The sequence below is a fragment of the Pantherophis guttatus genome, chromosome 15 (genome assembly GCF_059756535.1).
Source record: "Pantherophis guttatus breed Tessera chromosome 15, ASM5975653v1, whole genome shotgun sequence".
NCBI classification, from domain to species: Eukaryota; Metazoa; Chordata; class Lepidosauria; order Squamata; family Colubridae; genus Pantherophis; species Pantherophis guttatus.
This window is the reverse complement of record NC_142077.1, coordinates 1719736-1860236: the sequence shown is the minus strand read 5'-3', so window position 1 is coordinate 1860236 and position 140501 is coordinate 1719736. Positions and strand designations below refer to the sequence as shown.

At 46.2% G+C, this 140501-nt stretch overlaps 4 protein-coding genes across 8 annotated transcripts in view; 3 read left to right on the top strand and 1 right to left on the bottom strand.

Annotated features, from left to right (window-relative positions):
* Positions 1–19726, top strand: part of TNFRSF1B (TNF receptor superfamily member 1B) — a 20702-nt gene extending 976 nt beyond the window's left edge. The window contains exons 2-10 of one of the 2 annotated variants that reach the window (XM_060684748.2): positions 7271–7376; positions 8983–9111; positions 10410–10559; positions 13804–13897; positions 15455–15633; positions 16779–16853; positions 17090–17127; positions 17288–17507; positions 18621–19726. In XM_060684748.2, coding sequence (XP_060540731.2) covers positions 7271–7376; positions 8983–9111; positions 10410–10559; positions 13804–13897; positions 15455–15633; positions 16779–16853; positions 17090–17127; positions 17288–17507; positions 18621–18889 — 1260 coding nt within the window. In that variant the 3' untranslated portion in view covers positions 18890–19726. Of the gene's footprint in view, positions 1–7270; positions 7377–8982; positions 9112–10409; positions 10560–13803; positions 13898–15454; positions 15634–16778; positions 16854–17089; positions 17128–17287; positions 17508–18617 lie in introns of both variants that reach the window. The other variant, XM_060684747.2, reaches the window with a different exon arrangement.
* Positions 19727–22945: 3219 nt separating this feature from the next.
* On the top strand, positions 22946–113736 carry VPS13D (vacuolar protein sorting 13 homolog D). 2 transcript variants are annotated; one of them, XM_087879237.1, is made up of 70 exons: positions 22946–23075; positions 25964–26160; positions 27140–27214; positions 27869–28059; positions 28687–28767; positions 29629–29745; positions 30783–30887; positions 31423–31593; positions 32551–32651; positions 33794–33962; positions 34766–34858; positions 35720–35936; positions 36647–36826; positions 37977–38107; positions 38861–38933; positions 39094–39258; positions 40495–40625; positions 41526–41658; positions 42760–44979; positions 46751–46899; positions 47463–48509; positions 48974–49064; positions 49189–49315; positions 50267–50447; positions 50824–51006; positions 52222–52441; positions 53383–53593; positions 55004–55175; positions 56085–56191; positions 57248–57457; positions 58904–59169; positions 59354–59487; positions 60988–61143; positions 61788–62004; positions 63106–63180; positions 63539–63745; positions 65298–65387; positions 66607–66747; positions 67852–67974; positions 68999–69073; positions 70034–70139; positions 70786–70938; positions 71207–71342; positions 72085–72132; positions 74318–74468; positions 76095–76305; positions 76503–76750; positions 77413–77604; positions 77921–78047; positions 78895–79037; positions 79513–79643; positions 80932–81107; positions 82023–82146; positions 82967–83202; positions 84546–84654; positions 85940–86103; positions 86703–86811; positions 87341–87520; positions 88635–88742; positions 88860–89009; positions 90076–90225; positions 91022–91118; positions 91349–91497; positions 91936–92070; positions 92663–92830; positions 99584–99716; positions 100929–101124; positions 111523–111654; positions 112668–112908; positions 113383–113736. In XM_087879237.1, the coding sequence occupies exons 2-70, from the start codon at positions 26064–26066 to the stop codon at positions 113512–113514; spliced, it is 13167 nt and encodes a 4388-aa protein (XP_087735363.1). In that variant the 5' UTR covers positions 22946–23075; positions 25964–26063; the 3' UTR covers positions 113515–113736. The 2 variants fall into 2 exon arrangements, with proteins under 2 accessions (XP_087735363.1, XP_087735365.1); XM_087879239.1 differs by lacking the exon at positions 68999–69073.
* Positions 113737–118621: 4885 nt separating this feature from the next.
* On the bottom strand, positions 118622–131451 carry DHRS3 (dehydrogenase/reductase 3). 3 transcript variants are annotated; one of them, XM_060684752.2, is made up of 6 exons: positions 130733–131451; positions 126579–126722; positions 125199–125318; positions 123815–124053; positions 121797–121922; positions 118622–119493 (listed from the first exon to the last, which is right to left on the bottom strand). In XM_060684752.2, exons 1-6 carry the CDS (start codon positions 130928–130930, stop codon positions 119409–119411), a joined length of 912 nt encoding a protein of 303 aa, XP_060540735.2. In that variant the 5' UTR covers positions 130931–131451; the 3' UTR covers positions 118622–119408. The 3 variants fall into 3 exon arrangements, with proteins under 3 accessions (XP_060540735.2, XP_087735372.1, XP_087735371.1); XM_087879246.1 differs by lacking the exon at positions 130733–131451 and adding an exon at positions 128443–128953; XM_087879245.1 differs by lacking the exon at positions 130733–131451 and adding an exon at positions 128117–128807.
* Positions 131452–140317: 8866 nt separating this feature from the next.
* LOC117656613 (arylacetamide deacetylase-like 3) overlaps positions 140318–140501 on the top strand; it is a 4195-nt gene continuing 4011 nt past the window's right edge. Inside the window, exon 1 of the mRNA XM_034404795.3 lies at positions 140318–140501. This exon is cut by the window's right edge and continues 63 nt beyond it. Coding sequence (XP_034260686.2) covers positions 140388–140501 — 114 coding nt within the window. The 5' untranslated portion in view covers positions 140318–140387.

Below are 140501 nucleotides of genomic sequence, written 5' to 3'. Positions count from 1 at the left end.
AATGGTCATTAAATGAACTGTTGTCGTTCAAGGACTATCTGGATTTTCCTGGCCCAGAAATGGGGCTGAAGAAGGCAGATATGTGTGATCTGACAGTTAGAACAATTCACCCGTGGAACAGCTTGCCACCAGAAAGTTGCCAATGCTCCAACACTGGAGGTTTTTAAGAAGAGTTTGGACCAACGGTACACAGGCCTGAGCAAGGGGTTGGACTAGAAGACCTCCAAGGTTCCTTCCAACTCTTTTATTCTATAATCCCAGATCAATTAACCAGTGGAACAACTTGCCACCAGAAGTTGTGGCTGTGCTCCGTCAGTGGAGGTTTTGAAGAAGAGATTGGACAGCCCTTTGTCTGAAATGGCACAGGGCTTCCTGCTTGAGCAGCGGGTTGGACTAGAAGACCTCTAAGGTCCCTTCTAGCTTTATTTTTTTTTCTTCTTCTGTTTATTCTGTGTGAGGTGACTTCCTTCGAGGCCAGTGGCTTGTAAAATTGGAATATTTAAAAGACAATATTCTTTACCTTAAGTGTTAAGTGTGGGTGGGCCACACGCACCTTTCTGAGTGGGTGGGTTTGGGCTTGTGACTTTTAACATAGTTGTGCGTCATTGACCTTTTGGGCCTTGTCACCACCCCCAATTAAATTTCCCTCCGGAAGCAGGGCTCATGCAAAGCCCCCCCCCCACTTCCCCCTTAAAGGGCAGGTGGGTTTCATACCACCTTCTCCGCCGCCCCCATTTTTAAGGACAGATGGGTGAAAAATTGCAGGAAGGAAAATCGGATGGTTTTATAACGGCAGATCCCTGCTGGAGACAGCCACGGCCGTAAGTACAGAGGTAGTCCTCAACTTATGACCACAACGGAGCGCCCAAAATTACGGTCGCAAAGCGAGACAGTGAGTTTGACGGCCTTTCCCGCTCCCGTTGTTAAGCGAATCCCTGCAGTCGTTAGGTTAAAGACACAGTTGTTAAGTGAATCTTGGCTTCCCCATTGGTCGGAAGTTTGCCAACCCACCGTCATAAGTACGAGTTGGCTGCCAAGCGTCTGAATTTTGATCACCGGACTGTGGGAATGCTGCAGAGTTGGAAGGGACCTTGGGAGGTCTTCTAGTCCAACCCTCAGCTCAGGCAGGCAGCCTTACATACCATTTGAGACAAATGGTTGTCCAATCTCTTCTTAAAAAGTGATGGAGCCCCCCCCCCCCCCGTAACTTCTGGTGGCATGTTGTTCCACTGGTTAATTGTCCTCATTATCGAGAAATTCTTCCTTAGTTCCAGGTTGCTTCTCTCCTTGATGAGTTTTCCATCCGTTGCTTCTTGTTCTACTTTTGGATGCTGTGGAGAATAAATTGACCCCCTCTTTTTGGGGGCAGCCCCTCAAATATTGGAACATTTCTCTCTCTCTCTCTCTCTCTCTCTCTCTCTCTCTCTCTCTCTATCTCTATCTCTATCTCTATCTCTATCTCTATCTATCTATCTATCTATCTATCTATCTATCTATATACTCTCTCTCTCTCTCTCTCTCTCTCTCTCTCTCTCTCTCTCTCTATCTATCTATCTATATATCTATATATCTATATATATATCTATCTATCTATATATATATATATATATATATATATATATAGTAGTTAATGATCTTAATGGATCATTTGCTGGGTATTCAGTGAGTGTATTTTTCTCCAATAAACATTGGTTATAATTTGGGAGGAGAAAGAGAGCTTGGTATCCCCTATTGATGATGACACCCGCTGGAAATCAGAAGGCCACGAGTTCAATTCCTGACGTAGGCCCGAAAGCAGCTGACCCGACCCCCCCCCAAGCCAGCCACTCTCTCTCAGCCCTAGGAAGCAGGCAATGGCCAATCGCTTCTGAAAAACCTTGCCAAGAAAACAGATTTGTCCGAGAAAACACCAGAAGTTCAAGCAGGCACCCCGAAAAAACCCTCCCCAAATAGGTCGGACGATGCCCTTCCCTGCCCGGATGTCCAGAGAGGATTATTAGATCCAGTTTGGATTATAAATTGGTAATCGGTGTCCACGTTTTTTTTTTTTTTTGCCTCGTCTTGCAAAAGAGATGGGTTTTCTTAGCCGATGTCGTTGCTGACCCAGCTCAGAGAAGGGGAAACTCTGCAACTTCCCTTAATCAAAGTCTGCTCCTCTTCAACGCTTCCTTGTTTTGATGATCTTAATGGTTCCCCTTAAATCTAGAGAGAACAGTCCCTGGCTTTACAGAGCCAAAATCCAACAGGCGAAGTAGTCAGCTGGCTTTTAATTCCTCCGCCCTCCCTCCCCGTGGGGTTTTACTCTTTCGTGTGTGATCGGAAAAGCTTTTGTTAAACTTGGAAGAGGCAGAAAATGGTCTCCCTGCAATCATTTGAAGGCGGCGGTTCTCGATTTTAACAACTTTTAAGATGGGTGGACTTCAACTCCCAGAATTCCCTAGCCAGCACAGCTGTCATCTATCTCTCTAGCTATATCTAGCTATTTAGCTTGCTATCACTCTATTATCTCTCTATCTAGCCATCTCAGAGGAGTTTTAATTTTGCTGGGTGTGCAAGGACAAAGAGTTCCGGTCAGCTAAAGGGTGGGGGGGATGGTGGACAATTGCAAAATAGTTGGAGAGAAAGAAAGAAGAGAGAGAGAGAGAAGGGGAGAGAAAGAGAAAAGAAAGAAAGGAAAGAAAAGAGAAAGAAAAGAGAGAGAAAGAGGGAGGGAGAAAGAAAGGGAGAAAAATGGAGAGAAGGGAGAGAGAAAAAAGAAAGGCAAGGAGGAAGGAAGGATATAGATAGATAGATAGATAGATAGATAGATAGATAGATAGATAGATATAGATGATAGATAGATAGATAGATAACAGATAGAGATAGATAGATAGATAGATAGATAGATAGATAGATAGATAGATAGATAGATAGATAGAGATGATAAAGAGAGGATAGAGAGAGAGAGAGAGAGAGGACAGATATAGAGATAGAGAAGATAGATAGATAGAGATAGATGATAGATAGATAGATAGATAGATAGATAGATCTCTATTCCTCTCTCTATTTATCTCTATCTATCATCTATCATCTCTCTATTACTGTACCTTTTTCTCTGTATCATCTATCTAGCTATCATCTCTTTATCTCTCTCATCTCTCTGTCCCTCTTCTGTCCATCCACCCATCTATCTATCTATCTATCTATCTATCTATCTATCTATCTATCTATCTAATGTTTCATATCTCCATCCATCCATCCATCCATCCATCTATTTATCCTCTCTCTATAATCTATCATCTATCTAGCTATTTAGCTATCCTCTCTCTGTGTCATCTATCTTTCTATCCCTCTTCTCTCTATTTCTATCTATCTATCTATCTATCTATCTATCTATCTATCTATCTATCTATCTATCCTTTATATCATCTATCTAGCTATCTAGCTCTTATCTCTCTCTGTGTGTCATCTATCTTTCTATCCCTCTTCTCTGTATCTCTCTATTTATATCTCTCTTATCATCTCTCTATCTATCATCTCTCTCTATCATCTCTCTCTCTCTCTCTATCATCTCTCTCTCTCTCTCTCTCTCTCATCTATCTAGCTATCTAGCTATCTCTCTCTCTCTATCATCTGTCTGCCTGCCTGTCCCTGTGGATTTTATTTCTCTAGCTCTCCATCTCTTTAGATTCATTTCAAACGCCCGTCGCGTTACGAAATGCCTATCAGGGTGAGAATTCAAAACAAGCTTTTTCCCTCCCCGCTGTTAACCCCACACGGCCTCGTGGCAAATGTTCCCCCAGCCCTGATGGAAATTTTTTTAAAGATATATATATATATATATTATAATAATAATTCGGTTTCTTTCCATTCAGCGCGGGGCAGAGAAAGGGGTTGCGTGGCTCGTATGTGGACACACTCACGCAGGCAGACTTCTTACGTGGTGACCGTATTTGCCCAAGATTACAGGAAGCGTGACTCAGAGTGCTAGTGAAGTGTGATTGTCACGTTTACTGTTAGCCTCTTATTTTGGAAAAAAAAAATAAATGTGAGCACAACACAATTGCGGCCGCTGGAAACTTTTAAAAGCCGCAAGCAGCTGTAGCTGCCTCGACGCCTTTTTTTAATTTTTGTGCAAAAAAGTCAAAACTTGGTCGGTTTCACAGAAGAGAGGAAAGAGAATCTATTCACCTCTTATTATTATAAATCAGGGTAGAGCCCGAACAGACCATGGTTTAAGTCTCTGTCCCGACTTGAACTATCGTGGCTTCTCCCGAGCATCGATTGGGCCTCCCCCCACCCTCCCAAAAAAATTTTTTTTTGTGCTTTGAAGCTGTGAAACCTTTCCAAAAAGGCCTCGTCCTGCATGAAGCATGAAAATTTCGTTCTTAAAAAACCTCCAGGGATGGAGCACCCACAACTTCTGGTGGCAAGCAGTTCCACGGGTTAATTGTCCTTAACTGTCAGGGAGTTTCTCCTTCATTCCATGTCTCCTTGGTTCGTTTCCACCCGTTGCTTCTTTTCCTGCCTTCAGGTGCTTTTGGACGATAAGATGATCCTTTCTTCTTTGGGGCAGCCCCCGAGATATGGGAACACTGCTCTCACATTTCTGTCATTAACAGAATAAAAGGGGACCTCAGAGGTCCTCTGGTCCAGCCCCCTGCTCAGGCAGGAGACTCTGTGCCACTCTTGTCCAAACTCTTCTTAAAAGCCTCCAGTAATGGAGAACACACAACTTCTGGTGGCAAGTTGTTCCGCTGATTAATTGTTCACAATTTCTCCTTAATTCTAGGTTGCTTCTCTCCTTGGTTAGCCAGCTGATTTTCGGGCCTTCTGAGCCTACCAGAACTCAGGAAAAAATGGGCTGTTTCCGGCCTCCAGAGGGCCTCCGGGGATGGGGAAGGCTGTTTTTACCCTCCCCAGGCGCCAAGAATGCCTCTGGAGCCTGGGGAGGGCAAAAAAAAAAACAGGCCTACCAGGCCCAACATGTCATCGCATGCCAAAAGCGGGGGAGCATGGGGGGGCGCATTGAATTATGGATGTGGGCACGTGTGTGTGTGACCACCCCCCCACCACCACTTTTGGCACGCGACGGCAAAAAGGTTAGCCATCATGCCCTATACCATTTCGGACTAACGGTTGTCCAATCTCTTCTTAAAAGTGATGGAGAACAAACAATTTCTAGTGGCAAGCTGTTCCGCTGACGAATTGTTGTCAGTCTCAGGAAATTTCTCAGGAGCGGGTGCGGTGGCCTAGAAGTGCAGCTCCAGCCTCACCATCAGGAGGCTTGTGAGTTCGATCCTAAGTAGAGGCAGATATTTCTCTCTCTCTCTCTCTGGGCACAACGAGAAATAGATCTGCCGAACAAAACTCCTCATTGGAGACAGGAAAGGCATCCGGCCATTAAATAAAATACACTCTGCTATCTCCATTCAGTTGCCCAGATTCCACTCCGCAACGGATTACGGGGTCGTTAAAAGAAGATGAGGATGATCAGGAAATGTCTCCTTAATTCTAAATTTGCTTCTCATCTTGGTTTAGCTTCCATCCGTTGCTTCTTCTCCTGCCTTCTAGAGCTCGGTTGTTTCGAAGTTTAGGAGACTCAAATTAAGGAACCCAAATTTGAGGAAGCTGTGGAATACATATATATATTAAAAAATATATATATTTTTTTAAAGCAAAGTGTGACGGCCGTATGCCGTGTCAGCTCCTTTGGGCGGTTGTGCAACGTGATCCATTCATCGCCGAAAAAAAAAGGGGGGAGACATCCCAGCCGAAGTGGGGTGAACTTTAGACAAGACGTCGGCAATTTCATATCCGTAGGGGGAGACCCACAAGTTTCCCTTTCCCAGCTGATGAGATTTTTTTTTTTTTTTGGTTTGTTTGAATCATCACCGTGATTTGATCGGCGACGTGACACTGCCCAGCGCGGCGATGGGCTTTAGTGCACGAACGCCGCAAAGTTGCCCCCGGAAACGGAATCGATTCGTTAGACCGTGGTTTCCCACGGAACCACGTTTTGCAAAGAGGGAGGGGGAGAAGCCGACCGGGCGTGAATCGATCGTTCCTGGGTTAAGCAACCCACCTTGGACGTAAGACAACCGATTGGGTTCAAGGCCAGAGTTAAAGATTTCATAATCTCCTGGATGGATTTTTGTCTCACTTTACGGCAAACCATGATTGGTGGTTTCTCCTTCTAACTAGCCGATGAATGCTTGGCTTTGTCCAGGAAGACGAAAAATGGTTTTGTTTCAGGATCGGAGGAGCTCGTAATTCATTGAGTACAGGCAGTCCTCGGCTTACGACAGTTTGCTCAGTGATTATTCGAAGTTACAACGGGGCGCTGAAAAAAAGCGAATTTAGGACCGTTTTTCACAGTAGCATCCTCGTGCGATCAACATTCAGGTGGTTGGCAACTGGCTCGCATTTACGACGGGGAGGGGTGTCACGTGATCCCCTTTTTGCAACCTTCTGACTCGATTCACTTAGCGACGGTGGCAAAGAAAGGTGGTGAAAACGGGGCAAGAGTCACTTAACCAGACGTCTCGCTTAGCCCCATAGGATTGGGGCTCATTTCTGGTCTTAAGTCAAGGACTATCTGTACCCATCAAGGAAATTAACAGAGCCTCCCACGGGGTACCCAACCGCCTGCGCCAAAATAATAATAATAAAAAAATAGAAATTTCCTGTCTTTGTGGCTTCTCGGGAGGTTGTTAAATGTTTGCTGAAATGAAACAATTAAATGGTTCTGAAAAAGGGCTCAGCTTCCCTTTTGCTTCCAACTCCAGAATTAAGAGACTAAAATGTGCCCGAACGACAAGTGGTCCTCGAATTACGACCGCAATCGAGCCCAACATCTTCGCTGCAAAGCGAGACCGCGGTAGAGCGAGTTCGACGACTTTCCTTTCCGCACGTTGTTGAGCGAATCACAGCAGCTGTTAAGCTAGCCACGCGGTTGTTAAGCGAATCCGGCTTCCCCCCTTTAATTCGCTCGTCGGAAGGTTCTCAAAAGGGGGAATCGGGGGACCCCCCAGGCAGGCTGAAACAGTTGCCGAGCATCCAAATTTGGACCATGAGCGTGAAAAACGCTCCTTTTTTCAGTGGCGTCGTAACGTTGAACGGTCATTAAACGAACGGGACCACCTGTAGTCCTTGAAAGAAGATGGGGGGAGGGGAAATGAGAAATAAGGATCAAAAGAAATCCTTTTGCATTGGAGGAAATTCTTGAAAAAAACCCCGAATTTTCCTCCCAGCTTCTTAGCCAATTTATTTTTTGTTTCCTTTCCCGCAGGCTCAGGGGCTGCCTTACACCCCCTCCCAGGGGTCTCGGTGCCTCAACCCCAGAGAAGAATATTACGAAGAAAACATCCAGAAATGTTGCCGTTTGTGCCCTCCAGGTAAGCTGCCGAGCCCCAGAGGTGTCACTCGGCTGAACCATTGCTGGCCCGTACGCGGCCTGTGCAGCTACTAGCTGATTCCGACAGCGAGGAGGCTGGTGTGGTGCTGCGCCGGCAGCCTGTGCAGCTGGCGCTCGAGTCGGACAGTGAGGAGGCTGGAGAAGATGTGGTGCCAGAGGCAGGGATTCAGCCAAGGCCTTCAGAACTTCCAGAACCTTCCATAAGTGAAGAGGACGAAGAGGAGGAGCCTCTTCTCGATGCACGGGCACGCAGAGCTGCCAAAAAGGCAGGAGTGGCTCCTCAGGAGGAGGTCTCCTCAAGAATAAGGCTTGGGGCTAATTGGCCACTCCCTTAGCCTATTTAAGGAGGAATGCCGACTGAAGCAATTTGCAGGGAACAACTTCGTTCACATTCCTTCTTGTCTTGTCTTGCTTATCTTCTCAGCTTCCTGCAAATTGCTTTCTGGGCATTCTGCCAACCACAGTAAGCTTTCAGTTATTATTCTTTGAATTCTTGGCGGCTGTTAATGCAGTTCATTAACAGCCGCTGGTGTAAAAAGACTGGTTTATTCAGTAAACCAAGGTTTGAACGGACTTTGTGTGTGCTGCGTTCTTTGGGATCCGTAGCTGGGGCAGAACAATTGCACCGAAATCACGATTGCGCATCAGGAGGTCGTGAGTGGCCCACGCATGTTTCTCACTGTAAAAAAAAAAATGCAGTTCCGGCAAGTCCTCAACGTACAACTGCGACGGAGGCCGGAATTTTTACACTGCTGAGTGTTTTTACGACTTGTCTCGCCCCCATTTTTAAGCCAATCGCTGCGCTTGTTAAGTTAGTCCCACGGTTGTTAAGCGAATCGGGCTTCCCCCCTTGACTTTGCTCGTCGGAAGGTCGCCAAAAGGGGGAAATCGGGGGGCACTCCCGCCACCGTCGTAAATACGAGCCGGTTGGTGGCCGAGCATGAGAATTTGGATCAGGTGACCACGGGGATGCCGGAACGGCCGTAAGGGTGAAGAACGGTCCTAAGCCCCTTTTTTTTCTGTGCCGTTGTAACTTGGAACGGTCACTAAATGAACGGTTGTAAGTCGAGGACGACTTGTAGACATCCAGCGACGCAGCACCCACAACTCCGAATGGCAAGCTATTCCATTGATTCATCATCTTCATCATTTACGTCATCATCATCATCTTTTAACGACCCCATAATCCGTTGTGGGGTGGAGTCTGGGCAACTGAATGAAGCTAGCAGGGTGTTTTTAATGGCCGGATGCCTTTCTTGTTGCCAGTACGGAGTTTTGTTCGGCAGATCTATTTCTCATCGTGCCCACAGAGAGAGAGAGAGAGGGAAATATCTGCCTCTACCTAGAATCGAACTCACAGCCTTCTGATTGTGAGGCAAGAGCACCACTTCGAGGCCACCGCACCCACGCCAAGCTGTCCCGTTGATTAATTGTTCTTAATTAATTGTGCATCATTGATGAACAATTAATTGCTAAGGAGGGAGACTCAACCATGGAAGGGGAGAGACCTCAGACTCCGTTCAGAGTTTGCAGAATCTATATCCGGACACAGTTTCAAGGCCGGCTTTTCCCCTTCTCTGTTACAGGTTTCCGTGTGCAACAGAAGTGCGACAACGGTGTCAACACGCAATGCGTCCGGTGCGCGGAAGGCTCGTACAACACGGGCTGGAGTCGAGCCGGGAGATGTTTTAGTTGCTCGCCACAATGCAAAGAAGGTAAGCAGAGGGCAGGTGGCATAGCCGGAGGAGGGGCATAAGCCTCAGGAAAAGAGGAGGAGGAAGAGGAGGAAGAGAAGGACAGGAGGACGAGAAAGAGAGGAGAAGGAAAAGAAGGAGAGAAGGAGGAAGAAGAGAGAAAGGAGAGAAGAAGGAGAGCAGGAGGAAGAAAGAAAGAAAGGAGAGGAGGAGGAGGAGGAGGAGAAAAAGGAGAGGAGCAGGCAAAGGAGAGAAGGAGGAAGAAGAGGGAAAGGAGAGAAGAAGGAGAGGAGCAGGAGGAAGAAGGAGAGGAGGAGGAGAAGGACAGGAGGAGGAGAAATAGGAGAGGAGAAGGAAAAGGAGAAAGGAGAGAAGAGCAGGAGGAGGAAAAGAAGGAGAGAAGGAGAGAAAGAGAGGAGAAAGAGAGGAGGAGGAGAGAAGGTGAAGGAGACAAAGAGGAAGAAAAGGAGAGGAGAAGGAAAAGAAGAAGGAGGAAGGAGAGAAGAGCAGGAGGAGGAAAAGAAGGAGAGAAAGAGAGAAAGAGAGGAGAAAGAGAGGGGGAGGAGAGAAGGTGGAGACAAAGAGGAAGAAAAGGAGAGGAGAAGGAAAAGAAGAAGGAGGAAGGAGAGAAGAGCAGGAGGAGGAAAAGAAGGAGAGAAGGAGATAAAGAGAGGAGAAAGAGAGGAGGAGGAGAGAAGGTGAAGGAGAGAAAGAGGAAGAAAAGGAGAGGAGAAGGAAAAGAAGGAGAGAAGGAGGAAGGAGAGAAGAGCAGGAGGAGGAAAAGGAGAGAAGGAGAGAAAGAGAGGAGAAAGAGAGGAGGAGGAGAGAAGGTGAAGGAGAGAAAGAGGAAGAAAAGGAGAGGAGAAGGAAAAGAAGGAGAGAAGGAGAAAAGAGGAGGAGGAGGAGGCGATAATGAGCCAACACTATCCTATCTTTGGCCCTTGACTTTCTCTTTCCACTTAACGACCACCGTTCAGCCCAAAATTTCTGTGGCCAAGCGAGACCACCGTTAAGGCGAGTTTTGCCTTGCTTTGTGGCCTTGCTCGCTTGCCCCTGTTGTTAAGCGAATCACTGCGCCGATCACCTGACATTCCCCGGGGAATGCTGCAATGGTCATAAGTGTAAACAACGGTCGTAAGTTCCCTTTTTTTTTTCCAGTGCCGTGGAAACTTCGGGATGACGAGGTCCTTGGCCTTCTGAAGGCCTTAAAGAGCAGACCCCCCCCCGAAATGAAGGGCAATGGACCCCCCCCGGTCTCCTTCCAGCTGCCCCCTTTTGCCCCCTAATAATCCAACCCCCCCCTTTTTTTTCTGAAACAGGATTTGTGGAAGAAAAAACCTGCACCCACACCCAAAACCGGGTATGCTGGTGTCGACCGGACCACTTCTGCAGCTTGGTGGTCTCTGACAAATGCTACCACTGCCAGCCTTACCAGAAGTGCGCGATGGGCTACGGAGTGCTCCGAGAAGGTAGGTTGGGAGGCAGTGTTGGTGCCCATCAAATATATATTTTTAAAAAGTGCGTGTATGTTTCTTGCTACGTTGCAAAACAAGATCGGGCAACAGGCGAGATCCTGGTCCTGTTCTAAGTTGTTTTGTTTAAGACGTTTCATGACCCAACTAGAGAACATCATCAGTGCTGGAAGAGAGTAGAGTTTGCAGAGAGGAAGAGGAGGAGGAGGAGGAGGAGAGAGGAAGGAGGACTGTGAGATGCTTGGTGCTCTCTGAGCGTGGCTCTTTTCTTGGAAATGTTTCCTGACCCAAACAAAATTAACACCATCCTCATTTCTAGCCCTGATGATACTACCTAGTTCGGTCATGAAACGTCTGTGAGAAAACAGCCAGAGCAAAGTTATTGGAGCAATAAACCTCACAGGGCAATCAACGTTTTGTGCATAAGCACAAGGTACAGATCATTTAGATTTCCTAGTACGGTTTTCTCTTTGACATTTTTTTTTCCCCTTTTCCAAAAAAAAGGAATACCTTCAATAATATATATATATATTATTATATATATATAAATTTAATAAATAAATAAATAAAATAAAAAAGGAAAAATGGGACAGGAGAAACGGCTCCTATCGATGGCGCTGCATAAATGTTTGAATCGTAATGTTTAGTTCCTGATTCGCACAAGTTTTATCGACGGGAAAAGGAAGTTTACAGAAAGGCAGGAAAAGGCCGGGAATTTTGGCAAAAAGATGGCGGGACGTTAGCCAAGCAGAATTTGGCTCCGGCTTTCAAAATTTAAGAATAGTCAAAGAAGTAGCTGGACTTGAAGGAGCTGGATTTCAGCTCGTATACAGGTCGTCCTCGACTTACGACTCGACAGAGGAGGCCAAAATTTCTGCCGCTGAGCGAGACCGTTTCTGAAGTGCTCCGTTTTACGACTTTTTCCTGCCGCTGTTGTTCAGCGAATCACGTGCCCTTGTGAAGTGGGTCGTTAAGCGAATCTAGCTTCCCCATCGAAAAAGGCGATCACGTGACTTCCGGACTCACTTAACGACCCCGTTGCTAAGTTAACAACGGCACTTACCAACCGTCGTAAAACTCACTTAACAAATGTCTCACTGAGCGGCGGACATTTTGGGGCTCCCTTGCGGTCGTACGTCGAGGACTAGCTGCGTTTTCCAAAACGTGGTATCCAAGGAAATCAGGCTGACTCCAGAAAATAATATGATAAATTATAATAATTTTTAAAATATGTCACTAGTACGTATTTATAAAATCTATGCTCCGCGCCAATCGGTCGCCACTCTTGATGCTTACAAAATAGGCAGAGAAAATGGGATTTAAAAACCCCACAGATAAATAGCTTTTAAGCCTCTAAAACCTCGGTGTGAATAAAGAAATGTTATACACCTTGAGCATCATTTGATGTTCTATCCGCCCCGAAGCTTAAGGGAGAGTCCGGAAGATTACAATCACGTAGGTAGGTGTGTGTGTGTGTGTGTGTGGGACTCTCCCTGGCACACTGCGTGGAAGTGAAAGTTGGACTTTGAGAGAGAGAGAGAAAAAAAAGGCAGGACGGGAGAGGACATTTAGGCTTTTTGAACTTTCGTGTTGGAGAGGACACGCTGGAAAGGCGAGCCAATAAACAAACCAGAAGGTCATTGAACCATCGAGCCGATGATGTTTCCTGCCTGAGCAGGGGGTTGGACTAGAAGACCTCCAAGGTCCCTTCCGACTCTGTGATTCTATTCTATACTATTCTTCATTTATTCTATTCTATTTTTCATTTATTCTACTCTACTCTACTCCACTCTACACTATTCTATTCTTCATTTATTCTACTCTACTCCACTCCACTCTATTCTATTCTATTCTTCATTCTATTCTATTCTTCATTCTATTCTATTCTATTCTATTCTATTCTTCATTCTATTCTATTCTTCATTTATTCTATTCTATTCTTCATTCTATTCTATTCTCCATTCTATTCTATTCTTCATTTATTCTATTCTTCATTCTATTCTACTCTATTCTTCATTCAATTCTTCATTCTATTCTATTCTTCATTTATTCTATTTTTCAGTTATTCTACTCTATTCTATTCTTCATTTATTCTACTCTACTCTACTCTACTCCACTCCACTCCACTCTATTCTATTCTATTCTTCATTCTATTCTATTCTATTCTATTCTTCATTCTATTCTATTCTTCATTTATTCTACTCTACTCTACTCCACTCCACTCTATTCTATTCTATTCTTCATTCTATTCTATTCTTCATTTATTCTATTCTATTCTATTCTATTCTATTCTATTCTATTCTATTCTATTCTATTCTATTCTATTCTCCATTTATTCTATTCTATTCTTCATTTATTCTATTCTATTCCCCATTTATTCTATTCTATTCTTCATTTATACTACTTTACTCTACTCTACTCTACTCTACTCTACTCTACTCTACTCTACTCTACTCTATTCTATTCTATTCTATTCTATTCTATTCTATTCTATTCTATTCTATTCTATGAAGTGTGGCAAATGGCCACACTCAGAACAAGAAGCAACGGATGGAAACTCATCAAGGAGAGAAGCAACCTAGAACCAAGGAGGAATTTCCCAGAAACAATTAAATCAGTGGAACGACTTGCCACTAGAAGCTGTGGCCGCTCCAACGCTGGAGGTTAAGATTGAGATGAAAACCCGAAGATCTTGGCTTGGGATGAGACCTTCTCCTCCAGCTATTCTCCTTCCCTACTTCCTGGGGGAAGGGGATGTTCCTACTCTGACATCAGAAATAAGTCCAGAATTACTCCTGATGGGCTAATTTGGACTTACAACAGTTCATTTAGTGACGGCTTGTTGGAAAGAGGCAGGTAGAAATAGCATGGTCAACTTCCACATAAACTTGCCATTCCTTAAAAACTCAGGTTTAATTTTAAGGTGGATCCCCCTACCCTCTTTTTCCTCTTTCCTCTTGAAGGCTACCTCTTGAGAGAGGAAGGCTGGGAACATTTGAGATAGGAGGCTGTTGCGTTGCCATTTCTTGTGTATATATATATATATATATTATTTTTTTTAAGGTGGTGCGTTCCTGATTTCCTCACATTGTTGTGTTTCCAGCGAGTCGGGCATTTTTTTTGGTGGGCTCCAAAGTGTCTGTCCAACTTTTAAAAGCCATTTCCTCTCCTCTCCCTTTGCACTTCTCCAGCTGCAACCAGCCCGTGGCGACTCTTTTGAGAAATTCTCGTTTCTTTGCAGGCACCAGAGAAACGGATGTGGAATGCGCCCTGTGCCAACCGGGCACCTTCTCCGATCATGAGTCTCACCAGAGTTTCTGCACACCTCACCGGATGTACGTTGGTGGTTGTGTTGTTTAGACACAGCTTTGGGGAGGAGGGAGCCTGCTTTCAAACCCATGCAGGGGGGGGGGGAAAGCTGCAATAAGTCTCGCGTGCCTCCAAGCCCTCAAATTGTTTATTATGATTTGGAATAGAATGGGAGGGGAGGGGAGGGGAGGGAAGAGAAGACGAGAGGAGAGGAGAGGAGAGGAGAGGAGAGGAGAAGAAAATAGGATAGGACAGGATAGAAAATAGAAGAGAAAATAGAGAAGAGAAGAAAACATCAGAACAGAACAAGAAAATAGGATAGGATAGGATAGAAAATAGAAGAGAAAAATAGAGAAGAGAAAAAGAAAAAGGATAGAAAATAGAAGAGAAAATAGAGAGAAGGGGAGGGAGAGGAGGAGAGGAGAGGAGAGGAGAAGAGAAGAGAAGAGAAGAGAAGAGAAGAGAAGAGAAGAGAAGAGAAGAGAAGAGAAGAAGAAGAAAATAGGATAGGACAGGATAGGATAGGATAGGATAGAAAATAGAAGAGAAAATTAGAGAAGAGAAAAAGAAAATGGATAGAAAATAGAAGAGAAAATAGAAGGGGAGGAGAAGGAGAGGAGAGGAGAGAAGAGGAGAAGAGAAGAGAAGAGAAGAGAAGAGAAGAGAAGAGAAGAGAAGAGAAGAGAAGAAGAAAATAGGATAGGATAGAAAATAGAAGAGAAAATAGAGAAGAGAACAGAAGAGAAAAAGAAAATGGATAGAAAATAGAAGAGAAAATAGAGAGAAGGGGACGGGAGGGAGAGGAGACGAGAGGAAAGGAGAGGAGAGGAGAGGAGAGAGGAGAAGAGAAGAGGACAGGACAAGACAGGACAGGACAGGACAGGATAGAATAGAAAATAGAAGAAAAAATAGAGAAGAGAAGAGAAAAAGAAAATGGATAGAAAATAGAAGAGAAAATAGAGAGAAGGGGACGGGAGGGAGAGGAGAGGAGAGGAGAGGAGAGGACAGGACAGGACAGGACAGGACAGGATAGGATAGGATAGGATAGGATAGGATAGGATAGAAAATAGAAGAAAAAACAGAGAAGAAAAGAGAAGAAAACAACAGAACAGAACAAGAAAATAGGATAGGATAGAATAAAAATTAGAAAAGAAAATTAGAGAAGAGAAAAAGAAAATGGATAGAAGATAGAAGAGAAAATAGAGGGGAGGGGAGGGGAGGAGAAGAGAAGAGGAGAGGATGGGATAGAATAGAAAATAGAGAAGAGAAGAGAAAATAGAATAAAAGTTCTAAAATAGAAACTGGCACAGCACCCCAGGGGGTTGGGAAAGATGACCTCTGGATGCCATACCTAACCTCCTTACTGGAAACACCTCCATCCTCTAAAATAACCGTTGAACTTTCTGAGGGTAAGAAAAGTTGTGTCATAAAAATGTCACGTTCGCACAACAGAGCCCTTGGTTTGGAAAGTCCTCCAGTTAAGTTTCACTTGTTTCACAAGTTCACTTATTTCACTTGTTCATTTTGATGGTGGTTATTGTTTTTTTTTTGTTTTGTTTTGTTTTTTTTCTTCCCCTGACAAGATGTCAGTCGCCGCTCGTTCTCGGAAACAGCACCCACAACACCGTTTGCGGCAACCCAGGTGGGCAGGTTGACCCCGCGACAACTTCAACGCAACTCACAACCTCTACGAAGAGGCTCAGGTGGCACATTGGGACCGAGAGGCCCACCTTCAACAAACAGGATCCATCAGCACAGACTGGTGAGCAAGAGGGGGGAATAAATTGTTGGCATTTTCCTTCTAAAGGTGGGTTTCGTTTAGAGTAGGGGGTCTCCAAACTTTGCAAGTATAATACTTGTGGATTTCAATTCCCAGAATTCCCCCAGCAGCCATTTTTAAGAGTTGTGGACTTCAACTCCCATAATTCCCCAGTCAGTCACTTTTAAGACTTGTGGACTTCAACTCCCAGAATTCCCCAGCAGCCATTTTAAGATTTGTGGACTTAACTCCCAGAATTCCCCAGTCTGTCACTTTAAGACATGGACTTCAACTCCCAGAATTCCCCAGTCACTTTAAAACCTGTGGACTTCCACTCCCAGAATTCCCCAGCAGCCATTTTAAGAGTTGTGGACTTCAACTCCCAGAATTCCCCAGTCAGTCACTTTTTAAGACTTGTGGACTTCAACTCCCAGAATTCCTCAGCAGCCATTTTAAGAGTTGTGGACTTCAACTCCCAGAATTCCCCAGTCAGTCACTTTTTAAGACTTGTGGACTTCAACTCCCAGAATTCCTCAGCAGCCATTTTAAGACTTGTGGACTTCAACTCCCAGAATTCCCTAGCCAAGTCCACATGGTCATGTGTTTTACATTCGGACGCTTGGCAACTGACTCATATTTATGGCGGTCGCAGCGTCCTGGGGTCACGTGATCCCCCTTTTGCGACCTTCCGACAAGCGAAGTCCATGGAGAGGCCCAATTCACTTAACAACGGTGTTTCTAATTTAACAACGGCAGTGATTCGCTTAAGAAATGCGGCCAGGCAAGTCGTAAAATGGGGCAAAACTCACTTCGCAAATGTCTCACTTAGCGACCTAAATGCTGGACTCCCTTGTGGTCATAAGTCGAGGACTACCTGTATTCTAGAGATGCCATAGAAATGCTGGAGGAATTAGGACAACCTGAGATGATAGCCAAGGACGACACCTCTCTGCTTCCCTCTAGTGTCTGTTTAAAGGTTCCACAGCTTAAATACTGCAATAACCAAAACTTTCCCAAACATTTTCCACTGGTTTTAACCCATTTTTTCCCTGGTTCTTTGGAATAGAGGAGGCCAGAGAAAACTGAAATTTCTTAGCACGGCTTGGTCCTCCTAACTGTGCATTTTTATCTCTTTGTTTTGCGTCCAGGGCGGATTGTCGGCATGACAGCTATTCCGGTGGTGCTAGCGGCTCTCATTTGCTTCGTTGTTTTTAGAAAAAGTGGTAAGTTGATATAAATATATATATATCACTAAAGATCAAATGGAGTGTACAGTCACCATGTGCTTTACTGCTTAACTGCTTAACTGCTTAACTGTAACAGCAAACAAAGGAACATAGATTAGTAGATTCAAACTTGTAAACACTGCCATCTGGTGGCTGAATATTATTGTAGTTGTTGCACAGTATATATATATATTCCAACAATGAATTCCAACATTTAATTTTCTCTCTGGCAGGTCAAAAGTGTGTCCCCTTATGGGAGGAGCAAAAACAGGTGAGCATTGATCTCTTTTGGGTCTGGAAATCAGAATTTGGGCAGCTTCCTCGTCAGAGATACCAAAAGCGAAAACGGGGCTGCCAGGTCCCCAATTTTGGGTCTGGGGTCCTAGCAGATCAATCCACCAATGACGTTCGGCTTCCCCGTTTCCTTCCAGCCGTTCTCGGCGGCCGAAAAGTTCCCGGGGAAGTGGCCTCAGGAGCCCGCAGCCGTGGGGCAGGAGAAGGACAGTCTCTTGCGGATGTCCCCCTCCAGTTTTTGGGACAGCCCTGAGAAAAGAAGCGAAACCAACGACGGAGACCCTCCCAAGGTGGAAACGGACGACGTGCAACAGAGATCGTTGAACGACAGGACATGTTACAGCGCAGAAGACTCAAGTGAGACCCTTGGGGTGGGGGGTTAGATCGGAGGGGGGGGGCAGCTCCATTTGTGGGGTGGTGGGTCGCATCAGGCCAGACTGGGTCCTTGGGAAGCCTAGGATTGTGGGGCCCTTGGGGCGCCCCGAGTTTGCCTTGGAAACGTTTCACGGCCGTACTAGGGAACGTCATCCATGCTGGAAGGGAGTGGTGTTTGTGGAGTGGAGGGGGAGAAAGAGGAAAAGGAGGAGGAGAAGGTGGGGAGGAGGAAGACCTTGGGGTCCTTGGTGGTCTCAGAACTTGATGGTTTTCTTGCAGACGTTTCATGACCCAATTAGGTAACATCATCAGGGCTAGAACTAACATCAGCACTGATGACGTTCCCTAGTTGGGTCATGAAAAGTCTGCAAGAAACCCACCAAGCTCAGAGACGACCAAGGACCTCTCATTTCAACACTGAGGTACAAATATTCTTTCTTTCTTTCTTTCTCTTCTTCTTCCTTTCTCTTCGTCTTCCTTTCTTCCCTTCCTTCCTTCCTCCTTCCTTTTTTCTTCCTTTCTCCCTTTTTGTTTCTGTTTCTCTCTCCCTTTCTCTTCTTCCTTCCTTCCTTCCTTCTTTCTTTTCTTTTTTCTTCCTTTCTCCCTTTTTGTTTGTTTCTCTCTCCCTTTCTCTTCTTCCTTCCTTCCTCCTTTCTTTTTTTTTCTTTCTTTCTCCCTTTTTGTTTCTCTCTCCCTTTCTCTTCCTTCCTTCCTCTTCCTTCCTCTTTTTTCTTCCTTTCTCCCTGTTTGTTTCTCTCTCCTTTCCTCTTCTTCCTTCCTTTCCTTCCTTCCTTCTTCCTTTTTCTTCTTTCTCCCTTTCTGTTTCTGTTCTTTCTTTCTTTCCTTTCTTCCTTTCTTTTCTCTTTCTCTGCCTTTTTCTTTCTTTCTCTCTCTCTCCTTCCTTCCTTCCTTCCTCTCTCTCTCTCTCTCTCTTTTTATTTCTTTCTCTCTTTCCTGGTTTCTCTCCCCCCATTCCTTCCTTCCTTCCTCTCTCTCTCTATTTCTTTCTCTCTTTCCTAGTTTCTCTCCCCCCCTTCCTCCCTCCCTCCCTCCCTCCCTTCTTTATTTATAACACATTCCTTCCTTTTTCAGCAGGGATGGTGGGAAATGGGAAAACCCATGTGAACGTTAGCTGTGTGGTCAGTATCTGCAACGGAGGCCACTCTCCGGCGTTGAAGCCCCCGGGGGCGGCCGAAGCCGGACACCTCGCAGACCCTCCCCTCTCGCAGGAAGAAACCACCACGAGAAGAGAGCCCGGCCGGCCAATTGCGGTGGAGGTGGAAGACAGTTTGGACTTCTTGGACCCCTGCGGGGGAAAACCCCTCCCGCTTAGCGTCCAAGACGCCGGCATGAAGAACTCATGAGAACGACGGAGGGTATTCCGGGCAGGGACTTCCACCCTGCTCAAGAAACTCCATGAAAAACTGAGGCAGGCGGGAAGTTTCTGAAGGGGGGGAAAAAAACTATTTAGGCAGTCCTCGACTTGGGACTATTTGTTTACCGACGGCTGACGTCGCAACAGTGCTGAAAAAGAAAAGGCGATTTAGGACCCCGTCCTCGCACTTACGACCGTCGCAGCATTCGTCGTTGTCGCGCGATCAAAATTCAGAACGCTTAGCAACTGACTCACATTTACGCTGGTCCTGGGGGGGGCCGGTGTCACGCGATCCCCTTTTTGCGACCTTCCCAGTCAGCGGGGACAGACGGCGGATTTGCTTTAACGACCGCGTGACTAACCGAGCAACCCCAGCGATTCGCTTAACGACGGCAGCAAGGAAGTTCATCCAAGGGAGCAGGATTCCTTGTCTTGCTTGGCAAGCAAAAATTTTGGGCTCCGTTGGGGGGGGGTCGTAAATCGAGGACAACCTGGCGTTGAATTCAAGGAATAATTGTCCCGAACCCCGAGAGATGATTTGCAAGCTTTCTTAAAAACCAGTCTTAAAAACGCACAATTTTTCCCCCAAAAAACATCTCATCATCTCAGTTTATGGCGGTGCCAAAATTTCAGATCAGCCGTAAACGTCTCTCTCTCTCTCTCTCTCTCTGCTGCCCCCTTATGACTGTCCAGATTTCTGCAGCCGAAATAGTAGCCGAGTTTTAATTTCAGGGTTTTTTTTTTTTCATCTTCTTGTTGTCGGTCTTTCCTATTTTTGTACTCTTGCTGAATAAAGTGCAATTTTAAATAAGAGAGTGGAAAACCACAACGCTTGCGTTTATGCCTGTTTTAGCTACTCGCTACTTGCTTTTTAAAAGACCGAGTTTTCCACGGCAAAGATTGCAAGAAAGAAAAACACAGATTCGACTTGGTTTTTATTGTTGTTTGTTTGGGTTTTTTTGCACAACGTCTTACATACACCGGCCTGGCCTCCGAATTATCCTGCGTGGCCGATGAATAAAGGTTTCCAAGTTATCAAAAGTTGGCCCAATTTATGTTGCCTTCCCAATTTCAGCATAGAAACCGAAATTGAGACAGGAATTATTTAAACCTTTGGGACTGGATTTTCTTGGGTTTTTTTTTTTTCCCCTTGAAAACATTTCGCTTCTCATCCAAGAAGCTTCTTCAGTTCTGGATGAGAAGCGAAATGTTTTCAAGGGGGGAAAAAAAAAAAAACCCTAAGAAAATCCAATTGTTTTTTGGGAAAAAAAGCACCTTCAGGACGACAGTGATGGAGATATATAATCTAAACCCGTCTCTAACAAGTTTAGCCTAACCTGGAGGGTTTTGCTATGGCCTGTGTTAGTTAGCCTGTTGTAAACACATCCAATCATGGCTTATTCAATAAACCATGATCAACTATGATGATTTGTGCACATGTTGGTTCAGCAGCCCCCACCGTTTTCAGGTGTGGCGAATCTTTCTCACTACACATGACACTGGAAACCATGCCTCCCTTCACCACACAGGCCACACTAATAAACACCTTCCTTTTTTGGTGCAAATATCTTAATCCCGACGCTTGAGGGGTCTCCAGCGACCTATTCTGGCAATCCTTTTTTTTTTTTCCTGGGGATCTCCTGGTGGTGCTCCATCCCAGCACTAAGCCCGCTCTGTGATGTTTCACTGGGTCTTATGTGCTTGTGTACATGTGCGTAATAGTTATCATTTGAGAGCTGAATGCAACGAAATTTCACTTTAATGTATGCTGATTAGTGAACATTTAAAGGGACAATAAAGTTTCTATTCTATTATCTATTCTGCATTTTTCTGCATTCTATTCTATTTTATATATTCTATACTTTTCTATTCTATTCCTATTCTATTCTATTTAAATTCTATTCTATTCTATATTATTCTATTTTCTATATTCTATTCTATTACTATTTTCTATATTATTCTATTCTATTATTGTTTTCTATATTCTATTCTATTCTATTCTATTCCTTATTCTATTCTATTCTTCCATTCCATTCCATATTCTACATTTTATGTTCTATATCCTATATTCTACATTTTATTTTCTATATCCTATAGTATACAGTCTACGTTCTACATCCTATATCCTATAGGCTGTATTCTATATCCTATATTTTATATTCTGTATCCTATAGTCTATATTCTTTATATCCTATATTTTATATCCTATATTTTATATTCTAGTGTCTATATCCTATATTCTTTATTCTATATTCTATATCCTATAGATTCTATATTTTATATCCTATATTCTATATCCTATAGATCCTATATTTTATATCCTATAGTCTATGTCCCATATTGTATATTCTAGATCCTATAGTCTAGATACTATATGCTTTATTCTATATTCTATATCCTATAGTCTATATCCTATAGTCTACAGTCTATATTCTGTATCCTATATCCTAGTCTATATTCTATATTTTATATTCTGTATCCTATATTCTATATCCTATATTCTATATCCTATAGTCTACAGTCTATATTCTGTATGCTATATCCTAGTCTATATTCTATATTCTATATCCTATATTCTATATCCTAGTCTATATTCTATATTTTATATTCTGTATCCTATATTCTTTATTCTATATCCTATATTCTATATCCTATAGTCTATATTCTATATCCTATATTTTATATTCTTTATCCTATATCCTATATCCTATATTCTATATCCTATATCCTATATTTTATATTCTGTATCCTATATTTTAAATTCTATATTCTAGTCTATATCCTATATTTTATATTCTATATCCTAGTCTATATTCTATATTTTATATTCTGTATCCTATATTCTTTATTCTATATCCTATATTCTATATCCTATAGTCTATATTCTATATCCTATATTTTATATTCTTTATCCTATATCCTATATCCTATATTCTATATTCTATATCCTATATCCTATATTTTATATTCTGTATCCTATATTTTATATTCTATATTCTAGTCTATATCCTATATCCTATATTCTATATCCTAGTCTATATTCTATATTTTATATTCTGTATCCTATATTCTTTATTCTATATCCTATATTCTATATCCTATAGTCTATATTCTATATCCTATATTTTATATTCTTTATCCTATATCCTATATTCTATATTCTATATTCTATATCCTATATCCTATATTTTATATTCTATATTCTAGTCTATATCCTATATTTTATATTCTATATCCTAGTCTATATTCTATATTTTATATTCTGTATCCTATATTCTTTATTCTATATCCTATATTCTATATCCTATAGTCTATATTCTTATCCTATATTTTATATTCTTTATCCTATATCCTATATTCTATATTCTATATTCTATATCCTATATTTTATATTCTGTATCCTATATTTTATATTCTATATTCTAGTCTATATCCTATATCCTATATTCTATATCCTAGTCTATATTCTATATTTTATATTCTGTATCCTATATTCTTTATTCTATATCCTATAGTCTATATCCTATAGTCTATATTCTATATCCTATATTTTATATTCTTTATCCTATATCCTATATTCTATATTCTATATTCTATATCCTATATCCTATATTTTATATTCTATATTCTAGTCTATATCCTATATCCTATATTCTATATCCTAGTCTATATTCTATATTTTATATTCTGTATCCTATATTCTTTATTCTATATCCTATAGTCTATATCCTATATTTTATATTCTATATTCTATATCCTAATCTATATCCTAGATTTTATATTCTGTATCCTATAGTCTACATTCTTTATTTTATATCCTATATTTTATATTCTACATCCTATAGTTTACAGTCCAATATCCTACATTTTATATCTTATATTCTACATCCTATATATTCTATTCTCTGAGATCCTCCCAGCATGGCTCGACACCGCCCTCTAGCGGCTCAGCCTCTACACCGCCCGCTGTGAGGAGAAGCCCCGCCCCACGCCCGCCCCGTCCCTCCGTCGCCACGGCAACCGCCTCTTCCTCTTTCCCTCCCCCCCTCCCACGCCCGTGAGGGCCGATCTGGCCGCTCGGCGCTCGTCTGTCGGGGCTGCGCGGCCAGGCCTCGACCTGACGGCGGGGCGGGACTTCCGGCGGGGCCGCCGCCGTGCCCACAGCAGCGTCGCAGGTAGGGAGCAGGGCCGGGGCGGGGGGGTCGCCGGGCAGGGGGGCGGGGGCTCCTCAGGGGAGGCGGGGGCCCGAGGGGGGAGAGCGCTGAGCGGCCCCCCCGCCCGAAAAAGGCGGTGACGACTTTTACCTCAGCTGTCGCAAAGCATGCCGGGAACGAAAGGGGAGGGGGGAGCGCGGAGGAGCGCCCCCGCCCCTCTCCTTTCACACCCCCTCAACGCCAGCCCTGCGAGGTGGGCCAGTATCAATTTTTTTTTCCCCCACAGACACATTTTAATTTCCTCCCACCACAAAAAAATATAAAATAAATAATAAAATAAAATAAAAGAGGAAGGGGGAGGGGTTTCCCTCCCCCCTCCCCCCAAAAGCTTCCCCCCCTTTTCCCTTCCCCTGAAGTCAGTCCTCGATTTATGACCACAGCTGAGGGCCTCCCCCCTCAATGGCCGTTGCTAAGTGAGCTCTGCCCCGTTGAACGACCTCGCTCCCTGCGGTCGTTAAGCGAGTCGCCTGGTGGTTCATTGAGTAACTTGGTCGTTAAGTGAGCCTGGCTTTTCCCCACAGGCCAGGAGGTCGCAAAAGGGGGATCACGTGACCCCCCCATCCCCACCCCGGGACGACATAAATACGAGTCAATTGCCGTCATAAATATGAGTCGGCCGCCCAGCATTTGACCACAGGTGGGGGGGGGATGAAACACTGAAACGGTCATAAATATGAGTCTTCTCAGTTTGGATCGCGTGCTTGCCCTGGTTGTTAAGCGAGTCGCCTGGTTGTTAAGTGAATCGCTTCCGTTGTTCGTTGAGTAGCTCGGTCGTTAAGCGAGCCTGGCTTTTCCCTACAGGCTTTGCTTGGCCAGGAGGTCACAAAAGGGGGATCACGTGATTCCCCCCCCCGGGATGGCTGCAACCGACATAAATACGAGTCAGTTGCCGTCATAAATATGAGTCAGCCACCCAGCATTTGGATCACCTGACCATGGGCGGGGGGGGGGAGGAAACGCCCAAACGGTCATAAATACGACTCTTCTCAGTTTGGATCGCATGCTTGCCCCGGTTGTTAAGCGAATCCCTGCAAATGTTAAGTGAGTCATGCCGTCATTAAGTGAATCCGGCTTGGCTGGTCAGAAGTTCACAATAGGCGGTTGAGCATGTGATTCCCGGGACACCGTCATCAATATGAGTCAGTTGCCAAGCTTCCGGATGCTGCTGCAACGGTCATAAGTGTGAAAAACAATCCTAAATCCCTTTTTTTTTTCAGTGCCGTCATAACTTGGAACGGTCGCTAGATGAAGTTGTTGTAAATCGAGGACTGCCTGTAGGAATAAAGTTGTTGGTTTTTATAGCGCTGTATCTTTCGATGATCTGGGTGCGATAGGCAAGTATTACCGCATTCTTTCTCTTCCTCCCCACCCACGGAAAAGCGGAGGGGGGGGTGCTGGGCGAGGAAGAAGAGCCTGGAAAAGTGTGCGTTTGTGTTGTTGTCGAAAGGGCCACCGCCTCTCCCTCCCTCTCCGCACTAGCTTGACTTGAAATTAATCTATCGTTTAATGTCCCTTCATTCCTTCCCTTCTTCTTTCTCTTTCCTCTTTTTCTCTTTCTCCTCCCTTTCTTTCCTCCCTCCTCACCCTCTCTCTTTCTCTTTTCTCTCTACTTCCTTCCTTCCTCCTTCCCTTCCCTTCCCCTTTCCTTTCTTTCCCTTCCCCTTTCCTCCCCCTCTCTTTCCTTTCGCTTCCCTTCCCTCTTCCTCCTTTCCTTTCCTTTCCATTCCTTTCCTTTCCTTTCCTTTCCATTCCTTCTTCTTTTCTTTCCTTTCCTTTCCCTTCCATTCCCTTCCTTTCCATTCCTTCTTCTTTCCTTTCCTTTCCCTCCTTTCCCTCCCTTCCGTTCTCTTCCTTTCCATTCCTTCTTTTTCCCTTCCCTTCTTTCCCATTCCTTTCCTTTCTCTTTCCTTTCTTCCTTTCTCGTTTTCCTTTCATTTCTTCCTCTTTTTCCTTTTCCTTCCCTTCCCTTTCCCTCTTCTTCCCTCTTCCTCCTTCCCTTTCCTTCTCTCTTCCGCCTTCCCTTCCTTCTTTTTCTTTCCCTTTCCTCCTTCCCTTCTCTCTTCCTCCTTCCCATCCCTTTTCTTTCCTTCCTTCCTTCCTTCCTTCCTTCCTTCCTTCCTTCCTTCCTTCCTTCTGGTTTTTAAAAATTATATTTGTAACACCAGTTTCCTTTTATTTGATTTAACTATGGAGAAAGACTAGCAAAATAAAACACAGAAGCAATAGTCAACTGAAGCACTGGTTCACTCACATAAAACTTAAAAACAAGATATAAAAATGTGATACCGGTGGGATAAAACAAAACAATAAAAATGGCCCCTGTAGAAATTATTCTTTTCGGTAGAAATCACAACCAATAATAATAATGATAATAATAATAATAAATTAGCAGCTCTACTAGTGATGGTAGGAGCACAAGAAGACAGAGACCAATCCTCCCCCCGTCAAAGGTTGAACTTTTCTTAAAGAAAAAAAACTTTTTTTTAAAATAATTTTTATTAATATATTCTATACACTAATACATTGATTTTATACTTATGGACAATGTAATCATATTATACCATGGTGGCAAGATTGTATATTTTATTTGTGTATTAGTGTAAAGAAAAAAAACTTTTGTTGTTGTTAAGATGGCTGGCTGGGGAATTCTGGGAATTGAATCTTCTTCGTAGCCGCTGTGGTTTGAGAAACTCTGCAATGACAGTAACCCAGTCGTTAAGTAAGTCGTACAGTTAAGTTGTACAGTAACCCAGTTACTAAGCCTAAACAAAACTGCTATCCAAGCGTGCAAACGTAGAGCAAAGTGCGAGGAAGCGCACTTTTAATCGGGTTTGGACCTGTTTTCACAGACCGCCAAGCTTCGACCAACCAGCGTCGGCTTCTCTGAACCATGGAAGGAAGAACCTGGGAATGATGGGCTGAGTCTCGTCTCCTCCTTAGGAGTTAGCCATGTTGGAAGGTTTGATTGCGTGGGTCCTCAACACTTACCTGGGCAAATATGTCAGTAACCTGAACACAGACCAGCTCTCGGTCGCTCTCCTCAAAGGTAAGGCCTCCGGATAGATTTGGGCCAAATCTTACCGCCCGGTGTTTTCCTTCTGGCGATCAGCCAGCAGTGTTCGGCCGATGACGGCCGTGATGGCGCATAAGCCCCAGGTGAGGTTTTGATGGTCTCACCTGTTAAGCGTCGGAATTCCGGCAACGTCTGGAATGCCCTAATTTCCATGTCCAACAAGCCCACAGTTTGTTATTTATTTATTTATTTATTTATTTATTTATTTATTTATTTATTTATTTATTTATTTATTTAACTTGTATGCCGCCTTTCTCCGAAGATTCCAAGTTTAGCATAAACCCTCTTTTTGACATTAGCTTTTGAATACATATTTAAATTTGCATGTAGTAACAGCAGCAAGAAGAGTGTTTTTGCACAACAATGGGAAAATGAAGAAGTCCAGACAGATGAAAGTGTAATAAAATATATATATATATATTAGAATGTGCTGAGATGGATAGATTGACACTTAACATAAAAGGAAAGGAAGAATCCTTTTTAACATGGGGTATATTTCACCAATGGTTAACTAATAAAAAGAGAGGTTAGAATTTAAAAAAAAGAATTCCCAAAAAATTGTATCGAAAATATTGTAAGATGGACAAACTAATTGTTTTATTGTTTTATGATTAATATTGATACGTTTATTAAGATTACTAGTATGGTTATAGTTATTGTTGTACCTTTGCTCAAAATTAATTGTGCCCAGACAACACGCTATTCAGATAGACATGGAATTTTTTTATTTTTTTAAAGAAGAAAATGTACCAGTAAAACATATATTCAGGTGGGGAAAAATAGACACTATCTTTGGTTATTTTCATGAGTCTTGTGCTAATATTGTGTCATTAGCTTGTCTCTTTCCCCTTGTCTAGATTATTCTGTGATATCAGGGCATTGTCCGAAGGATGGTTTTGTCTAGGTTTTGCTACTTTTTCCTTTCTTTTGGCTTTTTTCCCCCTTCCTTCAGGGGCCGTAGAGTTGGAGAATTTACCGCTCAAGAAGGATGCCTTGAAGGAAGTGTTGCCGTTTGAAGTGAAAGCTGGTAGGTATTTGGGAGAGAGAGAGAGACAGAGGAGAGAGAGAGAGGAGAGAAAGAGAGAGGTGGGGAGGGAGAGGAGAGAGAGGGGTTGAGGAGAGAAAGAAAGAGGGAAAGAGGAGAGAGGGGGAAGAGAAAGAAAGGGAAGATGAGAAAAGGGGGAGAGAAAGAGAAAGAGGGAAAGATGGGTGGAGGGAAGAAAGGAGAGAAAGAAAAAAATTGAAAGAAAGGAAAGAGCAAAAGGGGGAAAGAGGAGAGAAAGAGACAGGGTAGGTAAGAGTGGGGAGGAGAGAAAGAAAGATCGAAAGAAAGAGAGGAGAGAAAGAGAAATTGAAAGAAAGCAAAAGAAAGGAGAGAAAGAGATATCAAAAGAAGAAAGTGAAAGAAAGCAAAAGAAGAGGAGAAAGATATCAAAAGAAAGAAACAGGGTAGAAAGAAAGAAAGCGAAAAAGATATCAAAGGAAAGAAAGAGGAGAGAGAAAGAGAAAGTGAAAGAAAGCAAAAGAGAGGAGAGAAAGATATCGAAAGAAAGAGAAAGTGAAAGAAAGCAAAAGAGAGAGAAGAGACAGGGGGGGGGACGGTGCAGAGTGAGGGGGGGAGCTGAGACACTCTTAGCCCACGCGTGGGGATCCCGTTACGTTTCCCCTTCCACCATTGTAGGGTTTGTGGGCAAGATCACCTTGCAGATCCCGTTCTACCGTCCCCACATCGACCCCTGGGTGATCTCGGTGTCGAAATTGTACCTCATCGGCTCGCCGGAAAAGGAGGAGGAGTTCGTGGAAGCGCGCGAGAGATTGCTGGATAAGGAGAACAAGAAGGCACTTCTCCTCGCTCTGGAAGAAAAATGGAAAGTGGGTCCATTTTCTGTTTTTTAAAAAAATAATAATTTTGGATGATTTCTACCATTCGGCTTTTATCGGAACCTCCAAATTATTCTATCCTATCCTATCTCTAGCTCTAGCTCTAGCTCTAGCTCTAGCTCTATCCCTATTTCTATTCTATTCTATTCTATTCTATTCTATTCTATTCTTCATTCCATTATTCTATTTTATTCTATTCTATTCATTTCTATTTCTAGTCTCTATTCTATTTCTATTCTATTCATTTCTCTTTCTATTCTCTATTCTCTTTCTATTCTCTCTATTCTCTTTTCTATTTCTCTTTTTATTTCTATTCTATTCTATTCTCTATTCTCTTTCTATTCTTTCTATTCTCTATTCTATTCATTTCTCTTTCTATTCTCTATTCTATTCTCTTTCTCTTTTAATTCTCTTTTCTCTTTCTATTTTTGTTTCTACTCTATTCTATTCTCTTTCTGGTCTCTTTTTATTTCCATTCTATTCTATTTCTCTTTTCTCTTTTTATTCTATTCTATTCTAATATTAAAACGGCTTGAGGGTATGAGGGTGCTTGCTCGGGCGTTTCATTGTCTTCTCTGCCAGTTCGAATCCTGCCTTTCCTCTTTTTTTTTTTTTTAGAAAGAACGGGAGCAGATCGGAGAGTCTTACTGGTATTCAGTCACCGCCTCCGTCGTCACCAAGATTGTGGAGAACATTGAAGTGAGTCGAACAGGTGAAGAGGTCCATACAGGGTGGTCCTCGTCTTGCGACGGTCGTAAATGGAGTCTTTGATCCCCTGGCTGTGGGCATGCCGCCGCGGTCGTAAGTGTGAAAAACAGTCCCCATTTTTAGGTCCGTTGTAACTTTGAACAGTCACTAAAGGAAACGGAACATTTAAATTTGGTCCTTGAAGCATCCACCTTGTAAGCTCTCAAGTTTCCTTTCTCCTCTATGTATTCAAAATGGGTAGTGATTAATATATGTGTATATATGTATGGGTGTGTGTATATATATGGGTTTGTATGTGTGTATATATGTGTGTGTGTGCGTACATGTGTGTTATCTCTGTGTATAGGTAGATATATACTTCCTTTCTTTTGAGCACGCAACAAAATTTCATTTTTAACGTGGACCAGTGTGATCACATTAAAAAAAAAATGACTCGGGACTGTTTTTCACGCTTATGATTATTTTGATCACGTGATCAAAATTCAGGCAGCGCTCGGTTCATGCTTAACGACCGTCGCAAAAGGGGTCACGCGATCCCCGTTTTGCGACCGCCCGACAAGCAAACTCAAGGGGGGAAAGCCAGATTCGCTTACACTCACTTCCCAACCACAGCGATTCACTTAGCAGCCGTGGCAAGAAAGCTCGCAAAAACGGGGCAAAGCTCACTTAACCAATGTCTCGCTTAGCAACGGGGATCTTGGGCTCCGTGAGGGTCGTAAGTCGAGGACCAACTGTGATAGCGAGCAAGAGCCTATTCTTCCTGCAGCTCTCTGTCTGTCGATGACGTTTGCACCAACCTTTAGAAAGCAAAAATTAAAAGGGATCCCTCCCACCTCCCCTTGTTTTTCTCAGCTAAACATTCAAGACGTACACCTGAGATTTGAGGATGGGGTCTCCAATCCGTCCCAACCTTTTGCCTTTGGCATCTGCATCAAAAACGTATCCATGCAAAATGCCACGGGTGAGCCGGTGAGTAAACATCGACCCCGGTTAAGCCGACCAAACGGGGACACACAGTTGTGATAATGGCAACTTTGCCCTTTCTTTCCACCCCATATACATCCTGGTGGGTATAGCCTCAGCATACACCAAGGGGTTGCCCTTAGTGATTCAGGCTGTAACGGTTTTAGGGGTTAGGGTTAGGGTTAGGGTTAGGAGTACATTTACTATAATAGGTAAAGGTAAAGGTTCCCCTCGCACATGCGTGCTAGTCGTTCCGGATTCTAGGGGGCGGTGCTCACCTCCGTTTCAAAGCCGAAGAGCCAGCGCTGTCCAAAGACGTCTCCGTGGTCATGTGGTCGGCATGACTCAATGCCAAAGGCACACGGAACGCTGTTCCCTTCCCACCAAAGGTGGTCCCTATTTTTCTACTTGCATTTTCTTTTTTACGTGCTTTCGAACTGCTAGGTTGGCAGGAGCTGGGACAAGTTATGGGAGCTCACCCCGTTACGCGGCACTAGGGATTCGAACCGCTGAACTGCCGACCTTTCGATCGACAAGCTCAGCGTCTTAGCCGCTGAGCCACCATGTCCTAAATAGTAGCAATAGCGGTTAGCAATATCCCTTAGACTTATATACCGCTTCATAGTGCTTTACAGCTCTCTCTAAGCAGTTTATAGAGTCAGCATATTGCCCTCCAACAATCTGAGTCCTCATTTTACCGACCTCGGAAGGCTGAGTCAAACCTGAGCCAGTTCTAACCACAGCACTACCACGAGAAGAGAAGAGAATACATAGAATAAAATAGAGAATAGAAATAGAAATAGAATAGAAAAGAATAGAATATAGAATATAGAATATAGAATATAGAATATAGAATAGAATAGAATAGAATAGAATAGAATAGAATAGAATAGAATAGAATAGAATAGAATAGAATAGAATAGAATAGAATAGAACAGAACAATTTCCCAGGAGAGCTGTTGTTTTGCTGCAAGGCAGGAAGTACGGAAAGAACAACGGTTCTAAGAATAGGGTTAAAATGTAATTTTTTTTCTTACTTGAAGGTGGAAGAACTAATGAAGAAAAAGCAGCTGGACATTTCCGACTTCAGCATCTACTGGGACAGTCATTGCGCCCTGTGGGGGGACATGCTGCCTGGAGAGCTGCAGGTACTTTTCCTTCTTTCTTTAATTTATGCCACTGCCACCCACCTTTGCGCATACAAAAAGGTAGCTAAAACACACGAAGAACGGTTGCAGGAACTGGGCATGGCTGGTCTAGGGAAGAGAAGGACCAGGGGAGACAGGATAGCAGTCTTCCAATATTTGAGGGGCTGCCACAGAGAGGAGGAAGGGGGTCAAGCTATTTTCCAAAGCACCCAAAGGCCAGACAAGGAATAATAATGGATGGAAACTGAACAAGGAGAGATTCAACCTGGAAAAAAGGAGAAATTTTCTGACAGAGCAATCCACCCATGGAACAGAAATTGCCTTCGGAAGTTGTGGGAACTTCATCCCTGGAGGCTTTCAAGAACAGACCGGACTCCCATTTGGCAGAAATGGTGTAGGCAGGTCTCCTGCTTAGGTGGGGGGTTGGACTAGATGACCTACAAGGTCCCTTCCAACTGTGGTTAATCTGTAAACATGAGCAAGATTTTTTTAAAAACAAACAAAACCCTGAATTAACGTGATTCTTGATTTCCAGGAAGCAATGGATAACAGCATGGAACGCCGGGATCACAATTACATCGTGGAGCCCGTGTGCACGTCTGCCCTCCTCAAGAGAAATTGTTCCAAGGAGCCTCTCCGATCGCGGAACATGCCACGCCTGGAGTTCGACATCCAGCTGGAAACGATCCCCTTGAAGCTTTCTCAGGTGGGAGGAAAAAATAAAAAATAAAAACTCCTCTCGGAAATTGGTTTGCGTTCTACTAAAGGGAGGTTTCCCCCACTTTAAGTGGTGTGGCGGCCTAATGGTGATGACGGTCTCCTCCCACTCGAAACGGGGAGAGTTTGATTCCTAGGTTGATATTTCTCAGGGCGCTAAGAAGAAAATATTTGCTGTGAACTCCGCGTAGGCGTTGGGAAGGGCATCCAGCCAGTAAATTCTCAGCTCCATTCACTCGCCCTCCTTCCATTCCCGAATGAAGGGAATACAGAGTCGTTAAAAAAGAAAAGAAAAAAGCTAGTCCTCGCTGAACAACGGTAATTGAGACCGGCAACTGCTAAGCAACGCAGTCATAAAATGTGACGTCGCACATGACGGTTGCGGCGTCCCAGGGGTAGGGGATATGATGCGACCTTCTGACAAAACAGGGAAACCAAATTCCCTTCACCACCGTATGTCCGACTAAACCACTGGTAGCGATTCGCTTAACAACGGAGGCCAGGAATGGTCGTAAAATGGGTGACAACTGTCTGGCTTAGCTACGGAAATTTTGGGCTCGATTTGTGGCCATAAGTCGAGGACTATCTGTACAATGAACCTGCAGTTACCTAAAGCAAGTTATGGTTTTATTTGAATGAAAAATAATTGGTTTTCCTTCTGATATCCAGCAGAGCATTGTTTAAATTCTAGGAGGCTTCTCCCATCGACTGCCCTAACCATTATACATATATATGATTTTGTAGCTTTTTATATTCTTAAATCTTAAATTTGAATTGGTATTCCCACGTTTAACTTTATTAATTGGATACTCTGTTTTAATTTGTCTTTTAACTTTTGTGTTTTCTGTTTCTTATTGTCGTGAGCCGCCCTGAATCCTTCGGGAGAAGGGCGGCATATAAACCCAATAAATAAATAAATAAATTATACGTTATTTTATTCATTCAGATGCAGTACCGACAAATTATGGACTTTCTGAAAGAGCTGGATAGAAAAGAACGACAGCTCAAATTCAGGAAATGGAGACCGAAAGTCACAGTGACCGGAAAGTACGAGTTTTTTTTTTTTTCTTTCTTTATGAAATACCCCTGTTAAATTTATCCCCCTCCACATGTTTAGATGACACTTTCTAAAATAGAGAAAAGCCATGTTAATCAAAAGTCTGGAGGAAATTTTCCCAACAATTTAATTTGATTTAACAGCTCGCCTAAGACTTAACGCCTTCGGCTGAAATCCATTTAGAAAAAGCGGCTACCAAACTCTTGAATTATTATTATTATTATTTTCGTCCCTAAAGAGGTTGAGGTGGGATCAAAATAAATGCCTGTTTACACATAATTAGGTTTCCTTTGGATACAGTAAGGGAGGGTGGCTGTTGGAAGCATAGTCTGGGACATAACTGGCGGCACAGGACAATGAATCGCATTGAGAAACCAAAATAGTTTTTTGGGGTTTGTGTAATTTGACTGTAACCAGCATTTCCCCTAAAAGAAACCCACAATTCCCCAAGCCGTCACAGCTGTCAGATTATTTTTATTACCATATTTTTTGGAGTATAAGATGCACCAGAGTATAAGACGCACCTACCTTTTTTGGTGAGGAAAAGAAGAAAAAGAAATCTCCTTCTGCCTCTGAGCAATTTTGCCTCCTTGCAGCAAACAGCAAACAGCCTGCTTTACTTTCAGTTTCGTTTTCAGCATAGCTCGATTAGCACAAGGGGAAAAAAAAAATCTGCTCCCAGCAATTGACCTCTTTGCAGCAAACAGCAGAGGCCCTGCGCAAAACAGCTGAGAACAAAACAGCTGAGAGTCGGGAGGCCAATCCAATCAATTTGTGCTAATTAGCCTGTGCTGAAGCTGAAAGGAGCTGCTTTTTCTTGCTGTTTGCTTGCAAGGAGGTAAAGTGCTGGGAGGCAGAGGCCAAAGGGTGGGGGCCAGTGGGTGGGCGGGGCTACATTCGGTGTATAAGACGCACCTAAATTTTCACCCCAGAACCGGTAGCGGCGGTGGGACCGCCCAGACATCCCACGCGCCCGTGCGCTCTCAACAGCAAACCGATAGTGCCGGGATTTGAAACCCACTGCTCGCAGACCACCGGTTGAGAGTGACCGAATGAGGGGGATTTAGGGGCCTCGTTTTTATGTCCGTCTTCTTAACCCGGCCACAAAGTTGTTTCGTTCGTCTCGTTCCAGCTGTCGAGAGTGGTGGCTCTTCGCTCTGAACTCCCACCTGGCCGAGATCAGAGAGCAGAAGGAGCGTTCTTCCTGGGAATTCGCCTCGCGCCGCGCCCGCGACGCGGTCCTGTACACGGAGCTGTACTACAAGAAGTTGAAGGAGTTGCCGCTTACGGAGGAGGAGCAGGTACTCGGAGTCTGCGACATCTCTCGAGGTGGCCGTGCGCCAAGCTGTCGTGCGTGGCTGTACGTCAAACTGATACGAACGTGGTCGCACTTCTAGCTGGACACGCGTGGTGGTAATCTGGAAGTGCCATCTCTGATTACGGATAATCCTTGACTTACAACTGTCCGTTTAGTGACCATTCAAAACGAACGATGGCACTGAAAAAAAGTGACCTTGGATTGTCACTTTTTTGCCACGGCCATGGCCGCGTGATCAAAATTCAGGTTCTTGGTAACTGGCTCGTATTTACGACGGGTCGCAATGTCCCGGAATCGTGTGATCCCCTTTCGCGACCTTCTGATTAGTCAACGGGGAGACCGGATTCACTTAACAACCTCTTTACTAATGTAACAGCTGCGGTGATTCACTTAGCAACCTCTTTACTAACATAACAGCTGCGGTGATTCACTTAACAACCTCTTTACTAACATAACAGCTGCGGTTATTCATTTAACAACCTCTTTACTAATGTAACAGCTGCGGTGATTCACTTAACAACTTTACTAACGTAACAGCCGCAGTGATTCATTTAACAACCTCTTTACTAACGTAACAGCTGCGGTGATTCACTTAACCTCTTTACTAACGTAACAGCCACGATGATTCATTTATCAACTATGGCGAGAAAGGTTGTAAAACGGAGCAAAACTCACTTAATAACTGTCTCGCTCAGCGACATCGATTCTGGGCTCAGTTGTGGTCGTATGTCGAGGACCGCCTGTGTTTCCTTAGCATTTTCTCAGGATTTCCTTTCCTGCCTACAGGAGGAAGTGGAACGCATTGAAGACGAGCAGACGTTTGAGGAGCTGAAAATCCTACGGGAAATAGTTTACAACCAGTTCCAGGACCTGGCTGAGGTGAGTCCAAGGTGTTTACTAGAGGTCGACCACTAGTGAGAGAAGCGCAGTGGCTCAGTGACTCTGGAGATGGTCTTGGCTCCCGCGGTTCGAGTCCCAGCACTGCGTGGCGGGGTGAGCTCCCGTCACCTGCCTCAGCTTCAGCCCACCTAAGCAACTCAAAAGCACGTTCTGCGCGAGTAGATAAATAGGTACCACTTCAGCGGGAAGACCAGCAGGCGCTTCGTGCGGACGGTCAGATTCCCTACTTCCTGGTTGTGATGCCCATTTGCAAGACAGCTTCGGTGGAGGGGAGAGAGTCTCATGTGACCCTGCAGGATGTGTTCATCTTTAACACCGATGGGAAGGGACCTTAGAGGTCTTCTAGTCCAGCCCCCTGCTTAGGCAGGAAAGCCAAATGGCTTCATTTCAGTGGCCGTTGGACATACGGCAGTCCAATCTCTTCTTAGTGATGGAGCACCCACAACTTCTGGTGGCAAGCTGTTCCACTGGTTAATTGTCCTTCACTATTAGGAAGCTTCTCCTTAATTCCTGTTTGCTTCTCTCCTTGATGAGTTTCCATCCGTTGCTTCTTGTCCTGCCTTCTTTGGTGCTTTGGAGAATAGCTTGACTCCCTCTTCTTTGGGGCAGCCCCTGAGAAATTGGAAGGCTGCTATCATGTCTCTTAAACTAGACATGCCCAGTTCCTGCAACCGTTCTTCATATGATTTAGCCCCCAGTCCCCTAATCATCTTGGTTGCTCAAATAAATATATGTCTATTTGAGCTGGAATGCGTTTGCCCACAAACATGGCATAATCCATGTTAGTTGCATTGCATTCTTTTCTTCTTCTTCTTCTTTTTTTTTTTTATTCTCCTACAGAGCATTAAGAAGCCCTTGTCCGATTCTCTGGATTCTCCATCGGAGACAGAAGTGGAAGGCAGCCGGAACAGCAGCAGCGGGATGCTACGATACCTTCAATCCTGGTTCCCGGGATGGGGAGGTTGGCACAGCCAGTCCCAAGAAGCCCTGGAAACCAAGACCATCGAAGGGCTCCTATCGGACACAGCGGAAGAGTGGCGGCCGGAGGAGGTTACGGGTACGGAGAGGGGAGGCAGTATGAGTTGAAAAATTGTGTTTCCCTGGATACAGACAACTTCCTTGGTGGGGTGCTAGGTGTTCTCCGAACTAAATGGTTTTCTTGCATATGTTTCATGACCCAACTAAGTGTCATAGAGTCCCTTGGGAGTTGGGTGGCATAGAAATGCGACAAAATCATCATCATCATCATCATCTGCTCTGTCGGGAGACCCCTCTCCCTTCTAGCACCGATGATGTTCCCTAACTGGGTCATTGAAACATCTGCCAGAAATACCACCAAGCTCAGAGAGCACCAAGGACCAACCCATTATCAATAGAAATTAGTAGCTTCATAAATCAAATTAGGTTTTATCTTATTTACCGTACTTTTCGGAGTATAAGACAAACTTTTTTTCTCTCCTAAAAGAGGGTGGAAATCTTGATGCGTCTTATACACCGAATACAGTCATTTTTGGCCTCCCGAAGCCCAGCCCCACCTGTCCTGTTTTTGCTAAAAACGGGCCCGTTTTTCGGAAAAACGGGGCGTGCAGAGGCTTTGGGAAGCCCTCAGAGTGCTCCTGGGGACTGGGGAGGACAAAATTTTTTTTTTTCTTGCTTACCTCTTCGAAATCTTGGTGTGTCTTATACACCGGTGCATCTTACAGTCCAAAAAATACAGTCGTTTTTTTTTTTAAAAAAATCCCTTGCACTTTTCTTCCCTCAAACCAGGAGCTGATGACTTTTTCGATCCAGCTACCGATGTCTCCAGTATCAATACCTTCACAAAGAGGGACCACGTCCTGGTCAAACTCAACCTGTGGTTGCAAGGCGGCTCCGTCACGCTGTTGCACGCAGAGAAGAGAAGTGGGCAGGCCAGGGAGAGGGCCTTCATGCAGCTGCAGTTTTCGGGTACTCGGTCCCCTTTGGCTCTTGTGGAATGGATGTTGCTCATGTATGATGCCAGCTGTACAGTATGATGGATGGGTTTGATAATGATAGATAGATAGATAGATAGATAGATAGATAGATAGATAGATAGATAGATAGATAGATAGATAGATGATAGATAGATAGATAGATAGATAGATAGATAGATAGATAGATAGATAGATAGGTCTTTGGTTATTCGGGTCTTCTCCCGCGTCAAATGGGAAGTGTCTTGGCGACGTTTTGACGAAGTCTCATTCGTCATCTTCAGGCTGGTGTTTTCGGCTTCGTGCTTCTAGGAGCAATGTGTGATCGCAGCTGTTTCTTCCTTTTAACTGCCAGTGGGGGTGAGAACTGATTGGGTGGGAGCTCGTCGAAACGTCACCAAGACACTTCCAATTTGACGCGGGAGAAGACCCAAATAACCAAAGACCTACATACAAACACCCGCGAAAACCTCAGAAAACAAACATAGATAGATAGATAGATAGATAGATAGATAGATAGATAGATAGATAGATAGATACATACATACATACATACATACATACATACATACATACATACAGGATGGATGGATGGATGGATGGACAGGATAGATAGATAGATAGATAGATAGATAGATAGATAGATAGATAGATAGATAGATAGATAGATAAAGAGAGGATGGATGGATGGATAGATACATAGAGGATGGATGGATGGATGGGTAGAGACAGACAGACAGATATGTGAAGATGGCTAGATAAATGATAGGATTAGGTAGGTAGGTAGATAAGATAGGTAGATATATATGCATAGATAGATACATAGAGGATAGATACATACATAGATAAATAAAGGATAGAGAGAGAGATGGGTAGATAGATGATAGGATTAGATAGAGGAGAGAGAGAGGCAGACAGACAGACAGATGGATAGATAGAGAGGTAGGTAGATGGGTAGATAGGATGAGAGAGAGAGAGATGAGATAGATATAATAGATATAAATAGACAGATACATAGAGACAAATTGTTGGTTTCTTCTCCGTTTCCCCTTTCCCCCCTTCCTCCATTAATGGGCTACGTCATCGTTTGCAGTACTGAGTAAGCATCCTAAACGCCGGTTGGGCTGGTCTTTTGTGTTTTTCAGGCGTGACCATCTTAGCAGAAACGCTCCCTCGCAGGAATTCTTCCCTTTTGAAAGTTCAGCTCGGAAGCCTCTTCCTCCGAGATTTAGCGACCGAAGGAACCATATTCCCCGTCCTCGTCTTCCCGAATCCGGTACGTCGAACTCGGTGCCCGCAGGAAGCTTTCACTTGGATTTACAAAACCCAACTTCCTTCTAGCTCTGATGATGTTATGTAGTTGGGTCATGAAACCTCTGCCAGAAATGAACCAGGCTCAGAGAGCACCAAGGACCCCACAATGATCATCCTCCCCCTCCCCCTTTCCTTCCTTCCTTCCTCCTCCTCCACTCCCTCCTCCTCCCTTCCTTCCTTCTTTTCCTCCTCCTCCTCTCCTTCCTCCTCCTCTCCTTCCTTCTTTCCTTCCTTTCCTCCTCCTCCTCTTCTCCGTCCTCTCCTTCTTTCCTTCCTTCCTTCCTCCTCCTCGTCCTCCCTCCCTTCCTTCTTTTCCTCCTCCTCCTCCTCCTCCTCTCCGTCCTCCTTCCTTCTTTCCTTCCTTTCCTCCTCCTCCTCTTCTCCATCCTCTCCTTCCTTCCTTCCTTCCTTTCCTCCTCCTCCTCTTCCCTGCAAACCACACTCCCTTTTGGCCTGATGATGTTCCCTAGTTGGGTCATGAAACATCTACAAGAAAACATCCAAGCGCAGAGAGCACCAAGGATCTCACAGTCGTTCTCCTCCTCCTCCTCCTCCTCCTGCCACTGATAATGTTATGTAGTTGGGTAATGAAACATCTGCAAAAAAAAAAACAAACCCAAGCACCGAGGACCCCCACAATCCAACCCTGAGCTGTAAATATTCTCCTTTATTGATAAATATTGTTTTCCTCTCTTTCTTTATTTTTTCTTCCTAGCTAAAAGAAGTCGGCTGTGCCTCTTCCGTTAGCCTCCAAACCTCGTCTTCTGACATCAGCAACCAGAGCAGTGGTAATATTTTCATTTTTGCCCCCCCCCCTTTTTTGCCATCCACGGCGTAAAACAATCCAGGCACTTGTAAAATGCAAACAGGAAGAGAAGTTGCATTTATTTTATTATTCTGAATCTGTGAGCTCTGCTTTTTGCTTACTGTTTCCTTCTCTCTTTGCAGAAGATGCTGTTCCAGTCTTTGAAATGCTGTATGAGAAAAACCCGGCTCACAGCAATTTTGAGAGGCGGTTGGAAGTCAGCACCCAGCCCCTTAATATTATTTACAACCCCCAAGCCATTAAGAAAGTAGCTGACTTTTTCTACAAAGGAAGAGTCCATTCCTCAGGTGAACCTTTCTATTCTATTTCTTTTCCCAACTCTCTCTTTCTCTCTTTTTTTTTTTCCTTACATTTTGTTTACAGATGTACATAAAATTACATTTTATAACCTTTTGGGAAAAGTGTATTTTCGAGGTTTGGTGGCTAATAACACCACTATTTTTTTTTTTTTGGAGTTTCAAGATCATCCTATTCCACTGCTGGAATGGCCTGGGAATAGCCCTGACCTTCTTAACCGAATTGAAAATCTATGGAGCCGACTAAAGAAACTGGTTAGTCAGAAGCGACCCAGCAATAAAACCCAGTTAATAGAAGCCATCATTCAATTTTGGTTTCACATTATTATAACAGCTGCAGAACTGAAAGACTTGGTTCCCTCCATGGGAAGACGTTGTAGGGCCATCATTCATGCTAAAGGTTACCCAATTAAGTATTAACTGATGTGGTGATAATTTTTGTATATCTCGTTTTTTTCTACGGGGAACATTTTTCTACGTATTTCACTTTTCTTCTTAATACCATAACTGCTATTCTAATAGCAAATCCTTCATAAAAGTTATGGCGTTACATTCTTGATTAAATTATCTTTCCATTGATATATAATTTTATGGTACTACTCAAAAAAAAAAAAAAGGTGATGTTATTAGCTAGTTTTAGAAAATACATTTTTCCCAAAAGGTTTCCACAATTTTGGCCACTGCTGTAGGTTATTTTCCACCCAGAGAACGAAGGTTGTTTTTGAAAGGTAAATGGTTCATTCTACTGTTAAACCATAGATTACGTGGGTACAAAGAAGCACTTGTCAAATTTGTCAAAATGATTCTGGCACGGATTTGACCAAATTCAGATTGGTCAATTCACGATGCCCAGATTCAGTTTTTCAAGCTAAGCCGTGAACTTTATGCTTTCGTTTCCGTGCTGCCACGCTTTAGTTTTGACGTGGTATGCTGCGCAAAACCAGTCGTCGTGATTTAGAAGCCACGCTTTGCAGTCTGATGTGTGAACAAACCTTGTTCGAATGTGGCTTAGCATGATTCTAAAAGACAGGGCGTATAGGTAGAAAATAAAGATTTTTTATTTAAGCTTCAAAAAAAACCAAAAAACAAACTAGAGTTGAAATTTTCCTAAGAACGAAACAGGCAAGCTACTGTTGCTTCCATGATTTGCTGTGGAAATTTTAAGGGTGGTGGGCTTGGTTCTCCTTGATCAGTTTCCATCCGTTGCTTCTTGGACCCTTAATTTAGGTTTCGGATGTCAGTCCGAGCTGGAGCTGAGAGTGGCCGAAGCTGCCCGAAGACAATACAACAGGCTCAAGATGCAGACCAAAGCTGAAATCCGCCAGACCATTGACCGACTGCTTGTTGGAGATTTTATTGTGAGTGGGCTTCGTTTTGTGTGTGTGTGTGTGTGAGAGAGAGAGAGAGAGAGTTTTGTGTGTGTGTGTGTGAATTTTGTGTGTGAGAGAGAGTTTTGTGTGTGTGAGAGAGTTGTGTGTGAGTGAGAGTTTGAGAGAGAATTTTGTGTGTGAGAGAGAGTTTTGTGTGTGTGTGAGAGAGAGAGTTTTGTATGTGTATGTGTGACAGTTTTGTGTGTGAGAGAGAGAGACAGAGAGAGAGTTTTGTGTGTGTGTGAGAGAGAGAGAGTTCGCCTTAACCCCACACACAGTCTCACTTTGGGTTGAAAAGCAGATTACCGGTAAACCTGCAGCCTAAACCCGGGACAACTTTTAAGCTGTGAGGACTTCAACTCCCAGAATTCCTCCATGCTGGCTGGGGAATTCGGGGAGTTGAAATCCACCCATCTTAAAATTGCCATGGTTGAGAAATAGCTTTTGGTTCAAATATTAAAGGATTTTTTTGGGAGTGGGGGGAATTACATGCTGGATTTGATCATCACATTATTCCAACCTGTAGTATAATTCAGATTTGGGGCTTATGAAATTGTGGGGAAATCAAAGATTTTCATTGATAAACCATGATTTTAGGCTTACCATGTTTCAGTAAACTACGGATTGTTCAAGGGTTCTTTTACATCTAATGAAGGCAACTTGATATAGTTGCTGTGTGATTAAAATCAACAATCCTGATTAAAATTGGTGCCTTTGAATTTGTTATCTAGGAAATAGACACCGTTGCCTGCTGGTAAAACCTGTTTCTAGATTTACTTTTATGGTTATGATTCTAGGTTTTGTGCTTTTAAATTTTAGGTTTATACTGAGAGAATCATTTTGACTGTTGGAAAGAGAATCAAATTTCACTTTTTTCATTTTTTTTAGGAGGAGAGCAAGCGTTGGTCAATCTGCCTTGATATCTCTGCCCCTCAGGTGATCTTCCCGGACGACTTCAAATTCTCAGACCCTGTTTTAGTCGTCATTGACTTGGGCAGAATGCTGCTCACGAATTCCCAAGGTGGGAGCTCTTAATTTACCTCTGAGTTTCTCTAGAAAGAGTTTGCTATCAAGGATTCTGTGTGGAACGAGACAACGCGCCATGGCCAACTTTGCCTCAGGGCAACACGCCACAGGACAACTCGCTGCGAGACAATTCAACAACTCAGTTTAATTATTTAGAATAATGAAAACATTATTTTAATTGTTGTCGTTCACATTTCATTCTGTCTCTCCCTCTGGCATCCTTTCCTTAGTGGTTCTATTCCACCAGTTCTTCGATGTTAGTGTAACTCTTGTCCTGCAGTGAGTTGGCTGCGATGAATTGGCCATGGCGAGTTGACCATGGCAAGTTGTCCATAGTCAGTTGACCTTGGAGACTTGGCCATGGAGACTTAGCCATAGTCAGTTGGCCAATGTGAGTTGACCGTGGTGAATTGACCATGGAGACTTGGTCATAGTCAGTTGGCCATAGTTAGTTGACCATGGAGACTTGGCCATGGCAAGTTGGCCATAGTCAGTTGACCATGGAGACTTGGCCATAGTCAGTTGACCATGGAGACTTGGCCATAGTCAGTTGGCCATAGTTAGTTGACCATGGAGACTTGGCCATAGTCAGTTGGCCATGGTGAGTTGACCGTGGCGAATTGATCATGGAGACTTGGCCATGGCAAGTTGGCCATAGTCAGTTGACCATGGAGACTTGGCCATAGTCAGTTGGCCATAGTTAGTTGACCATGGAGACTTGGCCATGGCAAGTTGACCATGGAGACTTGGCCATAGTCAGTTGGCCATGGTGAGTTGACCATGGTGAATTGACCATGGAGACTTGGCCCAGGCGAGTTGGCCATAGTCAATTGACCATGGAAACTTGGCCATAGTCAGTTGGCCATGGTGAATTGACCATGGAGACTTGGCCATAGTCAGTTGGCCATGGTGAGTTGACCGTGGCGAATTGACCATGGAGACTTGGCCATGGAGACAGCCATAATCAGTTGACCATGGAGACTTGGCCATGGTGAGTTGGCCATGGCAAGTTGTCTGTGGCAAGTTGTCATAGTCCAATATCTCTGTGTGTGTTTATCAAAGATCATGTGGCTGATTTCTTTCCCTCATTTTCTAGAGGAGCACAGAAAGAAGAGTCCGGACAGCCCGTCCCTAGAGCTGAGCGATTTCAGTGATGACGAATACAAGACCCCTCTTGCCACCCCTCCCAACAGCCCACCTCCTGAGCTCAACCCGGCCGGAGAGGACAAAAGCAGCGAAGAGTTTCCGGGTGTAGAAATCAGCGAAGAGCAACTCCAAGCTCACTTGATGAGCAAAAAAATGTACGAGACCTACACTTTGTCCTTCATGGATCTTCAGATCATGGTGGGACGAGTGAAAGACAACTGGAAATACGCCCAAGACATCGACGTGGGCCCAACTCATGTGGTGGAGAAATTTAATGTCCATTTGCAACTGGAACGCCGTCTGATCTACACTTCTGATCCCAAATACCCTGGAGCTGTCCTGTCGGGGAACTTGCCCGATTTGAAAATACACATCAACGAAGACAAAATCGTGGCCTTGAATAATTGTTTCGGCAGGCTAAGCTCCCCTGACCCGGAAACCTCGCAGGTTGGGAAAGGGGCTCCTTTACCGAGCTTGGAACAACGCGGGAGCCTGCACAATTCCGTGGTGAACTTAACCCAGAGTGTCATCCTGGTGGAACAACACACCAAAGAAGTGCTGGTAGAATCTCAGCTGCTCCTGGCAGAGTTCCGGGTGAACTGCATGCAGTTGGCCGTGGAGAGCAACGGCCGCTACATCTCGGTGCTGAAAGTTTTCGGCACCAACGCTCACTTCGTGAAGAGGCCTTACGATGTCGAGGTCTCCCTCACGGTTCACGGCTTGCTCTTGGTCGACACGATGCAGACCTACGGCTCCGATTTCGACCTCTTGATGGCGTCGCACAAGAACCTCAGCTTCGACCCCCCGACGGGAAGCCTACGAGACAGCAAAGCCCAATCCCCTGTTAACGGCCTCAGTGAGGCCCTGCTCGGCGGGGATGCCTCTCTCGCCGAGAAATGCACCCTGGCCTCCAAGAGACTCTCCGGCACGTCTTCGAAACGAGACGAATCCTTAATCAAGCTGGAATACCAATTTGTCACCGCCGAGTGCCCTTCCATGAACCTGGATAGCTCCCTCCAGGTGCTGACAGTCCAGATGAACAACCTGGACATCATCCTCAACCCGGAGACCATCGTCGAGCTGATCGGCTTCCTCCAGAAGTCCTTCCCGAAGGAGAAGGACGACGGGAGCCCTCAGCCGCTGATGACCGACGCCGAAAAAACCCTCAGCGAGTGGGAGAATTTTCAATCCACCCATTCCCAAAGCATCGAAGTGGCCGTGGAGATCCACTGGCTGAACGTCCTCTTACTTAGGACGGTCACCTTAGTCAACCGAGAGAAATTCGGCCGGAAAATCGCCACGGCGAGCATCGGAGGCACCAAGGTCAACGTCTCCATGGGCAGCAGGCTGGAGGTCAACGGCTCCCTGGGCTGCCTCCATCTGATGGACCTAACCCAGGACAACGCGAAAAATCAGTACGTGGTCAGCATCGGCAACACGGAGCGGTACGAGAGCCTGATCCGCGACGTGGACCACCCCAGGCCCACGTTCCCCCAGTTCGAGGACGCCAGCGGCCTCCCTGATGCCCTCTGCTTCACCTTCCTCGAACAATCCGCCGCGGAGTGCTCCCTCCTTCTCCAGATGGCCTCCCTGCACTACAACCACTCCGCCAAATTTCTAAAGGAGATCGCTCTGTCGCTGGACGAGCTGGAGGAGAATTTCCGCGGCATGCTGAAGAGCGCGGCCAGCAAAGTGACCACCGTCCTGGCTACCAAAACGGCGGAGTACAGCGAGATGGTGTCTCTGTTCGACACGGCGCCCAGATCTCGAGACCCCTTCAATCTGGAACACGACGAAGGGGAAGATCCGATTCCGGTGTACCCCAAGACGGAAACCATCAAGCTGGTCTTGAACGTGAAGATCGAATCGCCCGTGGTCTCCATCCCTCGTAAGCCGGGCAGTCCCGAACTCCTGGTTGGTCACTTAGGACAAATATCCATCCAGAACTTTGTGACGGGAGAAGACAACCTGAGAAGCGACAGCCTGCAGGTGGAGATCCGAGATATCAAGATGTATTCTCTGAACTGCAGCCACTTGACGGGCAAAAAGGACTCTCCTTCGGAGGCCTCCCCCGTGCTGCCTTCCCCGTCGGGCTTCACCAGCTGCGGCTACCAAGAAGAGTCTCAATTCACCCGTCATGATTTTTTCGAATCTTTACATAAAGGCCAAGGTAAAGTTGGGGGGGAAGACTCTGGGTGTTCTGCAGCTTCCGGTCATGGAATTACAAATTGATCGGCCTAGAACCGTGATGGCAAACCTATGCGGAGCCCTCTCCGTGGGCATGCGAGCTGCCACCTAGCTCAGCTCCACCATGCATGCGTGCATGTGCCTATCACTGGCCAGCTCATTCTATTTTATTTTTTTTTGCTTTTAATTTATATGCCGCCCTTCTCCGGAGACTCAGGGCGGCTTACAACGCGTTAAGCAATAGCCTTCATTCTTTTGTATATTTATACAAAGTCAGCTTCTCTTTCTTTCTTTCTTTCTTTCTTTCTTTCTTTCTTTCTTTCTTTCTTTCTTTCTTTCTTTCTTTCCTTCCTTCCTTCCTTCCTTCCTTCCTTCCTTCCTTCCTTCCTTCCTTCCTTCCTTCTTTCTCTTTCTTTCTCTTTCTTTTCTTTTTTTTAAAAATTTGATTTATATGCCGCCCTTCTCCGGAGACTCAGGGCGGCTTACAATGCGTTAAGCAATAGCCTTCATCCTTTTGTATATTTTTATATAAAGTCAGCTTATTGCCCCCACAATCTGCGTCCTCATTTTACCTATCTTAGGATGGAAGGCTGAGTCAACCTTGAGCCTGGGGAGATTCGAACTTGCAGTAATTGCAAGCAGCAGATGTTAATAACAGTGCTTTAGTCCACTGTACTATCAGGCTCTTTTCATGAATGCATTTGCATTTCATTTGCATTTTCGGGATGCAATGCATTATGGGTTCCGGCACATAACACACGCTGTCATGCCTGCATGCACAAGCTTTCGGCCCACAACGAGAAAAAGGTTGGCCATCAGTGGCCTATAAAAAAGGAATGGGAAGCTTTTAAACGCTCATTTCAACCGGGCGTTTCTCAGTCTTGGCAGCTTTTAAGATAGATACGCGTCAGTGAGGATTGTCCGTCATCCAGCTGAGTTACAGCAACTGGACTTTCGTTGTTGTTGTTGTTGAGGGATCCTTGGCTGGGTGGTTTTCTTGCAGACGTTTCGTGACCCAATTAGGGAACATCATCAGTGCTAGAAGGAGTGGGGTTTGAGGAGTAGAGGAGGAAGAGACCAGGAAACATCATCCGTGGTAGTCATCGCCAATCCTGATGATGTTACCTAGGTGGTTCATGAAACATTTGCAAGAAAACCGCCAAACTCAGAGAGCACCAAGGACCTCCCCGTTCCTCCTCCTCCACCTCCTCCTTTCTGCAAACCTCACTCCCTTCTAAGCACTGATGATGCTACATAGTTGGGTTATGAGACGTCCGCTAGAAAACCCCCAAGTTCAGAGATCACCAAGGGCCTCTCATTTCAACCCTGAGCTACAAATATTCTTTATTTTTTGTTCGGTAAGGTAAGTAGAGAGAAAGTCACTGGAATGTGCCAAACAGGTTGAAGCGTAGGGGATTCTTATATAGTCTCCCACTTTCCACCTATGCTTCAACCTAGCTGGTACGCTCCAGTGACTCTCTGCTTACACACTCTTGAGCATCTCACTCGGACTGAAGAAGCTGGATGAGCAGCAAAAGATCTCAGACCAACAACAACAAAAATGCAATAATTCCAGTGGCCACGATTCAAACTTCCAGACTTTGAAGATAGATGGACTTTCAACTCCCAGAATTCCCCCAGCCGGTACAATTCCAGCTGCTGTAGTCCACACACTTTAAAGTCACTTTGGTTGAGAAACAATAAGAGAAAAGAGTTTCCAACTATTTCACCCGACTGAGTCCCTTCCCTTTCAGCTTTCCACATTCTGAATAACGCCACCATCCAGTTCATCCTGGAGAAGATCCCAATTGAGCCCAGCGCGGAGCTGGCCTTCTCCCCGAGCGACAGTGTCAACGTTTCAAGCCTGATGAGGATCGAAGGGAAGTTCGTCAACCCTCTGCAGGTAAAAAAATAATAATTAATTATTAAAAAATATTTTTTTACATATTTTTTTACATATTTTAATTTTTTTTTAATTTACATTTTAAAAAAGTTTTTAAAAAGTTTCCCAAATGCCATCACTCTGCTAAACAACTAATTCCCACAACACTATCATTTACTAAGACTATTATTACTATTATTCTTCTCATCCTTCCTAGTACCTATCTCTTCCCACTTATGACTATAACCATGTTGCTTGCCTTCCAATTTATATTGTTTTATTTGTTTCCTAGTATGAGTTGATTGCTTATTAGTAACCTATGACTATCACTAAGTGTTGTATCTTTTTATTCTTGATGAATGTATTTTATTCTCCTTATGTACACTGAGAGCATATACACCAAAGACTAATTCCTTGTGTGTCCAATCACACTTGGCCAATAAAGAATTCTATTCTATTCCATTCCATTCCATTCCATTCCATTCCATTCCATTCCATTCCTCTCCACTCCACTCCACTCCACTAAATCTGATATCCCACAAAATTAGAAGCGCTCACCTTATCTTTGTTTCCAAACCCCGCAGGTGATTTTGGCCAAGCACGTCTACGAGCAAGTGATGCAGACCTTGGACAACCTGGTGTGCAACGAGGACCTGACCAAGCCTCCGTCCAGCTTCCCATCGTCCACTTATTCCAGCTTGGCTTCTCCTTCGGCTTCCCTCCGGAGTCTAAGCGCCGATTTCTCCTCCGGCCGCAAGGACAATGGCTTCTTCACCCACTCGACCTATTCCGACGCCAAAGGCCCGCTGCCGGTCCAGGAAGCCTCCCGATCTTTCACTCAGATCCAAGCCACGTTTCACATCGCCCAGCTGCAGGTCCAGCTCAGCGGCGATCTGACCCTGGGGGCCCAAGGCCTGGTCAGCTTAACCTTTCAGGATTTCGACGTGGAGTTCTCCAAGGACCACCCTCACACTTTGTCCATCCAGACCACCTTACGTTCTCTGCTGATGGAAGACCTCCTGGTGAAGAACCCCGACTCCCCGTACAGAAACCTCATGGTGTCCCACGGGGCCCCCAAACCTTCCAACCTGGCCCACAAGGAATACCTCTCCCAATCCTGCCCGCTGGTCTCCAACGTGGAGTACCCGGACATGCCCCGTTCTCTCCCCTCTCACATGGAGGAAGCCCCCAACGTCTTCCAGTTCTACCAGCGTCCCTCTTGCCTCTCTCAACCGAAGCACCGCGAAGGGGCCGAGGAGGGCTGCCCGCTGACCCCTCCGCCTTCTCCCACCGCCAAAGAACTGACCGCGCCCTCCGGAAGGAGCGACTTCGACGATTCGCTGGTGCACATCAACGTCCTCCTGGTGGACAGGAAACATCCGGAGTTTTCGTCGCGCTACGACAGGATCAACCGCAGCGTGGACATCGACTTCAACTGCCTGGATGTCCTGATCACCTTGCAGACTTGGGTGGTGATCCTGGATTTCTTCGGCATCGGATCCACGGCCGAGAATCACGGCGTCAAGTTGACGCCGAGCGGGGACGTCCAGCAGGCCACCAAATCGGAGTTAAATCCCTCGCTGGACGACGAGGCTCGGGAAGAGTCCGTAAATTCCAAACTGGATCTGAAGGTAGGAGAATGGTAATCCCACACTGTAAACGCAGGCAGTCCTTGATTTACGACTACGATCGAGGCCAAAATTTCGCCTGGCCAAGTGGGAAGTGGGTTAAGGGAGTCTTGCCCCCGTTTTACGACTTCTCTCGCCAGCGTTGTTAAGTGGATCCTTGCATTTGTTAAGTTAGTAACACGATTGTTAAATGAATCTGGCATCACCGTTGGCTTCCTGAGGAGGAGAAGGAGAAGAAGGAAGAAGGAGGAGGAGGAGGAGGAGGAGGAGAAGGAGAGATTCACTTAACCAACGTGGCGAGAAAAGTCGTAAAATGGGGCCAGACTCAACATCTTTCTTGGCAAGATATATTTTGGGCTCAATTACAGTCATAAGTCGAGGACTACCTGTCCTAGATTGGTAATATTTTTTTTAAAAGGATCTTGATCTGATTCTCAATCTGATGATGATTCTTTCTGCTTCAACAGGTCCACTCTCTCTCCATGGTTCTGAATAAGGCAACCAATGAACTGGCCAAAGCCAACATATCCAAGCTTGTCACTCACGTGGAGACAACAGGTATAATTCATATATATATACATATATATATATAAATGTATAAATAAAATTGTCTTGATGTGGTCTGTTTTAAACCGTGGCTCAGGCTGACTCAGGCCCTGGCGGAACCTTTTTAACCTTGCAGAAGGGGATTTGACCGTCCGGGGAAGCATCGGGAGTTTGTCCCTAAGCGACCTCACCACCCACGGAGAGCTGTACAGGGAACGCTTCACCACCAGCGGGGAGGAAGCCCTCATCTTCCACGTCCGCAAGTAGGTGGTGGAATCTCCTTTTCCTTTACCTGGGACTACTGAGGGGGGTTTGGGGTTGGGTTTGTTTCCCGCCCCCAAATGTTTTGCCAGGATCCCATTTTGGCTAACAGATGAGGGGATGGAAAATGGGGTATGATAGCTGGTAGTTCAGGAAACAAGCCAAGGGGTCTCTTGATCTTGGAGATAAATCTTGGAGGCTAAGGATTACTTACTATTTTTTGAGCAACTGAGCCTTCCTCCCTCCCTTCCTTCCTTCCTTCCTCCCTCCCTCACTCACTCACTCACTCACATCTTCCTTCCTTCCCTCTTCCTTCCTTCCTTCCTTCCCTCCCTCCCATCTTCCTTCCTTCCCTATTTCCTTCCTTCCCTTCCTTCCCTTCCTCCCATCTCCTTCCTTCCTTCCTTCCCTCCCACCCTATTTTATTCTCTCCCTCTCTCCCATCTTCTTTCCTCCCCTACTTCCTTCCTTCCCTCGCTCCCTCCCATCTCCTTCCTTCCTTCCCTCCCTCTCACCCTATTTCCTTCCTTCCTTCCCTCCCTCTTTCCTTTCTTCCCTCCCTCCCTCCCATCTTCTTCCTTCCTTCTTTCCTTCACTCCCTACCATCTTCCTTCCTTCCTTCCTTCCCTCCCATCTTCCTCCCATCTTCCTCCCTCCTTTTCCTCCCTTCCCTCCCTCCTTCCCATCCCTTCCTTCCTTCCCAAATGCAGTCCGCACACCCCATACCTCTCCTACTCCGCTTCCTGAGCTTAATCTTTGCGCCCTTAATCTTTTCCTTCTTCTGAAGGCAGGGACAAATACTGAGATCTGGCTCCAGATCTCTCAGCCTTCACCTTGTGCAGGCCAAAAGACACGGCCTCCGCTCTGTTCTCACCAAAGATCCAGAATAAATTCTGTTGGGTTAAAAAGAGAAGCATGTTGGTTGTTTGGTTCCCCCCCTCCCCCCCCCCAAGGTACGGCCGGCCGGACTTGTCCCTTCAGAGAGAGTGCGACGTGCGGGTCAGCCTGCGGATGGCTTCGGTGCAGTACATCCACACCCAGCGCTTCCAAGCGGAGGTCATCTCCTTCATCCAGCATTTCACACAACTGCAGGACGTTCTGGGCCGTCAGAGGGCCGCCGTGGAGGGGCAAACGGTGCGTAGCACAAGACGCATTCCCTCAAAGGAACGTGGCTAGGAGATCTCTGGGACTTAAGGGGCAGCAGGGGCTTCGTTTTATCTAAAACTCTCCTGGGATATTTTGCATGGGGGAGGGCGGTTAGAGACCCTTATTAAAATCTGTGCCGAGGCCTTTCAGGTTGCCAAATTGAATCCATAACGGCCGACTCGGCTTCTCGTAATGTTTATAGTTTCAAAGAAAAACCCCAAGAAAATCCAATTACCTCTTGAAAAAGCCCCTTTGGGACGACGGTGATCTGGATGTCCCTCCTTGAAATTGCTTCAAAAGCCACCAATGGCCCGATAGAGCTTTTTATTAAAACCTACTTTCCTTCCTTCCTTCCTTCCTTCAGGTGAGAGACCAGGCCCAGCGAGCAGCCAGAATCCTTCTGGACATCGAAGCTGGTGCTCCCGTCCTCCTTATTCCCGAAAGCTCCAGATCCAGCCAGCTTATCGTAGCCAACCTGGGGAAACTCAAAATCAAGAACCGCTTCCTGGTGGCAGGTGCTTCCGCTACGTTCTCGCTCAAGGATAAGGTGAGCCGTCGCGGCGTTTCCTTTCCGTTTCTCGAAAGCGTTGTGGCCGTTTTAGGAAAACCGTAAAAAAATGACCCGCGTATAATTTTTCTCCCGTTTTTTTTACCTTCTTTCCTTTGGAGGATTCGATTTTGCAAGGCAAGGTGTGCAAGGATCCTGTTTTATGGGAGGTATTTAACATATCTGTCTGGGTGCAAGTGCTCCGTTTTCCGAAGCTGAGAATTTTTGGGGAATTCTGCAGCTGTCTGGAGTTGCTTCCGAAACGGGCAGCATCTAAAGCAGAGGTTCCCAACTTTTTCTATACCCCACTCCCAGGGGTGAAATCTAGCAAGTTCTGGATTTTTTTTTTTACAAAGGATAAATATATAAAGGGTCCCTCTTAAATATAATATAAAATATAGGAGGCCTGTGGTGGCTCAGCGGCTAAGACACTGAGCTTGTCGATCGAAAGGTTGGCAGTTCAGCGGTTTGAATCCCTAGCACCGCATAACGGGGTGAACTCTGCCAACTTAGCAGTTCGAAAGCATGTAAAAAATGCAAGTAGAAAAATAGGGACCACCTTTGGTGGGAAGGTAATAGCGTTCCGTGCGGCTTTGGCGTTGAGTCGTTGCCGGCCACATGACCACGGAGACGTCTTCGGACAGCGCTGGCTCTTCGGCTTTGAAACGGAGATGAGCAGCGCCCCCTAGAGTCGGGAACGACTAGCACGCATGTGCCAAAATTCCAAAATTTAGAATTTCTAAAAGCTGCAGAATTCCGCCCCCCCAAAAAACAACCAACCAAGACTGATTTTAGAGTTTGGTTTGCTGTGCCCGTATGCCGTGCCTTTTAAGAATTTTTATTTTATTTTTTTAAACAAAGGATAAATATAAAAGCTTCATTCCAAATTGCATGCTGTTTAGCCGCCCGTGGATTTCCTTGGAGTGATCTCTTCTTGATTTTGGAAGTAGATTTTTTTTATGTGTGAGATGAGTTGTTAATTGGAAAAGAATCCAAATGAAAAGAAACCGATTCTGAAGCAAATTCCTGCCTCTTCTCTTGCTGTCGTTAGGTTCCATTTGGAGTCAGTAACACCTAGAATAAATGGAAATACTTGATGGGTTTACTGATTTGTGGGGGGGATAGGTTTGCAGAACAGCCTTGCTGTGAAAACTCAATTTTATTTTTTTTTTAAAAAAACCAAATCACTAATTTATACAGTCCCCTTTTAATTAGGATCCCGTTCTGTTTTCCTCACCGCTGGGGACCCCAAAGCATAACATGAAGAAAACTCCGAGTGGCGATGAATCCAAGAAGGCCCCCCATCTCTCTGAAGGTTTGCCCACAAAAGAGTCATCTTCTGGACCGATTCTCGGCGGTCAGAAAAGCGAGCACGCCACAGAAATCGGGGCGAACCCGACCCCATCCTCTCCTTTCTCGTCGGCGGATAACCCTGGTAAGTGAGGATTCAAAAGGAGTTCATCCAAAGGAGTTTTTGTTTCGGGTGGGTATCCTAGCCTTAGAAAGGGAGAGGGAAGGAGGAAGGGAAGAGAGAGAGAGAGAGGGAGAGGGAGAGAGAAAGAGAAAGAAGAGAGACAAGAAGAAAAGAAAGAAGAGAGAGAGAGAAAGAAAGAAGAAAGAAAGAAAAAGAAAGAAAGAAAAGAAAAGAAGAAAAGAAAAGAAAAGAAGAAAAGGAAAGGAATGAAAATGAAAAAATGAAATGAAAATGAAAGGAAAGGAAGAAAGAAAGAGGAAAGAGGGTGGGAAGGAAGGGAGAGAAAAAGGAGAGGAGGGAAGGGCCACAAACCCTGGCACTAGACACAGCTTCAGTGGATGCTTTGAAACAGGACAGCAATCCAGGGCTGGAAGGGACCTCGGAGGTCATCCAGTCCAACCCCCTGCTCCAGCAGGATACCTTATATCATCTTGATATAATTAGATGTGCCTCTAACACAGAGGAGAAAAGAGAAGGAGTTTATTAGGCAAGGCTGCCATGCAGAGGAAGGCAGAGATAGTCCTCGACTTACGACAACAATTGAAACGTGTGGGACGGAGGGGCCATGGCGAATGGACGGAGGCGCCTCAGCCGAGGAGAAAAGCTTAGAGGAGAATCCCCCGAGGCGGAAGCCTGGCGGAGAAGCAGGCGCGTCCAAGGGTAGGAGGCAAAAAATCCCATTCCGATCCCAGGGCAGTAACCATATTGAATTCTACGGTATAGTGCAATATTAGGTTTTCAATTTCAATTATACAGAATGTAGAGGACGTATGTTTGTGTTCTTATTTTTAGAGTTGTAATGTACACTGGGAAGACGGCACTTAATTTCCTTCTACCGTGTGCAATGACGGTAAAGTAAATTAAATTAAAATCAAATTAAAACGAAGCCTGCTCTTTTGCAGAGGAACCGGCCTGCCTGCTGGACTGCATCACAGTCGACCTGCAGGACATGGACATCTTCGCCGCGGAGCGATACTCCCGCGAATATTCCCAGCCCGTCCAGGATGCTTCGGTGGATTTGACCTTCCCGTCTTTCGTCATCCGGCAGACGGGAGGCAGCCTCTTAACGGAACCTTTCAGGCTGAAATTGCAAGTGGAGAGAAACTTGGACAGGTGAGTTTGGGCCTTTGTGGCATTGCCACGGTCACCTCGGGACTGCTTCTGAGTGGGGGACGAGTCCAGATTAGGGCGACACCTGGGGTCAATCCTGAAGTTTAGTTTAGTTTAGTTTTTTGTTTTGTTTTTTAAATTTGATTTATATGCCGCCCTTCTCCGGAGACTCAGGGCGGCTTACAATGCGTTAAGCAATAGCCTTCATACTTTTGTATATTTATACAAAGTCAGCTTTTCTTTCTTTCTTTCTTTCTTTCTTTCTTTCTTTCTTTCTTTCTTTCTTTCTTTCTTTCTTTCTTTCTTTCCTTCCTTCCTTCCTTCCTTCCTTCCTTCCTTCCTTCCTTCCTTCCTTCCTTCTCTTTTTTTTTTTTAATTTGATTTATATGCCGCCCTTCTCCGGAGACTCAGGGCGGCTTACAATGCGTTAAGCAACAGCCTTCATACTTTTGTATATTTATACAAAGTCAGCTTTTCTTTCTTTTTTTCTTTCTTTCTTTCTTTCTTTCTTTCTTTCTTTCTTTCTTTCTTTCTTTCCTTCCTTCCTTCCTTCCTTCCTTCCTTCCTTCTCTTTTTTTTTTTTAATTTGATTTATATGCCGCCCTTCTCCGGAGACTCAGGGCGGCTTACAATGTGTTAAGCAATAGCCTTCATCCTTTTTCTATATTTATACAAAGTCAGCTTTTCTTTCTTTTTTTCTTTCTTTCTTTCTTTCTTTCTTTCTTTCTTTCTTTCCTTCCTTCCTTCCTTCCTTCCTTCCTTCCTTCCTTCCTTCCTTCTCTTTTTTTTTTTTAATTTGATTTATATGCCGCCCTTCTCCGGAGACTCAGGGCGGCTTACAATGCGTTAAGCAATAGCCTTCATACTTTTGTATATTTATACAAAGTCAGCTTTTCTTTCTTTTTTTCTTTCTTTCTTTCTTTCTTTCTTTCTTTCTTTCTTTCCTTCCTTCCTTCCTTCCTTCCTTCCTTCCTTCCTTCCTTCCTTCCTTTTCTTTTTTTTTTTTAATTTGATTTATATGCCGCCCTTCTCCGGAGACTCAGGGCGGCTTACAATGTGTTAAGCAATAGCCTTCATCCTTTTGTATATTTTATACAAAGTCAGCTTATTGCCCCCACAAACCGGGTCCTCAATTTACCTACCTTAGAAAGGATGGAAGGCTGAGTCAACCTTGAGCCTTGGCGAGATTCGAACCTGCAGTAATTGCAGGCAGCTGGTGTTCAATTACAGTGCTTCTGTCTGTTGAGCTAAACCAGGCTCCTTTAATTTATTGTCCTTGCACCTCGTACAGCAAAATTAAATGCCATCTTCGGTGTACATCACACATAAGGTTGTCGGATGACGGTTATGCCACGAAGAATGGTGTGTATTATTTTATTATTATTTATTTTATTTTTATTTTTTTCCATTCAGGGAGATCAGCCACGCCGTGCCGGATATCTCGGTCCACGGCATCGTCTCTTCGGTCCATTGTTCTCTGGATCTGAATAAATACAAGCTGGTCCGGGGTCTGTTGGAGAATAATTTGGGGGAGCCCGTGGAGGAGTTCATACGGCCCTACGACTTGCAGGACCCAAGAATACATGTGAGATGGTATTTCGTTTCGGTTTTGGTTTGTTTGGGGGGGTTTTTTTTTGAAATTGCATGTCCAGCTTCTTAATTCCAGTTCAGAGATCCCTGGAGGCCGGCCAGCCGTGCCGCTCAAAATACCAGGGGTGTGGCTTTGGGTGCCGAAAGGGTTAAAACAGAAACAACCAAGAAAAGAAGCTGAAAGGGTTTGGGGGTATCTGCTGGGATATGTGTGTGTATATATATATATATATATATATATATATACATATAGGATATATATATATATATATCTCCTTTCTCCCTCCTTCCCTTTCTTCTTCCCTCCACCTGTACTTCCTCCCTCCCTCCCCTTCTCGTCTTCCTTCTCTCCTTTCTTCTTCTCTCCTTCCTCCCCTTCTCTTCCTCCTGTTCTCCTTTCTCCCTCCCTCCCTTTCTTCTTCCCTCCATCTATACTTCTTCCCTCCCTCCCCTTCTCTTCTTCCTGTTCTCCTTTCTCCCTCCCTCCCTTTCTTCTTCCCTCCATCTATACTTCCTCCCTCCCTCCCCCTTCTCGTCTTCCTTCTCTCCTTTCTCCCTGCCTCCCTTTCTCCTTCCCTCTGTCTGTACTTTTTTCCTCCCTCCCTTCTTCCCTCCCCCTTCTTTTCTTCCTCTTTCCCTCCCTCTCCCCTTTTCTTCTTCCTTCTCTCCCTCCCTCCTTCAGCATCTCTTCTGCCTTCTCTCCTTCTTTTCCTCCCTCCCTCCTTTCCCCCCCCCCCTTGCATAACACCTGCAAAATAAAATTTGAAGGCTGCCTAATGTGTCAGCTGGACTTTGGGGTTGGAATTGCTTCTCAATCTGGAATCAAAGCAAAGCTGGGAATTTAAAACTGGTGCCAAAGTTTTATGTTAAGAGTTGAGTGTTTTTCTTTCTTTCTTTCTACCAGACGGTGCTGAGTGGCGAGGTTTACATCTGCCTGTCCTTCCTGATTGACATGGTCAACGTGAGTCTGGAACTGACCAGCCCTCAGCCCAAGCAAGGCTCCCTGGCCAGGTATGGTTTCTCTCTCTCTCTCTCTCGTGGATCTTAACACAGCTTCGCTTTCAGGGGGGAAACCTGCTCCAGCCATACTACATGGGGAAATACGCAGCATTGTAGTTAAACGGACTATGACTGTGATAATGTAAGTAAGGCGAGTATAATTTTTTCCCCAGAATAAAATAAAATAAATGTGGCAAATACATTGGACAGATAGTACTGTGAGAATTACGTTTTCAGCAGCTCAATGGCACGAGGAAAAAAACTGTCCCTTAAGAGAATCAAGATAATAATTATTATAAGTATTAAAAGATAATAAGATTAATCAAGATTAATCTGGGGAAAACTCATTCTCTCTCTCGCTCCTCTCTCTCTCCTTCTGTCTCTCTGCCTCTGTCTCTTCTCTCCCTCTCTTCTCTTTCTCCCTTTCTCTCTCTCCTAACTCTTTTTTTTCTCTCTCTCTCTCCTCTTCCTCTCCTCTCTTTCTTTTTGTCTCTCTCCTCTTCTCTTTCTCTCCTCTCTCTTTTTCTGTCTCTCCACCCTTCTTCTTCTTCCCCTTTCTTTCTTCCTCCCTCTCCTTTCTCTCTTCCCTCTCTCCTCCCTGTCTGTCTCTCCACCCTTTCTCTTCTCTCCCTTTCTCACTCTCTCTCTCCTTCTGTCTCTCTGCCTCTGTCTCTTCTCCCCCTCTCTTTCTCCCTTTCTCTCTCTCTCTCCTCCCTCTCTCCTCCCTCTCTGTCTCTCCACCCCTTCTCTTCTTCTCTCCCTTCCTCTCTCTCTCTCTCTCCTTCTGTCTCTTTGCCTCTGCCTCTTCTCTCCCTCTCTTTCTCCCTTTCTCTCTCCCTCTCTCTCCTAACTCTTTTTCTCTCTCTCCTCTCTTTCTCTTTTTTGTCTCGTCTCTCCTCTCTCTCTCCTCCCTCTCTCTCTTTCTGTCTCTCCACCCTTTCTCTTCTTCTCCCCCTTTCTTTCTTTCTTTCTCCCTCCCTCTCCTAACTCTCCCTCTCTCTCTACCCTTTCTCTTCTCTCCCTTTCTCCCTCACTCTCTCCCTCCCTCCCTCCTTCCAATTTGTTTAGGTTTGACTTTAAAAAATCAAAGCTGCTCTTCGAGAGCTTCTCCAATCAAACCCGGACCATCAACCTGGTCTGCCACTCCATGATGGCATTCGACACGCGATACGGCGGGCAGAGGGCCTCTGCCGGAACGCCCAACGTCTTCAACTGCATTTTCCAGCCTTCGAAAAACTGTCATTCTCAGGGGGCGATCCAGATTGAGCTGCATTACAGGTAAAGGAAGCCTCCGGTCCCTTTTTCCCAGAAGGCCCCGGGGGAGCCTAGGAGCCTAGAGTCCTCCGTGCTTTGGAGTCCAACCCCTTGCTTAATGCAGGAATCCAAGCGAAAGCACCCCTGATATATAGCTGCCCAGCCTCTTCCGAGCAATTAATTACAATTTAGAACAATTAGCCAGCGGAACCGCTTCCCTCCAGAAGTTTTGGCTGCTCCATCACTGGAGGTTTTTAAGAAGAGACTGGGCAGCCATCGGTCTGACGTGGTCTAGGGTCTCCTGTTTGAGCAGGGGGTAGGACAAGAAGACCCCTGAGGTCCCTCCCAATTCTCCCAACCTAGAAAAAGTATACCATAGAAATCTATTTAAATACGATTATCACATTATTAAATATGATTTCTATGATAATCTATTTAAATATAATTAACATTTGATATTTCAGCTGGAGAAGTTTCAGCGTGGCTTATAGTTCGGTGAAAAGTACTATCCGTCAGGTTTCGAGGTCGTCTCAAATAAATTGCATTTCAAACAAAGTCTTTGAAGAAAAACTCCTATTTATTAAGCACGACATTTTAGACCCGACTCCATCGAAGCCAACACTGACTTCCAGACCCAAAACCCTCCCTTTCCGTTCCCCACTCCCCTGCGCTCATTGGCCATCTTCCAAGTCACTCTACCCCTAATCTACTGCTCCAGCTCAAAGGAATTTCCCCCCTCCCATCCCATCTCCTAGGGGATATTATCTCCAGGGAAAATAAGTAGGTGAAAAGTCAAACGTCCCTTTCCAGACGCCTCCGCCTCTCCTTCTTATGTCAGCACTAGAGTAAATGCAGCTTGAAGTGCTGACACTAACCATCTGTAATGAAGGGGGAGAGAGGGAGGAGCGAGGGAAGGAGGGAGAAAGGGGAGGGATAGGAGGAGGAAAAGGTAGAAAGGAGGAAGGAAGGGAAGGAGGAAGGAAGGAGAAGGGGAAGGGACAGGAGGAGGAAAAGGAAGGAGAAGAGAAGGAAGGAAGGAGGGAGAGAGAAAGGGGAGGGACAGGAGGTGGAGAAAGAAGAAAGGAAGGAGAAGGAAAAGAGAAGGAAGAAGAAGAAGAAAGGGTAGGAAGAAAGGGAGAAGGAAAAAAGGGAAAGGAAGAGAGGGAAGGAAGGAAGGAAAAGGGAGGGACAGGTGGAAGAAAAGGAAGGAGGGAGGGGAGGGACAGGAGGAGGACAAGAAGGAAAGGAAAGGAAGAGAGGGGAGGGGAGAAGGAAAGAAAGAATAGAGGAGTAAGGAAAGAAGGAAGAAAGGAAGGAAAGAAAAGGAGGGAGAAGGAAGGAAAGAAAGAAGGGGAGAGGAAGAAGGAAGGAAAAAAGGAAGGAGAAGGAAAGAAAAGGAGAGGAGGAAGGAAGGAAGGGAAAGAAGGAAGTTAGCTTGTTACCATTTGCGTTAACCCACCTCCCTTCCAGGTCGACCAAGGACTCCTCCTCCTTCACGGTAGTCCTGAACAACCTCCGTGTCTTCCTGATCTTCGATTGGCTGGTGCTGGTCCACGACTTCCTCCAAACCCCCAGCGACCCTAAAAAACCCTCCCACCCGCCTCCTGCCCGCCAGCGGAGCCTCGGGGGCGAGACGGCGGTCGTTCCCAAAGCCATCAAGTGCGGCATCGTCACCAAGCGTTCTTCGCTCCAGATCTCCACGGAAAAACAGCTGGAAGTCAAGGTCAACGTGACCGGTAAGGGAAGGTTTCCCGCCGGAAACCTTAATCGTGGTTTAATCGTGGTTTATTGAACAAAACGATTAAGTAAATTTTGTAGATTAAAATTACGTTAAACGCATGATCGGGAGAGAGGCCGCCTCCTCCTCCTCCCAGTTCATCCACCTCGCCCCTTCCAACCCTTTTGATTCTCCTCCTCCAGATACGGAATTCGTGGTGGTCGAAGACATGACCTGCACGGACACTAACGCGGTCATTCTGAAGGGCACGACCGTCCTGACCTATAAGCCCAAGGTGATCGATCATCCTTTCTCCGGGAGCCTGTCGGGCATCGAGGTGAGAGCGCTGGGTCGCCGCCGGGGATGGGGGGCAGTTTCCGTGGCATTCTGCGACCGACTGCATCCCGAGTCCCCGACGGAGGCTCATCATTTTCAGGACAGGAAGTCCTCGACTTATGACCACAATCGAGCCCCAGACTTAAGTTGCTAAGGGGATTGGGTGCAGTGGCCTAGAGGTGGAGCTCTCGTCTCACAATCAGGAGGCTGTGAGTTCGATCCTAGGCGGAGGCAGATATTTCTCTCTCTGGGCACACCGAGAATATATCTGCCGAACAAAACTCCGCATTGGCGACAGGGAAGGCATCCAGCCATTAAAAAAAACACTCTGCTAGCTTCATTCGTAAACCCGGTTGTGAAGTGGCTTTCTTCCCGTTGACTTGACTCGTCGGAAGGTCGTAAATAGGGGATCGCGTGACCCTCTGGGACTCTGCCCAAGGGGTCCCGCTGGTCATAAATACAGGTCGTCCTCAACGTATGACAGTTCGTTTAATGACCAAAGTTACAAGGGCGTTGAAAAATGTGACTTTTGGACTGTTTTTCCACCCTTATGACCATTGCAGCATCCCCACGGTCAGAAATTCAAGATGCTTGGCAACTGCTTCACCCTTACGACTGTTGCTGCGCGATCACATTTTGCAACCTTCCGACGAGCAAAGTCAGCGGGGGGGGGGGAAGCCCCATTCACTTCACAACCATGTGACCGACTTATCCGCTGTGGTGATTCCCTTAACAACAATGGCAAGAAAGGTTGCAAAACGGGGCAAAACTCGCTGAACAAAGGTCTCGCTTAACAGCAGAGATTTTTGGGCTCTGTCGTGGTCGTAAGGCGAGGACTGCCTGCGTGAACCAGCGGCCAAGCGTCTGGATTTTGATCACGGGGGATTTATTTATTTATTTTATTTTATATCCAATTTATATACCGCCTTTCTCCCTGAGGACTCAGGGCGGTGTACAGCCGAATAAAAACATAAATTACAAACATTAAAGTAGTATTAAAAGAATATATATAAATTTGGCCCCATAATTTAAGAACGCTAGCAACGGTCATAAGTGTGGGGAAAAGTCACTTTTTCCCAGTGCTGTTGTAACTTTGAATGGTCACTAAACGAACAGTTGTAAGTCAAGGACTACCTATGGTTTTAAAAAATGCATGTTCCACACAAAGGATGGATTTCACAGTTGAGCTTCTTACGAAAACAAAAACCAAAAGGCAGAATTTTCTGCCGAATAACCCAAGCTTAAAGGCCAGTGTTTGTCAATCACGGCACTTTCAACAGACGTGGACTTCAACTCCCAGCATTCCCCAGTCAGCCATTTTCCCAGCATTCCCCACGCTGGCTGGGAGCATGCTGGGAGTTGAAGTCCACACCTGTTGAAGTCTCCACGATGGATAAACTCTGCCGTAGGGTCTCCGGGTTGCCTCCCCTCCTTCCAGTCCCGCTTCAAGGTACGGCAGCCTCACCTCCAAGGGTCTACAGGTCGAATTCTGCTCTTTTAGGTTTTCTCCTGCCGGCTGGGCAACGAGCAGGAAACGGCCCTCTCCATCCTTGATCCGGCCCTGATCCAGGTGGAGCTGGTGGGGAATTCTTCCTACCCGAACGGATCGGGTCTCCTGGACGCTTTCAACGGCGGAGACTTCCCTCCCCTTCTAGAGGTAAGGTTTCCCCTCCCCACCCCAGAAGTCTTTCCAGCCTTAGTTAGGCCACACCTGGAAGAAAGCTCCATGCGGTTTTGATCCCCACGTTACAAAAAAGAGATTGGAAAAAGTGCAAAGAAGAGCAAACAAGATGATTAAAAGGCCTGGAGGCTAAAAGATACGAAGAACGGTTGCAGGAATTGCGTTTGGCGAGTCTAGAGAAAAGAAGGACCACGGGGGGACGTGATAGCATCGTCCAGTATTTGAGGGGCTGCCCCAAAGAAGAGGGGGGGGTCCATTTATTTTCCAAAGCCCCTGAAGGCAGGACAAGAAACACAGAACCAAGGAGAGAAGCAACCAGGAATTAAGGAGGAATTTTCTGAAAGAGAGAACAGTTAACCAGTGGAACAGCTTGCCACCAGAAATTGTCGGTTCTCCATCACTGGAGGTTTTCAAGAAGAAATAGGACAACCACTTCTCTGAAATGGCCTAGGGTGTCCTAATTGAGCAGGGGGCTGGACTAGAAGACCTCCAAGGTCCCTTCCAGTTCATTGATTGATTAGAAGAAACTCCAGGCCTTTCCCATCCATGTGGAAGATCCCTTTTCCCATCCAATTTGGGGAAGGGTCTCTTTTCCCACAGCTGCTGTTTTCTCCCTCCAGATCCAGTTGCAAACCCTCGACATCCGCCTCTCTTACAACGACGTCCAGCTCTTTCTGGCCATCGCCAAGTCCATCTCCAAGCAGACCAGCGGGGTGTTACCCAGCCCTCCGGCCGCAGACTCTCCGGCCCCTTCCGGCTCCTCTGGCCTGAATGAGATTTCGGGAACAAGCGCCGAACGGACGGAGGCAGCTAAACGGCCACTGGATCCAGTCCTCGGTAGGAACGTCGGTTTCAAACTGACTTCTCTGCCTTCTCTGCACCCCGCTCCCTGCTGCTCTGTCGGAGCCCGAATATCGGGAAATTAACGTCGGTGGTTGGAATGGGTTCTAAATATGGGCGGTCACTCGATTTACGATAGAAGGTGAGCCCAAAATTGATGTGGCTAAGCAAGACAGCGGAGAAATTGATTTTTTCCCCTTTTACGATTTCTCTTACCATGGCAGTTAAGTGAATTGGCGGTTAAGTGAATCGGTACTTCTCCTCCTCCTCATCCTCCTCTTCCTCCTCTTCGTCTTCTCCATCTCCCTCTCCTCCTCCTTTTTCTTTTTCTTCTCCTTCTCCTTCTCCTCCTTCTCCCCATCTTCCACTTCTTTTTTTTCTCCTTCTCTTTCTCCCTCTCCTCCTTTTTCTTCTTCTTCTCCTTCTCCCTCTCCTCTTCTCCTTCTCCTCCTCCTCCTCCTCCCCTTCCCATTCTTCTTCTCCTGCTCCTTCTCCTCCTCCTCCTTCTTCTCCTCCTCCTCCTCTTCTCCTCCTCCTCCCTTTCCCCCACTCCTCCCTCTCCTCCTTCTTCTTCTCCTTCTCCTTCCCTTCCCATCTTCCTCCTCTTTTTCTTCTTCTCCTTCTCCTCCTTCTCTTTCTCCCTCTCCTCCTCCTTTTTGTTCTTCTCCTCTTTCTCCCTCTCCTCCTCCTCCTTTTTGTTCTTCTTCTCCTCCTCCTCCTCTTCTCCTCCTCCTCCCCTTCCCCCCCACTCCTCCTCTTCTTGACTCACATTTATGACCGTTGCAGCATCTTGGGATCACGCAATCCCTGTTTTGCGACCTTCCGACAAAGCAAAGTCAAAGCCGGATTCACTTAACAACTCGAGTTACTAGCTTAATAACTGAAACGATTCACTTAACAACTGCGGCAAGAGAGATTGCACAGCGGGGCAAAACCCACTTAGCAAATCCTCCCTTAACAACGGAAATTTCGGGCTCCATTGTCGTCGTAAGTCAAGGATAAAGAAATGGCAAGAGTTCTCCATTTAAAAAAAAAAAAAAAAAAAATAACCCCCAAGGAGAAATCGCAATAAACGGAATAAAACTGTTTTGCTTCCAGAAGTGCAGCTGGCTCGCCTGCAGGAACTGGGCTTCAGCCTGGACGACTGCCGGAAGGCTCTGCTGGATTGCCAAGGTGTGTTATTTGCGTAGAGTCGTTATAAAAGTTTTATGTAAAATGTAGACTGAAGATGGCATTTAATTTCACTATACGAGGGGCAATGATAATAAACTAAACTAAACCGGGGGTGAAATCCAATTTTTTTTTTACTACCGGTTCTGTGGGCGTGGCTTGGTGGGCGTGGTTTGGCTTGGTGGGCGTAGCAGGGGAAGGATACTGCAGAATCCCCATTCCCACCCCACTCCAGGGAAAGAATACTGCAAAATCTCCATTCCCGCCCCACTCTAGGACCAGTCAGAGGTGGTATTTGCCGGTGTCAAATAAGCCAAGTGGCCACACACCTCCTTAACTTTCCTTATCTGATATCGGTCAGGTCAGCTGAAGAAAGCCGCCAGCTGGCTCTTCAAGAACGCCGAGCCTTTGAAACGCTCCGGGTTCGAGTCCAGCGGCACAGACGGGCAGAGCTCCAGGACTCTTCGGCTGGTCTCCGGGGTGGAAGTCAAAGCTGAAAGCATCTGCATTTGTTTCATCGACGATTGCATGGACTGTGATGTTCCTTTGGCGGAGCTGACCTTTTCCCGTAAGTGGCTAGAAGGCGAAGTGCTAGAGTCGGAAGGGACCTCGTAGGTCATCCAGTCCAACCCCCTCCTGCTCAGGCAGGAAAAAACCATACCATTCCAGACAGGTGGCTGTTCAATCTCTTCTTAGAAACCTCCAGAGATGGAGCACCCATAACTTCTGGAGGCAAATTGTTCCATCCATCCATCCCTCTCTACCTGCCTCTGTCTGTCATGTATCCTTTCTATCTCTCTCTATCTCTATCTATCTATCTATCTATCTATCTATCTATCTATCTATCTATCTATCTATTGTTTCATATCTCTATCGATCATTATCTACCTATCTATTATCTATATCTATCTATCTATCTATCCATCTATCTATCTAATGTTTCATATCTCTATCTTTCTGTCTATCTCTGTCTATCTATCTCTTATCTATCTCTCTCTCTCTATCATCTATCTATCTATCTATGTATCTATCTATCTATCTATCTATCTATCTAATGTTTCATATCTCTATCTTTCTGTCTATCTCTGTCTACCTATCTCTATTATCTATCTCTCTCTCTATCATCTATCTATCTATCTATCTATCTATCTATCTAATGTTTCATATCTCTATCTTTCTGTTTATCTCTGTCTACCTATCTCTATTATCTATCTATCTATCTATCTATCTATCTATCTATCTATCTAATGTTTCATATCTCTATCTTTCTGTCTATCTCTGTCTATCTATCTCTTATCTATCTCTCTCTATCATCTATCTATCTATCTATTTATCTATCTAATGTTTCATATCTCTATCTTTCTGTCTATCTCTGTCTACCTATCTCTATTATCTATCTCTCTCTCTATCATCTATCTATCTATCTATCTATCTATCTATCTATCCATCCATCTATCTATCTAATGTTTCATATATCTATCTTTCTGTTTATCTCTGTCTACCTATCTCTATTATCTATCTATCTATCTATCTATCTATCTATCTATCTATCTATCTATCTCATCCACCTATCTATCTATTTATCTAATGTTTCATATCTCTATCTATCTATCTATCTATCTATCTATCTATCTATCTATCTATCTATCTATCTATCTATCTATCTATCTATCTATCTATCTCATCCACCTATCTATCTATTTATCTAATGTTTCATATCTCTATCTATCTATCTATCTCAGAATGATAGGTTTGGAAGGGACCTTGGAGGTCTTCTAGTCCAACCTCCTTCTCAAGCAGGAGACCCTCTACCATCCCGGACAAATGGCTGTCCAGTCTCTTCTTAAAGGAGTTCCATCTCCTCCAGGGATGGAGCACCCACAACTTCTGGTGGCCAGCTGTTCCACTGGTTCATTGTTCTTTTTTTGACCAAACTCTGGGGAACAGCTGTTAAATGTCCAGGGCCTGATATTTAAAGGAAAGCTCAAAAGCGTTATTATTTTAGCATAAGAGGAGGGATCTTTGACCCCTAAGGTCGTGAGGAATTTCTATTTCTATTTTATTCTTTCCTAGAGATTCAAACTTTCAGAATTTGTGAATAATCGTCGTTTCCCTTACAGGTCTGAATTTCCTTCAGCATTTGAGAGCCAGCCCAGAAGGCTACGCTCATTTTACGCTCTCCGGCGACTATTACAACCGGGAACTCTCCGGTAAGTCTCTGCCGCTAGCACAGCTGGTCCTCGACTTACAACCGTTCACGTTTTAGTGACCGTTTGAAGTTACACCACCACTGAAGCCAGACTCACTTAGCGACCTGTGACTAACCTAACCACTGGGGCAAGAACGTTCACTTAGCAACTGTCTCGCTTAGCAACAGACATTAACGACTCAGTTGTGGCTGTAAATCGAGGACTACCTGAATTTGATGTTAAGAGCGGTGGCCTTTCTCAACCCCCATGTGCCATTCGGCCACCACAATTGAGCCCCTCTCTCTTTCTCTCTGCTTTCATTGAAAAACCAAATTCTTGATTAAGCTTTGGCCCTTCCCAGGGAACATGGCCCTGGGAATTGTTTTATATATATATATATATATAACAAACTATTCTAAAAATACGAGTTCTAGGTATATTTGTAAAGAAAGAAACAGACATTCTGCGAACACCGGAACTAAAATAATTAAAATTTTATTCTACTAAGCTTTCGTCAGCCATCTGCCGACATCGTCAGAGTATTAAACTTACAGAGATCTCTGCCTTTATATGCCATTAATCAATTTGGCCATATATTCCCTTCACACTGATTCTTGGAGACAGGGTAGATAAAAATCTATGCTTTTTTCAAAAAAATTAAAAAAAATTGGATTTTTTAAAATTTAAATCGGATTTTTTGTAATCAAATTTATTTTAATCAAATACCCTTTTATTAAAAACCTAAAGATAGTTTTCTATTTAAGATATATCAATAATTCTGTTTATTCAGCATGAAATGGAGCTTGGTTATGTAGCGTATGAGGCTGTAGATTTCTGCAATATTTGGACTGTCAGTGAGTCAACAGCGGGTCAGAGGAGGAGCCGCTGCAGGACGGAGATGACAGTTGCTCTTGAAAAATTACGATTTAAATCGAGTCGATTTAAATCAAGCCTTTTTACTAGTGATTTAAATCGTGGTTTAAATCGACTTGATTTAAATCCAATCCACCCTGCGTGGAGACCGCCAAGTTAAACCCCTGCAGTTTTCTCGGGTTTTTCAGAATGCCGTTGCCTCCTTTCCTAGGGCCGAGAGAAAGTGGCCGGCACAAAGTCATCCAGCTGGCTTCGCGTCCAAGGGTGGGGCTAGAACTCCCCGTCGCCCGGTTTCTATGCTCTCTGTAGGGTTGAATTGAAGCACCGTGAAGGCATTTCTCTCTCTCTCTCTTTTTTTTTCTCCCAGGCTGGGAGCCGTTCATTGAGCCTTGGCCCTGCTCCGTGTTTTGGCAACGGCAGCCGGCCAGCCGCCTCCACCCCTCGCGGCTGAAGCTGGAAGTCAAGGCGAAGCACCGTCTGGATGTCAACATCACATCCAGGTTAATCGGTAGGTTGTTGTCAGGATGCCTTCTTTCCTATCTCAGCTGGAAGAACTGCAAAGAGCTGTGTGGAAGGAGGCTTCCCTCCCCCATCTTTCTTTCCCTTTCTTCCCTCCCTTCTTTTCTTGCCTCCCTCCTTTTCCTTCCTTCCTTCCTTTCTTCTTTCCCTCCCTCCCTTTCCTCCTTCCTTGCTTCTCTCCCTCCTTTCCTTCCCTCCTTGCTTCCTTCTCCTCCTTCCTTTTTTCCTCCTCCCTTCCTTTCTTCTCATCTTCCTTCCCTCCCTTCCTTCCTTGTCTCCCTCCTTTTCCTTCCTTCCTTTCCTTCCTTCTCTCCCTCCCTCCCTTTCCTCCTTCCTTGCTTCTCTCCATCCCTCTCTTCCTTCCCTCCTTGCTTCCTTCTTCTCCTCCTTCCTTTTTTCCTCCTCCCTTCCCTCCTTCCCTTCCTTCCCTCCCTTCTTTTCTTCCCTCCCTCCTTTTCCTTCCTTCCTTTCCTTCCTTCTCTCCCTCCCGCCTAATTTCTTCCCTTTTTAAATATGTAAATTTTAATCTGTTTTTAAATTATTGGGGTGTTTTAATCTGTCTGGGCCAAAATGATTTAATTTGATTTTATCTGGTTTTTAAATTTTTTGTATTTATGTATTTTATTGTTGGCTGTTCACCGCCCTGAGTCCTTCGGGAGTAGGGCGGTATACAAATCAAATAAACAAACCATAAACCAAACCAACCTCCCTCCCTTTCCTCCTTCCTTGCTTCTCTCCATCCCTCTCTTTCTTCCCTCCTTGCTTCCTTCTTCTCCTCCTTCCTTTTTTCCTCCTTCCTTCCCTCCTTCCCTCCCTTCTTTTCTTCCCTCCCTCCTTTTCCTTTCTTCCTTCCTTCTTTCCCTCCCTCACTTTCCTCCTTCCTTGCTTCCTTCTTCTCCTCCTTTCTTTTTTCCTCCTCCCTTTCTTCCCTTCCTCCCTCCCTCTTTCCTTTCTTTCCTCCCTTCCTTCTTTCCCTCCCTCCCTTCCCTTATTTCTTGCTTCCTTCTTCTCCTCCTTCCTTTTTTCCTCCTCCCTTTCTTCCCTTCTTCCCTCATTCATTCATTCAACCATGGCTCTCCGTCTCCTTCCCTAGAGCAATACGCCAGCACCAAGCAGTCCTGGATGGCCGATTACTGCAGTCAGGAGAAAGAAACGACGGATCTGGAATCCGAAGACTGGGTGGGCTCTTCGGTGGACCCCCCTTCCTTCAGGCAAGGTGTGGACTGGCCCCCGTGGGCTTGATGCCTGAAGCATGGATGTGGAGACCTTAACCAGCCCGCAAAGCATTCAGCCGGATGCTTAGGATCCCTACCCCCACCCCCTTCTACAGACGCTGTTTTCCCCTCTGCCAAATCCCTCCCTTAACAGGCATCAGTTGTACTTTTCTATGTAACGGGCGTCAGTTCCTTTTTTTCAATGCCGTCGTAACTCTGAACGGCCACGCAACAAACTGTCGTAACTTGAGGAGTGCCTGGAGCTCGAAAAACAAGGGCTGCTTTCTCTTGGACTGAGATCAAACGACCTTTTTTTTTTTTTTTCCCTTTTCTCATCTCTCCATCAGGGTTCCCTAACTCGATCGGTGAGCACTACAAGTCCCAGTCAGAACCAACACATTTTCAAGACAGGGAATTGTAGTCCCAAGTCAGGGGTGGGCTTCAAAATGTTTAGCAAGGGGTTCTCTGCCCGGTTGCTGGGTGGGAGTGGCCATGGTGGGCGTGGCCTAATCGGCCTCCTGCACCACGACGGGTGTGTGTCTGTGTGCATTTTTGCCCTCCCCAGGCTCCGGAGGCTTTTCTCGAGCCTCCAGAAGAGCAAAAACAGGCTCTGGAGCCCAGAATTTTTGGCCTTCCCAAACTTCCGATAGGCCCGTTTTTAACCCCCCCCGAGCCTCCACATGTTACTTGCACTTACCTGCATCCACAACGGGCCGCATGGGGACGCCTGGGAGGGGCGGGGCTGGGTGGGCGTGGCCAGCCAGGAGTGGGATTCAGGGGTTCTCCGAACTGCACAGAATCTTAGCTAGGGGTTCTGCCGAACCCCCAGCAACCCACTCCTGGTCCAAGTCCTTCTGTAGGTCCCAAAACCTGATTGAAAGCCGTCCGAAGGAACTTATTCCACCCCACTGCAGAGTGACAGCTTCGGGCTGAGACGGCTTCTTGCCCCCCCCCCTTTTCCGACCACCGCCATCTTGCCTCCTGACCTGCCTTTTTCTCGCTAACATTGTCTTTCCTGTCTGCTAGGCCTTCCTCTTGCCTACCTTAGAACTAGGAGCACAGCCAGTCTGACTAACCTTGAGCACCAGATGTATGCTAGAGGTATCGTATCCCCAGTCTCTCCAGATGCTTTCCCTCTTTTTCCTGGCCTTTCCTGACGCTTTTGTTTGCCGGCAAGATATTTAAAATACGCCGCGTTTCCCCACCCCCCACCCCCCAAAATAAGACTTATTATATTTAAATGAATAAGAACCTTATATTTAATTTTTTGTTCCAAAAGACACCTTATTACACCGAGAGCGTACGCACCCGAAGACAGATTCCTCGTGTGTCCAATCACACTTGGCCAATAAAGGATTCTATTCTGTTCTATTTTCCAGTTAAGTCTTATTTTGGGGGGAAATACAGTACTAAACGCCTCCGTCTGGTCGACGATCTTAACTGGGGCTTATTTTGGGGGTAGGGCTTATATTACGAGCATTCTGAAAAATCGTGCTAGGGCTTATTTTCTGGTTGGGGTCTTATTTTTGGGGGGAAATACGGTACTAAATGCATCCGTCCGGCTGAGGATCTTAACTGAGGCTTATTTTGGGGGTAGGGCTTATATTACAAGCATCCTGAAAAATCATGCTAGGACTTATTTTTCTGGTTAGGTCTTATTTTCAGGGAAATACCTCTTTCCTTTCCTTCCCCCTCCCTCCCTTCCTTCCCATTCCTTCTTCCTCCTTTCCTCTTTCTTTTCCTTTCTTTCGCTTCACTTCCCTCTTCCTCCGTCCCTTCCCTTCTTTCTTCCTTCTTCCCTTCCCTTTTTCCTTTTCTTCGTTTCAAATTATCTGGGTGGGATTTTCGAATGGGGGGGGGCGCTCACCCCAGGCATTGAGATTTGGGAAGGCACCTGCTTGTTCCATCAAGGGAAGGAGACACCCCACCCCACCCACCCCCTCTTATGGGGAAGACATTCCTGACCCGGTCGAAAGAGGCTAAGCCTCGTAAGTAAGACCTGGCTCTGCGCTTCCCCACCTCATTCACTCTTCCTTTTCTTCCTTCCTTTCTTTCTTTCAGCTGAAATGAAGGCACCCAAACGGAGGCAGCCCTTTGTCCCTTTCGCCCTCCGGAATCACACCGGGTGCACCCTGTGGTTTGCCACGATGACCAGCACCCCAACTCGGTAAGGAAGCGAGAGGTGGGGACTTCCGGCCGGCTGTTTGATGGCGTCCGAGTTTTCTCGGACAGCACAGGGAGTCCTCGGCTTACGACCACAACGGAGCCCCAAGATTTCTGTCGTCCAGTGAGACATTTTTGAAGTCAGCTTTGCCCCCCATTTTAAGACCTTTCTGGCCACCGTTGTTAAGTGGTTAATCCTTGCAGTCGATAAAGTTAGCCGCCCGGTTGTAAAGCGAATCCGGCTTCCCCGTGAACTTCTGCTTATCGGAAGGTCGCAAAACGGGATCACGTGACGTTGTGACCGTCATAAATATGGCACCAGTTCCCAAGCCCCTGAATTTTGATCCCGTGACCATGGGCTTTGCTACAACGGTCGTAAGTGTGGAAAAACGGTCCTAAGTCCCTGTTTTCAGTGACGTCGTTTCTTCGAACGGTCGCTAAGCGAATGGTTGTAAGTCAAGGACTTCCCGTATTCATTTTACGAATCACTCAAGACAGCGAACGTATCCAGCACACATATCCTCCTCCTTCCTCCTCCTCCTCCTGTTTTCCCCACCACAACAACCCTGTGAAGCAGACTTGAGATAAAGGGAGGGTAACCAGCCCCAAGGCAGGACTCGAACTCACGACCCTGGGTTCTTGCTTTCCAGCGCGGCCCTCCTGCACAGTGGGAGCCCACCGGTCCTGCCAGAAGAAAAGGAGACCTTTCTGGACGAAGCCCATAAAGTCAGCGAGTGGCGGGAAGTCCTCGCGGGAGAAGAGGTGCCCTTCGCCTTCGAAGCCAAGGGGAAACTGAGGCACAGGTGAGGCGGCGGGAAAGAAAGAAAGAAAAAAAAAAACCACAATTTTTCTCACTGCTTTCCCACTGTCTGTTAGATTTCCAGGGTTAGTTTCAGACCAGAGGAGGGATTTTATATTTATCATTTATACTCTTAGATATTCTTTCCATTGTCTGGGTATATTTCTGTTTATAGTATATAACAGTGATGGCTAACCTTTTTGCCGTTGCATGCCAAAAACGTCGGTCTTCACATAAATTGATTTTTTTTTTTTTAAACCATACCCCTCCAGGCATACCCACGACCTGAGAATCCACCAGCTGCAAGTGAGAGTCAACGGCTGGGAGGCCGTTAGTCCTGTATCAGTTGACAAAGTGGGGATATTTTTCCGGTATGCGGCTCCAGATAAAAGCAATTCTTCTTCAACGGTAAGTTTAGGTTTGAATTCTTTTATTCTTTTCAGGAAAAAAAAAAAAAACCAGTTTATGTTTAACACTAAAGACAAAACTCTAATTAAAAAAAAAACATCAGACTCTAATTCTGAAACTGGAGGGCGGGTTGGACTAGATGACCTCCAAGGTCCCTCCCAGCTCTGTCACTCTGGAACATTAAAACTCAAATATTAACCACATTCGGGGTTTTTTTGTCCTGTTATCTATTGTTTTTTTCCAATCATCAAACCCACGTATACTTTCTTTCCTTCCTTCCTTCCTTCCTTCCTTCCTTCCTTCCTTCCTTCCTTCCTTCCTTCCTTCCTTCCTTCCTTCTTTCTTTCTTTCTTTCTTTCTTTCTTTTCTGTCTCATGCAAAAAGTCCAAGTCACCATTCAAAGGAATTCGTGTTGTTATTATTTTTTCTCTCTAATCGAAGCTGTCAATCTTGCCAGCTTGGCAGCTTCCCATCATCTTCTGGAATGAAGGAGCAAAACTCACTTAACCACCGGTCTTGACTTAAGTCACGGAAAAAAATGTTGGCCTCAGCCGTGATTGTCAATTGAGGACTACCTATAATGCACATCCTGGTTTTGTTTTGTTTTTTTAAAAAGAAAAAGATTGTGCTCCATGAGAAGGAATTGTCAAGTTGCCAACGGGTCACTGTGTGTGTGTACGTGTGTGTGCGTGCGCGCGCGTGCCAGAATTCAACTTTTCTCCTCTTTTTTTTTTTTATGTAGGTTGGCAGCCCCATTAGTAGAACCAACATCATCCATCCACAGGTTTATGTAAGTTGAATTTCCTTTCCTCCGGTCCTTCAATTTCTTCTTAGCCGTGTGTGATTGTATTATGGTTTGTTTAAACCATACAATGCCTTTAACAAACCAGATGTAGGAAGAGAAGGAGTGGTGGAACTGAGGGGTGGAGTCAAAAGAGGGATCAGCCGAGAATCCCTACGTAGCCACAAGTCCAACTTCCCTTGAACTCCAGTGACCCGTATCTTAATTCCAAGCAGATGCTATTAGTTGAGAAGCTTTCCGTCATCATCATCATCATCTTTTAACTTTTTTATTTTATTTTATAATTATTTTAACATAAAATCCCTTGCTGGGTGGAATCTGGGCAACCGAATGGAGCTGAGTGTTTTACTGGCCGGATGCCCTTCCTGTCACCAATGCGGAGTTTTGTTCAGCAGATATATATATATTCTCATTGCGCCCAGAGAGAGAGAAATATCTGCCTCTCCCTAGGATCGAACTCACAGCCTCCTGATGGTGAGGCCAGAGCTCCACCTCTAGGCCACCACACCCACTCCACAAGTTGAGATGCTTTCTGTGCCTAGCCCTAAATAGGAATAAATCAATTTAATTGGACCTGGCCGTCTGTGCCGGACACCAGAATTGGTTCAACGGGAGACGAAATAACGAATATCGCATTTGAACCTGGTCACCGATAAGCAGAACTCTGCTCTTGAAAACCCATTGGAAAAAGCTTTCTCTGATTTTGCTGATAGATTTTGAGGATAATAGGGATGATCCTCAAAATTTGTAGGGATTTCCAAACTGGTGGCTTAGTTCTGGAAAAGACTCTGACATTCCAGATGGTTTGTAAACGGACAGAAGCCCTGAAGAAATGGAATAAAGGGAGTAGAAATGGAGTCATCCACAGAAGAAGACAAAATCAGTGGTGGAGCTGTCTTTGCTTTTTTTTTAAAAAAAAAAAAATCCATATTCCAAATATGTTTCAGTCAGCACTGAGTGCGAGAGGGTGTTGTGGCCCGTCAGCGGCCTGTGCAGCTAGTAGCTGATTCCGACAGCGAGGAGGCTGGTGTGGTGCTGCGCCAGCAGCCTGTGCAGCTGGCACTCGAGTCAGACAATGAGGAGGCTGGAGAAGATGTGGTGCCAGAGGCGGGGATTCAGCCAGGGCCTTCAGAACCTCCAGAAGCTCCTTTAAGTGAAGAGGACGAAGAGGAGGAGCCTCTTCTCGATGCACGGGCGCGCAGAGCTGCCAAAAGGCAGGAGTGGCTCCTCAGGAGGAGGTCTCCTCAAGAGTAAGGCTTGGGGCTAATTGGCCACTCCCTTAGCCTATTTAAGGAGGAACGCCGACTGAAGCAATTTGCAGGGAACAACTTCGTTCACATACTTTCATGTCTTGTCTTGCTGATCTTCTCAGCTTCCTGCAAATTGCTTCTGGGCATTCTGCCAACCATAGTAAGCTTTCAGTTATTATTCTTTGAATTCTTGGCGGCTGTTAATGCCTGTTAATTAACAGCCGTTGTTGTAAAAAGACTGGTTTATTTAGCAGACCAAGGTTTGAACGGACTTTGTGTGTGCTGCGTTCTTTGGGGTCCGTAGCTGGAGCAGAACAGGGGGGGAGAATTAGGTTTATAAAATCATCGCATCCAACACAACATTAACTCTTGCTGTGTGCACAATAAAAATGGGTTTTGGGGTTGTTCGTTTTTTTTGCATTTTTATTTAATAGAACTTCAGGCACAAACATTTTCTCATTTTTTTTTAAAAAAAATGTGCATCTTATTAAGAGAAATCATTTGGGACATAAACTTCCGTGTAAGTTGGTTGAAATTGATTCCATTTTCATCTTTCTTTCTTTAAAATATATACATATATATAAAATATATATATATATATATATATATATATATATATATATATGTTTATGTAAGTTTTCACGGGTATGTATGTGTGTATAGTTAATATTTCGGGTTTCTTCCCGTGTAATTGTGGATATATCCCTAAAAGGGTAGAAGCGACGTTTCGGCAGAATGATGATGGCAGATGGGATTCTGCCGAAACGTCGCTTCTACCCTTTTAGGGATATATCCACAATTACACGGGAAGAAACCCGAAATATTAACTATACATATATATATATATATATATATATATATATATATATATATATATATATATATATATATATATATATATATATATATACATTTTTTTACAGTTTTCTTCGTTGCCTCCCGTTCGAGTGGTCTTTGCGGTGACCATGGAGGGCAGTGCCCGGAAGGTGATCACAGTTCGTTCAGCTTTGATTGTGAAAAACAAACTTGAAATGCCAATGGAGCTGAGGCTGGACAGTCCTTCTGCACCGGACAGTAAGTGCTTCAGAAGCCACACAACAACTCGGTCAGAATGGAGCGGGAAGGGACCTTGGAGGTCTTCTAGTCCAACCCCTGCTCAATCAGAAGACCCTAGGCCATTTCAATCAATCAATCAATCAGAATGGAGCGGGAAGGGACCTTGGAGGTCTTCTAGTCCAACCCCTGCTCAATCAGAAGACCCTAGGCCATTTCAATCAATCAATCAATCAGAATAGAGTTGGAAGGGGCCTTGGAGGTCTTCTAGTCCAACCCCCTTCTCAAGCAGGAGACCTTATATCATTCCGGAAAAATGGCTGTCCAATCTCTTCTTGAAAGCCTCCGGTGATGGAACCCCCACAACTTCTGGTGGCAAGCTGTTCCACTGGCTAATTGTCATCACTATCAGGATGTTCCTCCTTAGTTCCAGGTTGCTTCTCTTCTTGGTTAGTTTCCATCCGTTGGTTCTTGTCCTGCCTTCTGGTGTTTCAGAAAATTTGACCCCCCTCCCTCCCTCTTCTTTAGGGCAGCCCCTCAAATACTGGAAGACTGCTATCATGCCCCCCCCCCCAGTCCATCTTTTCTCTAGACTGGTTAAACCCAATTCCTGCAGCCATTCTTTAGTCCCCCAAGCCTTTAATTAATTAGTTAGTTTAATTAACTAAGACTAAGAGTCTTAGTTGCTCTTCTCTGCACTTTTTCCAAAGTCTCGACCTCTTTTTTTGTAACGTGGGGACCAAAACTGGATCTTTTAAGTGATTTCTTCCTAGAATGAGGAGGGGGGCCAGGAGAGACATGGTCAGTTATTTGGCCAGAAAGATGGGGGGGGGGAAGGCCTGTGTTAAGGATGAATTTGAGAGTCACCTGCAAACCAGGCTGCTATTATAGACGATGTTCTGTCCCCAACCACACGCACACACACCAACAGACGTTCAAGAGTTAAAGACCAAACCAGCCGGCAAAATCCTTTTCCTTATGATAACGGAACTTGGCAACAACCTAGTGGCTGCCTGCCAAGAGTTTATTATTGACGAAGAGGAGAGAGAACTTCTCCCCGCTTCTGATACATCAAAAGAAACAGCTCAATAATTACGGAGTTAATCAAGTCCAGAGATAATCCAGCAAAGTCTATAGCAAAAAGTCCGGCAATGCAGAATGGTGTGGAAGCTTTCAGCTTTGTTCGTCACAAGGTTTGACTGGCCACCACGCTCCCTTTTATATCCTGTGGGGTGTGGTCCAGTGACTCAGCCTAATCTCGGACACGCCTTTTCTTCTGTTGCGCGCGCTTATCTCTGCGACGCTGGCGTGGATCCTGCCAAGACTCATTACCCTCATCACTGTCCACCTGTGGCTGCGTGGACGTGCTTGGCCCCGGCCCTATCTCTTGCCCTTCGGCTGACACCGAAGGCATTGCCAGAGAGGAGGGTCCTGGAGAGGGAGGCCTTGCCAACTCCTCCCCTTCACTCTCGGAGTCCTCTCCTGCCGATGACACAGGCTCAGGTAACGGAGCCACAACAGATGCTATCACGTGGATGTCACGGGGTAATGAAACGGCTGGCAAGAAAAAAAGACAAAAAACCCGGCCAGTTCAGTGGATCCCTCAGATCCCTCAGAAATAATTGTGTCCTTTCCACCTGCCTGCAGAACCTGTCCTGCTCCCGGCGGTCATGCCAGGCGACTCTTTCGCCATCCCTCTGCATCTGACTTCCTGGCGTCTCCAGGCCAGGCCGAAAGGCACCGGAGTCTTTTTCTGCAAATCTCCCATCCACTGGACGAATGTCCAGAAGGCTTCGGAGGTCAGCAGCAGCAAGAGAGAGTGTCACTCCATGGAGCTGGACCACAGCCGATTCTTCAGGTGAGTTGCTTGTTCAGATGAGGCGATTCTCCAGGTGAGCCAATTCTTCGTAGAATAGGATTAGCGACAGCAAATTTCGTGCTCCCTTGTCGTAGCTCAAGGACGTGGAGCGTTCGTAAGAGCCTCCGAAGAGGCAGGGGTTTCTCTCCCCTCCCTCTCCCTCTTTCAACCGTCCGCCGTTGTGTCTCCCTCCGCAGATTTTGTGTGGCCATCAAGAAAGAGAATTATCCCGACTACATGCCTTCCAGCATCTTCTCCGACAGCGCCAAACAGATTTTCCGCCAGCCGGGACACACCATTTATCTCCTGCCCACCGTGGTGTTGTGTAACTTGCTCCCTTGCGAGCTGGAGTTTTACGTCAAGGGCGCCCCCATCAACGGGACCCTCAAACCGAGGAAGGAAGCCGTCCTGCACACCGCCGACACCTCGCAGAACATCGAGCTGGGTAAGAGCAAAAAGCATTTTTTCCAACTCCTTTCCCGGGGGTTTCCGGTTTCCATCTGGCTGACGGCCGATGATGTCCGTCTGCAAATCGATTCGGTCACGTCGATGGGTGGTCTCCCAAAATCTTATTTTTATTTTTTTTTTTAATTTGATTTATATGCCGCCCTTCTCCGGAGACTCAGAGCGGCTTACAATGCTAAGCAATAGCCTTCATCCTTTTGTATATATTTATACAAAGTCAGCTTATTGCCCCCACAAACTGGGTCCTCAATTTAACTACCTTAGAAAGGATGGAAGGCTGAGTCAACCTTGAGCCTGGCGAGATTCGAACCTGCAGTAATTGCAGGCAGCTGGTCTTAATAACAGGGTGCTTTAAACCACTGTACTACCAAGGCTCCTACCAATTAATTTTAATTAATTAATTTTACCTTAAGAATCATTTTTTGGGGGGAGGGGAAAAAAAACAAACTAATTTTGCCTTAATCGTTTTTTTAAAAAAGCTAATTTTCCTTTAAGTCACGATTTTAGGACCTTTTTGGTGACTTTGAATGGTCACTAAATGAAATGTTGCAAGTCGAGGACTGCCTGTACTACAACCCGGAGCCGTTATTTTATTTTATTTCGTACGATTCACTTCCTTCCTTCCTTCCGCCTCGACTTCAGGGATCTCCCTTGAAAACTTCACCCATTGCAAGGAGCTTCTGATCCCGCCAGGGACGCAAAACTACGTGGTGCGGATGAGGCTGTACGACAACAACCGGCGTCTCTTGAATCTCACCATCCGGATCGTGTGCCAAGCCAAAGGCTCCTTGAAGATATTCATCTCGGCTCCTTACTGGCTCATCAACAAAACAGGTGAACCTGCTTGGGCAGGGATATATTTACAGATTTTTTTACAGATTTAACAGAGTTGGAAGGGACCTTGTAGGTCATTTAGTCCAACCCCCAGCCCAAGCAGGAGACCCTACACCATTTTTGACAGGTGGCAGTCCAGTCTCTTCTTGAAAGCTTCCAGGGATGAAGCCCTCGTCCTTCAACTATCCATCCCCAATTCCAGCTGTTTGAATATTATCGTTGCTCCGGAGCAGGCAACCCCAAAGGATCAACCCACTGTTTTTGGTGCCGGTTTTTTTTTTCAATCCCCTTTTTTTCTCCTTATTTGCATCCAAAGGGTTGCCCTTAATTTTCCGGCAAGACAACGCGAAGACCGATGCAGCTGGGCAGTTTGAGGAACATGAGTTGGCCCGCAGCTTAAGCCCGCTTCTCTTCTGCTACGCGGACAAAGAGCAGCCAAACCTGTAAGCTTCTTTGGGGTGGGGGAGAGAGAGTGTTTGTGTGTGTGTGTGTGTGTTCGGTTATTACGACTCGACCCACTGTGTTGTAGTCCGCCAGCAGCCTACAGAGCTGGCAGCAGAGTCGGACAGTGAGGAGGCTGGGGAGAAACATGGGCAGTCCTGGAGCCTGGGGAGGGCTCGGACGAGGGCTCTGCGTCGGAGGCAGAGATGGGGCCAGGGCCATCTGGGAGTTACGTCCAGAGTCAGACGTCAGCGAGGCAGAGGAACAGAAGGAGCCTGTTCCCAGTGAGGGCATGCGCAGAGCTGCCAGAAGGTAAAGAACAGTTAAGACAAAAGGGGCGACTCAGGAGTAAGGCTTGGAGATGATTGGCTCCTCCCATAAGACATAAAGGAAGAGCAAAGGGACATGAGCCTTTGCAGGAAGCAACTTTGTTCGTGCTGGTGGGTTTAAATTCTGAAGCTCTGTTTTGACTCTGTGCTCCGTTTGGCCTTGCAAAGCTAATTGCCAATTAGGCCTTTGGCAGCGTGTCAAGGGAGATGAAGGTGGATGCGTATCAGCCTTATTCCCGAAGGACTGTGGCAGGCTTCTGTCGGGCTCTTTACAAACTATTTGTGACTCATCACAGGGCTGGGAATGAACAGAATTCACAGCCGTTGAAATAAAAAGAGAGTTTTTTGGCACTAAGCGTGTGATTGTTACTGTCTCAGGCAGCCTTTGCGAGATGAAGTGGGGGAATGAAATTTAGGAACACCCCGGATGGGAGAAACGATGTTCCTGCTAGCAATTTGCAGGTGGTGTCGTAACTCAGCGGAGAGTTGAGAACTTAATTTATTCTGATTTTGTTTTCAGTTGTACCATGAGAGTTGGCAGAGGTATCCACCCCGAAGGGATGCCCGGCTGGTGCCAGGGGTTCTCCTTGGACGGAGGAAGCGGCGTCCGAGCCCTTAAAGTGATCCAACAAGGAAACAGACCGGGTCTTATTTATAATATCGGTACGTCTTTCTCCGTTTTCCTTTGTCCTTCGCAAAGTGGGATTTTTTTTTAAATTATTATTATGGTGATTCTTTTGGGGTGGATGATTTTTTTAAAAAAAGTTTCTTTTAACGTTTTTTATAGTTAGCCGCTCAGAGCCTTTGGGATAAGGTTGGCAACAGACAGACAAATAAAGGAGAATATTAGGGTAGCTCAGGGTTGAAATGAGAGATCCTTGGCTCTCTCTTAAGCTTGGAGGTTTCCTTGTAGACGTTTCATGACCCAACTAGGGAACATCATCAGTGCTAGAAGAGAGTGGGGTTTGCAGACAGGAAGAGAGGAGGAAGACGTGGGGTCTTTGGTGCTCGCTGGTTTTCTTGCAAATATTTCATGATACGTCTCCAGAAATGTGCTAGAACGCCACTCTCTTCCAGCACTGATGAGGTTCCCTACTAGGGTCACGAAACGTCTACACCGGTTATGTGTTTCAACCAGGTATCGACGTTAAGAAGGGCAGAGGTCGCTACATGGACACTTGCATGGTGACGTTCGCACCTCGCTACCTGCTGGACAATAAATCCTCGCACACTCTCGCCTTCGCCCAGAGGGCTTTCGCCAGAGGACAGGTAAAAAAACAAAACAAAAAACAACCCCACCCTTTGCTCCTCCTATAACCCCTAAGGATTTCTCAAACTCGGCCATTTGAGGATGGGTGGACTCCAGCTCCCAGAATTCCCTCTCCCCGTGCTGGCATGGAGGGATTCTGGGAGTTAAAGCCCCGAGATTGAGGAACGTTGCCTTAACGTCATAATTATTAACCTATCACCCTACCTCCTTATCTCCTTGCGGCTATAACTTTGTGGCTTGCGTCTTATGATCTAAATTAATTAGTATCCTAGTATGATTGATGTCAATTGCTTATTTGGTATCCATGCCTATCACTAAGTGTTGTTTCTAATGTTTTATGATGAATGTATTTTTACAATGGCTATGATTAATCTATCACTACGGTTGTTTATACACTGACAGCATATACACCAAAGACAAATTCCTTGTGTGTCCAATCACACCTGGCCAATAAAGAATTCTGTTCTGTTCTGTTCTGTTCTATTCTCCATTCCATTCTGCGTTCTATACTCTACTCTACTCTAATTCTATTCCATTCCATTCCATTCCATTCCATTGTATTGTATTGTATTACATTACTTTACATTACATTACATTATATTAATTATATTCTGCATTCTATTCCATTCTGCATTCTGCATTCTATTCTATTCTATTCTATTCTATTCTATTCTATTCTATTCCATTCCATTCCATTCCATTCCATTCCATTCCATTCCATTCCATTCCATTCTATTCTATTATTCTGCATTCTATTCCATTCTGCATTCTATTCTATTCTATTATTCTATTCCATTCCATTCCATTCCATTCTATTCAATTCTATTATTCTGCATTCTATTCCATTCTGCATTCTATTCTATTCTATTTTACTATATTATTATATTATATTCTGCATTCTATTCTATTCCTATTCCTATTCCTATTCCACTATACTATACTATACTATACTATACTATACTATACTATACTATACTATACTATACTATACTATTCTGCATTCTATTCTATAGTCTATATTATTCTATTCTATTCTATACTATTCCTATTCCTATTCCTATTCCATTCCATTCCATTCGACACTTGGCCAATAAAGAATTCTAATTCTAATGATTGGTAACAAAAGCCTCTCCCTCCCTCCCTCCCTCCCTCCCTCTCTCTCTCTCTCTCTCTCTCCCTCCTTCCCTCTCTCCCTCTCCCTCCCTCCCTCTCTCGTATTCCTGGATTCTTCTTAGTAAATGGCTCCAAGTTGAGCTGCCAGTGACGTTTCCTTCCCCTTCTCGATAGGGAACTTCCAATCCGGACGGCTACATCTCCACCCTCCCGGGTTCCAGCGTTGTCTTCCACTGGCCACGCAACGATTACGACCAGCTGTTGTGCGTCCGGCTGATGGACGTCCCCAACTGCATTTGGTCCGGAGGCTTTGAAGTCAACAAGAACAATTCCTTCCACATCAACATGAGGTAGGAAATGGACGGCGCCGTGTCTGAACGAATGGCCATTGTGAGTCCTTTTGCGTTGTGGCTTCCCTGTGCTGCCCCTCACAGTTCCATTGTACAGGTAGTCGTCGACTTACAACAATTAGCTTAGTGACTCTTTGAAGTTGCAACGACGCTGAAAAAAAAGTGACCTAGGACTGTTTTTCACACTTATGACCGTTGCATGACCTGTGGTCATATGATCAAAATTCAAACACTTGGTAACTGACTCGTATTTATGACGGTCACAGTGTCCTGGGGACAAGCAAAGTTGATGGGAATGGGGATTTTGCAGTATCCTTCCCCTGGAATGGGGAGGGAATGGGGATTTTGCAGTATCCTTCCCCTGGAGTGGGGAGGGAATGGAGATTTTGCAGTATCCTTTCCCCAGGAATGGGGAGGGAATGGAGATTTTGCAGTATCCTTCCCCTGGAATGGGGAGGGAATGGGGATTTTGCAGTATCCTTCCCCTGGAGTGGGGAGGGAATGGGGATTTTACAGTATCCTTCCCCTGGAGTGGGGTGGGAATGGGGATTTTGCAGTATCCTTCCCCTGCCACGCCCACCAAGCCACGCCCACAGAACCAGTAGTAAAAAAAATTGGATTTCACCACTGCCTTCGACCATATCAAAGTGCAAAGTTCCAGTAACAAATTATGACTAAAATTAAATAATAAAAATAAATTTGATAAAAGCAATTTAAAATGAAATTGGAATAAAATAACAATTTAAAATGAAATTGGAATACAATCGATAATTTAAGATAGAGATAAAATATGATGAAACACGGCAGATTTTTAAAATTTTGTTTACGAGCGAAGATTTCTAGCGAGGAGGAAGGGGACGGCTTTGCCAGGTTGTGAAACACACACGGGCCTTGTTTGTGTTTGCAATTCCCCAGGGACACCCTCGGGAAGTGCTGCTTCCTTCAAGTCGAGATCACCTTGAAGAGAGCCACCTACTGCGTCTCGTTTAGCGACACCGACAAATTTCCGCCTCCGTACCGCATCGACAACTTTTCTAAGGTAAAAAAGCACCTGGTTGGGCTTCTGGAAATGACCATTTTGACTGCAGATTCAGAGGGCGAAGAAGAATGCTCGTTGGAGCTTGGATTACGGATAAATCCTCGACTTACAAATATTGCTATTATATCCCCCCCCTAGTCCTTCTTTTCCCTAGACTAGACGTGCCTGTTCTGCCCCAGCCACGGACCCCAAAGAACGCAGCACACACAAAGTCTGTACAAACCTTAGTTTACTAAAATAAAATCAGGGTTTGTTTTTTTTTCAAACAAAGGCTGTTAATTAACTTTCTTAACAGCCTACAAGAATCCAAAGAATAAATAATCACAATCTTACTAAGGTTGGCAGAAAGCCCGGAAGCAATTTTGCAGAGAATCCAAACGCGAAGGAGAGTGAACTAAAGTTGTTCCTTAAAGTTTGCTGCAATCGGCATTCCTCCTTAAATAGGCTAAGGGAGTGGCCAATTAGCCCCAAGCCTTACTCTCGAGGAGACCTCCTCCTGAGGAGCCACTCCTGCCTTTTGGCAGCTCTGCGCGCCCGTGCATCGAGAAGAGGCCCCTCCTCTTCTTCCTCTTCACTTAAAGGAGCTTCTGGAGGTTCTGAAGGCCCTGGCTGAATCCCCGCCTCTGGCACCACATCTTCTCCAGCCTCCTCACTGTCCGACTCGAGTGCCGGCTGCACAGGCTGCTGGCACAGCACCACACCAGCCTCCTCGCTGTCCGAATCAGCCACCAGCCCCGTTCCTGCAACCGTTCTTTGTATGTTTTAGTCTCCGGGCCTTCCATCCTCTTGAGTTGCTCTTCTCTGCACTCTTTCCTCCCAGGTCCCAGTCGTCTTCACCCAACACGGCGTGGCCGAGCCACGTCTCAGCACCGAAGTGAAGCCCTCCACCACTTTAGACTACGCCTGGGACGAGCCCACCCTCCCGCCTTACGTCACCCTGACGGTCAAAGGGGCCGGCTCGTCCGAAGTCACCTGCTGCATGAACGACTTTCAAGAGAACAAGCAGCTGTATTACGAAAACTTCATCTACATCGCGGCCACTTACACCTTTTCGGGGTAAGCACGAAAAATCGTCAAGCAAAGTTTATTCAGACATTTCATCCAAGTAACTTCTGCAGTCATGGTGAAAATTTTGGGTTAGGCATAAAGTCAAGAGTTGTTGGAATGAAGTCAACTCTTGCAGGGGCTTCTCAGAAAAGAACAGAATAGCAACGTTGGAAGGGACCTTGGAGGTCATCTAGTCCAACCCCTTCTTGAATAGAAGAGCCTATAATATCACAGACAAATTGGTCTCTTCTTAAAAATCTCCAGTGATGGAGCACCCACAACTTCTGGAGGCAAGCTGTTTCATCCGTGCATCCAGCCGTCTGTTTCATCCGTCCATCATTTGTCTGCCTGCCTTTCTCTCTTCTTTCTCTCTTCTCTCATCCATCTATCTATCTATCTATCTATCTATCTATCTATCTATCTATCTTTCTATCTATCTATCTATCATCTCTCTTTCTCTCTTCTCTCATCCACCTATCTATCTATCTATCTATCATCTCTCTTTCTCTCTTCTCTCATCCACCTATCTATCTATCTATCTATCTATCTATCTATCTATCATCTCTTTCTCTCTTCTCTCATCCATCTATCTATCTATCTATCTATCTATCTATCTAATCTCTCTTTCTCTCTCTCCCTCTCTCTAGCTATCAATTATCTATCCATCCATCCATCCTATCTATCTATCTATCTATCTATCTGTCTCTCTTACCCATCCATCCATCCATCCTTCCTTCCTTCCTCCTCTCATTTCCCCCCCTTCCTTCCTCTCTTTCTTCTTTCCTTCCTTCCTTCCTTCCCTTCATTTTTCTGTCTTGCATGTTATCTACCTATCTCAGAATCATAGGATTGGAAGAGACCTTGGAGGCCTTCTAGTCCAACCCCTCCTTGAGCAGGAGACTCCATAACTATCCCAGACAAATGATTATCCACTCTCTTCTTGAAAACCTCCAGTTTTGGAGCACCCACAACTTCTGGTGGCAAGCTGTTCCACGGGTTAATTGTCCTCAAAGTCAGGAAATTCCTCCTTAGTTCCAGGTTGCTTCTCTCCTGCCCGTTGCTTCTCGTCCCGCCTTCAGGTGCTTTGGAGAATAGCTTGACTCCCTCTTCTTTGGGGCAGCCCCTCAAATATTGGAAGGCTGCTATCCCATCACCCCTACTCCTTCTTTTCATTAAACCAGACATCCCCAATTCCAGCAACATCCAAATATTCCAGACGTCCAACCCAGCCTAGCAGTTTTCCACGCAGAATTTCAACAAGAGCTAAAAATCTCTTTCTGTGATTTTGGTCTGGACTTCGTCTGCGGTTCTCTTCTTATCCTCCCTTCTCAATTTTTTCTTTGGAATTCAAGAGTCCAGGAAGAGACAGGAAGGCCCGTCGCGACCCCCAAGGACCTCGACTGCGCTGAGCTGGTCCTGGATGTTTCTCCCAAGACGCAGAGAGTCATCTTAAAGAAAAAGGTATGAAACTTCACGTGGTTTTTACTAGGAGGAGTTCTTTCCACTACGGACGTCCTGGGTAGACCCATGCCTGCGTTTGCCTACTAACCAGCCTGATTATTTGGTCAGTGAGAAGAGCGTTGGTAAGTTGGTCACTGCCTCCTCCTCCTCCCTGTACTCTATACTCCCACATACACTGTCGCTGATGATGTTACCAAGTTGGGTCGTGAAACATCTGCAAAGCAAATCACCAAGCTCAGAGAGCACCCACAGTCGTCCTCCTCCTCCTCCTTTCTCCACCTCCCTTGTCGCCCTGATGGCATTCACCAGTTGGGTCATGAAACCTCTGCAAGAAAAAAGCCAAGATCAGAGAGCACCGAGGACCCCCACAGCCCTTCCTTCCTTCCTTCCTTCCTTCCTTCCTTCCTTCCTTCCTTCCTTCCTTCCTTCCCTCCCTCCCTCCCTCCCTCCCTCCCTCCCTCCTTTCCTTCCTTCCTTCCTTCCCTCCCTCCCTCCCTCCTCTCCACAAACCCCACTTCCTTCTAGCACTGATGATGTCACTTAGTTGGGTCATGAAACTTCTGCAAGAAAAAAGCCAAGATCAGAGAGCATCGAGGACTGCCACAGCCCTTCCTTCCCTCCCTCCCTCCCTCTTTCTTTCTCCCCATTCCTTCCTTCTTTCCTTCCTCCTCCTTCTCAGTTTCTTCCCTCCCTTTTTCCTCCCTCCCCATTTGTTCCTTCCTCCTTCCCTTCCTCCCTCTCTCTTCCCCTTCCCCTCCCTCCTTTCCTTCCTTCCTTCCTTCCTTCCTTCCTTCCTTCCCTCCCTCCCTCCCTCCCTCCCTCCTCTCCACAAACCCCACTTCCTTCTAACACTTATGATGTCACTTAGTTGGGTCATGAAACTTCTGCAAGAAAAAAGCCAAGATCAGAGAGCATCGAGGACCCCCACAGCCCTTCCTTCCTTCCTTCCCTCCCTCCCTCCCTCCCTCCCTCTTTCTTTCTCCCCATTCCTTCCTTCTTTCCTTCCTCCTCCTTCTCAGTTTCCTCCCTCCCCTTTTCCTCCCTCCCCATTTGTTCCTTCCTCCTTCCCTTCCTCCCTCCCTCTTCCCCTTCCCCTCCCTCCCTCCCTTCCTTCCTTCCTTCCCTCCCTCCCTCCCTCCCTCCCTCCCTCCCTCCCTCCTCTTCACTGCTACTTGGAAGCCCTGGGAAGAAAAAGGGGGTGGAGGCCCTGCCTTCGAAGGTGGGGGGGGGGAAACCATGCCACAGCAGCCTCTCGGCTTCATTGCCCCCTTTTGTTCCCTTGCAGGAACCCGGGAAACGCTCTCAGCTGTGGAGAATGACCGGGACAGGCATGCTATGCCACGAAGGCTCGGCCGTCCCCCGCCATCCCAATAAACCCTCCCCGCCTCGCTCGGCCGAGTCCTCCATGATTCTGGACATCGCTGGGTTGGCCGCTGTGACGGACAACAGGTGGGCGGAGCTCAAGACGCTCGGTTAGAACCAGACCCTAGGGTCTCCTGCTTGAGCAGAGGGCCAGACTAGAAGACCTCCAAGGTCCCTTCCGGCTCTACTCTGATTGGTTGATTGATTTTATTTATTTTTATGTTATTGCAATTTATATGCAATTGATTGATTGATATATGCGATTGATTGAAGACCTCCAAGGTTGCTTCCAACTCTATTCTGATTGATTGATTGATTGATTGACTGACTGACTGACTGACTGATTGATTGATTGATTGATTGAAATGGCCTAGGGTCTCCTGCTCAATCAGGGTTGGACTAGAAGACCTCCAAGGTCCCTTCCAGCTCTATTCTGATTGATTGATTGATTGATTGATTGATTGATTGATTGATTGATTGAAATGGCCTAGGGTCTCCTGCTCAATCGGGGTTGGACTAGAAGACCTCCAAGGTCCCTTCCATCTTTATTCTGATGGATGGATGGGTGGGTGGGTGGATTGATATGGCCTAGGGTCTCCTGCTTGAGGAGGGGGTTGGACTAGAAGACCTCCAAGGTCCCGTCCGGCTCTCTCCTGACCGATGGACGTTGTTGGCTGCTGCGCTAGATACGAGCCCCTGATGCTGAGGAAACCAGACCGTCGGAGAAGCACGACCCAAACCTGGAGCTTCCGGGATGGGAAGCTGCTGTGCGGCATGCATGGACTCGCAGTGCAGGTAGGCAGGGGGTTTTCCTCTCCCCCCCACCACCACACACACACGTTTGGTTGCCCTTTTGCGACCTTCTGACAAGCCAGACTCACTTAACAGCCGTCACTCGGCAATAAGTGAGCTTTGTCTCATTTCAGGACCTTTCTCGCCACGGCTTATTTATTTATTTATTTATTTATTTATTGGTTCGATTTATATGCCGCCCTTCTCCGGAGACTCAGGGCGGCTTACAACGCGTTAAGCAATAGCCTTCATATTTTTGTATATACCTGCTTAGTAGGGCTTTCAGCCCCCCCCTAAGTGGTGTTCTTTTTTTTTAATACAAAGTCAGCTTATTGCCCCCGCAATCCGGGTCCTCATTTTACCTACCTCGGAAGGATGGAAGGCTGAGTCAACCTTGCTTGCTCGCTCGCTTGCTAAGCGAGTCACACGGTTGTTAAGGGTCCCTCTGTTATTCTGCATCTATCCAGGGGGGTATTGGGTGGGTTTCCCCTTTCATCTTCTTCCTCTGGTCCTCTTGTCTTGTCCTTCTTAGGCCAAAGGAGGCAGAGCTGGGCTTCGTGATGGGGCGGAAGTAGTTCTCGGACCCGACACGTCCCTCGAAGAGTTGAGTCCAGTCCCTTCGGAGCAGCAGTTCATCAATCAGAAGATGCGGCCTGGTTCTGGAGCCCTGGCGGTCCAGGTTCTTCCGGATGGTCCCACCAGAGTTCTCCAGGTAACGGTTGTGCTTTTATTTTTATTTTTTTTAACTGGATCTGAACCAAACCTGGGAATAAGCAATTGTAACCGTTAAGAAGGAAGAGAGCGAACCATAGAAGGAGAATATTTGTAGCTCTGGGTGCTCTTTGGTGCTCTCCGAGCCTGGTGGTTTTCTTGCAGACTTTTCATGACCCAACTAGGGAATGTCATCAGTGTTAGAAGGGAGTGGGGTCGAGGAGGAAGAGGAGAAGGGAACGGGAAGAAGGAAGGAAAAAGAAAGAGGAGGAGAAAGAGGAGGACTGTGGGGTCTTTGGTGCTCTCTGAGCTTGGGGATCTTTGTAGACATTTCATTACCCAACTAGGTAATACTATCGGTGATAGAATAGAGTGGGGTTTGAGGAGGAAGAGGAGAAGGGAAAGGAAAGAAGGAAGGAAGAAGGAAAGAGAAGGAAGAGTGCGGGGTCCTTGATATTCTCTGAGTTTAGTTGTTTTCTTGCAGACATTTCCTTACCTAACTAGGTAATAGCAGTGCTAGAACAGACAGGGGTTTGCAAAGTGGAGAAGGAGGAGGATGAGAAGGGAAAAGGAATGAAGAGAGGAAGAAGGAAAAAGGAGGAGAAGAAGGACTGCCTCTCCCTTCTAGCACCGATGCTGTTACCTAGTTTGGGTAATGAAACCTCTGCAAGAAACGAACCAAGCTCAGAGAGCCTCAAACGGAGTAATTTCCCCCCCCCACCTCCACCCCCAAATGCTTGTTTATCCTCAATATTCCCCTCCCAAGATACAAGAGAGAGATTCTCTTGTAATCCCATCGCTTGAAACCCACGGACCACAAAAGGCCCATGCTGTGTACACACAACCCTCGACAATCGTGGACTTCCTAGAAGCTCAGAATCCCAGAATCCTAGAAGCTCAGCCTGAAAAGAATCCTTATTCTTAAGGATTTTAATTTTAATTTTTTAAAAAAATATTTAAATATTTTAATTTTTTTTTTAATTAAGTTATCTAGTCCTTTCCTCCACATACTGATCTTAGAATATTCTATGGAAATAACGCATCGTCGTATTTCTCTTCCCCCACACCCCTTACGTAGTCAATTTTGCCCATCCTAACTCTGCCTCCCTTATTAGATCACCGATTTCAACCAGCGCAGGAACGAGCGTCTCTCGTACGAAGGGGAGGAGCTGGATCAAGACCTGTGGAAGTTGAAAAACCCAGACCTGGAACAAGAGTTGGAAGTGAGTTTTTTTTGTTTTGTTTTTTGCAGAGAACGTAGGTTGCCATTCCTTCCCACCCGAAGGACAACAACAATAACTTTACCTGTGTGTGTGTGTGTGTTTCGTCCCTCTTCGCAGGTCCAGCTGAAATTAGAAGGAGGGATCGGTTTGTCTTTGGTGAACAAGGCCCCCGAAGAACTCATCTTTGCGACTTTCATGGGCATCACGGTTCATTTCACCCAGCTGTCAGCCAGTCAGGTGCTGGAACTGAGTGTGCAGGATATGCAGGTAACTGAAACGGCAGGAAAAAACCAGCCTCACCTTGGGACCAATTCAAGGATGGGGTGCAGAGAAGAGCAAGAGAGAGGATTAGGGACAGGAGGCAAAACGAACGATTAAGGGAGCTACGTACGTCTAGTCTTAACAAAGAGAAGGACCAGGGGGGACATGATAGCAGAATTCCAGTATTTGAGGGACTGCCCCAAAGAAGAGGGGGTCCACCTATTCTCCAAAGCACCTGAAGGCAGGACGAGAAACAACAGATGGAAACTCATCAAAGAGCACCTAGAACTAGGAAGGGAACCGAGGTGGCGCAGAGGTTAGAGTGCAGTACTGCAGCTACTTCAGCTGACTGCTAGTTCAGCAGATCAGCGGATCAAATCTCACCGGCTCAAGGTTGACTCAGACTTCCATCCTCCCGAGTTGGGTAAAATGAGGACCCAGATTATTGGGGGCAATATGCTATTTAGTATACTGTCTTTGGTGTAAGCCGCCCAGAGTCCTCGGAGAGTGGGCGGCATAGAAATTTGAATAATAAAATAAATAAAATAAAATAAATAAACTAAGATGGGATTTCCTGGCAGTTAAAACAATTATCCAAAAGAATCACTTGCCTCCAGAAGTCGTGGGTGCTCCCAACACCAGAGGTTTTTTTATTTTATTTATTTTTTAAGAATCAATTTTATTGATTTTCTATTTATTGCATTTCTCAGTCGCTTACTAAACATCGTGTTTTTCTGGGTATTTAATTCGCTTAACCATACAGATTCCAATCTTACTCTCCACTCCTTTTTTTCCCCAACCACTGGTAAAATAAGTTCCACGTTTGATAACATTCTGTGTCTTCTTTCTGTTCGATTTTCAACGTGAGTCTATCCATTTCTGCACAGCCTAGCATCTTCTTAACGATCTCTTCGTCTTGCGGTGTTTCTTCATCTTTCCAATATTGTGCTTTTAAAAAAAAAAAAACAAAAAACCTCTGGACAGACATTTATCTGTTTTAATAACAGAGCTGTTTATTGCCTCGAGTTTGCAAACCTCTGACTGTCTGTTTCCCCTCTCCTGTTCTTCCTAGGTAGACAACCAGCTTCTCCGCACCACTCAGCCCTTCATGCTTTTCCTCACCCCCAAGCTGGGCGAAAATGAAGCTGCCGAAACGGGCCCAGCTGTGCAGCTGAACGCTATGAAATTCCCCAGTAAAAGTCCTTTAAGTGACATCTACAAGGTAATCCCTTCTAGCACGGATGACGTTACTTAGCTGGGTCATGAAACGTTTGCGACAACACAACCAAGCTCAGAGAGCACCAAGGACCCTACAATCCTTTTCCTTCTCCTCCTCTTCCTCCTCCTCCTCCTCCTCCTCCTCTCCCTTCTAGCACTGATGATATTACCTAGAAAACATCCAAGTTCAGAGAGCAGCAAGGACCCCACAATCATCATCATCCCCCTCTCTTCTAGCACTGATAACGTTACTTAGTTGGGTCATGAAAAGTCTGTGAGGAAACAGAGAGCACCAAGGCCCCCAGAATAGAGTAGAGTAGAGTAGAGTAGAGTAGAGTAGAGTAGAGTAGAGTAGAGTAGAGTAGAGTAGAATAGAATAGAATAGAATAGAATAGAATAGAATAGAATAGAATAGAATAGAATTCTTTATTGGCACAAGGAATTTGTCTTCGGTGCATTCTAATTTTTAATAAACATTTAATAATGATTTACTAATAATTCTGATTTTATTGGGAGAACAGCCCTTGTTTGATGTCTTCCTTCTAAGGCCACTGGGGCCCTGACTCCCAAGAGGCTGCAATTCAGAGCGCTTGAATTCCAGACCTGCGAGGTTCTCGCACGTTAAAACTCTCTTAGTGATTTAGCTGTTTGTGACCTTGTTATCATTGCGATCGCGTTTCTTTGCGTCCCACCTCACGGTCCAGGATTACCTCTTGGTGTCCTTTCCTTCGCCTCTTTTTTCTCCCCTAACCCCCCCGCCTGAGCGTCCGGTAGGCTGAAATTGTCCTCTTCTGTTCCAGCACCTGATGGTCACGGCGAGCAGATTCACGGTTCAAATTGAAGAGAAACTCCTTCTGAAGCTTCTCAGTTTCTTTGGCTGCAACCAGTCAGAATCGGGTATGTCTTTCCCATCAGCGGTAAAAATCCAACGCCTCCTGAAAACACGCTTACGACCGCTGCCAAAATTCAGATGCTTGGCAACTGACTTGGCAAGGAAGGTTGTAAAATTGGGGGGGGGAGAGAAAACTCACTTAACGAATGTCTCACTTAGCAACAGAAACGTTGGGCTCCGTTGCCGCTGAATGACGGCATCTACATTTCCTTCCTTCCTTCTTGTCGAAACGCAGAGGTAGAAAATTACGACGAAAACCTTCACGAAAAGCCCGTCGGACAAGAGCTTGCCCGGAAGAGGTACTATTTTGAAAACCTCAAAATTAGCATACCGCAAATCAAACTCAGCGTTTTTACGTCTAGCAAGCTCCCCCTGGATCTTAAGGTAAGGCTTTTGTCTTAAACAAGGTGCGATTTGTGTGTGCGTGTATGTGTGTTAATTAAAATTATGTCCTGCTTAATAAGCTCTTGGGAATCATTTTATACCAGATTTTATAATCTGTCGTCTGTCGAGGGAAGAACTTGAAACAGATTATATCCAGGATGGGAGAGAGCTGTAGATATTTTCTCAGCCCTCTGTTTGCAATAACGATTCTCAGCAGGCTCCAGGTCTACTCGGCCTTCCGGCCTTCCGAGGTCGATAAAACGAGGACCCAGATTGTTTGGGGGACCGGGGGGGCGGGGGGGGGCTAGTTTATAAGTCTAAATGTTATTGCTATTCCTTCCTCCCTCTGTCCCCTCCTTCCTCTCATTTCATCTTCCTTCCTTCCTTCCGTCACTTTTTCCTCCAGTCACTTTTTTTATTGTTATTATTCTGGCTCAGGCACTGAAGAGCACCCTGGGGTTCCCTCTGGTCCGTTTCGAAGACGCCGTCATCGATCTGGATCCCTACACCCGGGTTCACCCCTACGAGACCAAGAGCTTCATCGTCAACGACATTCTCAAGCACTTTCAAGAAGTAAGTAACTCCCGGGGTTCTTTTTGGGGGGGGTAGGTTCGGATCTGCTTTGCTTTCCAGTCCTGTAAACATCCATTCATCCATCGATACATCCACCTATACATCCATCCATCTATACATCCATGTCCACCCATCCATCCATCTATCTATCCATCCATCCATCCATCTCCACCCATCCATCCATCCTTCCTTCCTTCAGTCCATCCATCCTTTCATCCACCTATCCGTCTATCCATCCACCCATCTATCCATCCTTCCATTCATCCATCCATCCTTCCATCTATCCATCCACCCATCCACCCTTCCTTCCTTCCATCTATCCTTCCATCTATCCATCTCCATCCATCCATCCATCCATCCACCCTTCCTTCCTTACTTCCTTCCATCTATCCATCCATCCATCCATCCATCGTGGTCCTATCTGTATCCTACCCTCTCAAAGTGATTTCTCTGAACCAGGCCACCACGCTAAGAGCTTTCTCTTCCGTCAGGAAAAGTCCCCCGTTTCTTTTTACTCTCCTTCCCCTGGGGCAGCGTTTGTGGGTTGTGCCGGCGAGCTCCGCCTTGTGACGCCCTCCTCGTGTTTTTCCAGGAGCTGCTCAGCCAAGCGGCCAGGATCCTGAGCTCCGTCGACTTCCTGGGTAACCCGATGGGCCTCCTAAACGACGTTTCCGAAGGAGTCACCGGGCTGATAAAATACGGCAACGTCGGCGGCCTGATACGGAACGTGGCCCACGGCGTGTCGAACTCCGCGGCGAAGGTAGGCCCGGTTCTGACACACTTCATTTAATGAGCGTCCGAAGAGAAGGTTACTAGGGGTGACATGATAGCAGCCTTCCGGCATTCGAAGGGCTGTCGAAGAGAGGAGGTGGGGGGGGGGTCCATGTATGAACTGCTGTGATGTCACCCTTAACACTTAGTCTCCAAAGCACCAAGGCAGGACGAAATAATAGGAGAGAAGCAACCTGGAATTAAAGAAAACTTTCCTGGCAGTTAGAACAATGGAAGGAAGGAAGGAAGGGAGGGAGGGAAGGAGGGAGGGAGGGAGAAAGAAGGAAGGAAGGAAGGAAGGAAGGAAGGAAGGAAGGAAGGAAGGAAGGAAGGAAGGAAGGACGGACTTGTCACCAGACGTTGTGGAGGCTCCATCCCTAGAGATTTTCAAGAAGAGACTGGACCGCCATTTATCTGAAAGAAGGAAGGAAGGAAGGAGGGAGGGAGCAAGGGAAGGAAGAAGGAGGGAGGGAGGGAAGGAAGGGAAGGAAGGAAGAAGCAGGGAAGGAGGGAAGGAAAGAAGGAACCAGAAGTTGAGGAGGCTCCATCCTTGGAGGCTTTCAAGAAGAGACTAGACAGCCATTTGTCTGAAATGGTCCAGGGTCTCCTGCCTGAGCAGGGGGTTGGACTAGAAGACCTCCCAGGCCCCTTCCGACTCCGTCATTCTGTTAAAATATTGCTCTTCTCCCTGCAAGGAAGTTTGAGCTTGACCAGTTGACCACGGCTGCAGCTTCTCCGTGGATGCTGTCGACAAGGAAGGGATGATTAATGACCCTTCTCTGCTTCCCAGATCCTTCCGCTCGATTCAAAAAAAAAAAAAAAATCCAGACTTCCTTTCATCCTTGTCTGCCTTATGTTTTGAGGCAGGGGGGACGGCAATCCAAGGTAGACCTCAGGAGAAATAAAGCCCCTTCCCCTTCTTCTTCAAACCAGGTGGGCCTTTGGGCTCCGAAGCTGAACTTTAATAAACCCCCCCCTTTTTTTTTTTAAAGCCTGCCAAAAAAAAATGATGATAATCCTTCTTTATGGGCCTTGTCTGGTTTCGCCATTATATAGATTTTTTTTTTCCCCGCTTGATGGTCCCCGTAATGGTTTTTCCATGTCTCTTGGAAGCGTGCAGTGGGGGAATGGCTTCTTTCAAACGCCCCGAGCCGAGGATTGAAGTTGGCACGGAGAACCCAGATCGAGAAAGTTCACTGCAGTTTGATCCCTGGAGACCGTCTGTGTGTGTGTGTGTGCGCTAGGAAAGGACTTTGATCCTAAATATAGGTCTGGGAGGGAGTATCCGTTCCCTCTGCCCTGCAGGCTGCTGGCTTTCAGGAAGAAAAGAAGAGGAGAGGAAGAGAAGAGAAGAGAAAAGAAGGAAAGGGACAGAGAGGAAGGAAGGCAGGAGAGAAAGAAAAAAAGGAAGGAGAAGAGAAGGAAAGAAAAGAAAGAAAGAAAAAGAGGAAGAAAGAAAGAAAGAAAGAAGGGTAGAGAGGAAGGAAGGAGACAGAAAGAAAAAGAGGAAGGAGAGGAAAAAGAAAGAGGAAGAAGAGAGAAAGAAAGAAAGAAAGAAAAAGAAAGAAAGAAAGAAGAAGGTAGAGAGGAAGCAAGGAGACAGAAAGAAAAAGAGGAAGGATAGGAAAAAGAAAGAGGAAGAAGAGAAAGAAAGAAAGAAAAAGAAAGAAAGAAAGAAAGAAAGAAAGAAAGAAAGAAAGAAAGAAAGAGAAAAAAGAGGGTAGAGAGGAAGGAAGGCAGGAGAGAAAGAAAAAAAGGAAGGAGAAGAGAAGGAAAGAAAAGAAAGAAAGAAAAAGAGGAAGAAGAAAGAAGGGTAGAGAGGAAGGAAGGAGACAGAAAGAAAAATAGGAAGGAGAGGAAAAAGAAAGAGGAAGAAGAGAGAAAGAAAGAAAGAAAAAGAAAGAAAGAAGGAAAGAAAGAAAAAAGAAGGTAGAGAGGAAGGAAGGAGACAGAAAGAAAAAGAGGAAGGATAGGAAAAAGAAAGAGGAAGAAGAGAAAGAAAGAAAGAAAGAAAAAAGAGGGTAGAGAGGAAGGAAGGAGACAGAAAGAAAAAGAGGGCCAGAGAAGACAAGAGAAAAGGAGAAAATAAGACGAGAGAGACGAGAGAAGAGGAGAGAATAACAGAGTTGGAAGGGACCTTGGGGGGTCTTCTAGTCCAACCCCCCCCTCCCTCTCAGGCAGGACCCCCTCCACCATTCCAGCCCAACGCTTATCCAAATCCCTTCTTCTAAAAAAGCCTCCAGTATTGGAGCAGTCACAACTTCTGGAGGCGAGGGGGTAGTGTTGCGCTTCCAATCGCCACCAGCGGCTCCAAAGCTCCGGTTTGTTATGAGCCCCGCGCTTGACGCAGGAGGAGGGTAGGTTGTGTAACGTTGCCACGTGTTGCTGCTCTGTGTGTGTGTGTGTGTGTGTGTGTAGGTGAAGAGTCGTCCTGGTGTTGCCTTTCTCCCCGTCGTAAATCTCCCCATCAGTGCTGACTTTGAACCCTCGGCAGAAAGGAAAACATTTTATTTTATTTATTTATTTTATATTTTTTTTTGCCTCTGGCCTGGATGTTCTGTGCCCTGTACGACAAACAAGCCTTCAAAAAGGGCAAAACTTTGGCAGCTCTTCCTTGACCCCCTTTCCCCAAAGCCACCTTTTCAGCAGGGACACACAACACACACACACACACACAAATACAAATGCAGAGTGAGGGATAAGGCACAAGGCGGCCACCGGTTCCGAAGGGTCTGCCTGCAAAGCCTCTCTGCAAAGCTTAAAACGAAGACGATTTCTGCCAGTTTTTTTTTTTTAGAGCCGATTTATTCGGGCCACCACGTCACACGGGGAAAAATTCACCCGGAAAATGCAATTATGCTGGGAAGAGTCGGCGTTGAAAGGAAACCAAGGAAAGCCGTTGAAGAAGACGGTTGGTTGGCTGGACGCCATCAAAGCTGACCCCAGCCAGAGCGGAGAAGAAAAAAAAACTCGACTCGGATCGGAAGATGTGGGGAGACCTGGTCCAAGAGTGGGACGCCCCTGAATGGATAAATCAGGATCAGCGTCATCACGGCATAACAAGAATTGGACGGGGCCTTGGAGGTCTTCTAGTCTGCCCAAGCAGGAGGTCGTAAACCATTTCAATCAGTCAACCAATCAATCAATCAATCAGTATAGAGTTGGAAGGGACCTTGGAGGTCTTCTAGTCCGACCCCTTGTGCAAGCAGGAGACCCTACACTTGTGATGGCAAACCTATGACACGCGTGCCACAGATGGCACGTGGAGCCCTATCAGTAAGCACGCGAGTTAAGCTTTGGCGCGCATGTGTGCGCTGGCCAGCTGATTTTTGGGCCTTCTGGACCCACCGGAAGTCGGCAAAAGGGCTGTTTCCGGCTTCCGGAGTATCTGCAGGGAGGTGGGGAAGGCTGTTTTTGCCCTCCCCAGGCGCCTAGAAAACCTCTGGAGCCTGGAGAGGGCACAAAATGGACCTACTGGGCCCACCGGGCCATTGTGTGCCAAAAATGGGAGAGCGGGGTGGTTCGTGTGCACATGTGCAGGGGGCGGAGCGCATGGAATTATGGGTGTGGGTACACGCGACACACACACCCTCCCCACCGCGCGACCCTTGCTTTCGGCACGCGATGGCAAAAAAGGTTAGCCATCACTGCCCTAAACCTTTTCAATCAATCAATCAGAAAAGAGCTGGAAGGGACCTTGGAGGTCTTCTAGTCCGACCCCCTGCTCAAGCCGGAGACCCTAGCCAGCCCAGCTGGCTTTGCTTCCCCACCCACCCCCCAAAAAATGATCCGTCCTGGCTTAATAAAGTCTTAACTTGCCCCAGCGTTGAACCCGCCTGCAATTCTTCGGCTGGGGTCATTTCAAGTTCACTCCGTGGACTTTCGACGGCCTTGTGTTTGTGTGTGTGTGTGTGTGTGCGTGTGCGTGTGCACAGGGAAAACAGCCGGCGGCTCCTGCCGGGATCTCTCGCATTCAGGCCTGTAACACAACACGGATGCCCGCAGGCACCCGCTGGGGAGCTTCACCGGAGCTCCTCCTCGGGGGCAGCTCCTTCCCGTCAGGCCTCTGTAGGGGAGGGGGGACAAAGAGCCCAGGCCCCCCCCTCCTCTCTCTCTCTCTCTCTCCCTGCCCCATTTCATTGGGACTCCGTGGAGTCCTCGGCTGGGCAGGTGCTCCTCGGATTACGACCGTGCGTTTAGTGCGTTCACGAGTAGCCCCGATGATGCTCCCTAGTTTGGGTGATGTGACGTCTGCGGGAAAAGCAACCAGCTCAATGAGCAACAAGGAGCCCACACTCCTCGTCCTCGTCCTCCTCCTGATGATGTTCCCTAGTTGGGTCATGAAATGTTTGCAAGAAAACCATCAAGGTCAGAGAGCCCCAAGGACTCTAGAGTTGTCGTCGTCGTCGTAATCCTCCTCCTCCTCCTGCTTCCTTGTAGCACTGATGATGTCCCCTAGTTGGGTCATGAGATGTCTACAAGAAAACCACTAAGCTGAGATAGCACCAAGGACCCCACTGTCCTTCTTCCTCCTCTTCCTCCTCCTCTCTCTCTCTCTCTCTGCAAACTCTACTCCCTCCTAGCACTGATGATGTTCCCTAGTTGGGTCATGAAATGTCTTAAAGAACACAACCAAGCTCCTAAGAGCACCAAGGTCCCCCTTTCCTCCTCTTCCTCCTCCTCTTCTCTGCAACCCAACCTCCCTTCTAGCACTGATGATGTTACCAAGTTTGGGTCATAAAACGTCTTCAAGAAGACCACCCAGCTCAGAGACCACCGAAGGACCCCACAGTCCGACCCTGAGCTGCCAACATTCTCCTATATCGGATAAATAAAATTAAACGGTCTTCTCCTTCGTCCGTCTCCGACCCACCCCAGTGCTGGAGAACTGAAACACACCCCCTTTCGAGCGAGACAGATGTTGTGTTTGTGTGGTTTTTTTGTGTGTGTTTCCCGCTGTTTCCCCCCCCCCCCCATGGCTCCTTTCTGGACGAAGCCCACCCGTCGATCTTCATGGCCTTGTGTTCTTTGAGGAGGTCATCCGTCGGAGGTCTCCTCGGGAGAGTTTCCGAAGAACCCGAATTGAGGATACAAATTTGTATCCTGCGTGGACCCAGATTCGTTTAAAACAACAACGACACCGGTTAAGCTTTCGACTTCAAAAGCCGTGGGGAGAAATGCACGACGGAAGGTCTTCTCCTGGCTTGGCGACCTTGCAGAAACCCTGAAGGCATCAAGACCCCGGAAGGCTGGAAAGCTCTGGATGAACGATCCTCTGCCTTGAGGCTTGAGGGAGGTTCAAACATCAGACGCAGCAAGCCCTGAATCGTGGCTAGCCCTGAATCGTGGCTATTGACGCTGCATTCACAAACCCGTTGTCCAAAGCTAAATCACCTTCTCAGCCAAGGCGTCAGGCCTCCTGCCACCAGCCAAGTGCCAAATTTTGGCACTCTCACAAAAGGGAGCAGCTCAACAATCTTTCCTTTGGCCGGCTGCCGGCCCCTGTCTCTTTATTTTTATTTTTGTAGGTTTCAAACCGAGTTCTGGGCCTTTTTTCTCACTAATCCTATCCTGGGAGGCCAGTAGATTCCCCAGATCTGTTTTGGGGGTGGGTGGGGGTAAGAGTATTTGGAGCGAGCAGAGAGTAGGTTATATATATATATATATATAGCCAGGAAGAGGGAATATCCTTAGACCTGTTGGAAAAAGATATCCTGGAGAGTAGGTTGCAAGTTTCAAACAGGTTACAGGAAGTCCTCGTTTTATGACTGTTTGTTTAGTGACCGCTTGAAGTTACAACAGCATTGGAAAAAATGCATGTATACATGTGTATGTATCTATCTCTACTTATCTATCGATTATCCATCTGTCTGACTCTCTCAATGTCTGTCTGTCTGTCTGTCTAAATCAATCCATCCATCCATCCATCTATCTATCTATCTATCTATCTATCTATCTATCGATCTATCTATCTATCTCCATCATCCATCCATCCATCCACCTATCTATCTATCTATCTATCTATCTATCTCCATCATCCATCCATCCATCTATATCTATCTATCTATCTATCTATCTATCTATCTATCTATCTCCATCATCCATCCACCTATCCATCTATCTATCTATCTATCTATCTATCTATCTATCTATCTATCTATCTATCTATCTCCATCATCCATCCATCCATCCATCCATCTATATCTATCTATCTATCTATCTATCTATCTATCTATCTATCTATCTCCATCATCCATCCACCTATCCATCTATCTATCTATCTATCTCCATCCATCCATCCATCCACCTATCTATCTATCTATCTATCTATCTATCTATCTATCTATCTATCTTATCTATCTCCATTATCCATCCATCCATCCACCTATCTATCTATCTTTCTATCTAATCTACTTATCTTTCGATGTCTCTTTCTATATCTTTTTATTTATCTTTCGATGTCTATATATCAATCATCTATCTCTATATCTATCTATCTCCATCCATCCTTCTATCTATCTATGTACTTTGAAGAGCAGGCATCAGAATTTCATTTTGATACTTGCCATCCTGTACACAGAAAAGCGACAACGAAGGTTATATCTTACCTTAACTGTACATGCGTACCTGTCCTGTACTTAAGAAGTTACTATATAGCTACGTGTAGGGTAAGTTAAGTATGTTCTGGACAATTCATATCTGTCTTTTTTTTTTCCTTTTTTTTTTTTAACCTTCATGACAGTTTACCGGAACTTTGTCTGACGGTCTGGGAAAGACAATGGATAACCGGCATCAGACGGAGCGGGAATACATTCGATACCACGCAGCGACCAGCGGTGAACATCTCGTGGCCGGCATCCAAGGCCTGGCTCACGGTAATCCGTTATTATCAAGGCTGTAAGGTTTTTCCTCCTGTGAACCTTTTCTGGAGCAGCAAAACTTTTGAGGCTGTCCTTGGGTATCTCTAGTTTTGATGAAAAGAAGGAGGGGAGGGGGAGGACATGATAGCAGCCTTCCAATATTTGAGGGGCTGCCACAGATAAAGGGGGGGGGGTTTGTTTCAACCTATTTTCCAAAGCACCTGTTCTGTTCTGTTCTGTTCTCTCTATATTATTCTATTCTCTATTATTCTATACTATTCTGCATTCTCTTCTGATCTCTATATTCTCTATTATTCTATTCTATTCTCTCTATATTATTCTATTCCATTCTCTATATTCTATTCTATTTTCTATATTCTCTATTATTCTATACTATTCTGCATTCTCTTCTGTTCTCTATATTCTATATTCTATTCTATTCTCTATATATTATTCTATTCTCTATATTCTATACTATTCTGCATTCTATTCTGTTCTCTATATTCTCTATTATTCTATTCTATTCTCTATATTCTCTATTATTCTATACTATTCTGCATTCTCTTCTGTTCTCTATATTCTCTATTATTCTATTCTCTATATTCTATTCTATTCTCTATATATTATTCTGTTCTCTATATTCTATACTATTCTGCATTCTATTCTGTTCTCTATATTCTATATTCTATTCTGTTCTCTATATTCTATATTCTATTCTATTCTCTATATTCTATTCTATTCTCTATATATTATTCTATTCTCTATATTCTATACTATTCTGCATTCTATTCTGTTCTCTATGTTCTATATTATTCTATTCTCTATATTCTATTCTATTCTCTATATTCTGTATTATTCTATACTATTCTGCATTCTATTCTGTTCTCTATATTCTATATTCTATTCTATTCTCTATATTCTATACTATTCTGCATTCTATTCTGTTCTCTATGTTCTATATTATTCTATTCTATTCTAACTAGATTATTCTATTCTATTCTCTATATTCTATTCTATTCTCTATATTCTATTCTATTCTATTCTCTATATTCTATTCTATTCTCTATATTCTGTATTATTCTATACTATTCTGCATTCTGCATTCTCTTCTCTTCTACTCTCTTCTCTATAAATGCTGCCTTCCTTTTGCACCATTTTGCACCCAAAACTTTAGACCTCGTTCAAGCCCTTAATAAATATTTCTTTTTTGGTTTTTTTCCCCAACAGGAATCATTGGCGGACTAACCAGCGTGATCACCTCGACGGTAGAAGGGGTGAAGACCGAAGGGGGAGTTAGCGGCTTCATCTCCGGCCTTGGGAAAGGACTAGTCGGGACGTTAACGAAGCCGGTGGCCGGAGCCCTGGACTTTGCCTCGGAGACTGCCCAAGCCGTCCGAGAGACAGCCACGCTGACCGGCCCCAGGTGAGTGAAACGGGTGGAGTCGTCTTCCGTCTTCCGTCCAGCCTCATCATGCAGGTAGTTCTCAACTCGTTTAGCGACCATTCGACGTTACAACAGAACTGGGGGGAGAAAATGTTTTTTTCACAGTTACGACCGTTAGTGGGTTAGACTAGAAGACCTCCGAGGTCCCTATTATTCACACCACTGTTCTGCCTTCTGAGAAGTAAGACGCCGTGGCTGTGCCCGCCGTGCCGCCATTTTGCGAGCGCACCCACGCCATCTCCAAGGAAGAATTAAAATAATAATAATAATAATAATAATAATGAAGTTATTATTCAGATAAAAAAATGGAGGTTTTATAAGAAGACCGGACAGCCATGCTATAGAGTCGGTCTCCAGCTCGGTCTCCAAGGGGTTGGTCTGGATGACCTCCCAGGCCCCTTCCAACTCCGTTCCTCTGAACCCAGCAGTCCAAAGGTGCCCTGAGTTTCCCCGTTGCTTGAAGCTTCCACCCTTCTCCTCCCCTCTTGCAAAAGCAAGCCAAAAGGAAAATAAAAAAAGAGAGAGAGAGAGAAATACCGCAAATGTATTTTCCTTGTGTTGGCTGAACTCTGAATAACTCCTTTGCTCTCCTGAGCCCAAAATAATCCATTTCTCATTCTGGTGTCACTTATGTAAGGCTCTTAGAAAGAATGAAAGGAAACTTTCTTTCTTTCGCTCTCTTTCTCTCTCTCTCTCTCTCTCTCTCACTCACTCACTTTCTTTCCCCCTCCTTTTGAATAGTTGTGACTCCACTTCAGTCTCCTGGACCCAGAGAGTTTTAATGACACTCCGGTGGTTTTCGGGATGACGTGGAAATCTGGAGCAGGTTGCAAAAAAATGGGGGAAATTAATTAAACCATTAAGCCTTAAAGCAGGATTATTATTATTTCCTCCCCCTGCCCTCCTCCGGCCAGTCCGTGACGCCTTTTCTTCATCCCGAGATCCTGATATTTTTGCTAACGGCAATTTTATTTATTTATTTTTTTATTTAGCCCATGGCCATTTGCCAAGAGGCTACAGTGCGGGGGGGAAAGCGATGCTTGTGGCAATAAAGAAGAATAATCAGAATTGGAGCTGGAAGGGATCTTTGGAGGTCATCTAGTCCAACCCCCTGCTCAAGTAGGGACTGGACGACTAGAAGACCTCCGAGGTCTCTTCCACCTCTATTCTGATTGATTGATTGATTGACTGATTGATTGATTGATTGAAATGGTCTATTGTTTCCTGCTTGAGCAGGGGGTTGGACTAGAAGATTTCAAAGGTTCCTTCCATCTCTATTCTGATTATTATTCTTATTGCCACAAGCATTGCTTTGATGATAGATAGATAGATAGATAGATAGATAGATAGATAGATAGATAGATAGATAGATAGATATTGGATGGATGGGAGGGAGGGAGTGAGAGAAAGATAGCGGGGTAGACTGACAGATAGATGGGAGGGAGGGAGGAGAAAAGTGATAGATAGATAGATGGTAGATAGATAGATAGATAGATAGATAGATAGATAGATAGATAGATAGATAGATAGATAGATAGTAGATGGATGGGAGGGAGAGATGGGAGGGAGAGATGGGAGGGAGAGAAGAAAGATAGTGGGGGAGGTAGACTGACAGATGGGAGGGAGGGAGGAGAAAGAAAGAAAGAGAAAGATAGATAGATAGATAGATAGATAGATAGATAGATAGATAGATAGATGATAAATAGATGATAGATGCATGAGATGAATAGATAGATAGACAGACAGACAGACAGATAATGGATTGATGGGAGAGAGAGATGAGAGAGAGAGAGAGATGGTCTGGGGTTTCCTATTTGAGCAGGGGGTTGGACTAGAAGACCTCCAAGGCCCCTTCCAGCTCTATTCTGATTGAAAAGGAGCCAAAGTTGAGGAACACTAGCCCAGGCAGCTATTCCCCAGGGGTGGGGAGGGTGTTTGACTTCGTTGGGACTCCTGTATTGAACTTAGTGGCTGCATCTGACGTGGGGAGACCTGTGTCCTTCCAAAACTTTTGGCCAAAGGAGCAAACTATTTTCTATTTTCTCTCTTTTTTTCCCCTCTGACCCGGAGTTGCAAACACAAAACCCCTGGCTACTTCTCTGCTCCAATTACAAACCTGGATTAAAAACCAAATTTAGCTGCTCAGGCTGAGTCAGCAACCTCCTTGGGTTGGGGGGTTCAATATGCAGACATTGTGCTTGGGAAATAAATTTGCTGAGAGGTTAATTACAGCTTATTTCCCAATCACTCTCTTTCTCTCTCTCTCTGTCTCTCTCTCTCTCTCTTTCTCTTTCTTCTCTCTTTTTCTCTCTCTTCCTCTCTTTTTTCTCTCTTCCTCTGTTTCGCTCTCTCTCTCTCTCTCTTCCTCTCTTTTTTCTCTCTTCCTCTCTGTCTCTTTTCTCTCTTTCTCTCTCTTCCTCTCTTTCTCTCTCTCTGTCTCTTTTTTCTCTCTTCCTCTCTCTGTTTCGCTCTTTCTCTCTCTGTCTCTTTTTTCTTTCTCTCTTTCTTTTCTCACTTTTTCTCTCTCCCTCTCTTTCTCTCTCTTCCTCTCTCTCTCTCTCTCTCTCTCTCTTTTTTCTCTCTTTTTTTCCTCTCTTCTTCTCTCCCTCTCTCTTTCTCCGGAACCGGTAGTTAAAAATGCTTTAAAAAAATTTTTTTTTAAGTTTTTTTTTTTAACTTTTTAGGCATTTTTTTACTACCGGTTCTCCAGAACCAGTAGTAAAAATGCTTTTTAAAAGTTTTTTTTTTTTTAAAGGGGGGGGTCTCCATCAATCACAGCTGTGCCGCGCGATTGTCTTTTTTTTTTTTTTTACTTTTTAAAATCATTTTTTTTGCAACCTATTCGCCCGAATAGGTTGTAAAAAAATAAAAATGCTTTAAAAAAGTTTTAAAAGACCAGCCCCGAAAAAGCAAAAATTAAAAATGAAAGTTAAAAAGAAAAAAGATGAATGAAAAACGATGGAAATGATCTGTACGTGTAAAATGTGTTTATGAGAAATAAAAAATTAAAAAAAAAAATTTGGGGGAAGGAAAAAAATTTAAAAAAAAAAAAGAGTTGGCCACGCCCACCCGGTCACATTAAACCCCGCCCCCCACACCAAGCCACGCCCACAGAACCGGCCGTAATAAATTTCACTGTTAAACGAACCCATGCCGAGCCGCCCTTTCTGTCCCTAATTTAACCTCAACTTCAGGTTCTGCAGTTTCCTTCCCAAAAAAAATAAATAAAAATAAAAATAATAAAAAATTTAAGCGCCAGTCAAGGTTGTTTGCCAACTTGGGTGTGTGCACTGGTGTGCAAACAGCCATTTGGAGTTTCTTTTCTTTTTTCTCCCTTGTTGTTTTTTTGGTTTTTGTGGGCGAAGAGGAAGTGTGCGAAGGGAAACGCCAAAGAGCCAAAGGATGAAAGACAGGTCAGGAGGAGGAGGAGGAGGGAGGGGCCGAAGGGAGGGACCGGGGGGGGGGAAGGCAAACCCCCCCTCCCCATCTCCTTAAACAGGTAATCACTGCATCATTGTTAGTGATACGCTTCTCGGTTCAAGTAGAGTTCAGCCAAAGAATCCTCATTGTAGCACAACCTGCCTTTCCTCCCCGGTTTTCCAGGATACGACGCTTGGGAAACCGCCGTTCGTGGGGTTGGGCTGACCCCCTGCGGGCGCCATAAACCACCGCCCCTCCCTACTTTCCCCCCCACACACACTTGAGGATGAGGGTGAAGATCTGGGAATAATACGGCCCCCAAACACGAGAGGCTCTAGAAAGTTGTGCAGAAAAAAAAAACTCGGCCAGGATCCGTCCCGCAGAAGAGCGATGGGAGGGACCTCGGAGGTCTTCTAGTCCAACCCCCTGCTCTGCCAGGAGACCCTAGACCATTCCAGACAAAATGTGGTCCAATCTCTTCTGAAAAGCCTCCAGTGATGGAGCAGCCACAACTTTTCCGGTGGCAGGCTGTTCCGCCGGTTAATTCTCCTCGGGGAAATTTCTCCTTATTTCCAGGTGGTTTCTCTCCTTGGTGAGTTTCCCTCCGTTGCTTCTCGTCCTGCCTTCAGGGGCTTTGGAGAACAGGTGGACACCCCCCCCACCCCTCTTCTCTGTGGCAGCCCCCCACCCCCCCAAAATACTGGAATCCTGCTATCACGTGTGTGTGTGTCCCCCCCACCCCACCTCTCCAGTCCTTCTTTTCTCTAGACCGGCCCTACCCGATTCCTGCAACCCGTTCATTGTACGGTCCAACCCTCTAATCATCAGCAATTAAGACGATTAAAAGCTCGGAGGCTTAAAACGTATAAAGAACATTTTCAGGGATCGAGTACGGCTAAGTTTAGAGAAAGGAAGTCCTATGGGGGCGGGAGGGGCGGGTCTCTGCACCCCTTCCCATCTTAAAACTGATTTTTATTTTTATTTTTTTTAAAAAAAATCTCTCTCTCTGCTCCGACTTTCCTCCGAATTAATTGTGCCACCTCATCGTGTTCTTTCTTTCTTTCTTTCTTTCTTTCTTTCTTTCTTTCTTTCTTTCTTTCTATTTATTTATTTATTTATTTATTTATTTATTTATTTATTTATTTATTTATTTATTTTTCCCAACACAATCGCTTTCTCCAGTGAATTTCCCCCACCCCCACGTGACGTGGCCCAAAATGAGCGAGATTTGAAGTCGTGTGATTTCTTCATTCCTGGGGCTTAGGGAAGAACTGGGGCAAGGGGGGGGGTGTTTCCCCCCCCCCTTCCTTGGGGAAAGAATATCCGTGCGAGTTTCGCCTTTCCAGAAACTCTGGCACGCGGTGCACAGCGGAGGTCTCCGATGTGCTGTTTTATTTACGGTTCTGTAGAGAGAGGCGTAGAAATCGAACGTGGAATGTCTTGCATTTGTGAATAGGGCCTTGGAATATGTTGGCCAGATGTTGGTCAGTCTGATTGGCTGGTTCTTTGCAATGGGTGGGCAACCCCCTCCATATTCTGTGGCTTTTCTTCCTTTCTTTTTCTTCCTTCCTTTCTTCTTTCTTTCCTTCCTTCCTTTTTTCTTCCCTTCCTGCCTTCTTTCCCTTTTTATCCTTCCTTCCTTCTTTCATTCTTCTTCTTTCCTTCCTTTCTTCTTTTTCTTTCTTTCTTCCTTCCCTCCCTCCCTTCCCTTTCTTCCTTCCTCCCTCCCTTCCCTTCTTTCTTTCTTCCTTTCCTTCCTTTTTTCCTTCCTTCCTTCCGTTTCTCCCCTTCCTTCCTTCCATCTTTCCTTCCCTTTTCTCCTTCCTTCCTTTTCTCCTTCCTTTCTTTTTATTTTCCCTTTTTCCCTCCCTTCCTTTCCTTTTTCTCCTTCCTTCCTTCCCATTTCTTCCTTCCTTCCTCCTTCCTTTTATATTATTTTCACGAACGACTCACGGAGGCAAACGCATCCGATGCACCTCCTTACTTTGGCCCCGCAACAACAATCCTCCGAGGTGGGTCGGACCTAGAGAGAGCCCCCAGGCGGCTTTTCCCTGCTTCTTCCCGTTGCAAACATACATATCTCCCATGGGCCTTTGGTGCATATCCCGCTCGCTCGTGGACGGAAGGCCACTCACTGACCCCCGCAGGAGTCTCACACCTCCCGTAGCTGCTGCTTTTCAGCAGTTCGCAGCCCCCCAGCCCGTGCCTTGACCTGCGGGTCCCCCCTTGCCGCCGAGGGAGGGTCTCTTTCCCTCCCCCTCCCACCTCCATAGATTTCCCCTCTCTCTGTCCTTCTGCCCTTCTCCTGAACTCTTTTCCTCCCTTGGAGTCCCCAGCCTCCTCGCAGCTCTTGCCATGCACGTCTCCTTCTTCACAAGGCTGCAAAGCCCCCCCCCCCACCCACAAGCCAGAACTGCAGCTCGGGGTGCATCAATTTAACCCCCCCCCACCCCCCAATCCCACCCCGACAAATCGGGAGGAGAGCCGATCTGACCTCTGCTGTGATGATGATGGAAGGAGGGGGATGGTGGAAAAAAAAGGAAAGTTTCATCCCCATTGATTGCGGACTGGCGGGTAGCCAGGCTGCGGCGTTGACCGGCGGTTGAACTACAGTGTGAAGGCGTGTGTAATGCTACTCGGGGTTTTGTACGGCCGCCAACGAGTACATATCCAGAGGGCAAAAGTTTAGAGCGAGTCGAGGCTCTGCGAATTAACCCTCTCGCGCAGCACGTAACGGATCCCCCCCCAGATCTGGCTGGTTCTCGCCGTTTTCTCCCCCCCCCCCAAAAAATGGAAACCTGCAATTATTCTTTTATTTCCGATTCTCAGCCGCAAAAAAGCCGCCTTAGAGGGAAAACAATGAGGGACATTGATGTCTGGCACACATGTTCCTCCTCCTCTCAGGGCCCCCTGGCAGTGGGGCATGGGATAGACGATCCTTTCACCGCTCGTTCTCAAGTTGCGACGGTCCGTGGGAGCGACAGTTCCAACTTTTACAACCACTTGGAACCAAGTTTTTTTTTTCCACGCTTAACAACCGTCGTCGCAGCCTCCCAAAATTCAGAGGCTCGTATTTACGACCGTCACAGTTTGTCCTGGGTGGGGAGGAGGAGGAGGTGACATGCCATCCCCTTTAGGGGAATTAAGCCAGATCCGCCGAACGACCCGCTTACTCGCTGACCCCCCACCCGCGGCGGTTCGCTTAACAACGGTGGCCAGGGGAATGTCGTTAAAAAAAAAACGGGGCGGAAACTTCCCCTTTTCACCAATTTTTTTTTTCTCGCTCAGCTGCCGAAATTTGGGGGCTCGGTTGGCGCGGTCGTAACTCAAGGATTAACCTCAAAACTCGGCAACCCTGCGCTTTAATTCAGTCTGTTGGAAGAAGATTGTGAAAGTCGCGGCCTGTTTATAATCTTTTTTTTTTCTTTTACAAAAAAAAAAAACGAGGACGCTGGGTGAAAAATGTAGCTGCACAGGTTGTGTTGCATCCAGTTAGACATGCCCTGTGGGAGATTTGGTGGGTTTTTTTCGGCCCCCTCAAAAATTCCTTCCAAAATAGTCCATTTTCCTCTGGTTAAGCCTGCAACAGAAGTCTTCAAGTTTCTCGTCTTTTTCCCCCCTCTGGCCAAGTCAAGAAATAATCCCACCTGTCACTCTCTAATTTTTGCACGTCGTTTTTTTTTCCCCCTGTTTTGCTACTGCGAAAAGAACTGACTTAGGTAATCCTGTTTAAAAAAACAAAACAAAAATACCATATATTGTGCTGGAAATAATGCCTCCGCTTCTGGGTTATTTCGAATTTGCTACCCTCCGTTAAACAAACAAACAAACAAAATAAAAGGCATTAAATCCAAAATGTTCGGGAGAGCATAAATCATCAGAAATAATCCCCGTCTAATCGGATATTAAAAGTTGCAAAGGTTTGAGAAAAGAAAAGGGAGAAAAAAAAGAATTAAAAACACAGTTTATATCACAAACAAATCAGCTGGGGGGAAAATTGAACCAGGCTGCGGACTTTTAACTCCCAAGAATTTGTCACACGATATCACAATGAGATATATTTTTTAATTTCTAATCCTGGATCTCAAGACGTCGCGGAATGCTTTAGAAACCATAAATACAGGTGCTCCTCGGCTTACGACCACAACGGAAGGCCAACGTTTACGCTGCTAAGTGAAACGTCGCTTTAAGTGAGCCTCGCCCCGTTTTAACGGCCTCTCTCGCCACCGTTGTTAAGCGAATCGTTGCAGTTGTTTTGAGTTCGTCCCCACCGTCGTTGAGCGAATCCCCCATTGACTTTGCTTCTGAGAAGTGGATCACGTAAGTCCAGGAACTCTGCATCCGTCATAAATACGAACCAATGGCAAAGCGTTTGAATTTCGACGCAGCGACGGTCATAAGTGTGAAAGAACAGTCCTCCTAAGTTTCCTTTTTCTTTTTTTTCCGGTGCCGTTGTAACTTTTAAACGGTCACTAAACAAACAGTGGCACGTCAAAGATTTAACCTATGATATGTTTCTAAGAGCTGGGGTTGAACGAAATTCAGACGCCTGGCTATCGAATCGCATTTATGACGGTCGCAGTGTCCCGGAGGTGTGTATGTGTGTGTGTGAGAGAGAGAGAGACGCAGTCCCCTTTTGCAAAGTCACCGGGGAAGCCGGATTCACTTAGCGACCGTGTGAGTCAATGAACCAGCTGCCGTGATTCCCTTTCGCAAGAACCGTCATAAAACGGATAAACCATTCGTCTGAAGTGGGGTGTAGGGTTTCCTGCCTAGGCAAGGGGGCTGGACTAGAAGACCTCCAAGGTCCCTTCCAACTCTATCCTAAAATGGGGGCCGAAGGGATTTCTCACTCAGCGGCGTAAACGTCCGGAGGGCTCGGTTTGTCGTCGTAAGTCGAGGACTACCCGCAGAAAGGGAAGCTTCTTAAGATTTTGAAAAGAGAGGGAGAGAGAGAGAGACAGATTCGATGATCTGGTGTATAATTTAAGACCCAAAAGAAGGAAGGATACAGGACATTCAACATCATCCCTGCCAAAGAATTTGCGCTTAACAATTGTGAGGAAGGAAGGAAGGAGGGGGGTGAAGGAGTCTCTTTGCGAGTCTCCGTTGTGTTACTGGTGCTTCTCAGTTACACAACAGACTCCTTTTGGCCGTTTTGTGCTTGCAAAATATCTATGTGGGGCTCCCAAGCAATGCAAAAAAAAAGGGGGGAAGAATTTTCCTGCCTTTTGGCAAAAGCGTTTTTAAGAGACCGCCACAGAGCTCCAAATACAGACCAGTCCTAAACACTCCGCTTAGCGACTGCCAAAGGCGACTCGGGGAGCCAGATTGGCAGGGCCTGAAAGGAGAAGGCTGTGGGGTTGTGCCGTGCTTTCTCGCTGGCCTTATCCCGGGTTCGAGTTGTGCCTGCTTCCCTCCCTCCCTCCCTCCCCCCCTCCTTCCCTGAGTTGTGATGGATCCTGTTCCTTGGCTTTGGAACTGTGATTTCCACCCCTGGAAAGAAGCGAAGATTTTTTGCGCGGGGAGAATTGGATGCTACTCTGGGTGAACTGGGAAGAGGGGAGGGGGGGTTACCGGGGGGGAGCGTGGGTAGCCAGCCAAGCGGGTGGGTGCCAGAGGACAGACCGTGCCAGAGGACAGAACAAAACAGAGTCGTCTCCTAGTCAGAGGCCGGCCCTCCCTTCTTCTTCGCCTCTCTCTACAAAAGAGCACTTAACACTTATATACCGCTTCGGGGTGTTTTTACGGCCCTCTCTCTTAGGCGGTTTACAGAGTCAGCCTCTTGCCCGCCCCCGCCCCCCCAAACAATCTGGGTTCCTCATTTGACCCACCTCGGAAGGACGGAAGACTGAGTTAAGATCGAACTGCCGGCAGTGAGCAGGGAGTTAGCCTGCCAATGCTGGATTCTGACCACTGGGCCCCATGAACGGATGGATGGATGATCATAGATAGATAGATAGATAGATAGATAGATAGATAGATAGATAGATAGATAGATAGATAGATATCATAGATGAGAGAGAGATGATAGATTGATGAGAGAGAGAGAGAAATAGATCATAGATTATAGAGAGGATGGATGGATGGATGGATGGATGGATCATAGATAGATATAAATCATAGAAGAGAGAGAGATGAGGATAGATTGATGAGACAGAGAGAAATAGATTATAGATGAGAGAGAGTGGATGGATGATAGATAGATAGATAGATAGATAGATAGATAGATAGATAGATAGATAGATAGATATAAATCATCAATGAGAGAGATGATGATAGATTGATGAGAGACAGATGATGGACGGATGGATGATAGATACAGACAGACAGATATAAATCATAGATCAGAGAGAGATGATGATGATAGAGAGATGATGGATGATAGATAGATAGATAGATATAAATCATAGATGAGAGAGAGGATGATAGATTGATGAGAGAGAAAGAGAGATGATGGATGGATGGATGATAGACAGACAGACTGATATAAATCATAGATCAGAGAGAGATGATAAGAGAGGGGATGGATGGATGGATCATAGATAGATAGATAGATATAAATCATAGATTAGAGAGCGATGATGAGAGATTGATGAGAAAGAGAGAGAGAGAGAGAAGAAGGATGGATGGATGGATGGATGGATGGATGGAGAGGGAGGGAGGGAGAAAGGTGGGGATACCCAGATACCTAAATAGATGTAAGAGAGAGAGAGAGAAAAAAAATGGGCGATGCCACCACAGGGATGCCGCAAACGGTCGTCAGTGCAAAAAACGGTCCTTTTTCCAGCGCCGTTCTAAGTTCGAACGGCCACTAAACGAACTGTTGAAAACTCAAGCCCTCTACCTGTCGTTGGACCGACGGGTGCTGGCCTTGGACCCCTTAACCCAACGGCCGGTTCCGTCTCTCTTTTCCCACCCAGAATGACCCCGTTCTTCCTCTCCTCTGATCGACAGGACGCAGGCGGAGCGGATACGGAGGCCGCGGTGTTGCCGGAGTCCCCAAGGCCTCCTGCCCCGCTACTCAGGCAGCCAGGCGGAAGGGCAGGAGATACTCTTCAAGCTGACGGACAACCTCCAGGAGGAGTTGTAAGTACCCCGGGGGGGGGGGCAGTCCTCGGCTTAACGACCGTCGCGTCCCCGGCACTCGCGCGATCCAAAAACCCAGCCCCCTTTTGGAGTTGCGCGATCGCCGCTGTGCGAGCATTCCAAGACGCAAAGCGAGCGAGCCTTTCAAACCGACCTTTTTTTTGTCCAGAGTTAAACCTTTTTAAGAAGTTTTGTTTTTTTTTAAATATCTTGCTCTCCATGCCGTGATTCTAAGTGATTCCACATTGCTGCTCCCCGTTTCAACTTCTGAAAAACATTTGCTGAGTAATTCAATTACTTCCTGATGTATGTGTGTTTTCTGTGTGTGTGACTTTTGCCGGAGGCGGTCCCGAGTTTTGGAGGCATAAATTCTCCGTCGATGTGGTTGCTTCTCCTTTCTTTCTTTCTTTCTTTCTGTCTTTTCTTCTCTTCTCTTCTCTTTTCTTTTCTTTTTTTTAACTCCTTGGCTTTTTATCGGATGCTTTGACTTTGGAGGTTGCATTCGCTGGGAATGATTTCTGGATTTTGCAATCAGTGGGATTGGGGGAAAAAAAAACTGGCAAACGGAGACGTCGTAAGGGTCATTGAGAGGTCTGGCGGCCAATCCCGATCGGAAAAATGGACGTCAGCCAGTTGGGAAGCCGGACGCGAGCAAAACAACCAGTTTGAATCACACCATGATTCCATTGAATCCTGGAAGGGGCCTTAGAGGTCTTCTAGTCCAACCCCCTGCTCAGGGGTGAGTAGAGTCTGGCAAGGCGCCCCTCGACGTGAGTGACATCAAATTGGTCACGCCTACCCAGTCCCATGACCACCTAACCACACCCACCCAGCCGGTCATTAGGCAAATCATCTTAGTGGTCCGCGGGATTTAAAATTATGAATTTAGTGGTCCCTGAGGTCCGAAATGTTGGGGGACCCCTGGACTAGATGACGTACAAGGTCCCTTCCGACTCTGTTCATCTAACAGTGTCTAAAAATGAGCCCTCCTGCCTTCTCTCCTTCCTTTCCAGCTTCATCGCGGTGGAGAACGTAGACGGCTACGGCGTCGTCATCTCCTCCAAAGCGGTTTACTTCCTCAAGAGCGGGGACGCCATGGACCGAGAGGCCATCTTCCTGGAGGTCAAATACGACGACCTCTACCACTGCCTTATCTCCAGGGATCACGGACAGGTTTACGTCCAGCTGACCAAGAAAGCCGTCAATTCGGCCAGCGGCGTCGCCATGCCCGGCCCGTCGCATCAGAAGCCCATGGTGAGCGGTGTCTCTCGGATAAATTGGTTTTAATTTGGTGGTGGTGATGCTGCTGCTGCTTCGATTGAAATTATTTGACACTGGAGGGTTTTGGAAAAAAAAAAGAACCCTGATTACATGGTAATCCTCGACTTACGACCGACCGTCACTGAGCTGAAAATTTTCCCTCGCTAAGCGAGACAAATTACTTTTCAGAGTTCGGCGTTTTGAGTTTGCTTCGGTATTATTAAAAACCAATTATTTTAGGGTTTAATCTGGGGCCTTATCAAACCAGTAACTCACTTTACGGCCACCGTTTGAAGCCCCGACATTTCTGTCCCACGACAGAATCAATCGATCAATAATTGAATCAATCAGAATATGGAAGGGACCCTTGGAGGTCTACTAGTCCAGCCCCCTGTTCAAACAGGGTTTTTCTTTTCTATCTTTTTTTTTTTTTAAGCGTCCGTGGTCATTTCATTTTTTTCCCCGCAGGTCCACGTCTCAGCCGAGGACGTGGCCGTCCGTCTCTGTCAAGAGATCAACTATGCAAAGAGCCTTTTCTACGAACAGCAGCTCATGCTGAGGTCCGGCGAACACCACGAACAGTTAGAACTGGACTCCTGACCCGGAGAAAATGTCCGAGAAAATGTGGGCCACGCCCTGCCCCTCCATCACACCCTCGGCTCACCCTCGGAGATTCGGAGCCCCTAAGAAAGTTTCGGGCGAAGCACAGAAGCCCAAAAAACTCTGCAGGACAAAAAAAAACAAAAAAAACCCCCCCGATCTTACACCAACAGCCGGGACCCCTTAGGAGGAAAAAAAAAAAAACCCTGATATTTTCTTAACCATTTGTGTGTGTGTGTATATATATATATAGTGTGAGATATATATATATATATGTATACTTGTGTGTGTGTGTGTGTATGATGTGTAGACAATGTGCATCTATCTGCACACTTTATCACACACGCCGTCGAGATTGTACAAAAGTTCTTTTTTTTTCCGTGTAAAGAAATGATAGGAAAAAAAAAGTTATATTGCACTGAATTTTGAGCAATTTGCGGGAGGGAGGGGAAGCCACTTTTATTTCTATTTTTCCTTCCTTTCGCTGGAAGCGGCAAAGAGGCAGGCCGGATGTCTTGAAAAACAAGGGGGGTAGACGGGGACAGGACCCTCAGCCTCCATCCCTGGTCAGAATCGTGGGGGTGTGGGGGGGGGTCTCTATTTTGGCATCTGGGGGCCAAAGACGGGTGGTGTGGGGGGTGCTGATTTCTCTGCGTTGGGAGAGGATCCCCCGCTCAATCCTTCCTTTCCGGCATCCCAGACGAGGTGAGCGGGTGGGAGGAGTTTTAAGGAGACCGAACGAGAACGTCGGTTTATAAATGTAATATTTGCAAATCTTGATCCTGAGGATTCATTAAAAAACAAACAACAAAACCGACACACACACACCACGGCTTTTCTTGCAATCTTACGGTTATTTCAGGAGTGGGGTTGAAAAATTTCAGCAACCGCTTCACTGCCTGGTTGCTGGGGGGACGTGGCCTACTCAGCCGCCTGTACCACAGTGGGTTGCGGGGTTGTTTTCGCCCTCCCCAGGCTCCAGAGGCTTTCCTCGAGCATCCAGGAGGGCAAAAACTGCCTCCCCCGGGCACCGGAGGCTGGAAATAGGGCCGTTTCCGGAATTCGCCCTTCCAGAGCCTCCACCTGCGCCCTGCACTTACTTGGCATCCAAAACGGGCCATGTGGAGACTCCCGGGAGGGGAGAGCCGGGGTGGGCGGGGTCAGCCAGTCCTTGGAACAACCGGTTCGGCGGACCAGATTAAAATCAACATCCGAACCGGATGATTCCCACCGCTGGGTTATTTCCACAGTAGTCGACTTTGACGTAACGTGGCCGGTGGTGGTGAAGGGGTAGGAGGTAGGAAAGAATGCAGAACTTCGGAATGCATCTTCGGAAATGGGGGGAGAGCCCCTTCCCCCCCCCCCCAGAAGAAAAAAGCTGCCGGCCTGGACAATCGGCAACTTCACAGGTGGAGAGCTTCATTTTAAGGTAGGCGGGCGTGTTTCTCGAACAGACGGTCTCCGGGTACGAGAAGGAGAAGGCTGGATTTTGGAAGAGTGGGACAGGATAAAACGAGAAGGGGGCTGGACTAGAAGACCTCCCTTTCAGCTCTGTTCCATTCAATCGACTCAGGCTGACGTGCCAGGCCGAGGCCAGCCAGCTGGTACCGAAAGAGGACCAGACCCTCCGTTTCCCCCCCCCTCCGCGACTCCTGCTGCTCCTCCGCAACGGGCACTTGGCAACTCTCCGCCACCAGCATCGCGAAGCCAAAAAAAAGAACAGGACGTCTCGCGCCTGGGATCGAACATACCTGCAAAAGAATTCATCCGGAGAGCCAAAAAAGTAGTGATCGCCAGGGAGGGATCGGGGGGGGATGCATTCCGCTTTTGGCAGCCGTCGGATAAGAGGCGGCCACGAGCCAACAGCCAAAACTCGCTGCATTTCTGTAAAATAACCATTCCGGCAAGAATTGTTTTGCTGGACATTCTTGTGTTGACATTGGCATCTCCACCTCATTACTAAGTGAGTAAACAGAGCGTAGCCAAGACTCCTCGCTTAAAATACCTTCCTTTCCCCCATTATTATTATTATTTTTTTATCCCTTCCCCAAAAATTCCAGCTAGTTTGATGAAAAGAAGGACACGATGACATCTTCCAATATTTGAGGGGCTGCCCCCAAAGAAGAGGAGGAGGTCCCCCTCTTCTCCAAAGCACCAGAAAGCAGGACAAGAAACAACGGATGGAAACTCATCAAGGAGAGAAACAACCTGGAACGAAGGAGAAACTTCCTGACACTTGAGAACAATTAACCCCTGGAACAACCTGCCACCAGAAGTTGCGAATGCTCCATCCCTGGAGGCTTTCGAGAAGAGATTGGACAACCATTTATCTGAAATGGTATAGGCCCTTCCTGTCTGAGCAGGACAGGTTAGACTAGATGTCCTCCAAGGTCCCTTCCAACTCTGTTCTTCTGTATTGCTTTTGGCTCCCAAATTTGGGGTGGGGGGTGGAGGTTAAAAGTACTACTATGCAAAGGGAAAGAAAGCCATGGACAGAACAAATAACAAACTTCTGGTGGCAAGTTGTTCCACTGATGAATCGTTTTCAGTGTCGAGAAATTCCTCCTTCGTTCCAAGTTGCTTCTCTTCCTTGGGTTAGTTTCCATCCGTTGCTTCTTTGTCCGGCCTTCCGGTGCTTCGGAAAATAACTTGTTCCCCCCCCCCATCTTCTCCATGGCAGCCCCCCACCCAAATATTGGAAGACTGCTATCTATCTTTTCGTTCAACCAGCCAACCCCCAATTCCTGCAACCCTCCTTCGTATGTTTTCATCCTCCAGCCCCCTAAATCCTCTCGTTCGCCCTTCTCTGCGCTCTTCCCCCCCAGAGTCTCAACATCCTTTTTCTTTCCAAACTGGGACGCAGGTGTGTGACCTCACCTGTGCAGCCATAGAGCCCCACTTTTTTGGGGGGATATTGAAATTATCCCTCTCTTAATGCCTCTACTGGGCTGGCTTGAGTTAAATTTTAAACTGATTTTAAATTGGAATTGTTTTAATTACGGCCAAAATATTTAATTATTTTAAACAGTTTTTAGATTTTGTATGTCTTGTTTTTACTTTGGCTGTTCACCGCCCTGAGTCCTATATTGGAGAAGGGCGGTATAGAAATTTAAACAAACAAACAAACAAACAAACAAACAAATAAATAAATAAATAAATTGCCCACCCCTCCAAAAATAAACCCCAGCACCGTTTCTGTGTTAGGTGTGAAAGTTTGCTAAGCAGAAGAGGGAAATCTGAACCCTTCCCCACCAAGCCATGCCCGTCATACTTTTTTCCGACCCCTCAGCCCCCCCCCCAATCCGTGCCCCCCCCCAAACCCACCCACCCCTGCAAGGACAGGCCTGGGTTCCTGGGAAATGCCAGCCAGCTGGGAGCAAGCAATGCCACCCCCCACTCCTGACCCATTACTCTCTTTGATTGACACTTTAATGAGGGTACGAAGAGGTCTCCCCCCACCTCCTCCTCTCCCCCCCACCCTCCCGGCCAAGGGGGCTGGTTCCTGCCCCGTTTATCTCCCCGTCTCGGGTAGCCAAAAATAGCCGCAGGAGCCGAGGATGCGTTTTTTTCACCCGCTGGTGACCCTCCCGTCCGTGATGGATGGAGTGGCAGAAGGGACTTGGCAGCAAAAGTGTGGAGTAAGAATTTCGGCCTGTCAGCAACAACACAATGGATTTGCTAGTCCTAGGGTTTTCCCTCCCTACTACTACACACACACACCCTCCATTTGGGAGTCCCCTGCTTTTTTTTCCTTTCCTTTTTCTTTCTTTCTTTCGGTCTCTCTCTTTCCTCCCTTCCTGTGTCTGTTTATCTAGTCTTTTGTCTTTCCTGTCTTTTTCTTCCTTTCTTTTTCTTTGTCTTTCCGTCTTCTTTTTTTCCTTTCTTTTTGTCTTGTCGTTTTTCTTTATTTCTGCCTTTTTTTTTTCATTTTCTTTTTCTTTCTTTCTTTCGGTCTCTCTCCTTCCTTCCTTCCTGTGTCTGTCTGTCTTTTTTCTTTCTGCCTGTCTGCCTTTTGTCTTTCCTCTCTTTCTCTTCCTTTCTTTTTTTTCTTTGTCTTTCCGTCTTCTTTTTTTCCTTTCTTTTTGCCTGTCGTTTTTCTTTATTTCTGCCTCTTTTTTTTTTCATTTTCTTTCTGTCTTTCTCTCGCGCCTTCCTTCCCTCCTTTATCTGTCTGCCTTTTTTCTTTGTCTTTTTTCTTTCCTGTTCTTTCCTGTTCTTTTTCTTCCTTTCAGTCTTTTTCTCTCTCTTGTTCTCTCTCTCTCTCGCCTTCCCTTTCCTTCCTTCCTCTCTCTCTCTCACACATACACACACACAAACACATTTTCCTTCCTTCCCTCCTTCCTTCCTTCTTCTTCCTTCCTCCTTCCCTCCCTCCATCCCTCCCTCCCTCTCTCACACATACACACAAACACATTTTCCTTCCTTCCTTCCTTTCCTTCCTTCCTTCTTTCCTTCCTTCCTTCTTTCCTTCCTTCCTGCCTTCTTTCCTCCCTTCCTTTCCTCCTTCCTTCCTTCCTTCCTTCCTTCCTTCCTTCCTTCCTCCCTCCCTCCTAGTTGCAACTCTTCCCTTACAAGTCAAAAGGGTGAGCAGACAATCCAGGCAGGGCTTGGCTTGCCCCCCCACCCTTCCCCACCCCACCCCCTCCCCTCCCCACCCCTCGTCCCATGTGAGCCACAGCCTGGAGTTCAGAGCAGGGTTAGCCAAACAGCCGATAAATTTAGCCCCAGGGAACAGGCGGCCGGCCAGGCCGGCCAAGCATTGAGGCGGGGGGGGGGGTTTGAACGTTTCACCCGGGTGGGCTAACCTGTTCCTCCACCGGGCGAGAGACAGGTGGGAAGACCCCTGGCGAGCGTCCGTCTCAACGGAGAGGGAACCCCCAGAGCAGTAAACCAAGCTCCAAAAAGTTTGATCCGGGGATTATGGTCTCGGATATGCCCTTCCTTTCACAACTGGACAGTGATTCCATTAAGGAAAGCTCGCTTAACGGATTTCTCACTCAGCAACGTCGTAAACCGAGGACTAACTTTGACTATTTGTAAGCACACGTACAAACACACACACACCCCGATTTGCTCTTCACGACGAGCCAAAAAGCCGAGACACTCCTAAGAAAGATTTCCTGGATTTATGGATAATTCCCTGCAGATTTACAGAGCTCTTAGGGGCTGGATGGGACCTTGGAGATCTTCTAGTCTGACCCCACTCCCCCCCCCGTCCAAGGCAGGAGACAGCCTGGTCCTCTCCTCCTGTGGGTTTGGCCCCACCAGCTTGCTCCAGTCAGGCCCAAATAGCTGAGAAGGTCTCCATCGGGGGGGGTCAAGCGTCCCATCTCGACCATCGCAGACGGAGGATGTGGGTCTACGCGACTTGAAAACGTAGGTTGGGTCTCTCCCAACGGCAGAGAAGTCATCCAGGAACCATCCGAAGTCTGTTTCCGTCCAAGTTCACGTGACGTTCATCGCTCTTCAGTGGTGGGTTGGAGGCAGCTTGGCTGTAAGATCCCAATGAATGGAAACTTCGAAGGCCCTCTCAATTAGAACATCTCCTGTGAAGATGGACCAGCAGAGGACAACCCAAGCTCCCTTCTCCTTCAAAAGAAGGACCTCGAGGAGAACCATCATCTGCCTGGAAATGTGGTGTGGTGGAAGCCAAAACGGACCTTCCTCGGTCATCCGGGAGACTCCAAAAAACAAGGTGATGGAACCCCTCTGAGATGCCTCCAAGCTGAGGAACATCTCTAAACTGCTCACAAGCTAAAATAACGGAGCCCTGGTGGGTTGGGCCTTCCGTGGTGGATGGACTGGCCCATCCTTCAGAGGCCTCGCCGCAACCCAGGAGAACAGGAGCCCATCCCTGGAAGGAGACCAAGGTTTTGATGGTCAACAAGTGTTGTTTAGGTCCTTCCTTTGAAAGTATTCATGCACTGGTAGCTCCCGGCGAACCGGTGGATTTCGTCCAGCGCCGTTTGCGGGAAGAAGCTGCCAGGAAAGAAACGAGAGATGAGTTGGGGTTGACCTCTTAGAAGAATGTAAAAAACTGAAGAAATGTGGAAGGAAGGAAGGAAGGAAGGAAGGAAGGAAGGAAGGAAGGAAGGAAGGAAGGAAGGAAGGAAGGAGTTGGAGGGAGGGAGGGAGGGAGGGAGGAATAAGAAAGTGAAAGAGAGAGGAAGGAAGGAAGGAAAAGAGGGGAGGTGGAGAAGAAAGGAAGGAGAAATGAGGGAAGCAAAACAAGGAGGGAGGGAGGAGAGAAGGAAGGAAGGAAGAAGGAGGGAGGGAGGGAGGAAGGAATAAGAAAGTGAAAGGGAGAGGATGGAAGGAAGAGGGGAGGTGGAGAAGAAAGGAAGGAAGGAGAAATGAGGGAAGCAAAACAAGGAAGGAGGGAGGAGAGAAGGAAGGAAGGAGGAGGGAGGGAAGAAGGAAGGAATAAGAAAGTGAAAGGGAGAGGAAGGAAGGAAGGAAAAGGGGAGGTGGAGAGGAAAGGAAGGAAGGAGAAATGAGGGAAGCAAAACGAGGGAGGGAGGAGAGAAGGAAGGAAGGAGGAGGGAGGGAAGAAGGAAGGAATAAGAAAGTGAAAGGGAGAGGAAGGAAGGAAGGAAAAGGGGAGGTGGAGAAGAAAGGAAGGAAGGAGAAATGAGGGAAGCAAAACGAGGGAGGGAGGAGAGAAGGAAGGAAGGAGGAGGGAGGGAAGAAGGAAGGAATAAGAAAGTGAAAGGGAGAGGAAGGAAGGAAGGAAAAGGGGAGGTGGAGAAGAAAGGAAGGAAGGAGAAATGAGGGAAGCAAAACAAGGAAGGAGGGAGGAGAGAAGGAAGGAAGGAGGAGGGAGGGAGGGAGGAAGGAATAAGAAAGTGAAAGGGAGAGGAAGGAAGGAAGGAAAAGGGGAGGTGGAGAAGAAAGGAAGGAAGGAGAAATGAGGGAAGCAAAACAAGGAGGGAGGGAGGAGAGAAGGAAGGAAGGAGGAGGGAGGGAAGAAGGAAGGAATAAGAAAGTGAAAGGGAGAGGAAGGAAGGAAGGAAAAGGGGAGGTGGAGAAGAAAGGAAGGAAGGAGAAATGAGGGAAGCAAAACAAGGAGGGAGGGAGGAGAGAAGGAAGGAAGGAGGGAGGAAGGGAGGAAGGAATAAGAAAGTGAAAGGGAGAAGAAAGGAAGGAAGGAGAAATGAGGGAAGCAAAACGAGGAAGGAGGAGGGAGGGAGGAAGGAAGGAAGGAAGGAAGGAAGGAAGGAAGGAAGGAAGGAAGGAAGGAAGGAAATACAGAATAAAAGAGCTGGAAGGGACCTCGGAGGTCATCTAGTCCAACCCCCTACTGCTCACCCAGGAGACCTGTACTAGGGATTCGAACCGCCAAACTACCGACCTTTCTGATCGACAAGCTCAGCGTCTTAGCCACCTAGTCACCCAAGATGGTTTTCAAAAAGGCAAAAAACCATCTTTGGACATTCTTGGGCGCTTCTCCTTCAAGAAGCTTCTCAGGAACTCTAGTAGAAGTCCTTCAGAAGCTTCCCAGAGGAGAAGCAAAACATTTTCAAGAGGGGGGGGGACCCAAGAAAGGCCTTTTTTGGGGAGGGAAACAAAGCCCCTTTAGGACAACCAGGACCTTGGATGGTGGAGACCCTCCATAGAACTACCAGGTGGAAAATTGAAGAGTCTTGGGAAGGGCTGGATGAGCTCTGAAGGACCCCTCCTGCTTGGCCTACAATGGTTCTCCAGAAGCTCCTGTTGGGAAGCAGCCATTGGCTGGGTAAAAGTTAGGGTGGGGGCTTCGTTTCTGGCCCACTCCTCCTTTAGATGCGGAGAGGACAGCTTTAAGAAGCGGCAAGGAATGGGGTGGCGGTAAGCCTTCTCTGGCGGGCAGCCAGCAGCTTTCAACAACTTGGCTGCCTTCCCTCTTTCAGTAGCAAGGGGAGTGGGCTTCCGCGGATGGGTTGAGGAAGGGAACCCCACCCAGAAATGCAAGCATGTTAAGACTGGGAGGGGAAGTTCCAGCAGCTTCCAAACCATCTGTTTGGGGAAGGGATCCCCCCCCCAATGAAGTAGGTCTGGAAGGGAGGGGGGGTCTTGTAGGGAAAGGGGGGCGCCCCTCAGGCGGAGCCCGTGCTCGGTAGCAGACTCACAGAACCGGTAGCAGACTTCACCCCCTGCTTCCAAGGGTCTGCAACACCGGTGGGTTTATCTCCACCCCCCACCCCCCGCCTCCACTCCCGACTCCCACTCCCCTGTTGGTTGATTGGCTGATGTCGGCCATGATGACCTCCCGGTTCAGGAGACGCGTTTGACGCCCCAAGTACCTTTTTAAGAAAATGAGGATGTGCATAGTCCATGGGAGCAGGAGGAAAGCTTGGTTCCGCTGGACGGCCTCCACCGTCCTTCGGGCCACCATTTCCGGCTTGAGGGGAGGAAAAAGATTGGGAAACCTGGAGGAGAAATCAAAGCCAAAGCTGAAAAAGGACATATCCTCCTGTCAGGGGTGGGCTTCGAAAAGTTAAACAAGGGGTTTTTTGCCTGGTTACTGAGTGGGTGTGGCCATGGTAGGCGTGGCCTAGTCGGCCTCCTGCACCATGGAAGGGGAGGCCTTTTTTTTGCCCTCCCCAGGCTCTGGAGACTTTCCTTGAGCCTCCAGGAGGTTGAAAACGGCCTCCCCAGGCTCCAGAGGCCCTCTGGAGGATGGAAACAGGCCCGTTTCCGGCCTTCCCGATCTTCGGTAGGCCCGTTTTTCACCCTCTCTGAGCCTCCACACGCGCCCTACACTTACCTGTATCCAAAATGGGCTGTGTGGGGACTCCAGGGAGGTGCGGGGTGGGGTGGGTGGGGCCAGCCAGGAGTGGGATTTGGGGGTTCTCTGAACTACACCGAATCTTAGCTAGAGGTTCTCCCGAACCCCTGCGAACCCCCTGTGCCTGACTTCTAGCCCCCTGCTACAGGTAGTCCTCAACTTAGCGACCGTTCGAAGTTACAACAGCTGTCAGCGCTTCAACGCTGGCATAGAGAGCAGAGGAGAGAGAGATAAGCTCTGAACTTTTGCCTGCTAAATCCCTTTGAAGCCAGGTTGTCGTGGAAATGAGGAGGGGGGAGACATTCCTGGGAAATGACGAGACAAGAAGTCTGAAGAATGACTTGGAAGATAGCCAGTGAGAAGCAGAGATTTGGGGATCGGAAAGGGAGCGATTGGGGGGGGGCAAAAGGTCAGTCTTGTCCGCATCGAGTCATGATCCGGTGGCTGTGCTCAATTAAAGAAAAGATTTCCTTAAAGATTGGCAGTTTGGAAATTCATTTATTTTGAGATAGCATCGAAGTCTGACAACAGCACTGAGGTCACACGGCCAGCCGTTGTAGCCGTCCCCGTCGTTCAGGTGGATTTCCATTCGGAGGTTTGACCGCCGACTCGCATTTATGACGGTGGCAGTGGTCGTGCGAACCCACCCCCCCTTTTGGTGACCTTCTGACCAACAAAAGTCAAGGGGGAAGATGGATTCACTTATCGACCATCTGACTCATTGAACAACTGCAAGGGATTCGCTTCACGAGACAAAACGCACAGATTTCTCACTTAGCAACCTAAAATTTTGGGTTCTGTGGACTGCCTGTATTTTTGATTCGCGTTCACACGACATGCTAAAAACCTGTTTTCGGAAGCTGGGCCAAGTCCGTGGGAAAGCCGGGTTCATTTAACGACCGCGGGAACTCCTTGAACCTCTGCAGCGATTCACCTCACAAACGTGGCCAGAAGAGTCGTAAAATGGGACAAAACTCACGTAACCCATTTCTCACTGAGCAAAGATAAATTCTGGGCCTCCGTCGCAGTCATACGTCGACCTGTATTTTTTCAACAGTCCGTTTTGTGGATTGTATCGATCCGGCCATATTTTTGGTCTCCCTTCTCATTCCCTCCTCTCTAAATATGGCAAATCCTTTTCTAAACTGTCCCTACCAGCCGTTTTGGGGGTGCCAACACCATCCGGGGGTGTGGGGGGGGACAGAAAATGTCAGACAGTCTCTTTGCTGAAGCTTCGGTCCGACAAGACCCCCATTCCGGTGCCCGAAAAGTCCTTCAAATTCCGACATTCTTTTGTTTCTTTCCCCGAATTGCTCGGAGGGATGGAGAGAAAGACGTCTGAATTCATTGTTTCTCAACTTCGGCCACGTTATATAAGACGCTCGGACTTCGACTCCCAGAATTCCCCAGGGGGCAAACCTGGATGGGGGAATTCTGGGAATTGAAGTCCAGAGATCGTAATTTAACCAGAGTTGGGGGGGAAAAAATGCACGGTTTTTTTAAGTCATGGCCCAAATTCAACCAGCTACCCACCTGATGCGTATTCCTTGAAACATCTCCGTGTTGGTGTGGAAGGGCAAGACCGTGGTGGCGTTGACCCCCGGACAGTCCAGCAGACCCAAGGTCAAACTCTCCATGAAGGCGAAAGAAGAAGACTTGGACGTACAGTAATCCACGGCGCCAGGAATGGCCGACAAAGCGAGGACGGAGTTGAGACAGACGATGTGTCCTCGCTGCAGTTCCAACATCCGCGGCAGGAAGGCCTTGGTGGTCTGAGGAATCAAAAATAGAGTTGGGAGGGACCTCGGAGGTCCTCTAGTCTGACCCCTCCCCCTCGTGCTCAAGCAGGAGACCCGCCTAGGCCGTTCCAGACAGATAGCTGAGGAACTCTGGGAACTGAAGTTCATACGGGTTTTAAAGTTGCCAAATTTGGAGAGCCCTGAGGTAGAACATGGAATCACGGGGTTGGGAGGGACCTCGGAGGTCTTCTAGTCCAACCCCCTGCTCGAGAAGGAGAGCCTAGGCCATTTCAATCAATCAATCAATCAATCAATCAGAAGAGAGCTGGAAGGGACCTTGGAGGTCTTCTAGTCCAACCCCCTGCTCGAGCCATTTCAATCAATCAATCTAATTTAACTTTCGGGCCAAAATTTATATATATTTTTAAATGTTTTAATATTTGTATTCTATGTTTTTTATCTTGGCTGTACACCGCCCTGAGTCCTCAGGGAGAAGGGCGGTATATAAATTGGAAATTAAATTAAATTAAATTAAATTAAATTAAATTAAATTAATTAAATTAAATTAAATTAAATTAAATTAAATTAAATTAAATTAAATTAAATTAAATTAAATTAAATTAAATTAAAATCAATCAATCAATCAGAACAGAATTGGAAGGGACCTTGGAGGTCTTCTAGTCCAACCCCCTGCTCGAGCAGAAGACCCTAGGCCATTTCAATCAATCAATCAATCAATCAATCAATCAATCAGAAGAGAGCTGGAAGGGACCTCGGAGGTCTTCTAGTCCAACCCCCTGAATCTATTACAGGTAATCCTCGATTTAACGACCGCAACTGAGCCACCAAAATTGTGGTGGCTAAGCGAGACAGCTGCGAAGCGGGTTTTGCACCACTTCTAACCCCCCTCCTTTCTCGCCGCAATTGCTACACACTGCAGTGGTTACACTACGCGCACAAGAGACAGTCGTTAGGTTGAGTTTTGCCTGATTTTAAGAACTTTCTTGCCGCAGCTGTGAGCTGTCAAATCAAGGACTACCTGCAATGGGGAAGACGTTGGGAGGAATTTGATGCACCTACCAGCTTTATTTGGGGGAGGGGGCCTTTTCCTCACCCAGGAGAGCTGGGGCCATCCTGCCTGCCCACCCACCCCCCGAAGGGAAAACTGAGGTTCGTACCCAGAATTGTCCAAGGGTGTTGATGTGTTGGGATTTGAGCAAGGCGTGGTCATCGCTGTCCAGGAGGGTCTTGCCATGAACCACAGCTGCATTGTTCACCAGGATGGTGACATCTCCCACCTGGAAAGGGGGAGGAGGGAAGGAGGTCGTAAATAGGGGGTCACATGATATCAGGGAGGGAGGGAGGGAAGAAAGGAAGAGAAGAAGGGAATGGAGGGAGGGAGGGAGGGAAGAGGGAGGGAGGGAGGAAGGACAGGGAGGGAAAGACAAAGGAAAGAAAGATGTGATGGGTGGGAAGGAAGGAAGGAAAGGAGGGAGGGAGGAGGGAGGGAGAAAAGGAAGATGGAAGGGAAGGAAGGAAGGAAGGGATGAATGGGAAGGAAAGGAAAGAAGAAGGAAGGAAAGAAAGAAAGGTGATGGATGGGAAGGGAGGAGGGAGGAGGGAGGGAGGGAGAAAAGAAAGATGGAAGGGAAGGAAGGAAGTGATGAATGGGAAGGAAAGAAAAGAAGGAAGGAAAGAAAGAAAGGTGATGGATGGGAAGGGAGGAAGGAAAGGAGGGAGGGAGGAGGGAGGGAGAAAAGAAAGATGGAAGGGAAGGAAGGAAGGAAGGGATGAATGGGAAGGAAAGGAAAGAAGAAGGAAGGAAAGAAAGAAAGGTGATGGATGGGAAGGGAGGAGGGAGGAGGGAGGGAGGGAGAAAAGAAAGATGGAAGGGAAGGAAGGAAGTGATGAATGGGAAGGAACGAAAGATGTGATGGATGGGAAGGGAGAAAGGAAGAAAAGGAGGGAGGGAGGAAAGAGAGGGAGCAAAGGGAGGAAAGGGAGGGAGGGAGGAAGGAAGGAAAGGAGGGAGGGAGGGAGGAAAGAAAGATGGAAGGGAAAGAAGGAAGTGATGAATGGGAAGGAAAGAAAAGACCAACGAAGGAAAGAAAGATGTGATGGATGGGAAGGAAGAAAGGAAGGAAAGGAGGGAGGGAGGGAGGAAGGAAGGAAGGAAAGGAGGGAGCCGAGGGAGGAAGGGAGGAAAGAAAGATGGAAGGGAAAGAAGGAAGTGATGAATGGGAAGGAAAGAAAGATGTGATGGATGGGAAGGAAGGAAGGAAAGAAGTGAAGAATGGGGAAAGAAGGAAGGAAGGAAAGATGTTATGAATTAGAAGGAACGTCATAAAACCAGATGCGATCATAGAATGCTTCCTTTAATGACCACACCACTTAACAACCAGTCCCCTATTGTTCGCTGTAACTGGAGGTTTGTCGCCTGTCCCAATTCCTCTGCCAGAAGGACCTGGAGTCCAGTGGCTCATGTGAGGAGTTCAAAGGCCCATCTCAGCGTTTCTCGTCCTTTTGCGTCTGGGCCGCAGACCAACGGAATCACTCACCTTTTCCCGGACGGCCTTGGCTTGCCGGTAAACTTCTTCCCGGTTGGCCACGTCGCAGATGAAATAGTGGCCCTCGGTGCCCATCGCTCGGATCTCCTGCGCGGCTTCCCTCAAGCATTTCTCCGTCCGTCCCCACAGGACAATCTGCAAGACGAAGGCGCACCTGGTCACCAATGACCCTCACAATGCCATCGACAATTGTAGAGTCAACAACTGGCCAACTCCAGAAGCCAAGCAGAGCTGAACGTGGTTGAGATACCACTAGGAAAGTCCCCCCAGTCTCGACCCTCCCACAATGGCTGCAAAAACGGACGAAGTTAGCTAAATTAACTGCTCAGATTAAACATAAAAACTTTTATTTCGACTTGGAAACCATTTCTGGGCTTTGTGCTTGAGGTGGAGGGAAAAAAAAACGAACCTAGACACCCTCCACACCCACACACACACACAATGGACGAACGGCTGAATCTGTTAATCTGTTTAATCTGTTAATCTCTCTATGTGGCGTCTCTGCGTTCATTGGGGGCGTTTTTAAAGCCGAGACGAAGATGGATTTTTATCCATCGTTCTTCGCACAGAATTTGGGAGAGAATAAATCTCCTTTTTCAAAAAAGCAGCTTCCAAGAATTATCAAACCCGAGTTGGGGCAATTATGCTTCCCTTGGAGAGGGAAAAAAAAAAACCTACTTTATAATCCTTTGCTAAGACTTTGGTCCTCCCAAGAACTAAATCACAAAGAATGTGAAGCATTTAAAGCAGATTAAATCAACTCTAGTTCTTTTCTTTTTAATTAAATCGGATGTAGCACCCGGCAACTGCTCGAAAAACAGATTATTATTATTTTTTTTAAGGGAGCTGACCAATATATAGAAATTTTACCATTTTCACTTCAAACTCTGGTTGAAGTTGGCTTGAGTCACGCTAAATTGTCTTTAAATCTAAAATGCATTTTAGGTTAGAACATTCCACCTTCCAACCTTTCATATATTTTAAGTGCGTTTTTAGGGCAAAATAAACGTCATTTTGGATTCCTGAAAGGTAGTTTTTTAACTATAGGTACAAATCTTCCTCCGTTTCCATTTCTTAAAAAAAAAAAAAATCTAGACTTCAAATTCTTTGACTTACGTCCTGTCATTTAGCAACCATTCAGAGTCACGATGGACTAACCCACATTCGTGCATTTCGTTCTGGTTTTCAGCAAAATCTGTGCCCGTCGCGATTCGTCAGTTCGCTTAATGACCACGGGGTTTATGGTATTCACTTAACAACCGTCACGGGGAAAAAAAATGTCATAAAATCGATGGCTTTACGACCGTCACGGAGTCATAAATCCAGCGTTACCTGTAACACACGGTTTTTAATTTTTTAAAGAATGGCCACACCCCAAAACATGGGAAATTCTGGGTCCGTGATTGCGTCGTGCAGTTTGAAAGAAAGAACGATATATAAATATAAAATATAAAAGAGATCAAATTGCTGTTACACACCGAAACATGAAAAACCTGCAAGGAATAGAATACAGCTAGTCCTTGACTTACAAGTTCATTGAGTCATCATCATCATCCTCATTTAACGACCCCATAATCCCTTGCGAGGTGGAGTCTGGGCAACTGAATAGAGTTGAATGTTTTACTGGCCGGATGCCTTTCCTGTTACCAGTACGGAGTTTTGTTCGGCAGATATATTCTCATTGTGCCCAGAGAGAGAAATATCTGCCTCTGCCTAGGATCGAACTCACAGCCTCCCGATTGTGAGTTCCACCTCTAAGCCACTGCACCACTCACTGCAACAGTTCATTTAGTGTCCGTTTGAAATTACAACGGCCGCTGAAAAAAAGTGACTTTTGACCGTTTCCCACACTTACGACCGTTGCAGCATCCCCCGTGATCAAAATTCAGGCGCCTGCCAACCGACTCGTATTTACGACCGTCGCCACGTCACTCGATCCCCTTTTGCGACCTTCTGACCGCGGGGAATCGAATTCACTTGACACACCGCGCGACTAACGGAACAGCTACCCGGGGATTCGCTTTAACGACGACGGCTGCAGGAAAAGTCGCAAAATGAGAAGCAACCCTCTTTTAACCACCGTCTCGCTCAGCAGCGGGAAAGTTGGAGCTCCATTGCGGCCCGTAAGTCGAGGACTAATTCGAGCCGCGGGGTTTCGAATCCGGTTCTAGGCGATTAAAAACTTCAAAGGTTCCAACCGTAAAGATATTTTCGACGGGCAAAAAACACACAAGATGACACACCCTTTTCCCCCACCCCCGCCCCCATATACAAGCCGAAACAAGAATCGGCATCGAAGGCATCTCTCTGATGTGTAAAAGGTATGAGATTCTGCCCCCCCCCTCCTTCCCAGGGCACGCACGCACGCTTACACACTCACCCACAAATAAATGCTTTGCTCGCTCAAGTCCAGACTTGACTGCCCTTCTCCGCGACGTCACCGGGAGTCAAGGCTGAATTTCACCAGCCTGTTTGCACGCCGTGTGGGCCGATGCAACCGTACCCCGCAAACGGCCCAAGACAGTTTAATAAAGCCCCCCCCCCAAAAAAATAAAATCCCATTTGCTGAGTGTCACTTGAGACTTTCAAGAAGAGACTTGGCGGCCATCGGTGAGAAATGGGGTAGGGTCTCCTGCTTGGGTTTAGGAGTTGGACTAGATGACCTCCAAGGTCCCTTCCGACTCTGTTCATCTGTTATTTTGAGGTGCAAAGGAGACAACCCCAAAGTAATACCCTAATTGAGACCTTCAATCAATCAATCAGCATGGATTGATTGATTGATTGATTGAAGGTCTCATTCTCCAAGAAATGAGGTTCTCATTCTCCGGGGACCTTGGAGGTCTTCTAGTCCAACCCCCTGCTCAAGCAGGAGACCCCCCCCAGAGCATTTAAAGACAAATGGTTACCCACTTTCTTCTTTAAAACTTACAATGATGGAGCACCTGCAACTTCTGGTGGCAAACTGTTCCCCTGGTTTGGGATTAGAATGAAAGAATAAAAGAGGTGGAAGGGACCTCGGAGGTCTTCTAGTCTAACCCTCTGCTCAAGGAGAAGGAAGGAAGGAAGGAGGGAAGGAAGGAAGGAAAGAAGGAAGGAAGGAAAGGAAGGAAGGAAGGAAGGAAGGAAGGAAAGAAAGAAAGAAAGAAGGAAGGAAGGAAGGAAAGAAGGAAAGAAAGAAAGAAAGAAGGAAGGAAGGAAGGAAGGAAGGAAGGAAGGAAGGAAGGAAAGAAGGAAAGAAAGAAAGAAAGAAGGAAGGAAGGAAGGAAGGAAGGAAGGAAGGAAATACAGAATAAAAGAGGTGGAAGGGACCTTGGAGCTCTTCTACTCTAACCCTCTGCTCAAGAAGGAAGGAAGGAAGGAAGGAAGGAAGGAAGGAAGGAGGGAGGGAGGGAGGGAGGGAAGGAAGGAAAGAAGGAAGGAAGGAGGGAGGGAGGGAGGGAGGGAAGGAAGGAAAGAAGGAAGGAAGGAAGGAAATACAAAATAAAAGAGCCGGAAGGGACTTTGAAGGTCTTCTAGTCCAACCCCCTGGTTAAACAGGAGATCCTAGATCATATCAATCAATCAATCAATCCATCAATCCATCAATCCATCAAATCAGCAGAGAGCTGTAAGGGATCTTGGAGATCTTCTAGTCCAACCCTCTTCTCAACCAGGAGATCCTAGATCACAACCAACCAACCAACCAGCCAACCAAACCAGAATAGATCTCGAAGGGACCTCGGGAGGTCTTCTAGCCCAACCCCCTGCTCAAGCAGGAGACCCCCTAGACTCGACCAATTCAGACAAGTGGCTGTCCATCCTCTTCTTAAAAAAAAAAAAAAAAACCCTCCAGGGATGAAGCCCCACCCCCACCCCCGTCCCCTCCACCCCGCAACTTCATCCGGTGGCAAGGCGTTCCCCGGGCTCCTTCTTCTCACCGGTTAGGAAAGTTGGGGAAAGCGCCTTTGCAGAAGTTTCCGGGACAAGTTTCAAGCAACTTTTCTTTATTATTTGGGGAGGGGGGTGTCACCCTGTTTGGCCCGGGATTAGGGGAGGGGACCCCCTCCCCATTAAAAAAAGGGGGCTCCCTAGAGGAGGGTCTTGGAGGGGGGGCGAGCCCTTCCCTTCCCCGCACCTGCCTTTTTTTTCTTTTAAGCCCCTCTCACCTTGCGGGCTCCGCGCCGGGCGAACTCGCGAGCCAGGGCGCGCCCGATGCCTCGTCCTCCGCCGGTGATGAGGACGCAGTCGGCGGTCAGATCCCGGGCTCGGGCCGGCAAGAAGCGTCCCAGAAGCGCCCTGACCGTCTGGAGCAACATCTGGCCGGCCAAGAGCAGCAGCGACGCCCCCAGACGCCCCCAACCCATCCTGGAGAGTGGAGACCCCCCCCTCTTTTTTTTGGGCTGCGGGGCCCCTCCCCACTTAGCCAAGCCGACTCCCCCTCCCCTCCTTCCCCGCGTCCCAACAGACCCCCCCCTCCCCACTTAACCAAGCTGACTCCCCCTCCCCACTTAACCAAGCCGGAGAGACCCCCCCGAGTGAGTTTCGCAGGAAAGCCCCGGCGGGGGTCTCTTCTTTTCTGGAGACCCCCCCCCAAAAAAACAGGAGGGTCTCTCGGGGCAGGAGGAGTAGCCCCCCCCTCCTCTGGAGGAAGCACCCGAAATGGGGAAGGGGCGCCTGCAAGGCTCGGCTCTTGCGGATCGGGCTTGACTCCGAATTGAGCTCTTGGCGGAGCAGGTTTTTATAAAGCAGCGCGGAGTGACAGCCAAGAAGGGAGGGGAGGGGGTGGGGAAGCCCCGCCTGCTTGCCTGCCCGCCCCTCCCTCTCTCCTTGCCTGCCTGCCTGGACCAGCTGGGGGTGGGTGGGCTCGCCCTCCTCCTCCTCCTCCTCCTCCCCCAAAGATCTCCCCGCCTCTCCTTGGCAAAGGAGGCTTTTGCAAGCGGGCGCCCGCCGCAGGTCCTGCCCAGTCTCCCCTCTCGCTCTCCTGCGCCCCCCACCCACCCACCGCCCGGGGGTCTCTCCCCAGACCCTCATTTCCCCAGCTGGGTGGGCCAGGCCCGCTGGTTCTGAAGCTCTTTTCAATTGGGGGTAGGGGGAAGAGGGGGGGGTTTCTTTGGGGAGGGGGTCCGGTGCTTTACAGCAGTGTTTTTCCCCCTCCCCGATTTTTTTTAAGAGAGGTGGGCTTCGATTCCCAGAATGCCCCCAGCTGGGGGGGAAATTGAAGGCTCTTAAACTTGCCAAGGTTGGAAAAACAAACTCAAGCCGGATGGAGGATTTGAACCCTGGGCTCTTGGCTCCTTCCTTTGACCTGAGGGTCTGCTTGAGCACGGGGAGGCGGGGGTTGGACTAGATGACCTCCAAGGCCCCTTCCAGCTCTATTCTGATTGATTTTGATTGATTGAAATGGTCTAAGGTCTCTTGACTGAGCAGGGGGGTTGGACTAGAAGACCTCCCGAGGTCCCTTCCGAGCCTGTGATTCTGTCCGAAACGTCCTACACGTGGGTTTTAACCAGGCCTTGCAGCTTCACCGTGAGCTCACAACAAGCCAGGTTTAGAGGCTGATCAAGCCAGGATCCGGGATGGAACAGTCTTGTCCATTTAGAGTTTTCTTATTTTCAAAGATCCCAGTTTAAAGCGGGCCATTCCCAATTCTGAATTTCCTGGGGGCCGGTCCAGCAGGAAATGCAAAACAAAAAACCCGAAAAACTTTTGCAACCCTTCCTTTATCTCTGGCCGAAGGGAGTTTAATGTTGTAAGCCCCACTTATCTCTGTTTGTTGAGTGCTGTTTTTCCTGCCCCTTCCCCCTCCTTTTAAAGCTAATCTTTCCAACCAGACTTTGCTGCAAGATTTATATATATATATATATATATATATTTATATAGATTTGTTTTCTTTCCCTTTTCGTAGACTTTATGTGTATTTCTCTTTAGCCAGGTTCTTGCTACGTAAAATTTTTCCTGCATAAAAATCTTGGTTTACGTCGGAAGAACCTGGCTAAAGAGAAAATACATTTATATAGATATATTTTTTTTCCCCGGACTGTTTTTCTCAACCGGATTAATTCCATCGTGAGATTGCGAGACATTAAAAATGTGGAGTTTTAGCAAACGAACTTTTTTTAAAAATGCTTTCTTTTTTTTTAATATTAAGGGCAATACAGGTAGTTCTGGATTTACAGACGTTCGTTTAGTGACCGCTCGAAGTTACAGCAGCACCGGAAAAAGGGACTTACGACCATTTTTCGCACTTTACGACCGTTGTTCCCTAGGGTCACGGGATCGAAATCCAGCTGTTTTGGCAACCGACTCATATTTATGACGGTTGCCGTGTCCCCCAGGGGCCCCCTTTTGTGATTTTCTGATGGGCAAAGTCAAAGGGGAAGCTGGATTCACTTAGTAACGGTGTGGCTCACCGCAGTGATTCACTTAACAACCCTGGCAAGAAAGGGCGTAAATTAGTGCAAAATTCTCTTCACAACTGCTTCGCTCAGCAACAGAACTGTTGGGCTCAATTGAGCTTCGTAACTTAAGGACTGCCTGCCTGTCCCGTAAATGCTTTTTATTAAAATTAATCGGCTTTTGCAATTCAAAAAAAAAATCATGTACTGAAATATACACAAATAAGAAATGTGTGTGATGTTATCTTTATTCAAAAGAAATCCAGAAAAGTTATGTTTTATTTCTTGGGTGAAAAATGCCGGAAGATCCGTCAAACTCAGACCAGACAGCAAAACAAGAGGGCTGGGTTAATTTTTTATCGCTTTTTAAGGTCAACTTTTAAAAGATGAACTATTAACTTTGGCATGGAAAATCCTGGGGTTTTTTTTTCCCAAGCCTGTTTCTGGTCTGCCTTGTTTTATGTTGATTTCAATTGCAACTTAGCAGCCAAGCTCAGAAAGAAGGGGGAAATGACTTTTTAATATTTTTGTGAACTCGATACTTTCATATAAATAAATAAATGCATACATACATAGTAATTGAGTATTTTTTACTCCATGTGTTTCCTTCCTTCCTTCCTTCCTTCCTTCCTCCCTCCCTCCCTTCTCTCTTCCTTCCTTTTTCTTTCTTTCTTTCTTTCTCTTTCTCACTTTCCCTCTTTCTTTCTTCCTCTTTCTTTCCTCCCTCCCTCTTTCTTTCTCTCTCTCTTCCTCTTTCTCACTTTCCTTTTTTTTCTTCCTCTTTCTTTCTTTCCTCCCTCCCTCTTTCTTTCTCTCTCTCCCTCTTTCTCACTTTCCTTTTTCTTTCTTCCTCTTTCTTTGTTTCTTTCTTTCCTCCTTCCCTTCCTCTTTCTCTTTCTTTCCTCCCTCCCTCTTTCTTTCTTTCTCTTCCTTTTTCTTCCTTCCTTCCTTCCTTCCTGTTTCTTTCTTTCTCTCTCTCTCTCACTTTCCTCTTTCTTTCTTCCTGTTTCTTTGTTTCTTTCTTTCCTTCCTCCCTCCCTCTTTCTTTTTCTTTTTCTTTCTCTCTCTCTCTTTCTTTCTTCCTGTTTCTTTCTTTCTTTCTTTCTTTCCTCCCTCCCTCCCTTGTTTTTTCTTTCTTTCTTTCTTTCTCTCTTCCTTTTTCTTTTCTTTTCTTCCTTCCTTCCTTCCTTCCTTCCTTCCTTCCTTTCTTCCTTCCTTTCTTTCTTTCTTTCTTTTCCCTCCTTCCTTCCTTTCCTCCCTCCCTCCCTTTCTTCAACTGCTAGGAAGTTATACAGTGCTGATCGAAATTTTCCTGAATTTACAATCCTTGAGCGCCATCTAGTGGCAACCAACGGCTTAGCCAGCAAAGGGAACTGACCCAATCAGAAAGTTTAGTTAGATGGGTGGCTACGTAAATTAGATTAAATAAATAAAAATCTGGTTTTAGCTCTTTTGATATATATATATCAGAAGAGACACTCCTATTCCAGCAGGCCGGCCTGGCCTAATTTTCTCCCCTTCTTTTAAATTTTTAAACTCAAATTTTAATTTGTTTTAAATTATTGGGAGTTTTAAATTGTCTCGGGCAAAAATAATTTAATTAGGTTTTAATCATGTTTTAACTTTCCTATTTATGTGTTTTATTTTGTGCCTGTTCACCGCCCTGAGTCCTTCGGGAGTAGGGCGGTATACAAATTTAATAAATAAATAAATAAACAAAAATATATATGTTAATGCTTTTCATATTTCACCATATGAGATATCGATGGCTTTACATTTGCTGGAGTCTGGCCTGAGTCACTTGCTTCCGAGTTGGGCTGCTGGCTATCTAGACAAATATATCACATTTGCTTCAACGTTAATTCTTTTTAAAAAGAGAAAGAAAAGTTTCTTAATTCTCCAGGCTATTTATGAAGAATGGTGTGGATTGCAAAAAGAGGATGGATAAAATCAAGAGAACCTCACAGTTGATTGACTGGTACAGTCAGTCCTTGACTTACAGTCAAGGCCAAAATTTCTGCTGCTAAGCGAAAAATTTGTCAAGTGGATTTTGCTCCATTTTACAACCTGTTGTTAAGTGAATCCCTGCAGTTGTTCAGTTAGTAACGCAGCTGTTAACTGAATCCAGCTTCCCCTTTGACTTTCCTCGCCGGAAGGTCGCAAAATGAGGATCGCGTGACACTGCAACCGTCATAAATACGAAGACTGTTGCCATGCGTCTGAATTTTGATCCCTGGGAATCCTGCGACGGTCGTTAAGTGTGAACAGCAGCCATAAAGTCCCTTTTTTCAGTGCCATCTCAACTCCGAATGGTCATTAATGGAACTGTTGTAACTCAAGGACTATGTGTATGAAATCTCCCTCCTCTTGGACACTGGCTAGTGAGTGACGGAAGCCCTTGGCCTGGGCGGTGCAGCATGGTTTCCGTTGTAGCAAACCTCAAATTATAGACATGCAAATGTGTTAAGAGTACACCTCTTGGTGCAAAAAGAGGATACAGTATATTTAATATTTTCAGCTTTCTGGTCTGTCCTCCTTTTGACCCGAAGTTGCACGACGAGATTGCAAATCAGTTATGGGTCAAAATCTGCACCAAAATAATTCCGGGCGTGGCCAGAATTTGGATGGATGTCCTAGTTTCTTCTTATTCTTTTTTTCTTTCTTTCTTTTCAAATGGATTCTTTGTAAGTTGTGTCCTTTTGATCATATACAGGTACAAGCACAATCCTCATCTTCTTTTAACGACCCCGTAATCCTTTGCGTGGGTGGAGTCTGGGCAACTGAACGGAGCTAGCAGAATGTTTTACTGGCCGGATGCCTTTCCTGTTGCCAATGAGGAGTTTTGTTCGGCAGATCTATTTCCCGTTGTGCCCAGAGAGAGAAATATCAGCCTCTACCTAGGATCGAACTCACAGCCTCCCGATGGTGAGGCGAGAGCTCCACCTCCACCACAGGTACAACCACAATGGAGCCCAAATTTATCTTGCCAAGGGAGACATTTTTTTAAGGGAGTTTTGTCTGATTTTACGACTTTTCTGGCCGCCGCTGTTGTTTTTTTATCATTTTTATTTTTTTAGTGTATAAAATACAAAAAAAAAGAAAAGATAATAAATTAAGGGTGGGGAAGGGGACGGGAAAAGGAGTGTGTGAAATACAATACAATCTCCAGAACCGTAAAACCTACAACTTGAAATTTGCCATGTATGTTCCTCTTGGCTTCCAGGTGCTCACTAAGAAAGGATTTTTCGAAATGACCATCAGAGCATTAGTATTTCCTATATTATTATTAACACGCTCTGCTGCTAAGGAGTTCTACTCATCCTCTCCACCTCAAAACAAATCTGTTCCAAATGCAAAACACAAGCAGAGGAGAGGAGTTTCACTTTCAGTTTTACTTTCACAGCAGCAAGCAGCTTTACTACAGAACAGTTGAGCTAAGCCTCCTTCCTGTCTCCTCCTTGCTCACACAGCAAATACAGTTTGAGTTTCCAAACACCCCTCAACTCTCTCACACACTGACAGTGACTCTCTTTCTCTCTCTTTGTCGCTTTCTTTCTCTCTCTCTTTCTCTCTCTCCTGTTTCTCTCTCCTCTCTCTCTCTCTTTCTCTCTTTGTCGCTTTCTTTCTCTCTCTCTCTCTTTCTCTCTCTCCTGTTTCTCTTTCTTTCTCTTTCTCCCCCCTCTCTTTTTCTCTTTCTCTCTCTCCTCGTTTCTCTCTCCTCTCTCTCTCTCTTTCTCTCTCTTCGTCGCTTTCTTTCTCTCTCTCTCTTTCTCTCTCTCCTGTTTCTCTCTCTCTCTCTCTTTCTCCCCCTCTCTTTTTCTCTTTCTCTCTCTCCTCGTTTCTCTCTCCTCTCTCTCTCTCTTTCTCTCTCTTCGTCGCTTTCTTTCTCTCTCTCTCTTTCTCTCTCTCCTGTTTCTCTCTCTTTCTCCCCCTCTCTTTTTCTCTTTCTCCCTCCTCATTTCTCTCTCCTCTCTCTCTATTTCTGATGCCAACCTACGAATGCCAACTTCACTGAGCCAGGTGGTTACGTACGAGTAAGGAATATTGCAGGAGAAATGCATTGTTCCTTTATTTTTTTTCCTTCCCTCCTTTTTTTTTTTGCTCCTGGGGTTTACGCCTCCGTCAGAAGGAAGTCGGTGTGCGGCAGGGCGCTGGGACGTAGGCGGGTTATCCTGTCAGCATCCACAAATTACCACTTGGTGTAAAGATGTCAAGATAGGAGGAGGTGAGACGCTAACCATGAAAAAATGGCAGGAGGAACGGGAGCAAAAACAGGTAGAAGATAAGGGAACCTGTTCACCTGGGAGTTGGAAAAGAAAGAAAGGACGACAGAGGGAGGGAGGGAGGGCCTTTGCCACGCCCACAGAACCGGTAGTAAAACAATTTGGATTTCCCGCCCACACGTATATGTATATGTATATGTATGTGTATATGTATGTGTATGTATGCATATATTTAGCAGATACATATATATGCTTCTAAAAATCTCCTTCATTCTCTCTTTTTCTCTTTCTCATTCTCTCCCCTCTTTCTCTCACTTTCTCCCTTCTCTCTTTCTCTCTCCTCTCTCTCCCCCCTCTCTTTCTCTCCCTCCTCTCTCTCTCCCTCCTCCTGTTTCTCTCTCTTTTTCTCTTTCTCTTTCTCGCTCTCTCTCCTCTCTCTCCTCCTGTTTCCCTCTCTCTTTCTCTCTCTCTCCTCTCTCTCCTTCTCTCTCTCTCTCCTCTCTCTCCTTCTCTCTCTCTTTCTCTCTCTCCTCTCTCTCCCCGTTTCTCTCCCTCCTCCTCTCTCTCTCTCTCTCTTTCAATCTCTTCTGTTTCTCTCTGTCTTTCTCTCTCTCTTTCTTTCTCTTTCTCCCCCCTCTCTTTTTCTCTTTCTCTCTCTCCTCGTTTCTCCTCTCTCTCTTTCTGTCTCTTTGTCGCTTTCTCTCTCTCTCTTTCTCTCTCTCCTGTTTCTCTCTCTCTCTTTTTCTTTTTCTTTCTCTCCCCTTTTTTTCTCTTTGTCATTTCTCTTTCTCTCTCTTTCTCTCTCTCCTTCTTTCTCTCCCTGTTTCCCCCCTTCTGTTTCTCTTTCTCCTCTCTCTCTCTCTTTCTCTCTCTCCTTCTCTCTCTCCCTGTTTCTCTTTCTCTCTCCATTTCTCCTCTCTAACTTTCTCTCTCTCTTTGTCGCTCTCTTTCTCTCTCTCTCTTTCTCACTTAACAACTGAGTCAAGGAAGGGGGGGGAATTCACTTAATCAATGTCTCGCTTAAGAACATAAATGCTGGGCTCAATTGTGGTCGTAACTAGAGGAGTACTTATATGCTACCTTCTCTCTACCACCCAGTTTCGGATATTAAAAAAAATGTTCCCAAACATTTTCATGCCTTGAACAGGCTGGGCAAATAAAGGTACCCGCCCTTCTGATTTGCAAAAGAATGCTCTGATAACATTCACAACAATGGCAAGTATTTATTTATTTGTTAATCAAGTTTATATATCCGCCTATCTAAGCAGAAGCCGCTCTGGGCGGCGTACAGCAATTAAATAAAACCATTATATAAAAACACTCGTTGCAAAACAATAATTACCAAAATATAAACCATCGTTGTTAAGAAAAATTCAAAAAATGGAAACGGAGAGAGAGAGAGAAAAAAAATCTATCAACATGTAATTCCAGCGGTTGAAGCATCTCCTCATGGCCACTTGAATCATAGAAATCCTAGGGCTGGAAGAGACCCTGGAGGTCTTCTAGTCCAACCCCCTGCTCAAGCAGGAAGCCCTTCACCATTTCAGACAAACGGTGTTCCAATCTCTTCTTCAAAACCTCCAGTAATGGAGCAGCCACAACTTCTAGAGGCAACCTGTTCCTTCCTTCCACCCACCCATCCATCCATCCATCCATCCATTCCTTCCTCTATCTATCTATCTATCTATCTATCTATCTATCTATCTGTCTGTCTGTCTATCTATCTATCTATCTATCTATCTATCTATCTATCTATCCATCCATCCATCCATTTATCATCTATCATCTATCATCCATCCATCCATCCATCCATCCATCCATCCATCCATCCATCCATCCATCTACCTACCTACCTACCCATCCATCCCATCTATCTATCTATCTATCTATCTATCTATCTATCTATCTATCTATCTACCTGCCTACCTACCTACCCATCAATCCATCTTCCATCCATCCATCCATCCATTCCTTCCTCTCTGCCTCCCTCCCTCTGTCATGAATCCTATCTATCTATATATCTATCTATCTATCCATCCATCTATCATCTATCCATCCATCCGTCCGTCCATCCGTCTACCTACCTACCTACCTACTTACCTATTCATCCATCCATCCATCCATCCATCCCATCTATCTGTCTGTCTATCTATCTATCTACCTATCTATCTATCTACCAACTTACCTACCTACCTATCCATCAATCAATCAATCAATCAATCAATCTTCTATCCATCCATCCATCCATCCATCCATCCATCCATCCATCCATCATAGAATCCTAAAACTGCACGAGACCCTGGAGGTCTTCTAGTCCAACCCCTTACTCAAGCAGGAGATCCTACACCATTCTGTTTCAATGGCCATCCAGTCTCCTCTTGAAGACCTCCAATGATGGAGCAACTCACAACTTCTGGAGGAAAGTCCTTCCACTGATTAATCGTCCTCACAGTCAGAAAATTTCTCCTTAGTTCCAGGTTGCTTCTCTCCTTGATGAGTTTCCATCCGTTGCTTCTCGGCCTGCCTTCCAGGGCTTTGGAAAACAGGTGGACCCCCCTCCTCTTCTTCTTTGGGGCAGCCCCTCAAATATCATGTCCCCTCCCCAGAACTTCTTTTCATGAAACTAGACGCCCCCAATTCCAGCAACCGTTCTTGATATGGTTTGAACTCTACCCCGTCTTCGTTGCTCTTCTATACCTACTTTATAGGATCCCACCATTTATTTATGTTGTGTGGTGTCCAGGGCTGGATGCAGTGCTCCACGCGTGGCCTCACCAGTGTGGTATAACGTGGTACTATCAACTTCCAGTCACTTGTCTGGAACTGTCTAAGCTAGGGTCTCCTGTTTGAGCAAAGGGTTGGACTAGAAGACCTCCAAGATCCCTTCCGTCTCTATTGGGATTGAGAAGTGATGTTGTGACCATGTTTTGGGTCATGTGTAGGAAGGGAGTGGGGAGGACTCCCTATCTTCTGGCCTACAACCAAAGTAGGCATCTCGGTGACTTCCACATTCCATCCAACATTGTTGGAAGCCGCCTCCTCGGGCATAATTATCCCATGGATGGAAATTCTGCTGCTCCACATGTGGGTGCAGAAGCCAAGAATCACTTCTCAAACAACTCCACGATTTGAGGAGAACTTCCATCACCTTGTGGCCTCTGCTCTCTCGGTCTTGGCGTTGTTTATCGGCTATCCCCCCAAAAATGGGATTTTTTTCGGACGTTCTCTTCGGCGCAGGAGTGACCCTAGGAATGGCGATTTTACTCCTGGTCTGCTGGGGCATTTATTACGATTTCACGCGGACGAAGATCCCGCCT

Coding starts and splice junctions, on each gene's coding strand:
- VPS13D (XM_087879237.1), top strand. CDS start 26,064: ATGTTGGAAGGTTTGATTGCGTGGGTCCTCAACACTTACCTGGGCAAA. Junction 51,007..52,221: donor CGTTCTCGCTCAAGGATAAG/GTGAGCCGTCGC, acceptor CCTTTTAATTAG/GATCCCGTTCTGTTTTCCTC. Junction 77,605..77,920: donor CTGGCTCATCAACAAAACAG/GTGAACCTGCTT, acceptor TTGCATCCAAAG/GGTTGCCCTTAATTTTCCGG.
- DHRS3 (XM_060684752.2), bottom strand. CDS start 130,930: ATGGGTTGGGGGCGTCTGGGGGCGTCGCTGCTGCTCTTGGCCGGCCAG. Junction 125,319..126,578: donor CCAAGGCCGTCCGGGAAAAG/GTGAGTGATTCC, acceptor CCCCCTTTCCAG/GTGGGAGATGTCACCATCCT. Junction 124,054..125,198: donor ACACCCTTGGACAATTCTGG/GTACGAACCTCA, acceptor TTGATTCCTCAG/ACCACCAAGGCCTTCCTGCC.